Source organism: Gopherus evgoodei, chromosome 12, assembly GCF_007399415.2.
Source record: "Gopherus evgoodei ecotype Sinaloan lineage chromosome 12, rGopEvg1_v1.p, whole genome shotgun sequence".
NCBI lineage: Eukaryota > Metazoa > Chordata > Testudines > Testudinidae > Gopherus > Gopherus evgoodei.
In genome coordinates this window covers 4,279,260-4,419,494 of record NC_044333.1, presented here as the reverse complement: position 1 = coordinate 4,419,494, position 140,235 = coordinate 4,279,260, and the positions used below count along the sequence as shown (strand labels likewise).

Sequence of the window (140,235 nt, the reverse complement as noted above, 5' to 3'; positions counted from 1 at the left end):
AGCTACGTGTGAAGTGCTACAGCCGCAAGCCAGCAAAGCTGAGCTGAGCTCACAGCTGGCCCTGGGGTTGCTGTGGGGGCCCGTGGTGGACGCTGAATCACAGAGCACATCCTAGGGCCGGGAACTGGAATCCACCTTCCCATGATGGGACCCTGGGATCTCACATCTTTGGCACAGACTCCTGGCCAAGCCCAGTTTTTTTCCATTTCTCTCCCTCTCATCCTTTGCCCTATAGGATCCTGCAACCCGGACTCTACTCAGGCTGGCCAGCAAAGACAACCTGATGACCTCACTCATTCTTGGAGCGTGGGGGAGAAGAGGAGCAGAGGTGGCTGCTCAGACCCCAGTGATTCACGGCTCTTTCATGGCAGCCCTGCCTGGAGCCTCTTCCTGCAGCTGGCCATGTCAGGAGAGCCATGCCTGCCTCAGTTTCCCTCCTGCAGTGGCCCCAGCAATAGTTCAACCAGTCTTCCCTGATATAAATATAGGCCTGGTGGGGTTATAAAAGTCCCATGTACATAAACCATAACAAAATTATGATGTGATTGGAATAACAGAGACTTGGTGGGATAACTCACATGACTGGAGCACTGTCATGGATGGATATAAACTGTTCAGGAAGGACAGGCAGGGCAGAAAAGGTGCGGGAGTTGCATTGTGTGTTAGAGAGCAGTATGATTGCTCAGAGCAGAAACTGCAGAAAAACCTGAGAGTCTCTGGATTAAGTTTTGAAGTGTGAGCAACAAGAGTGATGTTGTGGTGGGAGTCTGCTATAGACCACCAGACCAGGGGGGTGGGGTGGACGAGGCTTTCTTCTGGCAACTAACAGAAGTTACAAGATCACAGGCCCTGGTTCTCATGGGAGACTTCAGTCAGCCTGATATCTGCTGGGAGAGCAATACAGCAGTGCACAGACAATCCAGGAAGTTTCTGGAAAGTGTAGGGGACAATTTTCTGGTGCAAGTGCTGGAGGAACCAACTAGGGGCAGAGCTCTTCTTGACCTGCTGCTCACAAACAGGGAAGAATTAGTAGGGGAAGCAAAAGTGGATGGGAACCTGGGAGCAGTGACCATGAGATGGTCGAGTTCAGGATCCTGACACAGGGAAGAAAGAAGAGAGGCAAAATACAGACCCTGGACTTCAGAAAAGGAGACTATGACTCGTTCAGGGAACTGATGGGCAGGATCTCCTGCAAGAATAACATGAGGGGGAAAGGAGTCCAGGAGAGCTGGCTGTATTTTAAAGAATCCTTATTGAGGCTGCAGGAACAAATCATCCTGATGTGTAGGAAGAATAGTAGATATAGCAGGTGACCAGCTTGGCTTAACAGTGAAATCCTTGCTGATCTTAAACACAAAAAAGAAGCTTACAAGAAGTGGAAGATTGGACAAATGACCAGGGAGGAGTATAAATATATTGCTCAGGCTGCAGGAGTGAAATCAGGAAGGCCAAATCACACTTGGAGCTGCAGCTAGCAAGAGATGTTAAGGGTTTCTTCACGTATATTAGCAACAAGAAGGTCAGGGAAAGTGTGGGCCCCTTACTGAATGAGGGAGGCAACCTAGTGACAGAGGTAGAAAAAGCTAATAGACTCAATACTTTTTTTGCCTCTGTCATCACGAACAAGGTCAGCTCCCAGACTGCTGCACTGGGCAGCACAGCATGGGGAGGAGGTAACCAGCCCTCTGTGGAGAAAGAAGTGGTTCAGGACTATTTAGAAAAGTTGGACGAGCACAAGTCCATGGGGCCGGATGCGCTGCAGCTGAGGGTGCTAAAGGAGTTGGCAGATGTGATTGCAGAGCCATTGGCCATTATCTTTGAAAACTCATGGCTATCGGGTGAGGTCCCGGATGACAGGAAAAAGGCTACTGTAGTGCCCATCTTTAAAAAAGGGAAGGAAGAGGATCCGGGGAACTACAGGTCAGTCAGCCTCACCTCAGTCCCTGGAAAAATCATGGAGCAGGTCCTCGAGGAATCAATTCTGAAGCAGTTAGAGGAGAGGAAAGTGATCAGGAACAGTCAGCATGGATTCACCCAGGGCAAGTCATGCCTGACTAACCTAATTGCCTTCTATGAGGAGATAACTGGCTCTGTGGATGAGGGGAAAGCAGTGCACATGTTATTCCTTGACTTTAGCAAAGCTTTAGATACGATCTCCCACAGTATTCTTGCCAGCAAGTTTGGACTGGATGAATAGACTATAAGGTGGATAGAAAGCTGGCTAGATCGTCGGGCTCAACGGATAGCGATCAATGGCTCCATGTCTAGTTGCCAGCCGGTATCAAGCAGAGTGCCTCAAGGGTTGGTCCTGGGGCTGGTTTTGTTCAATATCTTAATTAATGATCTGGAGGATTGAGTGGACTACACCCTCAGCAAGTTTGCAGATGATACTAAACTTGGAGGAGTGGTAGATACGCGGGAGGGTAGGGATTGGATACAGAGGGACCCAGACAAATAAGAGTATTGGGCCAAAAGAAATATGATGAGGTTCAACAAGGACAAGTGCAGAGTCCTGCACTTAGGACAGAAGACTCCCATGCACTGCTGCAGACTAGGGACCGAATGGCTAGACAACAGTTCTGCAGAAAAGGACCGAGGGGTTACAGTGGACGAGAAGCTGGATATGAGTTAACAGTGTGCCCTTGTTGCCAAGAAAGCTAATGGCATTTTGGGCTGTATAAGTAGGAGCATTGCCAGCAGATCGAGGGACGTGATCATTCCCCTCTATTCAGCATTGGTGAGGCCTCATCTGGAGTACTATGTCCTGTTTTGGGCCCCATGCTACAAGAAGGATGTGGAAAAATTTGAGAGAGTCCAGTGGAGGGTAACAAAAATGATTAGGGGGCTGGAGCACATGACTTATGAAGAAAGGCTGAAGGAACTGGGATTGTTTAGTCTGCCAAAGAGAAGAATGAGGGGGGATTTGATAGCTGCTTTCAACTACCTGAAGGGGGGTTCCAAAGAGGATGGATCTAGACTGTTCTCAGTGGTAGCAGATGACAGAACAAGGAGTAATGGTCTCAAGTTGCAGTGGGGGAGGTCTAGGTTGGATATTAGGAAAAACTATTTCACTGGGAGGGTGGTGAAGCACTGGAATGGATTACCTAGGGAGACGGTGGAATCTCCTTCCTTAGAGGTTTTTAAGGTCAGGCTTGACAAAACCCTGGCTGGGATGAGTTAGTTGGGGTTGTTCCTGCTTTGAACATGGGGTGGGACTAGATACCTCCTGAGGTCCCTTCCAATCCTGAGATTCTATGATTCTATGAAAAGGGACAAGTCTCCATGGTCCATCAACAAATCAGCCCCAGTGTCCCCCACCTTCATCCCTCTCTGGCTCTGAGAGCCAGCTGCATGCTCCGTCTGCTGCTCCCAGCCTTCCGCCCTCTCAGCCAGCCTCTCCCCTAGCTCCCCCAGCCCTTTTCAGCCTTCCATCCCCACCATTGGCCTTGGCTCTTGAAAGTGGACAGGCTTGTTCTGCCACTGACTTCAGGCTAATTCCTCCCTCTTTCCAGGGAGGGTCTGCACAGGGCTCTCAGCAGCTGCCTCAGGGACCCTCTCCAGGCTCCCCAGCAGCTGGCACCTGCTCTTTTTCCTGGCTGAGTCTCCCAGGCTGCTCTGACACATCCAGTCTCTCTCCCTCACCAGTCCCTGATCCTTTATAACTCAGAGCACCTGTTCTAGCCCAGGGGCCCAGGCCTTGATTCATTTACTGGGGCCAGCCAGCCTGGGACAGGCTCCATGGACGATCACCAGCAGGAACCCTCATTGACCCTGCCATGGACTGTTACTGATTCCCTTGCCTCTGGGCCCTACTGCAGAGCAGACGGACAGCTGTGCTCTGCACCCACCATAGCCAGTCCACAGAGAGCCCACAGAGCAGAGGTAGCCACTGGAAGGAGGAGCGACCATGCTGTTTAATCCACCTGCCCTCACCCCAACTTTATTGCAGCCCATGCCCTGGACTTGTAAAACTGCCGGCTGTGAGTTAAGAGCACAAGTACCCACCACAGGGCAGGCTCTTAAGAACGGGCACAAACCCTCAATTGGTTGTGAGTTCTAGATGCCTCAGGCACTGTCAGCCTTAACACAGAGTTACAGTCAGTCCCCTGGCGTACTCTGATCTGTCTTGCCACCCAGGTGAGTGTATCTCTGTGATGGAGGGTCTCTTACCAAGAATCACAGCAATATTCAGGTTTCTCCCAGTTCCAAAGGACCGGTCCGTTGTAGCTTTGATCTCATACCAAAGATAACACTTTTGGCCAGTCCTATAATAAATGATATAAAGGTTTATTGAACAGGACAAGGAAATAAGAGTTATTTACAAGGTTAAAGCTGGTAACCTCGAGACACACACGAGTTCCAATCCTACGTTTCAAAAAGTAATAGACGCTTCTATAATAAGGTCTATATGAGCTTTAGGGCTAACCCAGGCTAAGCACTGGGGAGCTCTTGCTTATATCTAGGGCTTTTCGTTTTCAGCTTTTATTTTATTTTAATTTTGACCCAGGAATTTATCCGTGTTTATTACCACTGTAGTAAGATGAGGCCCTGAAACAGAAATTCTTGTATCAAAGGCCCAGTCTGAGGCCTGACCCAAAGTACTTCCAGGCATTGCTAAGCCAAAGCTGGGCTGTGAGCCAGAGGCAGGCCCCACTCATAGACTCATAGACTCAAGGACTGGAAGGGACCTCGAGAGGTCATCGAGTCCAGTCCCCTGCCCTCATGGCAGGACCAAATACTGTCTAGACCATCCCGGATAGACATTTATCTAACCTACTCTTAAATATCTCCAGAGATGGAGATTCCACAACCTCCCTAGGCAATTTATTCCAGTGTTTAACTACCCTGACAGTTAGGAACTTTTTCCTAATGTTCAACCTAAATCTCCCTTGCTACAGTTTAAGCCCATTGCTTCTTGTTCTATCATTGGAGGCTAAGGTGAACAAGTTTTCTCCCTCCTCCTGATGACACCCTTTTAGATACCTGAAAACTGCTATCATGTGCCCTCTCAGTCTTCTCTTTTCCAAACTAAATAAACCCAATTCTTTCAGCCTTCCTTATAGGTCATGTTCTCAAGACCTTTAATCATTCTTGTTGCTCTTCTCTGGACCCTCTCCAATTTCTCCACATCTTTCTTGAAATGCGGTGCCCAGAACTGGACACAATACTCCAGTTGAGGCCTAACCAGCACAGAGTAGAGTGGAAGAATGACTTCTCGTGTCTTGTTTACAACACACCTGTTAATACATCCCAGAATCACGTTTGCTTTTTTTGCAACAGTATCACACTGTTGACTCATATTTAGCTTGTGGTCCACTATGACCCCTAGATCTCTTTCTGCCATACTCCTTCCTAGACAGTCTCCTCCCATTCTGTATGTGTGAAACTGATTGTTCCTTCCTAAGTGGAGCACTTTGCATTTGTCTTTATTGAACTTCATCCGGTTTACCTCAGACCATTTCTCCAATTTGTCCAGATCATTTTGAATTTTGACCCTGTCCTCCAAAGCAGTTGCAATCCCTCCCAGTTTGGTATCGTCTGTAAACTTAATAAGCGTACTTTCTATGCCAACATCTAAGTCGTTGATGAAGATATTGAACAGAGCTGGTCCCAAAACAGACCCCTGCGGAACCCCACTTGTTATACCTTTCCAGCAGGATTGGGAGCCATTAATAACTACTCTCTGAGTATGGTTATCCAGCCAGTTATGCCCCCACCTTATAGTAGCCCCATCTAAATTGTATTTGCCTAGTTTATCGATAAGGATATCATGCGAGACCGTATCAAATGCCTTACTAAAGTCTAGGTATACCACATTCACTGCTTCTCCCTTATCCACAAGACTCGTTATCCTATCAAAGAAAGCTATCAGATTGGTTTGACATGATTTGTTCTTTACAAATCCATGCTGGCTATTCCCTAACACCTTACCACCTTCCAAGTATTTGCAGATGATTTCTTTAATTACTTGCTCCATTATCTTCCCTGGCACAGAAGTTAAACTAACTGGTCTGTAGTTTCCTGGGTTGTTTTTATTTCCCTTTTTATAGATGGGCACTATATTTGCCCTTTTCCAGTCTTCTGGAATCTCTCCCAACTCCCATGACTTTCCAGAGGTAACAGCTAGAGGCTCAGATACCTCCTCTATTAACTCTAGGATGCATTTCGTCAGGCCCTGGTGACTTGCAGGCATCTAACTTTTCTAAGTTATTTTTAACTTGCTCTTTTTTTATTTTATCTTCTAAACCTACCCCCTTCCCATAAGCATTCACTATACTAGACATTCCTTCAGACTTCTCAGTGAAGACCGAAACAAAGAAGTCATTAAGCATCTCTGCCATTTCCAAGTTTCCTGTTACTGTTTCCCCCTCCTCACTGAGCAGTGGGCCTACCCTGTCCTTGGTCTTCCTCTTGCTTCTAATGTATTGATAAAAAGTCTTCTTGCTTCCCTTTATTCCCATAGCTAGTTTGAGCTCATTTTGTGCCTTTGCCTTTCTAATCTTGCCCCTGCATTCCTGTGTTGTTTGCCTGTATTCATCCTTTGTAATCTGACCTAGTTTCCATTTTTTATATGACTCCTTTTTATTTTGTAGGTCATGCAAGATCTCGTGGTTAAGCCAAGGTGGTCTTTTGCCACATTTTCTATCTTTCCTACCAATTGGAATACCTTGCTTTTGGGCCCTTAATAGTGTCCCTTTGAAAAACTGCCAACTCTCCTCATTAGTTTTTCCCCTCAGTCTTGAGTCCCATGGGACCTTACCTATCAGTTCTCTGAGCTTACCAAAATCCACCTTCCTGAAATCCATTGTCTCTATTTTGCTGTACTCCCTTCTACCCTTCCTTAGAATTGCAAACTCTATGATTTCATGATCACTGTCACCCAAGCTTCCTTCTACTTTCAAATTCTCAATGAGTTCCTCCCTGTTTGTTAAAATCAAGTCTAGAACAGCTTCCCCCCCAGTAGCTTTTTCAACCTTCTGAAATAAAAAGTTGTCTGCAATGCAGTCCAGGAACTTATTGGATAGTCTATGCCCCACGGCGTTATTTTCCAAGCATATATCTGGATAGTTGAAGTCCCCCATCACCACCAAATCTTGGGCTTTGGATGTTGTTGAGGAGAAGACAGTTGCTAGAAGCAGGTGCATCCACACGTAAGTGCCACTAAAAGGAACTTGTGCCAAGATGATATCAGAAAACTCCACAGAGATGACAAGGAACAGGCAGGAGCATCTTAAAGACAGGGTCAAAAGGACAGTATGATGGATAGATCTTTGTTTGAAACAACGTGATCAAAGGGGAGAGAGCACCCTAATGAGCCAAGGGGCTGTACGTCAATACCTCAGTAGGGATGAGTAATGTCCTGTAACTGTATAAAAGTAGGCCCCAGAGTGCGCATCTTTGTCTGGCCTAGGGGGCAGTGGAAAGTCCCGTCACTGACTGAGCTGGTCCATTGACAGAGGGCACAAATTCGTACTATGTCCCGTAGAGTCTACGGGAAACTATTACTGTGCTTCATTTGACAATACACCTGGCTCAGGTTCCTTCGTACCTTACTAGAGTCTGTGGTCTTTGGGGGTTCTCTTGGGGTTTGCTGTCAGTGACCTGTGCAGAGCTGGGGCAGCCCACAGAGGGAACACGCACGCAGCCGACTGTTATCATCGAACAAGAGCAGAGCACCACACTGGTAGCTACCGACAACCACCACCACAACAAAAACAAGTGAAAATCAGAGCAAAAAATCTATTAATATTTTTTATGGGTAAATATTGGGGTTTATTTTGGTGGACGGAAAGACAGGAAGAAAAAGTATTCAGTAGATTTAATACTTTGAATTCTGTTCATCAATGTGGTTTGCTGCAGAACTAAAACAGAACTCAGAACACAATGCCGCCACCTCTGAGTTTAAGAAAACAATATCTCTAATCCCTAAATAAAACTTTTCCTCTGAATAAACAGTTTATTGGTGTAGGCTTAGAACTATTAGCCTGTAAATATTTACATTTAATAATTGGGCCACACCAGTTGCAGCACATACACTCTTCATCCTTTTCTCCTGTTTTTTTCCCCCCAACTTTTGAATGCTTCCTTGTGTTCTGCAAAGTATTCTGATACATATTTTAGTTTTCTTCCCATTTTTGTGTGTCAGATCTTTAAACCATTATCTAACAGCTTGAAATGTGTACGTGGTGGGCATGAGATTCACCAGTACTTTCAGATGCGCACGCACTTCAGAGCTTGCCTGTTTGTTTATTGTGTGTATCTTCCAGACTAATACAGAGCCTTACTTCGCCAGGCAGCTTTGCATATACACACAGACTAATATATTATCGTAATACAGATATCTCATGCCATGTATTGTATTTTCCTAATAAAACACATTTTTTATATATTGAATGATACAAAAGTAGGGTGAAAATCAGAAAAAAATTAATAATACTTTTTGTAAAACCCAGTAATTTTTTGGTAAAAAATTGGTTTAAACTGAAAACAAACCTATGCCTAGTAAATCTTGCCCCTCAGAGTCCAAGCAGCATAGAGATCCAGTTTCTTTCGGTGGGGCATTTTTATCCCCTTTCTCCCCCAGGAGGAATCCACTTAAATGACTCATCTTTACCAGAGTGGAGGGGGCGGGAGGACAGGGCATAGCAATCAACAACTTTTGTCCTCTTTATCGTCCCACTGTAGTCTGTTGGGCAGGACGTAACACCCTCTGTTGCAGATCAGCCCTTCACACTAGTTAAGAGCCTTGGCTACATTGGCGCTTTACAGCGCTGCAACTTTCTCGCTCAGGGGTGTGAAAAAAACACCCCCCTGAGCGCTGCAAGATATAGCGCTGCAAAGCGCCAGTGTAAACAGCGCACGGCTCCCAGCGCTGCAAGCTAATCCCCATGGGGAGGTGGAGACTGCACTCCGCAATGGATCAGTGGTGAATCTAACTGGCCACCCGCCCGCTGGTGAAATCTGCTGGTATGAGGCCTCCTCACAGGAGGAAAGTTGCCCACTAAACCACATTTCAGGTACATCCAGGGTATGGCAGGTTAGCTCCTGTTTCTGATGCTGGGAACAAACTCCAGGGAAGCTTGCAGAGAACTCAGGGCAGGGCTAATCTCACTCGTCCCGGGGAGCACTGCCATTGACTGAAGTGGGGCTAGGACCTGGTCTATAGGGAGTGGGGCTAGACATCAAAGCAGTAAAAACCCCAGTTTCCTGAGTGCCTTGCAGCGCCAGCCACTGGGTGAAAGGGCAAGTGGCATCCAAGGGAACCAATGGCAGTTACCTTTCTCAGAGAAGATGCAACATATAAAAGCTGATCTTTGAGCAGAAGGAAGTGGAATGGGAGGGATTGCTGAGTGAGGGCGGCAGGGGGGAGAGGTTGTTAACTGGGGAAACAGCTCTTATTGGCCATCAGCTCAGGGGGAGGGCGGTAAGACGGGAAGGGCTTTTTATGCAAATAATACAGGCTAAACTAATATCATGCAGTCAAGTATCAGAGGGGTAGCTATGTTAGTCTGGATCTGTAAAAGCAACAAAGAGTCCTGTGGCACCTTATTCACCCACAAAAGCTCATGCTCCAATACGTCTGTTAGTCTATAAGGTGCCATAGGACTCTTTGCTGCTTTGAATATCATGTAGATTCAGCTGAGCAGGTTCCAAACAAGCCTCCTCGGCTTCCTGGTGAGAAAAGGGCAGTGAAAGGCCCAAGACTTCCCGGCCTCTCCAGTAACTTCTCCCCAGCTCTGCAGCAGTGGCCAAGAGGCCTCTCTTGGGACGAATCTTCAGCTGACCTCACTTGGGAAAGTCCACAGCCGGCCTCAGCTTGGCAAGAGATTTCCCCTGGTCAGCGTCTCCCCTTTGACATTTCCCCTCCAGTCCTGGGCTGTGGCACAAGGCAACTTTCCATGGGGCAGCACCCACAGCAACAACAGCATGGGGAAAGCTACCCCAAGGGCCAGCAGTTTGGGTGGAGCCCTCCTGTCTGTCTCTGCTGGGCTTTGTCAGTCACAGCTCATCACTGCCACCCACTCAGCTCTCTCCCGGCTCTTGGTTAAGGAGGAAAGGAATGCCATGTCAGTGAGGCTCTGTATTAACTCCTTCAGTGCCTCCCTGCAGCTGCCGCATCAGGAAGGGGAGTGAAATTGCAAATGAAAATGGACGCTCCTGATCTGATCTTGCTTTAAACCAACCTCGTCAAATCCTACCTGCCTGGTGCGTCTTTCCTTGTTCGACAGGTGAGAAATGCATCATTTAGTGCTGCGTTAGCAAAGGACCTGGTTGTACCCAGTGTGACGTTGCACTCCATATGCTTTATGAAAATATGCATATGAGTGTGAATATGATGTAACTGGAATATGCTTTATGCAAAAGGTCTCTTATAAGTTATCGTTATAAAGGTTATAAACTACTGAGTGTGCTCACTCATTTGTTCGCATGTATTATTTCTATGTCTGGAGTTAGAAGAACAACATATAAACTTGTATTACTGATGTAAACATGTTAAGTGGAAGCCATTAAAAGGGTGCTTCAGAATCAATTAACTGTAGATGGCTCTGTTTACTTGTAAACCTTCCTGTGTACTGTGTAGGCCAGCCCAGGAAGAATGGAGGCTGGGGTCTCACAGGACATGTGACCAGGTCACATGATACTGGAATCCATCTTCAATCTGGTACTTTTCCATTTAGAAGGAGGGGTGGGAACCCAGAGACACAAAATATTTCTGCCTTGTGCAGTGATGAGCTCCCCAAATCCTAAGAACTGGTTCCCTACCGGGTCCTCGGTGGCACTTCGGCAGCGGGGGTGTCTCTCTTCACTCGCTCTGGGTTTTTGGCGGCATTTCAGCAGCAGGTTCTTCACCCAGAGCAAGTGAAGACCCCCCCCCCGCCACCAAAGTGCCACCAAAGACCCAGCAGGGAACCACGTGGTGAGTGCAGTACAAGCCCCACATGCCTGTCTCCCCACCACCACCCATCTGACCCTAACCCATGTCCTGCCCCGACTGCCCCCTCAGAACCCGCAACTTTCTCCTTCCTCCCTCCCCCACTGGGGTAGCAGCAGCAGCCTAGGGCTCCACTGCTTCTACCACCCTGGCCCTGTAAATAGCTGCAGGAGCCCTGGGGAAGGGGCGGGGCTCCGGCAGCTATTTAAAGGACCAGGGTGGTAGAAGCAGGGGAGCCCCAGCCCTTTAAATAGCTCCCGGATCCCCAGGCTACTGCTGCTACCCCAGTGGGGGAGCGGGGGTGGAACTTGCAGGTTCTGAGGGGGGCAGAGGACAAAAGCGACTTGCTCAAGATCTCTGCGATAGAGCTGGTAATGAAATGGGACCCAGAGGTGGTCACGCTGCCAATCTCACCTCCCAGCCAGCCAGCTTCCGTGCTGAGGGCTACCAAACTCATCTCACCTAGGACACCGATGGGCAGCCATCACATGGGGGCAATTTTCAGTCATTGCCAGCTTGGACTGGAGTGGTGGAAGGGTCCCTCAGGCCAGCTAGTCTGAGCGCACGGGGAGCTCAGCCCAGAATGGGCACCTGCACCTGAAAACAGCAGCCTCGGACCCGCTGGGTCACACAGCCAAAAAGGACACGCTCCACAGACGGAGACATTCCCAAGCCTGGAGCAGCCAGGGGTTGGTGCAGGGCAGGATTCAGATGCCTGGGCAGAGTGGAAAGCGGGAGACGGGTCTGTGGGCCAGGATGGAGGGGCACTGGCGGAGGTGAAAGTAGGGGGCTGCCCAGCACCTGCCTGAGCATTCCACTTCTGCTCAGTGGACCAAACGCTAAGGACAGCTACACAGTGTACATCCAGGGGGACTCCATTGAATCAAGTCAGGAACATCTCCGTGGTTGCCAGACACGAAATCCCAGCTCAGTTCCATATACGAGGGGCCGGGGGGAAGGGTTCAGGCACTGATACAGCGAAGCACTGAAGTGTGCGCTGCTCCTTATGCAAGGGAGTAGTTCGGCAGCCTGCAATGGGACTGCACCAGCGCTTGCCTGGATTCGGGCTGAGCGTGGCATTTGTGCAGTACTCACACCTCTGACTTACAAAAATGGCTGGGACTCTGGCTGGCAGCCACTCCAACGGGGGCTGAGTGCCCCCAGCCGAAGCCCCTCTGGGAATTTTTCTCCAAGACAACAGTAAATGTATTAGCGCAGAACACTGATTGGGGGAGCGCTGTGCCATAGGTCCCTTCACTGATGGAGGCTGTACGGCCAGCGTGTCAAAGCAGGACCAGGATTCAGCCTCAAATTGTTCTCTGAACTAGTGCCAGCAGCGTGGTCACTAGATCTGCCAGGGGTTGGGGGCAGCAGCACGAGGGGGAAATTAATTGCAAACAGGCCATTAATTGAAGGCATTGGGGATGAGGGAAATGTGTGGGAAGGATGAGGTTTCTGCACATTAGCAGGGAGCTCTGAGAATCCCCTGGCAGAGAGTCAGTGTTAAGCAGGGCGCTCCAGGCTCCAGCCAGTCTACTGCCTTTGCTTCCGGTCACTGTCTTTCACCTAAATAACTAGCAGCAGGCAAACAAAGGGACAGATGGGACGGGGTGGGACTAATACACTCTAGCACTGAGTCAGAATCTTCCTGGTCAGAGACCTCACCGTGCTTGGCAGGCTCAGGATGCACCAAGGCACTGCTCATCACCTCTGCATCAGCAACGGCAGAGGGGAAAATGGGGACTCTCTTCACTTAGGGAGGTGGCAAGGGCCAGGGAGGGATGACAGCCAGCTGCAGCCCCACCCACTGCCTGATTCCTCTGCTGTGAAGGGGTTAATAATATTGACCCTGCTTTGCCACGTGCCTTTAGACCCTCAGATGGGACACGCTGAGGGGTGTTATTACTGCTCTGTAGCAGAGTCTAGGGGGCTGCCTACCAGCACTAGAATGCTGAGCAAGACTAACGCAGCCTCCTACCAAAGGTGCTGAGATCTTTACTGCAGAGCTTTGGTTTCACAGCTGATCTGAAAGCTGCCCCTGCAGAAGAATACTGCTGCCTCGCACCATGCTGGGACACTGCTTCCAGCACCGAGGAAGGAAAATGCTCCCATGTACCACTTTCTGTAGTAGCCAGGAGGCATTGCCGGCACTCATCAGCGAAGAAGCATCGACACTGACAATGACCCAGTGACTGACACCAGTAAGGTACCCATGCTAGACCAGTCAGTCGCAAGGCCCTGCTGACTCACTAGGGGGACGTTGTGGGGTGGGCAGCATGGCGGTCCTGTGGGTTGGCTCCTTTGCCTCAGAGGAGTCCCACAGGGTTGTGGTGGGTGACCATTCTCCATGAGGCCCCTGCCTGTCAGTTTCCCTCAGTGTCGGAGGGGAGTCCAGCTGCTGCGGCACCACCTATGCCCCATGCACACTCAGCAACGAGTCTCCTTCCCACTGCCCTCAGGTGCTGCAGTTTCATGGCTCTCCTGAGGACCAGCAGAGCCAGGGAGCTGCGTGACAGGGCCCTGGCTGCTAGGCAGATGAGGCTCACTGGCATAGGGAGACCCCGAGAGGTGGTTGTGGTGAGGATGTATGGAATAGGTCCCATCCACCTCGTCACTACTCAGGGCTTCACAGGGAGCACGGCAGGCCACTGAATCCATCAGCACCTATGGCCGTCTGACAGCGGCAGTTGTGGCTTTCTAGTGCAGGCCTCACAGCTGTTATCCATACCTTGTCCTCTGCAAGCTGGGTTGGCACCAGGCCTGTCAGCATTCACCCGGCAGTGGCAGCAAGGTGCCCCTGGCTCTGACACTCACTGCCCTCAGCAGCCCAGAACTGGGACATTCGGGGCCTGGTGGAAAGCCTATGGGCTAGATTTAGCCTTTGATGGCAGTTTGTGACTGGCAGGGCTAAGCTGTTTTGAGCTCTCTGCTGGCAGGGGGCTAGGCATGAAAAAGCGACATTAATTAATATAATTGGCCCGGGCAGTCATTTGCCTGGCAGTCTAGACAGCGCCAGGGAGCCAAGGTTTATCGGGGGGAGGGATAGCTCAGTGGTTTGAGCATTGGCCTGCTAAACCCAGGGTTGTGAGTTCAATCCTTGAGGGGGCCACTTAGGGATTTGGGGATTGGTCCTGCTTTGAGCAGGGGGTTGGACTAGATGATCTCTTGAGGTCCCTTCCAACCCTAATAATCTATGATTCTATGATCCCTCGGCTCTACCTTTGACCTGTCCAGTCCTCACCCCAGAAGCTATTTGCAGCTCCATGGGGCAGAAGGCAGGAACCCACCGTTCAAATGTTGAAACAAACAACAGCTGAACCAAGCAGAGCGATTCCCTGAAAAATAAAACACTGGGAATTTCCACCAGATGGAAAGAGACACAAAGTGCAACGGCTTGGCAGAGGCTCCTGCATGTTAAAGAAACCTGGGTGATCACAAAAGGATGCATGTGCAAGGTGGGGGGATGCAGGAGAAAGCCACATCCCTGAAGGGTCTGTGTCACTGTGTTTGAGTTTGAACGGGGGAAAGGCAAACCCCAGTGGAGGTTTCAGAGTTTCCCCAGCACTGAAGGCTTGGCCTTTCATGCACACCTGCTGCATTCCCTGGGCACAGCTCTTTGAAAAGGGGGTTTCTCCCTCTGTCCCAGCAGCTCGTCACCCACTGCAAAGCAGGGGCTGATTTCCCTCTTGGCAAGGCATTCCCAGAGAATTTATGAAACACCTATTGTGATTGATCAAAGCCACATTTGTCAGTGAAATCCCTGCTAGGGAATGGTGCTGGATCAGGCAGCCCAGGAGACTGGATCCTCTCCCTGCAGGTTGCTACAGCATGAGGACTGGCATGCCAGCTTCTGTCACATGGCACTGGAGGGCCTTCATGTGAGAGGGGAGCACATAATGCACTGCAGGATCCCTGTCTGCTAAAACTGATGAGCTGTGGGGAACATGCAGCCATGGTTTCTATTACCCAGGTGTGGCCACTTGGACCTGGATGGAGAACCGACAGGAGACACAAGCCCCGAGCAACCATCATATGGAAACTGGCTTCAGTCACTGTTTTAAACCCAGGCACATTTTCTACGGTTGCCATTTCCACAGCAGTGCCCACCCCTGCCGGGTTTGCTTCACTGCAGCACCCCCCCTTTATGGACCAAGCATCCTCTCCTGCCACCCAAGATTATCACTTTGGCCCAGTTAACAGGAGTTAACGTCGCTCTGTCCTGACTACCACCATGTAAGGCTGTTATCCCAGCTCTATGAGCCAGCTCAGACAGGGACTGGCATTTGTGTTGATCTGTAGGGTGGGGACTGGAAGCCTCTCAAGTCATTTTCACTAATGACCCAAGGCAGAGTGCAAACCCAGGGCTCCAGGGCTCTCACCCACTTAACAGAATGGGGGGACACAAGACCCCAACTCCAATTCCAGCTTGGGTGCCCCACCAGATGTATGAGTCAGAGCTCAACCAGCTGAAGATGGGAAGTTGCCACTGCCTGGGCAGGACATGCAGAGTCTGCAGGTTAAAGATGCCTCCCTTCCCTTTTCTACAGGGGGTGCAACTCATTCGGCAAAAGCCAGCAGAAAGGGCAACTTTTACACTGTGACGTCACCCCTTTCCTGCAGGGTGACGCCAGGGCAACTGGAAGAGAACTGAATGCAAGAGAGCATCAAGCACCAGGATGCATTAGACACGGGGGGAAAGGGGGCAGCAGTGGAATCAGGTGTGCAAATGAGACAGGGAAAATTCCTTCCCATCCTTGCAGCAACAGCCAGATGATAAAGGAGAGTTGGCAGCCAGATGTGCTGGGTCTGAGTTGGTTCTATCAATTCCTTGTGAAGATGGAGTGGGGTGTGGTGTGGTGCATTCTGCTTGCAGGCCAGACAGCCTCCTAGTTACCCTAATTGTGGCTAACAGGAGTGATCAATGGGAGCATCTGAGACCCTGTTCCAGAAAAGAGAGTGAGGGTATGGTAAAACAGATGCTGGATTCAACAGCTCATGAGGATCACAAGGAGTTTGATCCAGCTCCCAATGTGCGCCCTCCTTTGTACTTGCACTGCAAACACATTCCTCCTCCCCTGGCTGCATTCCCTTCAGCCGCGCAGTTCTTTACCCCTGTGCATTGCCAACAGGCTCTGGTCACCAGCCTCGGGGCGCTGGAGATCTTTCATGCACATGTCACAGGAGGGTGCAGCCTGGCTGACCTGCAATGCTAGATTAGATGATGCAACAGAAGAAATTGACTGGGATGGGTCTGGCTTCAGATGTGGGCAGGTATGCACCTGAGGATCTAGTAGCAAGCTCAGCTATCTGCTTTGGCGCAGTAGGGAGTTCGTACCACTGTTCTACAGTGATGAAGTGCAGAAACCCTCCAGGGAGGTCAAACCCTTCCCCAGGGTAAGAGAACTTGTCTATCCACCGCCTTCCCCCATCACTGTGACGTCCCAGAGCCTTCCAGCAACAGCATCGCTCTTGTGATGTGTTCTCTCCCCAGCCAATCCTCGGGGAGATTGGCTGAGCAGTTTTATTCATTCCATGTGCTTTCTGCTAGGTGGAAGGAGAGCACCTCACACCCATCCTGTTTCCTTCCCCACTGGGAACAGAGACCAGTCCCAGAGGCAAAGGAGCACAGCAGCAAGGGATCTGCTGGGAATCACTAAGGCAGAAGTGGAGGTAGTTTCCTGTCTCTCCTCATGGCAGCTCCCCCAGGGGAATGCAGATGGAGCATGGGCCTTCTGGCTCCTGGTCCATCACTCATGTTTGTTGTGGTGGCTTTGATATGGATTTTTGTTTATAGTCGAGGGGAGGCATTTGGGGGTGCCAGTGTGAAGGGGGTTTGTCTCATTGCCTGGGCCTTGCATTTGTTGAAAAGGCTGGTTGGATGCTACCCTCCAATCCTCTGCCTGGGCAACGGCTGAATTTCTAGTTTGGGGGATCCTTCAGCGCAAGCTGTAATTTCTACCTGCCAAGGGTGCTCTCGGCCCCAGAATCACCACTGGCTTGTATAGGAGAGGCAATTACCGAGCCCTGACAGGAGTTCAGACCAATGCTCCTCAGAGGAGGATCCTAAGGCTGGGGGAGGGGTGAGGAAACAGACCGATTGCAGTGCCGCAGCCAGATGTCTGACCGCTCTCCACATCCAATTCTAAAAGATAAGCAACATTCAAGCCCTGGGGCTGCAGCGATCCTACAGGAATCCTTCTGGCCAAAAGGCGTCCCAAGGAAATCAGAACAGCTGCCGATCTCTGCTCCATCACAGCCTCCAAATGTCCTCATGCCAGGTCCTGATGTCCCTCTCAAACTGCTTCCCATTACCCAGGAGCACTGAGCCTACTTCCAACTGCAGAGGCGTGGCAGCAGCAGCCATCTCATACACAGAACCCACAGAAAAACATGAGAACCCCTGGAAGCAATATTGTCAAACGGTCCATGTTCAGATGGTAGCCTAATGGAGCTGTGGCCAAGCAAGTCCCATAGCCAAGGTGAGATAGGCCCCAGCAGCCAAGGTGAGACAGGCCCTAGCAGCCATGCTTTCAATTCCTGTGCAGAGCAATTGAACCGAGGGCCCACTCCGAAGTGCAGAGGTCAGGGTATCGTGTCACTAGCCACAGCTTTGTCCTCTCATTTTATGGACTTAACTCTCATGCCCTTCGCCTGGGCCAACAAGAGTGGGAGGGATTGGCTACTGTGATAAAGAACATCTGTAGCACAGAACAAAGTTCTTGTGGCCCTGGCCAAGAGCCTAGCGTCAATGTCAGCAGCAAACCTGAGCCGGCTGGAAGAAGCTGTTGCTCAGTTCTGAAGCAGAGCAAAGCATTTACCTCTCAGCCTTGAGCCCCTGCTTCCCCCTGGCTTGCCACTAAGAGAAATCTTGGAAATGGAATGAAGAAATCAGGAAAACTGAAGGGCACAAGAGGGGTGATCTACCTTGGTACTCACCACCAGAGCAACTGAGCACCTCCCAACCGTGACCAGTTCATCCTCGCTACGCCCCAGTGAGGCCAGAAGTATTACCCCTCTTTAGCAGGTAGAGGGCTGGGGCATAACATGGATTGTGACTTGCCCAAGGGGATGGAAGAATCAAACTCAAAATGCTAGTCTAGTGCCATATTCACTAATCATCTTTCTGACTCTGCATTACAGATCAGGAAATAGTCTGGGGAATCTTAAAGTCTGCTGAAGTGCTGCAGAGAGAGCGTTCCCGGTCACAATACTGCATCAATACCCGAGATGCAGATCCGTACATCCGCTACTGATGGCTAAGGCTATGATTCCGTCACGGATTCCATGATTTTAAGAGATGTCCATGAGTTTGGGATTCTGCGGGGGGCTCGGAGGGTCACACAGCCTGTTGGTCACTGTTAACGCCTCCGCATCACGCTGCAATACTTCACTGCTAAACTGTTACACCATTGCCACGACCACACCCTAATGTTGTATATTTTTAATGTGACTGTTCTGTGAACTCTGCCTAGTTTTACTGTGACAAAATCAGATCCATGCTGATGGCTGACTAGGGCTCTGCTGCACAGCTGGCCTCTGCTTTAGCCCTCCAAAGCTGGAGTGGAAACCAGGGAGCAGAAGTTGTGCTTCAGCAAAACTTTATTTGTAAATCCTGGGCGGCATCTAACTCCACCCCTGGCAGCCGGCTCCAGAGCAAGGCAGCTTACAAAACAAAGAGCGAAAAGGAGCCCGGGAGGGACCCTACGCCTGGTGTTTAGCTCTATTGACAAACCAGCACAGCCAATCAGCAAGCAGATGGGAGGCAGCCTGTCTCATATCTCCAGTCTGTTCTCTCACCTTTCCCCTACTCATTTCTGCTATTTCACAAGTATTTGCTGACATCCGCCCCAGCTCCTTGTTGGTAGCTCCCGCGCTCCCTTGCCAGAAGGCTGGGGATTGTGGCACCGTAGGAGGAAAAGCATAGGCTGGTGGCCAACTGCCTGAACCTGCAGCCCTGTGGATGCAAGTGGCCCGTTACCAGCTAAATCAGGGCCAAAGGAGAAGCAGGTAGGGTGGCTGGCTTTCAAGTGTAGGGGAGGTGGATCTAGGACACGCAGCATTCCCCATGCTCAATGACCCTTTGGCCTGCCCTGGGCCTGGCCCCCCGCAGGGAGACACTGGGCTTGTCTACATCAGAAAGTTGCAGCGCTGGTGAGGGAGTTACAGCGCTGCAACTTAGGAGGTGTACACATCTGCAGGGCACCACCAGCGCTGCAACTCCTTGTTTGCAGCGCTGGCCGTACTCCCGTTTTGTCTCGGGTGTAGAGGATCCAGCGCTGGTAATCAAGTATAGACACTTACCAGCGCTTTTCTTGACCTCCATGGAATAAGCAGGTATCCCAGCATACCTGAGGAAGCCTCTGGTAATCAAGCTGGTCTCCTTCCCCGGCTTGCTCTCGCGTTCCCCGAACCCCGAGAAAGCAGGTCTCCTTCCCTGCGGTTTGCAGGGTGGTTCGGGGAACGCGAGAGCAAACCGCGGCGAAGCTGGTCTCCTTTCCCGGTTTGCTCTCTCGTTCCCCGAACCCCCGAGCAAGCAGGTCTCCTTCCCTGAGGTTTGCAGGGTGGTTCAGGGAACGCGAGAGCAAACCGCGGCGAAGCTGGTCTCCTTTCCCGGTTTGCTCTCTCGTTCCCCGAACCCCCGAGCAAGCAGGTCTCCTTCCCTGCGGTTTGCAGGGTGGTTCGGGGAATGCGAGAGCAAACCGCAGCGAAGCTGGTCTCCTTTCCCGGTTTGCTCTCGCGTTCCCCGAACAAGCAGGTCTCCTTCCCTGAGGTTTGCTGGGTGGTTCCGGGAACGCGAGAGCAAACCGCGGCGAAGCTGGTCTCCTTTCCCGGTTTGCTCTCTCGTTCCCCGAACCCCCATTGAAGCCGCCCAACAGCGCTGCAGTGTGGCCACATCTAACACCACTTGCAGCGCTGGTTGCTGTAAGTGTGGCCACTCTGCAGCGCTGGCCCTATACAGCTGTACTAATACAGCTGTAACAACCAGCGCTGCAAAATTTTAGATGTAGACATGGCCACTGTTTGGGAGTAAAGACCAGAGATGGTCAGCATTCAAGTCAATTTAAAAACCAGCTTTTTTATTCTTTCTGTGCTGATCCCAATCACAGCACAGAGACAGGGCACCGCTCGTGCAAAAGCTGTTACAAAACAAATCTAGTCCCAGCTCAACCTCTGCCCACGCCCTACCAGAGTCAACATTGTACAAAACTATATTTACAGGGAAAACAGTTAAAAACGAAGAGGGCGGGAATCCAGGCTGGCCCCAGCCTTGCCAATGGGGGTTCAAGGCATGTGCGGCGCTGTCCCCCCTGCAGAGCTTCATGTGCTGGGACTTCCACACTGGCCACGGGGCTCGGGGGACCGCAACCCCTAACACGGGGTGTGTGCGTGGGGGGGGGCAGGGCTATTTCAATTATCCCTGCAGCATCTCAGAGTCACACCCCAGCTGTTACAGCCCACCAAAGGGCTGGGCATCTCCAGACCCCCGTCTGAGCACTCCTGGCCCAGCTGCCATCAGTGGGGAGAGGGCTCTGCCAAGCACGGCCCTGCCCAGCTCACTTCATGAGGCCATTTGGGGTCTAGCCCCAACGGGCCTCAGAAAATGGGTTCAGGCTCCGGTCTTAGACAAAGAGAGAGGTCAGCAAGGCAGGGACAACTGACAGCCATGTGCCTCTGACCCCGGGGATGGAGGGAAGGCCTGGAGAGCTTTCCTGCTCTTCTCGCAAGCAGTTACGATCACTAGAGGGGTTCCCAGGGTGTCCAAGCCTCCAGCAGCACCGTGCCATGCTGGAAAGCCCAGCTGCTGGTACCGAGTTTATGGGAAATGCTCGTGACTTTGGATTCTAAGTTTACAAACCTAGCCCCAGGGGGCAGAGCAAGACGAGCAAACAGAAGTTAAAAGTGGGGGAAAAAAGCACACATTCTCCTTCCAACCCGTCTGGGAGCAGCATCCTTGGCTGTCCCAGGAAGGGCTCTGCTGCTCAGAAGGCGTAGCGCGTGCGGATATCCTCCAGCTTCTTGGACACCTCAGGGGGGGTCCTGTCCAGCTCTTCTGAGACGTTCTTCTGTTTGTTGGGTTCCATGGAGTTGAACTGTTCACAAAGGTCCCCATCAATCACGTTCTAGCAAGAGGACACGGGAACACATTAGAATCTGGGCATCAAACGGGCTCGGCCCCAACGCCACTTAGTTAGAACAGACGAAAGGGACAAAAGGGCAGCACCGTAAATAGCTCTGCCAGGAGTTTCTTAATCCCGCTTTGGAAACAGGACCACGCTCAGTAACCTCATCTGCTGGAGAAGAGCAGCTGGAGTCAAACTAATTAACAACAAGAGCCTCAGCAAACCCAGACCACTTGAGGGAAGGACAAGGCTGATCTTGCTTCAGCCAACAAGTCCTGGCTGGCACGGGGTCCCTAGATGGTGTGTGCTGGAGGGGGCTGAAGGAGAAGATTCTGAGTGAGGGATCGGTGAAGGGGAAAGTCTCCAGTCAGGTTTCAAAGGTCTCTGAGGTCTTGTGACTCAGCCTCAGGGCCATCAATAATAGGTCTGACTCATCTCTGGGCAATTCCTCAGTAGCTGGAACATGTATCTGCTTATATGCCCTCTTAACAGCTCCAGGGACACTACAAGAGCTGCAGCGATAAACATCCTGCAAGCTGTAAAAATGCTTTGTGGAAGTCTTGGGTATGTGGCACAGTAACTGCTCACAGCTAACACGACGGCCAGAACAGCCAGGCAAAGCCATGCAGGCGCCAAAGGGTGGTGGACAAAGCCGGACCGGGGGAGGGTGCAACAGGCAGGCACCTGTGCAGGGTGTAGATCCAACACTCTGCGCCACGGCCTAGTTTTAAAATCTTCCTGATTGTTAATATGAGGCTCTGGGGTGGACAGCAGTGTCACCTAGTGGAGAGAGCACTGGGCTGGCACTCAGGAGACTTGGGTTCTGTTCCCAGCTCCACCACTGGCCTGCTGGGTGACCTTGGGCAAATCACTGCACCACTCTGTGCCTCTGCTTTCCCAGCTGTAATGACATTGATCTCCTCTGCAAAGCGCTTTGAGATCTATGGATGAAAAGCACTAGACAAAAGACAGGTATTACAGGACAGTCCCATTTATCTGAAACTCTGTTAGCCAAACCTCTGCATTACCCAAATCTCTTCTTTGTCCCACAGCATGAGATACATGGCTCATGCTGGAGACTAGGGGTTTGGTTCGGCTAACAGAGCACAGGCTCACGGCCAGAACTACGAGAAGGACAAGAAGGGATGCCCCACTGCTGCTGAATGGCTCCTACGGCCATGCAGGGAGCCCTCTGCAGCTCCTATGTCATGGGAGTGAGAGTGAGTGGGGCCATGACAGCAGGCTCACTGTGCTGCTGCTGGGCTGGGGACACGTGATCCCTGCAGGCACAAGGTGCAGGGAAGGCTGCAGTCCTGGCTGGGGTGGGGTCTCTGCTCTGCCCTGCCGGGACCGCAGCCTCCCCGTCCACACCTTGAGCCTGCAGGGATGGGGTGTCCCCGGCCCTGCGCCAGTGCAGGGAGCCCTCTGCAGCCCCGCAGTCTTGGGAGGGAGTGAATGAGGCAAAGCGAGACCCCAGGACCGGCTACGAGGAGCCCCCAGCCACAAGGGGCCCCACTGGTGAATGCTGCCTGCCTTCTTGATTATCTGAACAACTCTCCATTACTTGAATAAAATCTACATCCCCACACTACTCGTATAACTGGGAGTATTCTGTATTGCACCATTCAGCAGTGGCTCTGCCGACATCAGCTTTGCTCTCGTAGTTTATGCTGTCACAAGCTCCCTGGAGGGAGTTGTGGGCCTGTTATTCCATGACACGCTTGCATGATATATTGGAACAGTTAACGTGTCCGGTGTCAGACCTGCTAACCTTGAATACCGCTGCCCTGGCGGAGCTAGACCCCTGACCTACCTTAACTGGGAAGTAGTAGGAGCGGAAGCTCAAGTGGTCCCGTCCACACAGAGGGGGATGCTCCGACCTCAGATGCATCTCCACGTGCTGGAAGAAGTCATGATCCTGAAGGGACAGAAGTAGTTGAGAGGCAGAACAATTTGCTCCTCTCACCCATGTGAGGCTGGAGTAACATCAGGACATGGCAACACTCCATTAGCAGCCTGTGCCCTGCACAGCGCAGTTAATTCCTGGCCACAAAGGGGCCCCCCACCACTTCCAGGCACTGATTCTTTTTTCCACTGGGACTGGAGGATCCAAAACCGGCCCACCCAGGGCCATGCTACCAGCCTGCCGTGAACACAATGGGCTCCCCAAACTTGCATAAATCCAAACAAGTGGCGGCTGCTCACACGTGTAGGATGGCAGTGTGGCCAAAGCAGTACAGCTCCCAGCATGCACTGCTCCAGCAGCCTGTGCTTGAATCAAGATGCAGCTTCGAGCACTGGCGCCAGCTGCTACAAGCTGCACGTTCCTCTTAACATACAGGGCTTCAGGTTGTCCCAAGCCATATAACTCAGTGGGCCACACTTTAGCCAACCCTTTAACATGTGCACCACTGTTTAAATCCATCCCAGACAGGAATGAATCACAGGTGCTTTGCTAAGGAAGCAGTCACAGGGAAGACCGGTTAGTGGGCTCTGTCTCTTCCCACCCTCCTTCCATATGCCCTGATCTCACCGGCTCCCTTTGGCAGGAGCTTTGTTGCACACTTGACTTTCACATACTGCACACAAGCCAACAGAGAATGCTGACACAGGAGCTGGGCGTGGTTGGGCAGTCACGCCGTGCTTCTGCAGCAGGACGGCTCTTACCTCGTGGGACGTGAAAGGGACCAGGATACCAATGCCCCCTGACAAGGTGGTATACACGAGAGACTCAGACCCTCCTGGAATCAGCGTGGTCTTCTGTAACGACAGCACCGTCTCTCCCACGTGGTAATTCATAATCACCTCAGCCTGCAAACAAGTCCCGGGTCAGTGTTTTCCTCTGGAGATCATCCACAACAGATGTACTCACAAAAGGGGCCAGCAGGTAGCGCCCGGCATGGATACAAATGTGTATCTGCATCTGAGCCATAAAATCTGCAGATTTGCAGGGCTCTACAGCAGGGGCTCGACTGAGACTCCGAGGCGGCACCCCCGCCCCCACTCTGGAGCCCGGTTGGGGAGAGACGTGCTGACAGCTGTGGAGAGCCGTGGCAGACCCTACACCTGCCCTGGGTGGGGGGCCTGAGCAGCCCCTCTCCCAGTGTCCCAGCCCCTCACCCAGGGCAGCTGGAAGGACCCAGGCTCCCCACAGCTGCCAGCACGGCTCTCCCCGACCCAGCTCTGGCTGGGGAGGAGGCAGCTCAGAGCCGCAGCTGGCCACTGGCGGACCCTCCACCTGCCCTGGGCATGGGGCCCGAGCAGCCCCCGGCCCCTGTCCCTACCCCCAGGCCCTCTGCCCAGGGCAGGTGGAGGATCCGCGCCGCAGTTCCGCACAACTGCCTGCCCAGTCTTACCATCAGAGCTCTGTTCAGATCCAGAATTTGTACCCATGTCAACGGTCCACACATATAAGGCGGATACCCGCGGATTTGCACGGCTCTACCAGCAGGAGAGGGGAATGGAACAAGATCTTCCACTGAAGAGCGTGTGGCAAAATCCAGCGCGTTACCCAATGGCTTAGAGCTCCACACACACGGATGTGGCTGATAAGAAGGCAGAGGAGGGAAGGAGAAATGTAACCTGCGGGTCCTTGCTCCACTCCCAGAGAAACTCACTTCTCTGTAGGTGTTCGCCAGCGCGCGCAGAACTGGACAGTGCTTGGCTGTGGCCATTCTCGTTACAGACCCTTACCCGGCAGGATTCATCTCCCCCAAGATGCACTCGCATTCACACTGCACAGCTTCACAGAGGAGCTGATTGCCTCCTCCCCCCACCCCAAGGTTACCTTCTGCGACGCTCCATTGAGAAGCCCTCTGTCCCACAAAGCCTTGTTGCCCGTCGGATCCTCGTCTACCTCATCATTTGTGTTGGGAGGCAGCCTCACCTGTATTGACAAAGCAGGACACAGTCAGTATGCTGGCCTGTTGCCAGCACCGTACCGACAAGAGATGGACACTGCCATCTGCCATGGACACTGGGGCATTTAGTTTGCATTACAGCAAATACCCTGATCTGGTGGGAATGCAACATAGACCCTCGCTGGCATGCGTGTGGGGCACTAGGAACGCTGGACGCTTGAGTGTTTGGGGAAATCCGTAGGCCACTGGAATGACCCATCTCTTGTCATTCACAGCAGTGGGCCTGGCTACACCAGCTGTGGCCCTGTAGCGTGGGCACTTACTACAGCAACAGAAGAGGGTTTTCCATCTGTGCAGCGAATCCACCTCTCCGAGAGGCAGTAGCCAGGGTGACGGATGAATTCTTCCGTTGGCCTGGCGGTGTCGACACTAGGGTTTAGGCTGGCTTTGTTACGTTGCACAGGGCAAGACATTTTTCACAGCCCTGAGTGACATAGTTAAGCCAACTTACTTTCCTAGAGTAGACCAGCCCAGTGTTAACTGGCTGTACAGGAACAAGAAGACAGAAAGGTGACTAGTAATGCAGCTCCTTCGCCAAAGAGGGCATCCCGGGGGTTTATCCTCACCTTAAACTAAATGCATCTCTTAGCACCAGTGTAATTAAAGAATAAATAACAGCATGCACCATTTTATACTGTCAAGTCCAGAAAGTGGCCAGAGTCAGGATATAAAGGAAAGCATGTATGCATCAGTGCAGAGAGCAGGAACACAGGACACAGCACCAACAGCATACGGGGAAATAAAGTAAAACTCACGATAATTAAGTGCTAAGTCACCAGGGCGGAACTTGGCCACATGGCACGGGTCTCTGGTTGCCTTGGAACCGGCATTCACAGAGCGTGTTCATAAAGGCGAAGCTAATTTGTGCCAGACCAGCCTGACGGAAGCTGGGGCATAACGACAGACGAGGACTGGCTTGTGCCTCAGCCAAATGCCAGCTGAGTAACACTAGACATGTCTAGAACTCAGGCTTCGAAACCCCCACCTTGTGTACTTTAGAAACTGGTCGGACTACCATCGGGGGACGCAGTCCATATACCACTGAAATCCAGCCCCCAGTGGAGGACAGAACAGGTCAGGAAACAGCATGGAATTCTGTAACCAACCCAAACTGCACAGGGAACTTCTGGAGGCAGAGCTAACACCAGCGCTGGGATTTGGCCAATACAAAAGATAAATACCCTTGCTCTTGACGAAAGCATCAGAGAATGGGTAGCGGCTACCAAAGGTCAAGAGCACATCTGCCCTGAAAGTTTTTATTGTTAAGTAAGTTCAGTGAACTTTTGAGGATGGCGGTTTCTGATGCCAACGCTTTAACTTGTTTGCTCTGAATAACATGCTGAGAAAGTACAACAGCCAGCTGTCTCACTGACGAATAACTGTTCCACGGGCACTTGTAACAAGCGAACACTAGCGATAGGGCGTTGGCTCTAACATACATTTTCTCATTTCTGTAGACACACGTGGCTGTACCCAGCGAGTACTTGCGGTCTCTGGAGTGTCCTGACGGTCCAGACACATGTACTCACCACACAGATGTTGCCAAACTTGTCTGCTCCGGCCACAGTGTCATAGTCAAGGAGGGTGGCGGTGGTGACCCAGCGGGGGTAGGTGTCATCGGCAAAGATGATCAGCTGGTTCTCATTCCTCTTGTAGCGCACCCAAATGAAGCTCTCCTGGACGTCCGACACGATCACTCTGTGCCCGATGGTTTGGATGCCCGAGATGTAGTTGGCAATGTGCTTTTAGAAAGGGAATTACAACAGTAAGTTGCCCTGATAAAGAACTCAAATGGGCTTACTCAGGAAATCCACCCGACTCAATTAATTTTAATGCCTTGTCTTCCTTGCTCCATCAATTAGTCCCCAATGTTACACCCTGGCTCTGACCCCACAGCTGCAATTCCAACCCACCATGGCTCCAGAACACGGACAGTGGAAGTGGTGTTAGTGCATACCTGAACTACAGTGGCCACTGTGCACAGTTCTTGAGCCCATAAATAATCCTGTCTGGAGCAGTAGTAGTCTGACCGGGCTATGTGTAGGAGCAAAGATCCCAACTCTACATCTACAGATGTGTGGACAATGCCCCCTGACCTCCAGGCCAGGCAATGCCCCTTCACAGCTCCAGTCACGAAGCATCTGGGAAGAAAACTTTGCAAGTTGTGATGGGAGCCAAAACCTAAGCAAAATCTGTCCTCTCCATGTTTCCTTTTTACCCTGTGGGTTTCTTAGGCCAGAGGCTGGCCTAAGACCTGCAGCTTGTAGGGGAAGGAAATGGGAAGAGAAGCAGCCAGCTAAAGCACTAGAAAAAGCGTTTTGTAGTTTCTTTAACTACTTTTGTGCTGCCTAATGTATCAACCACGCAGAACAACTCCCCCCCATCATAAGCCTAGAGCAGTGGTCCCCAACACGGTGCCTGTGGGTGTCATGGCGCCCGCCAGGGCATTTGTGTGCACCTGCCTAATGCCCAGCAAGGGAGAGAAGCCACGGCCCCGTGCCTGCCAGGGACAGAGAACTCCGGGGCTGCAGGCGTTGGTGTTCTCTGTCCCTGGCAGGTGCGGGGCTGCGGCTTTTCTCCGGGGCTGCAAGCTGTGGGTGCCGGTGTTCTCTGTCCCTGGCAGGCGAGGGGCTGCGGCTTCTCCAGGGCTGCAGGCTGCGGGTGCCCATGTTCTCTGTCCCTGGCAGGCGTGGGGCTGCAGCTTCTCCAGGGCTGCAGGCGCCGGTGTTCTCTGTCCCCGGCAGGCGTGGGGCCCGCCTAGTGCCCAGTAAGGGAAAGAAGCCGGGGCCCCATGCCTGCTGGGGACAGAATACTCCGGGGCTGCAGGCGTTCTCTGTCCTTGGCAGGTGCGGGGCTGTGGCTTCTCTCTGGCTTCTGTGGGGCTGCAGATGCTGGTATTCTGTCCCCGGCAAGTGCCAGGCCATGGCTTAAGCCAGAGAGAAACCACTGCCCCATGCCTGCCGGGGACAGAGAACGCCGGGGCTGCAGGCTTCATTCTGTGTTAAAGTAAGAATAATAAATATATTTGGACTAGCAGTTCAATGATGTTTTATTTTTAAAAAATACATAAGATGAAAATTGTTTATTATATTTATTTTGTAAAAATTCCTTAATTTTTCTTACAGGTAGATAAAAAAGAGCAAATTCACATGGTAAGGTGAAAGAGTAACTGCCGAATAATTTAATTAATACCTTTTACATGTAAAATTACCCTTTTTATCTTACGGATTCATATATTATGTAATATTAAATATGATGTTTTTCGTATTATTTAATGTACAAATACAAAATAAGCCTAAAACACTGCTACGAGGGTGGCTCAGAGCCCAGGTCCACTGAGACTTGGGTCCAAGGCCTCTCATTTTGCAGTGTGGATGCAGCTCAAGCCGCAGGCCTGAGCCAGAAGGTCTGCGTAGTGCAGTACACACCCATCAGCATGGCTGAGACACCCAGGTCCAACAATTGTTTTCGTATTATTTAATGTACAAATACAAAATAAGCCAGGTTTACAACACAGTGTGGATACTCAAGTGCAGACTTGGAAACTCCGAGTCCACAAGCCAAGGTCCCACAGACATGGGCTTAGTGTGCAGTGTAGACACAGCCTTTGACTTCTGTCCTGGCACACAGCACCTTCTGTGGCTGTAAATGAGTGAAGCTTTTAACAGTTGCCCACTTTAGCTCTCCAGAGTGTCCAGATCAAATGGCACTCCAGAGCCTCATCGCTCCGCTTGCTGGGCTGTTGGCAGAATCTACTGTCCCCTAGTATAAGAGGGGAAAGTGTCTCCCATACAGTCAAATGGGAAATGCTATCAGATCCTCAACTTGTATTTAGAGGAGATATGACTCACATATGACACAGCAGTACTGGAGGGACTGTGCATTTCATTAGAACAAGTGTGTGAAAAACTCACTGACATTTCTGTCTAGAAGCAAAGCACGGTGGAGTTTTAAGGCATGTTGCACACATGACTGGTGATCAAATGATAGACGTGGCATGGGAGAGAAGCAGTTGCTGCTGTGGTTGATTTTTACTTGGTATTTCCTAGGTTATTCTGCTTTGGGGTGTATGCACAGGGAACCCAGAACTTTGGATGAGGTCCTCCGATGTGGAGTTTATAAAGGACAAACACACACACACACGCTGAATGTACCACACCTAAAACCCTGCTTTGAAAATGTATCCCCAAAGTGTTACTCTTTACTCGTATCCCTCACCCCAAGAAATGGCACCAATCAAGAACCAAAGCCAATACCTTATTCTCACACTTCCGAAGCAGCTTCTTCTTGCCCAGGTCATATACACGTAAGAGTTTTCCAACTCCAATTAAGACTCGGCCTTGGAATGGGGCAATGGCTGCAGGTACCTCCTCCACAGGGGTCTACATAGGGAGGTGAAAGGAATGCACATTAGAAAGTCCAGTGAGACAGACAAAACCTCCTCAAGACAACTGCCTGTACTTGCACCTTTACTGGAAAATACAGCAGAGCTGGAGAATGGACTTTATCCAGTGGTTCTGTCGAAGCTTTAAAGCCTTGATACTGGCAATGGAGTTCTCAATGCCATGGTTAATCAGAGTCCTTGATGTGTCCTGCAGAATTCCTAACTCCCGTGCCACTAGTACACCATATGCTGGAACACCATGTTTTATCAGTGCTTATGCAATCCTGGATAGGATACTCCCAAGCCACTGAATCGGACATAGCACTTAAATGACGGAGTTGAGTGCGGAGATCATTCTACGAGCAATTGAGCAGAATATGCAGGAAGGCAGAAAAGGCACTGTCACCTCAATCTGTGGCTTTACTGTTTCCCCAGTATGAACAAGATTTTACTTTTTGCTAAATCCAGTTCAGATTACAATCAGCAATCCAGTCTCAGGAGTCTTGATCCAATTCAGTGCTTACAATAAGAGTTCTGGATCAGCCAGTGAAGAAGATATTAAATCTGAAAGATGTCAAGATGTCCTTGGCAGCTCTAATGCAGGCAAATTTTCCTAAGGATAATGCCATGTTCTTGTTAATCCAAAAGGACACGTCAGCGATCACAATGGAAAAAATTAATTCCACTAGCATTTTTGGTGCTGACAGTCATTGGCACATTTTTCCAGGTTTGGTCACACCGGCTAACAAAAGCCAGTTCACCCAGCTAGTTCTGTAAGCTACATGGTGGTCATTAAAAGGCATCATAGTGGCCCTCGCCCAGGACAGAACCCTCTTGATGAACTTGGAAATGTGGGAAGAAAGAAGAAAGGCACCACATTCTTCAGCACTTCCTCATTCCCTGCCCATTTCTCAACCATGCTGGGGATGCATGGGGAGGAGAACCGAGGTTTCCCTGAACTTGGCACTGTTCAAACCCTGGAGGTCCATCAAGTGATCTATGCTACTATGAGCAGGTCAAATCACTTATGCATGTAAGCAAAGGAAGGTGCACAGGCCCATACTAGCTAAACCTGGGTATCAGGGAACCTTCATAATCGAGACAAGTGACCTGAGTGCAGGGCAGCTTTGTAAAGAAATAGCCACCATGAAAGCTCCTCAACAGTTGAAATGTTGCCATTTTAAAATGGCAGCATTTCCCCACTCTGACCTCACTAACTGTTCTCAGGAGTGGGAACAGAGTCCTTACCTGTCAGTCCACTGCATGGCAATGCAGACATGGCACTGGCCTGGCCTCAGGAGACCCAGGGTCAATTTCCAGCTCTATCACAGACTTCCCAGGTGACCTTGGGCAAGTGAATTTCTCTGGGTCTCAGATCTCCACCTGTTACTGGGGATAATCCTTCCCTATGGCCTACGGGGGCTGCGAGAATAAACATGCTCATAATTTGTGAGGGGCTGATACTATGGGGCTGGGGCCAAAGAAGCAGCTAGAGAGACAGTAACTCTGAATACAGAATTTTCTTGCCAGTTCCTCCTGGAAAGCAGACAGGCTTCTCCCTACTTCGAAGTTTTCTGAGCAGGAGAAAAATTATGGTTAGCCTACAGTCTCCCCAAATATCTAGTCACTTGGCCAGAGCCCAACTAGTGTCAGTGAGGTGCCCTGGAAAATGAGTAGTGAGATTTGCAGCTACTGCCAGTTGTGCAAAGTTCCTGCATCTGCATTGACTATCACCTGCCTGGCACAGCTCAGGGCTTGCCCATTTACCCATACTGGCAGTAGCCACGAGGGAATGTGGAGCTGGCAGCTGGCATAGTCTATCTGCTATATGCTTTGGGACAAGATTATCTCAAGGGGACTCAAAACTGTAGTTTAGTGTGGTCAGTTTTCCAAACCCATCTGAAGATTGTCTGGGCCTCTCATGCACTCAGTGAGCTCCAATGTGGATTTGCCTGGCTCCCTTCCTCCTCTTTTGGCCTGTACCTCCCCAATGTTAGCACAAGAGAGGTCAGCCCACTCCACGCAGGGCACGCTCACCTTGTGTAGGAACTCCAGCTTCTCGCCATTATTCACCAGCTTGTATGTGTAGATAAACCCACCAGCCACCGACCGGGGATTCAGAATCAGGTCCTTGGCCACTCCCACCAGCACATGCCAGTCATCACTGGCGTTGGCGAATCGGCACACTGCCACACTGGGGAAAACACAGACAGGCACCCAGAGGTTAGTGTGAGCAAAGTATAGAAACCAAAGCCAGAGCTGCCTCGGGCTAGGCGCTGCATGTCACACATGGATGATAAAGCTGGGTTAGAGCTTTGGAAGCCTGACTTCACAGTGCTGATTTCATTCATCTATCCCCTCCACTCAGCTTTCCCCCCTAAAACGCATCCTAAGAAGTCATTTTTAGACAGCAATATGGGTATGGAATAGTCCCTGTGCCCAGGCAGGAAGTGGGAATCTGGGCTGCTGCTTTTTCTTTTGAAAGGGTATCAGGAGTGTGGGGGAGTCAGGGCCGCAGGGCCCTGCACCTCTTACTTCCAGCGATTCACCATGACTTTCAGCCAGCCAGCAAAACAGAAGGCTTATTAGATGACAGGAACACAGTCCCAAGCAGGGCTTGTAGGTACAACCAGAATCTCTCAGCCAGGTCCCTCTGGGGGGCAAGGATCTTAGATCCCAGACTTGGGGATCCCTGCCTCTTCCCAGCCAGCCCAAAACTGAACCCAAAAATACCCCTCCAGCAGGCTCTCTCCCCCTGCCCCTTTGTCCAGTTTCCCAGGCAAAGGTCTTAACTCACCCCACCCACCTTCCTGGCTCAGGTTACAGGCTCAGGTACAGTCCCTCACCCAAAGTCATCCCCTGCTCTCCCATGCCCCACGTAGACAGTTCCAGTAAAACTAAACAACATGACCCGTGTCAGTCGGCTTGACTCATCTTCCTTGCTGCAGTCCCACCTGACTTCTCTCTTATACACAGTACCTGCCCTTTTAAATGCACCCACAACATTGCTTGGCAGTTTAATCTATGCAGAGAGGATGCTAAGGGAGGGAGGGGAACACAAGGACAACTGCTCCTATCATCTGCACCCCATAGGGCCTTTTTAGATACTGTCCTTCAACTGCCTGTTTAAAGATCCAGTGAACATGCTGACATTAAGCGCTAGTGCCTGTGCCCACCCTGCATGACTGGGCTGGGTGAAGGGAAGAGAAGAGCTTCAGCGTGCTGGGAGGTGTCTACTGGGGTTTGGTACCCAGCATCCCAGCAATATGGCCTTTCAACTCAAACGACGGCTGGGCAAAATAAGCAGCAATGTATTAAGCACATGACAGCCAGAGACTGTGTCTGGCACTGCTCCTTACCTGAAGGCAGCTTCGTTCTGCTCTAGTTGGACCAAATCTAAAGTATTGCCCTGGATGGGGTTCATCACTCGGACAACAGAGGCCCACTGGCCATTGCCTGCCTTGGGGGCCCCGAAGATGGACTCGGGAAGGTTCTCATTCAGAAAGGCGGCTGCCATCTCTGCGGCCAGTTCCCTCTCGTCCTCACCTGCAGCCTCCACCATTTCCTGCAGCACACATTACAGTGGGAAGAGAAAGAACTCAGCACAAGAGGGGATTCGTTTCAAGACAGGGTGATACCCAAGCTCCTTGGCATAGTGGTGATTTAGAAGATGAGCTTCAATGTTGAGCGATCCCCAAAGCGAAGTGCTACCAATATGAAAGCCAAGTGAACGTTAAAGCCTCTGTTTTACAAAGCCAGAGAGCCAAGAGCTCAACACCTACAAGGCCACAATGCCACTCGCCTTGCTACAATACAGCCTGTTGCTATGGAGCTCAAAAGTATGGCATCCTTGATTCCCACTGCCCAGGGGACCATTGCTCTGGGGAGACAGCCTCCAAAACACCAGCTGATGCCACAGAGAAATCTTTGAGGAAAACAATCTATTCAACTCCAAGTAACCTCAGCAATAACAACAAATTCTACAGAACATGTGATACAGAAGCAGGATCATTGCTCAGCGAAATGATCTGCAAAGTCTGTCAAGGCACTAGGGTACTGCATGCTGTGAACGGCAGCACTTGGACTGCGATTTATCTGCTGAAATTATGATTATGTGGAAATGCCTCAACTGAACTAGAAAACCAACCACTAATCATTTGGCAATGTGGAGTCTGAGGCTGCTATTAAGAAATCAACTGCAGCAAACGGTAAAGAACAATTTGTCCATATATAGGCTCCTTCAGAGGAGCTCAAGTGGATTTTCAAACATTCAGTGTCAAAGGGTCACCTGCTGAGCATTAAGTATACACCCGTTGTACGCATGGAGACTGAGGAAGAGGTGAAGTGACTAGCCCAAGCCCAAACTGTACATGGAACACAGTGCAGGACTCTGAGCAATCTCTCCTGCCATCCCTACAGGCCTGCACTACATTCCATCCATCCTGCCCTTCGTGCTCACACCCAGCAAAAGAATTCCAGTCCCTGAGGTTAACATAGGTGGGGATACTCAGTGCTCAAGTGAGAGGGCATCCAGAAGGACACGTGCAACTATGAGCTGTCCTGATTACCTCAGCCATTTGCTGCTTCCTCTGGGCCTTCGTGGCCTCGGTGTAAGCATTGTGGTCTGTCTCGATGATGATCAGGTTGCTGCTCTCAGGGTGAATGACGAACCTCCTGGGGGTGTACTGCAGCGGGAAGGCAACCTGGTTGAAGACTGCCCCCAGCTTTTCCAATGCCAAAATCCTACATGGACAGAGAAAGGTCACATGCATTTAGCAACTTCCAACACAAGCCACTCCCCAGAGACAGCAAGGATGGAGCTCAGTCTTCAGCTCTAATCTTATGAATCAATGTACAGGTCAGCAGCTGTTCTCTGAGCAGCCCAGGCCAGACGGGAAAGCGCAAATCGCCCTTTCCCAACCCTCAGAGCAATGTTTTTTTTCTTCAGAGCACAAACCGACAGAGCTCTCAATAGTGCTGTAGCTTTTTGGAGTGGATGCTATATCAGAGCTATGTGAGAGATCAGCAATGGACTGGATAGTAGTTTCCTGGCAGAAGCCAGTATCTGATGCCTCAGAGGAAAGTGAATGCTCCTGCCTCCAAGACACCAGGCCAACTGTGCAGTGTGATCATACTAATACCATGCATTTGGTTTGATGACCCCATTCTGCCAGGCTGGAAAGTGAACTACAGGGAAGGGATGTGACTGGCTCATCAGTGGGTGAACTGAGCACAGAATTCAAGTCTCCTATGACTCCCAAGTCCCTGTTTTATATATGAGACCTTGCTATATCTATTTCAGAGATGACAGAATGAGTGGTGGGTGATCAACAGCCTTTTGCAAATGGTGCGGTTATGCAAAAGAAATCATATTTTATGAGAGGGAAAAAGGTGGACAAAAGGAATAGGGGAATCTTGTGAATACGGCATCTGAATCCAAATGTTTTTTTAGAGGCTACAGCTGGCCCCAAAATTTTCGCCAATGAAAATCAGGTTAGTCACAAGACAAGAAAAAGATCAGTGTCTGAATGACTGGTCTTTCTGCAGCTCGCCTGCTCAAATGCCAGCTCATCTGGAGCCAGAATAACCATGAGTCCCTTCAGAAAGATTCCTTTAAAAAAAAAGCTGAATGCTTTAATATGCCAAAAAGGAAGACAAGAAGAAAGTGCCTGTTTGTAGTTACATAAAGCAGGGCTCCTGAATTTTCACTTATTTTCCTAATTATTCCCCGCACCCTGGGCTGAGATATGAACAGGCAATACAAAAAACACGGTCATTCCTTTGATTTCCAAACCAACAACTCACTCCATTTTCCTACAGAGCACTCTTCTCAGTTCGTGAAGCACCTTCCTTTTCCTGTTATTTTACAGCATATAGCCAAATAGGCCAGCCACAGAATTCCTCATGCAGAGAAAAACTTAATTCCGTCTCTCTCCTGGTAAAAGTCAGAGTCATTTTTAAATCTGTTTGTAGTTGAATTACTTTTCTTTTGCTATAAAATAAATCCAGCTGCACAGCAATTCATGGACCACTAAGGGACCTTTCTGGTGGCATACAGAATGAGGTATTTTGGGAACAAGCAATGGGGGACTGCGGAAAGATATTCCATGAGAAAATGTTTGGCGCTGGCCAGGGCAAACAATGGCTCAGAACAAAATCACAGTGGTCAGCTAGAAGTGGATTTGCATTTTCTAAACAGAGGCCTATAAAATAAAAAAGCCAACCCTGCTTTGCACTATCATTGTGGATCAGTGGTTGTGTTTTCGACCACTTGGTTGGACTTTTTTTTGGGCACATATTAGAAATGTCATCTCCTAGCTAGAAGGGGATTGTATACGATACTCCTATGATGCCTGATCCCAGACCTGAAATACTCCTGTGATGCCTGATCCCAGACCTGAAATACTCCAAATGCTGATACCACCATATATTTACTCGTCTCCAGGGCCCCATTGCTAGGGTAACTAGCTTAGATTCTGTGGGTATTTCTACACAGCAAAAGCTGTGCATGGGCTGGCCTACTGGAGCTAGCTTGAATCCACGTAACAGTAGCAATGAAGACAGCACAGCACGGGCTTCAAAGCAGGTAGTACAAAGCTAGCACAGAGCCTGAGCAGGCATTCAGCTCATGAGTCTGCTCCAAAGCCCATGCTCCGCTCACTGCTATTGCTACCCATGCTAGCTCAGGGAGGCCAGCCCACACATAGCTCTTGCTGGGTAGATCAGCCTTCACGTTTACTAATTCACTGCCTTTTCGTAATGCACAAATGAGCCACACCATGAGCCAAACTCAAACCAAACACTGAACCAAATAAAGCCATCGTACCTAGTGCTCTGAAAGCTGCTAAGCAAACTCTGGCAGCCCTGCTACAAAGGGTAGCATGGCTATTCCACTGAATGGGCAGCTGTCCCCACCAGGCCCTTTTCACAATGTCGCTATCCCAGACTGCAATTTCCAGTGATGAAATCCAAGAGAGCTACTCAATGTGGCCTTCAGTCACTCCTCCTGCAGCTCGGCCAGATGCATTTAAATTCCCTTATTCCCAGTTTATCATCTACTTTCCCACTCAACAACTGTGCATCCTATTTCTCAGTGGTGTTGTAATCTCCCCTCATTTAGAGGCATGAGAATCAGAACCATTGCAAATAGTGCCTCTCAGCTGCAACTTGCTGAAATACAAGCACAGTGCTTGCTGTATGCAAGGGACAAGTTCCTGTAATAAACATTTCCGCTGTGCATTCTTGTGAATGTCCAAATAAACCAATTGCTCAGTCTGTCTGTGTTCCTATTGGTCTAACACAGCTACCAACCTTGAGAACCGTATACAATTCTAAAACCTTGAGGTGACCAAGCTGGACACTAAGAACAAACGTTTTGAAATCTGCACAAGAACTCAGCCCTGCTAGCAAAATATTGCTCTGTAAATAAAACTGATGATTATAATTGTCCCAATATGGTTATCTTCCACCTCACCTTAACATAGTGCCACTTTAAGCATAAAAGGTGCTTTCAGACTTAAGTATTCTTATGTCCTGCCCTGATGAGCTTACAATCTAATCTGAACAGAGAACCAGTAACTGAATATGGTAGGTATGGAGAAAGGAACAGGATTATAGACAATGTTACTTGGTAGCGCTACTTGATTCTTCTAGAACAAAAGGAAGCTGTTATCTCCTTTTTCTATTCCTCCATACTCCTGCCCCCAAAACTTCTTCACTGGGAGTGTGGCTATTAGCTTAAACAAGGTCAGACTGTTACTGAACAAAATACACTTAAACGACCCCCATTTTATTCAATGACCTAAAAACTCAAGGTCAGAAGCATCAATCACCATAAAGAATTTTCCTTTTACAAATTAACTACAAGTTGCATTTTATGAGCCTAGTGCAGGAGTCTGCATCTTGCTATCAGCTGACAGACACTGTTACGATGGATTTTAAAATATAATAATAATATGAATTGGTAAGCTAGTTCCAAAGTTGGAAACTATCCCAGCTATTACAAACAGGAGCAACCCTGCCCCACGGGAACACCTTGGATTATTAATCTTGGTAGGAGAAGAATTAACAACATTTAGACAATTTAAGAAAACAGAACATCTGGAGCAAAACTGGTTTCTAGTCATGGCTTGAAACCCTAAATGGGGCTGCTGTGTATACTGCAGAATGCCTCTTGTAGGCCAACCGGCAGATCCACTGGTAGAAACAGATGAAAAATGACAGGGTGGTGAAATCTTTGAAACAGCTGTGCATCCAACTGGGTTGTGCTCAAAGGTGCCTGACCATCTCCCAGTGGGGGACAAAGTTCAAAGATCTTTTGAGCCCAGTAAGCTGGGATATTTACTGCAAATTTGCCCACACACTATAAATTAGCCTGGTGCCAAACTGCCAGATATTGAATATGAACAAATATGTCTGCAGTGAAAGAGTGGTTTCAGGGAGAGGCAGGTGATGTTTAAAAACTTTCTTTATCCAGGCATCATACCAGGAGACCCCAATAAAATGAAATGTCTCTACAGCCCTCTCCTCCCTCCTGAGAGCTACCAGTGTCCCCTGGTTCAGAAGCATGACAGTTTCATTAACCTTACCTCAATGTGTTTGTGGAGATAGCAACAATGCCCTCTGGACACTGCTCGGAAGCAAAGCCAGATGCAAACTCTAGAGTCTCATAGGACAGGGGGGTTAGATGAAAGCGGGACTGATAAGAATAACTCAGCCATGAGCGACTGGACATGGCCAGCACCTGGAGAGGAAGAGAGACAGTAAATTCACCAATCTGGACTTGAGGGGCAAGTTAACTGCCGGCAGCATTAAACAGCATGCACATTCCAACACATACACTCTTAGTCACTGGAAAATCTAATCAATCACTGTGGGCATAATTTCACTCTGCCCAGAGACTGACTTCAAAACCTCTCCCCCTCTAAGGAGCAACTTCCAAGGGAGCAAACTCATGGTTCAGACGTAACTGATTACAAGAATGGTATCATGGCAACCGGGTCCCAAACTGAGTTTTGGAAAATTCAGTTTTCTCTACAAAAGCCAGTATCAACAGAAATGCTTTCATGGCTTTTCTTTTTAAACGACTTTGTTTTTCAAAGGAAGAAGGTTTCTTTAAACAAACATTCCCTGTCATGCTGCAGCCTGAACATTACAGTATTGTGCTAGTGCATGAAAAGTGACACTGATTAGAAACATAAACGGAGCCAACCGGCATGCAGAAAGCAAATAAATGGCTTCCATTTTACAAATGAGGGGACTGTGTACAGTAAGATGAGACTTACCCAATGTACCACAACCTAGAGCAGAAACCAGACCCCCCTCACCCAGTCCCCTACACTGGCCACCCAGCACTCCTCAACCCATGAGGTGTGATCCAAAAACCGGTGAACCCGGGGTGGCTGCTTTCCCCAGTGCCACAACAGAAGGGCTGCAAATAAGATTTTAAAGGACTGGATCCTCAACTCCAAATCCAGCAAATATTTTGCTTCAGCCAGAGATGACTAGGCAGCTGACTAGCCCCTGGCTAAACACCTCCAGCCCTCTTAACATAGATAGGAGGAGACCATAATCTGCTTTGAGCCAAAGCAAAATAAATGCCACTACACATCAGGCAGCCAGAGACTGCGTGGATGCTCATGCAGAGCTTTCAGCCTTCCTATCCGCTAAGAGACACTGAAAGTGCCTAACAGAATCTGCTTAGAGCTTCTACAAACACAGCAGAGGAGTGGCCTGCAAGTCAGCACAGTCACAGCACAGAGGGCAGTAGATGGAAGAGGAGTCAGACAAGCATTGCAGTGCATCATATCTTAAGAATCAAGGCAAGACTGATGTGAACCAGGGTGGTTACGTCAACAAGCACAAGCTATGTCCCAAGCAACTGCAGAATGAAGCCACCCGGCTCTTCCTCCTTTACAGGAAGCTGGTCCTGTTGTGCAGCAGAGGTTTGTTCTCCACCCTTCCCACCAATGAGGGAAGCTGGCCCACTTGCACAGTGACAAATATTGACACTACACCATGACATCTTGCTTTACTTACCGCCTCTTGGCCTTGCATTCGGACCCTGAAGAGTTTCACGGGGCGTGAGCCAAGGTACCTGGTTCTGGTATCAGAAAGATCTCCAGTGACTGGATCCAGGACAGTTCGCAGCAGCACACCATTCTTTCATTTAGGCAAGAGAGAAAACTCACTTGGCTCATGATCACAGACACAGAATACTGGCTGAGGCAGTTATACTCAATGAGAGAAGATGCAGTTTTTAACTAATTAGTCTTTTTTTCTCTCTTTCTTTTTTAAGAACTGAGGCACAAAGCGACTTTCCCTAAGTCATAGAATCACAGAATATCAGGGTTGGAAGGGACCTCAGGAGGTATCTAGTCCAACCCCCTGCTCAAAGCAGGACAAATCCCCAGATAGTTTTTTTATGCTGGTTCCCTAAGTGGCCCCCTCAAGGACTGAACTCACAACCCTGGGTTTAGCAGGCCAATGCTCAAACCACTGAGCTATCCCTCCCCACAGCTATCCCTCACAAGGGAAGTCTATGGTAGAATTAGTCACTGACCCCAGATTTCAAGTGCAGCGCCTTACAGTTCCTCTCACCCAAACCCTCCCCCCTAAAGATCAAAGAGTTTACAGTCTGGCAACAAATAAGATCCTCAAGAAAAGATCCTGGGCTAGATGATTTGGAAGAGCCCCGTTATTTTTACCCCACGTAGGACTTACCAAAACAAAATTTCTATCACAGGATCACCTAACACTGCTTGTGCAAAAGACTGGACACCGGGGAGATTACTGGAGCAGACCCTGGGGTCACATGCATGCTGCACCCAGGCTCTGCCCTCAAGGGGCTCTCTGCACAGCCTCCCAAAAACAGTTCATGGAGAGAATAGTTTCTTATAATCATCCTCTTTTCAAAAGGGAGCCAAAACACAAACATTCATGATTAGCAACGTCTCAAAGGATTTGCTTTCTTTTCATCAGTGAGGATATTCACCTAAAATCTAACTACATATGGGAACCTGCTTAACAGCTGGAGCAAATGGGGAATTCCAGACAGGCCCATATACAAAGGGGAATTCACTGCATAACTCAGAAGACCACTATATCCTGACAGGGATGTCCACATAGAAAGTCTTACGCTGCTGCAGTGGACAATATAATAAGCATTTAATAAAGTCTTTCAGGTTGAATGTCTCTCCGAAGGGCTTGCAGGAACCAGGCAAGTACGCCTCACCTGTAATCCAATGTTCAAGTACAGGAAGCCAATGGAGCCCCTCTCGCCCAGCTCGTCCTGTTTTTCTGCCCCACCCATCTCCACGATACACAGTGATTCTGGCTGTGCAGGGAGGGCCTGCATACTCAAGGGTTGTAAGCAATCCTGTAAAGAGACAGAAATGGACACTAATATGCAATTACCAAAAGAGATCCAGCTTTCCATCTAGGGAGCCTAAAGGTCACCCTTCAAAGTTTGTAAAGAACAGTGTTCAATTCACATCGGAAACCCTACGAGAATTATTTACGGCTTCCCAGTGCACAAGAGTTTTGGATCCATCTGCCTCACCTCCTGGCTTTCCCCAAATGACGAGCAGCCTGGCACAATGGCTAGTGGTCCTGAACTTAACTGCTGGGCACTCTAGCGAGAAGCTGGTGGCCTAATGTAAGCAGTCAGAAGTGTCAGAAAAAGTTAGCAGCCAGTTCAGGCACAAAACTTTTGGGTCTAATATTTACTAGGGCTGTCAAGCGACTAAAAAAATTTATCACGATTAATAGTGCTGTTAAACAATAATAGAATATCATTTATTTACATATTTTTGGATGTTTTCTACATTTTCAAATATATAGATTTAAATTACCACATAGAATACAAAGTGTACAGTGCTCACTTCATATTTAGTTTTGATTACAAATATTTGCACTGTAAAAAAACAAAAGAACCAGTATTTTTCAATTATCTCATACAGGTACTGTAGTGAAATCTCTGTCATGAAAGTTGAACTTACAAATGTAGAATTATATACAAAAATAACTGCACTCAAAAACAAAACAATATAGAACTTTAGTACCTACAAGTTCACTCATTCCTATTTCCTGTTCAGCCAATCGCTCAGACAAACAAGTTTCTTTACATTTACGGGAGATACTGCTGCCCCCTTCTTGTTTACAGTGTTACCTGAAAGTGACAACAGGCGTTCACATGGCACTGTTGTAGCTTGGTCGCAAGATATTTACATGCCAGATGCACTAAATATTCGTACATCCCTTCATCGGTCAACTACCATTCTAAAGGACATGCTTCCATGCTGATGATGGGTTCTGTTCGACAACGATCCAAAGCAGCGTGGACCAATGCACGTTCATTTTCATCATCTGAGTCAGATGCCACCTGCAGAAGGTTGATTTTTTTTATTTTTTTTTTTGGTGGTGGTGGTTCCCATTCTGTAGTTTCCGCATTAGAGTGTTGCTCTTTTAAGATATCTGAAAGCAAGCTCCACATCTCGTCCCTCTCAGATTTTGGAAGGCACTTCGGATTCTTCAGAGTTGTGTGTTGTAGCTATCATGAGAAATCTCACATTAAGACCTTCTTTGTATTTTGTCAAATCTGCAGTAAAAGTGTTCTTGAAAAGAACATGTGCTGGGCCATCATCTGAGACTTTCATTAAATTAAATATATGGCAGAATGTAGGTAACACAGAGCTGGAGATACACAATTCTCCCCTAAGGAGTTCATTCACAAATTTCATTCATGAGTGATTTTTTTTAACAAGCGTCATCAGCATGGAAGCATGTCCTCTGGAATAATGGTTGAAGCATGAAGGGGCATATGAATGTTTAGCATATATGGCACGTAAATACCTTGCAATGCCTGCTACAAAAGTGCCATGTGAACGCCTGTTCTCATGTTCAGGTGACATTGTAAATAAGAAGGAGGCAGCATTATCTCCTGTAAATGTAAACAAACTTGTTTGTCTTAGTGACTGGCTGAACAAGAAGTAGGACTGAGTGGACTTGTAGGCTCTAAAGTTTTACATTGTTTCGTATTTGAGTGCAGTTATGTAACAAAAAAAATTCTGCATTGGTAAGTTGCACTTTCATGATAAAGAGATCACACTACAGTACTTGCATGAGGTGAACTGAAAAATACTATTTCTTTTGTTTTTCACTTTTACGGTGCAAATAATTGTAATAAAAAATAATATAAAATACACTTTATATTCTGTGTTGTAATTGAAATCAATATATTTGAAAATATAGAAAAACACCCAAAAAACATTTAAACAATTTCAGTTGTTATTCTGTTTAGCAGTGCAATTAAAACGGCAATTAATCGCTATTTATCTTTTTGAGTTAATCTCGGGAGTTAACTGCAATTGACAGCTCTAATATTTACCATGAAGAGGGTGATGCACACCAAGCTTATTTTTTTTATCCATTAAAAAATGCTTTCTTTGCCTCAGGTAAATGGATGAGAAGAAGTTTGCAAGGGGACCATCAGCAACCATGCTTGAGAAACCAAAGTCTGTGCCTACTGGAAACTGAGACAGTTCATGATAGAGGCAAGGTGAAGCCTGCTATGCCTTTAGACCAGTAGTGGTCAACCTGAGCCTGAAAAGGAGCCAGAATTTACCAATGTACACAGCCAAAGAGCCACAGTAATACATCAGCAGCCCCCCATCAGCTCCCCCCCACTCTCAGCACCTCCCCCCCACTGGCAGCCCTGCCAATCAGCGCCTCCCCCCACAACCTCCCAATCAGCTGTTTTGTGGCATGCAGGACACTTGTGGGGTGGGGCATGGTAGGCTCAGAGGGGGTGCGAAGGGGTGGAGTGGGGGAAGGGCCTGTGGCAATGCCAGGGGTTGAGCACTGAGCACCCCCCGGCACATTGGAAAGTTGGCACCTATAGCTCCAGCCCTGGAGTCGGTGCCTATACAAGGAGCTGCATGTTAACTTCTGAGGAGCCGCATGTGGCTCCGGAGCCACAGGTTGGCCACCTCTGCTTTAGACCCTACTGATTGTGGACATCAAGGGGTGGCTGTGATGGGGGAGTCTGCCAAGGGTTCAAAATCCAAGACTGCACTCAGTCCAGATTCATCAGAGGGACAAAACGCACTTAATTTTGCTCATTCCCCACCACTGGCTAAAAATTCTGGTTTGGATTGGACCGGACCATCAAACTCTTCTGGAATTCACACGAAGAGCGTTCACAGGCTGCACTATGTTTAGCTGAAGAAACAGACTTTTATAAGGGTGCAGTAGCAAAGAACGACAAACTTTAATTTTACAGACTTCTATGTCTGCAGCGTGCAGGTGCCGTACCACTGATGGGCAACTTTCCCAAAGAACCCCAAAAGCAGAAGCAAACTCCCCAAACATGCAACCCTGAGCTCCATTCTGTAGCTGCTCTCACTAGATTCAACAGCAGTTCTTTGAGTGGAGTGGCTTGAGAATCAGGCCCAAAGTAAGGAGTCTTCCCTAAAAGCATGCCACAAGTTTTGCCCTCATAGCTAGGGTGGTCAACAGCAGTGCAGCTGAGAGGTGTACTTCCCAGCAAGGGCAAACAGACGTGTTAGCATTCATGTAATAAGGACATGGCAGCACAGGAAGCAAACAAAGCTGGATGTTCTTCTGAAACATCTGCTCTAGGAACTATTTTGGGAAAGGTATCTGGCCTGTGTACTACACAAGGCCAGATTAGATGATCACAATGGTCCTTTCTGGTCTTAAGACTCTATAAAAGCTCTAACGCGAAAGTGTCTGAAGACTTCAGACCAGTTGCAAAGAGCAAAGAGCAAGCATAAAGGAAAAAGCAAAATCTCAGGATGTGCTCACCGAAGGGTCAAGGGAAATAATTCTGACAGTGTTGTCCACCAACCCAACGGCAAGGAAGCGGGAACGCTGCTCCCCAGGAGGAACGTTGGCCAAGCTCATGCACACCACATCGGCTGACATCTCCTTCCTCTCCGTGTATTCATTCAGCTGTCCTGACTGAGAAGAAAGGCACAAAGGGATTATCAACTAGGGGATGGGCAAACTGGGTCAGACACAACTACCCACCTCAACCTTCGACCATTGCTCAAGTCAAGGCTCTGGATTTCAAATTTAGTTAACATAACGTTGGAAGCACCAGAACATACGACAGAACTAAGAGAAAGCACAAATTTCCAGCCTGAGCTCCGGGCTTGGGAAGTTGGGTTGCTCCATCCAAAACAAGCCTTTGAAGATTTGTCAAATTGTATTATCTCATCCAATGACATTCTACGGGCTTTATAGGGCCCTGCCCAGGCCCCAGTCTAAAAGGCCACTTCTCTACTGAATCCTACTCTGAGGACGTCAGAGGTTCCATCCTCAGTGAGGCTGTAACCCAGCTTCTGGTCCCTACGTCAAAGCTCTCTGCAGTTTTAAATCCACGTACTGGGTCCATCTCAAAGTAGACTAATTCTCCTCCAGTCAGTGCTATCACCACTTGTCTCTGGTTCACAGCACACTTTACGATGGTTTTCTTTCCTGGTGTCTTCCATTCATTAACCCTTTTGTCTGCTCGGATGTGCCGGATGCCATCTGGATAAACCTAAAGCAGAAAAATAAAACAGAAATAAAATACAACTTATCCACCCATTATGGGACCCAGATACCTTGTTTTTCTGACACAGGGATTCCAGCGGCTTCTGACAGTGACCAGTACCAGAGACCATTCTAGGTCATTCTTGACCTATTGACTATATAATACGCAGACTTGTACAACAAAACAACCCACAAGGTGGAGCCTCCTCTCCAGTGGGCTCATGGCAGGGATCCTCTGAAAACCTCTGCGGGCACAGGACTGGGAGCCTGTCACTCCTGAGTTTTAACCAGCTCAGGAGGAAGTGGGGACAACAGATTCCAGTAGGTCCAACCTTACTGGCGAGCAAGGAGAGAAGCCTGGATAACAGGGTCATGTTCCCAGAAGCCCTCACTGGCCAAGCTTGTGGAACTTCTGGCAGAGCCTTTTCAGCATGGACCTCAGGAGCAGCGAAGAAGCCATGGCCCTGCACCAAGTAGAGAATGGCAGATACAGGTGGACAGGATGTCTGAGAGTAACCTTACCTGTACCAAAGCATCATCCCCCAGCAAGGAACAGGACAAAGTGGGGGTGGTACCCAGAAATCCAGAGTCAGTCACTTCCTCTACAGTCTCTCCGATAGACAGCACCAGCGTGGCATTTACGAAGGACACGATAATATAGGCATCAAATTCATCTGGTCAGGAAGACAGAGAGGGAAAAGGGCTGCTGATTAGATACAAGGTCTCTAAAAAAAAGTGAGGAGACTGTCAAATAACTAACAGTTATTCCTCAAAAATATTCCAACAGTAGTTCCTTCATCCACTGGCAGCAGTGGGCAGAAGTTCCTTTTAGGAAACACCACAGAAGAGAATTAGCCAGCACTGTACCTCAGACCCTCTAAGGTTCAAGATCTAGCCAATGATTCAGGTGACGGCTCAGAACACAAAGTCAACTTGTGATATGCTGGATTCTAGAAGACAGGACCAACTACAGCTGCCCTTTAACTGAGAAGAAGAGAGGCAGAAATTTTCAAGTCTACGCTCGCTCCACTCAACTCAGGAAATTTAAGGGCCCAATGCAACTCCCATTGAACTCACTGGAAAGACTCGGCTTCAGTGGCCCCATCCTAGAGACCTTTACGCACCCAAGCAATTCTGTTGACTTCACTAGGATGAATAAGGGCTTCTAATGGACTTGGGTGGATGGAGTTATTTAGTATTAATGCAAACGGACACAATGTCAGAAGAGTATTGTCTTGGAGGCCCTATCCCTAGCTCCAGCCTTGTCCAGGAGTTGCTAGACAACCTTACATTTATGTAGCCATCTTTATGAGCTCAATGGGTGAATGAGTGGTGGCTGTCAGGGGCTCTTGATAAACACCTGCCTCTACTCTCACTAGAACATGATAGGAATGTTGCATTTAGCCTTCACTGCCAGCCTTTCCCACTGGGTGTAGTTGCAGGCACAGTGCTTTGGAGGCAGGGGAGCTACACCATTCCCAGCCTCTGCTAGTAGGACTCAGAAGAAAAAGCATGGGAGTGCAGGCAGGAGGTTTGGATGGGGAGAAGAGAAAGCTCCATCTGCTCCAGTCCCAGCCTCTCCCAGCACTTATCATGGTAGGAAACTAACAGGAAGTTTTTAAACAAATGTATTAAAAAAAAACAGAAAATCTTCCTAAAATGAAATACAGCCGGATACATATAAAACTCATCAATCCCACCGGGGAAATGGAGCCAGGAGCTTTGATGTAGAAACCAGACTGTCCCAGATAAACAACTCAACTTCTCTGGAGTGCTGACACTGCTGGCAGTAAGTGCCATTTCTTACATATGAAGAATCTGTTCTGCTCAGCACACTGCGAAGTGTTTACAGACCTATTTATCACAGCATGACACAAGAACACTTCGAGGGCCAAGAGAGTTTTCTCTCTGTCCTGATCTTTATCCATTGATCAGTATTTCCCATGATTAGCATGTGAACGGGAGATGGATAAGTAGCAGATCAATTCTTAAACATGCAATAAAATACAGGACACTCTGCCATTCTTAGATTTAATTCAAGATGCCAGCAAATGCTAGGCAGAGGCTTCCAGGGGCCAGTCCTGAACATGCTGTCAATCTACAGCTAGGCCACATGTTATTTTTGAAAGTCCAACTGGGTTAGCTGAAATGGTTCAGCAAGTGGTCACTCTTCTCCTCCATCTGTTCGGACAGAAAGGTGTTGCCAAGCCTGTTGTATTGTACTTGGGAGAGAAAAGTCTCTTACATACAGTTTAAAATATGCACATTTTACTGACTAATACCCAGCACAGAGACCACGGTTTTGTGATCAGCATACTGAATATCTTAACAGAACAAAAGCCATCCCATCTTGGGATGCAAGATAAGCAACATCAATTACTAGTCTATGAGGTGACTACGGCTCTGATCCTGCAATGTGACTCATGGAGGTGGACCCCTGCAGAGCTCCACTGCCTTCAGGGAGATTCCGTGTGTGTAAGTCCCCACTGGGATAGATCATATTGCAGGGTCAGACCCTGAGGATGGAATTCTTTGACAGTGAATAGCAATTAAAAGATTAAAATCCTGTTCAGGTATGCAATGGTCTAGTAATAGCACTGTTACTGTGTTTGTCTTGTGAGCTTTAAAAGTAGATGTTACTGGTTTTACAGAACCCTCGTTAGTATACACTGGTTATTTTCCACTAGAGTGGACACCGTCACCTGAAAGCCTTATTCATTCTCAATCACTGGAAACCTAGACCAACTTCCTTCAAAGGAAGTTCCAGCAGCCAGCCAAAATTCAGACTGCTGAATAGTTACTGATCTATACAAACACTTTTAAAGGATAAATTGAAACGTGCATTTGCAAGAGCAAATTTTGAAAATCCCTGTCACTTTTTTAGCCATCTCCCAGCAGCTGTGTGATTAGGAGAAAGAAAGAAAGAACTCTGCTCCCATTTGAAAGCAACAGCTGAAAGGGAGTCCCGTTCAAAATCAAATTCCTGTTTGATCATTATTACTTAATTACAGATTTTTCTGGGTACTGACTTACTCTATAATTTGATGAAGTAACTAGAATCTAACATTATACTGGAGTGTTCAATGAATTCATGTTCTATTACAGCCAAAATGTTTTTGCCTAAACTTTTGTATGGCTGTTTATTCTCCCTCCATTGGAAACTTTGAAATAAAGGGCATGATTTAGCAGCATGAAATAAATGAATAAAATGCATTCATCAGGATTCCAGCTGACACAATTTTGCTTTAGAATGTACAGTAGTTAAATGGAACTAGGTGTCTGAGGCACACTGAAAAATACAGCATTAGAACAGAGGGCTGGTTTTTTCCCCGTAAGAAAAATATCTATTTAACATAGAAAATGTCAGAAAATCCTACTGTCTGGAGTTTTAACTGGAGATGTATTATTCTGCATGCAAACATAAAATGCCAGAGATGCTTTCTGCTGCTATAATTATGTCAGTTACCTCCTTTCAACAAAGAGGACTAGTAAACAAGAGAAAAATATTTTGATATTTCAGAAGAGTCACAGCTGGATTCCATCTCCAGTTTCCACACAGCATATTTTCCATAGCTTCATGAATCTGTTGTGACGACTTATAAAAAATGGCAGACTTTAGGCACAGTACTTTATACTACGATCTTATATGTTATTAATAAAACATTCTATTTGAGTTTGTCTATTAAAATTCCTTCTTACAAAACCCATCTGTGCCTTTAATCTAACCTCTATACACTGCCACAAAGCTCGGTTTCCGCTGTATAAATGCTAGAACGAAGTGGGAGGATCAGTGAGCATGTGAAGGGATGAGCACAACACAGCACAGCGTATGCCGACTTTTAGGAGGTGCAGATGGAACAGTAATGAAAAGGAAGCCCCGGAGAACATGCTATTTCATGGAAACTCTGGGATCAAGTCCCAAGATACCACATTTCCCTGGGAAGCCCCACTCACAGGTTAGAGCTCAGGGGTATTTCTGTGGTAGGAACTAAAGGCTACCTTGTTCTCTGAATCCCTGGAGCTTCATATTGATTAAGTTAAAAAGGAGTGTCCAGTTTGCCTCAGGTCTATCTCGCCATTCAAATACATAGATACACTCCCTTATTTACATGGCAACTCCTGTGTCAAAGCTGTCTCTAAAAATACGCACTCAACGTGCTCATCTTTCACTGGCCTCCTCTTGGGGCTTTGCATGGTCAGCCTGGAGGCATATCCAAGGGGAAAGCCCATCTACTGCAATGATAGGAATGCTTAGCTAGCAATATCCTGGTTTAGATTTAGTGAAAGCTGACAAAGGATTTTAGAGTTACAGTCACTATTGTTCCCAAAGGATCATGGGAGGGGACGGGGATTCAAAGAGCTGCTTTCTGATCCCCAGCCATACAATGAAGGTTTGGGGCAGACAATACAAATATAAAAATTTCCAACTGCACAAATACTTCTGGAATTCATTTACTGTGAAACTCAGCATAAAAGTAGCCTCAAGACTGCATTTCTCTCTGGGTAACCTGCGAGACAGCACAGTAGCCCCTAGCAGTAGGTACACACCTGTGGTGATCAGCACCTCCACCACCAGCCACCTGTGGAAGAGAAAAAGAGGCTTGGTATTGGTAGTGTGTATCACCACGTACCAGCCAGGGTTAGTATTTGCCTTGAAGGCTGCAAACCAGTATGTGCTTGCAGAAACCTCCCAGCATGTGCATGTTGTGGCAGAGAGATTCAATTTGGTACCTGGTCAGAGCCAGATAACAGGCATTACAGACAAACTGAAAGCCCTCAGACAGCGACACTTCTGTACAGTTTCAAGAGAAGATGCACATTTTAAAGGGTGCTGCGTTCTCTTTGGTTAAACCCAATAAAACTAGCTGAAAAGACAAATTGCTACAATTTGGGGATCAGTTTTATAGACTGTTGAACGAACAATTGTGCTCAAATGTGGCTGCCCTCATTTTTAAAAGAGAAATGTTGCTCATGGAGCCCACAGAGTCCAGCCTTGTTTGCACTGATCAAGAGGAATGATTGTAAGCTGGGACCTGCAGTATCTCTGGGCTACAGTTCTGGAGTAAGAGAGGGTGGTGGTATTCTAGTCCATGGTATGTAAACGTAGCCATGACCCACAGTCTCCTGACAAGTAGCTAATATGATCCTCTGGATGCCCCAGCCATGGAAGACGCACTAAAGAGGAGTCAATGTGCTAGGATGAGGCTACAGATATCCATTACTCTGTGGAGTGTTTGTGCACTCTAGAGACGCCTCATTTGCTAGAGCATCCAGTAGCCAGGGTTTGTGGTAGCCAAACTGGAATCTTTCTTGGCTTCCAATTTCTGAGGATGAGCAAGACCGGTATCAACAGCACTCTGGAGACCTGAAATGCTCTGTCCTTGATCCTATTATTACTGGGGAGCTTGCAGGCATTTCCTGCTTAGTTCTTTTCATGTTGCTCAACTTAAGCTGTACTCCAAAGTCGGGGAAATAAACTGGAACCAATTCCAACAGGAAGTGAATTCCATAGCAAGGGCTGAAGATCCTAAAGAACGCTGAGCCCAATGCAAGAGACATGCCACTCACTAAGGCTGCTTACATGAGAGGCTGTGTCACAGCAGCAGTGAAGCCTCCATTCCAGCATGCTGGCTCTGCTAGGCACTGCAACACAGAACTCATGTAAGCAGCGCTAATGAAATCCTCTACAAATAACCTAGAAGGGAGTCTGTCAGCACTTGCAATAGCTTCACTTCAGGTCTTCAAGGGAGTAGTGCTAGCAACCTAGGTATTTCTGGAGAGCTCTAATCTCACCCCAAAGAGGGGGTTGTATTCCTCTGTTTTAATAAAATGAGTCCATTGTTTCAGCTGAATGAAAAACTATGCTTTGTGCTGCTGTTTTTATATAGCCCTCCCTTGGCACTGGTCACCCTGCACACACTGTTGGGTATCTGGCTGGGAAATGCTGCCTGCCCCAGAGCATTATCCACCTTTTGCAGATTAGCGGGTGCAGAAGTATTACAAATCAAAGCCTTAGGCAGATGTATTCTTATCTGCCTTTTTCTGGATATGCCTCCTACTGGCCTACAGAGACAAACCTACTGCAGTTACCACTGAGTGTGTGTAAAACACAACTGTGCACCACACCCCCCTCTCCACCATGAGGCAGGTGTGCTGCCATTGATGCTAATTAAAGACAGAATCCCTGGAACTCAGATTGGCCTCATTTGCACCTGGCACTGAGTCCAGCTCCTTCCTACTGGGAATGTATACCAGAAGCAGCACGCGGGAGATGATACTGCCTACCACACATATTGGATGCTTCCTTTCCAATGAAATGGGAAGAGTAACAATTCTGGGGAAGCCAAAGGTGGTTTCTAGACACGGAGCATGTCTGGGTCTTTGCACACACCTTGCACTGTGCAGACAGGGCAGCTGGATCAGAACAGCTAGCTGTCATGGAGAGCACACTGCAGCATTACTTATCACCCTTTCCGTGCCCTTAGACAATACAGATTGTTTTAGTCTGTGCTTGAGGGAAGGATGATGTACCTTCAATGTGTCTCCTCACAGTCCAAACAGCATTGGGGTTACCAGGCAGCTCTGAGACGGCCATTTCAGACACCTAATAGGAAACAAGAGCAGGATTCCTTTGAAAACAGGTTCACATTAACAGATGTTTACCCCAGTCAAACTCTGAAGCATTACAGTGACTAGTGGTTAATAGTTTGCACAGCTACACAGGGCAGCTGGGGCAGTTCTGAGTTCCCAGTCTCACTCCCTGGACTAGAAGTGTTGTTGAGGCAAAGTATTCAGCACACCAGAAACAGACAGAAAAGTGTCTCATTCGGTGATACCTCAGGCTGAGCAGCTTTGTCCATCCATCCTCAGCAAAAAGGACAGTGGTTGTGACCTGGGTTCCACCAGGTGGGGAGTTAGGGATCAGAGATGGACCCAGAGAATCTCTGGGGAAGAATATCAATTCCATACATTGTTTGCATGCTAGGGTAGCCGTGTTGGTCCCAAGATACGGGAGACACAAGGTGGGTGAGGTAATTGGACCAACTTCTGTTGGTGAGAGAGACTTTCAAGCTACACAGAGCTCTTCAACTTGAGAAGGTGCTCAGAGTGCCACAGTTACATACAACGTGGGAGTTAACCCATGTTGCGCCTTACAACATTCTGTAACCCACTAACTCTCCTTTGTCCTATGACTGCAGAGATGTTAATTGCCTACTTGATTTTAAATAGTTGCCTGCAAAAACCATTAACCCTTTATGCTTAAGGGTTCGTCCCACTTTGTATATAGCTGTGACACTCTGAGCACCTCTCTCAGTCCTAAAGAACTCTGCAAAGCTCAAAAGCTTCTCTCTCTCACCAGCAGAAGCTGGTCCCCCACCAAGCTTGTCTCTCTCAATTCTATTTCTTCACATGCCTAAAATGATCACAGTCAGGGACTACAGGTTTGTCAATGGAAAACCTATGGTTATCACTCCTATACACTCCAGCACCATAACCCTTATGACTGGACAACAGGGACTGATTGTATAGTCTGAAGAAGAAATTACATTTACATAGGGATTTTGGCAGAGAAGGGCAAAAGAACAAAACCCTTCAAGAGTTGCACCAAGGACAGATTGTTTAATTACAGCACCACTGTGAGCATCCTGCCATAAGTTCAAGAAGGGCAACCCCACATTCCTGTTGTGGATTTCTGAAGCTCCCTCTGGGGCTCTTACCTCAAGTCCGTGCCTTAGGACCCTCAGAGATGACCGAGGCCCCCGTCCACAGGCCACATATAACTGCGGTGTGTCTTCATTGGCCAGATCCGCTATCTGCACAGAGGAACAGTGGGTCACACAACATGCACAAGGAGACGAAGTAAAACCCCCAAACGTTTGCCCTATAATCTGCTTTCTGAACAAAGTCTCAGCAGTTTAATGTAACTGACGCTGCCACCGAACATCCCGTCTTCTGCATCAGAGAACCACAAAATTTAGGAAAAGTCTGCTGCAGAATACACAAGGCCTTGTCTAACAGTCATGCTAGAGGGCGAGCGCTGGGCTGGTGCATTGCACCCCACTTCCAAACACCAGGTATTTATGTACTGCTGATGAATGGTAATAACCCTTTCAACAAACATCCGTATCCTGAGGTTTAGCTTTACACCTTGTCATTCTTTTCCCAGGGTTCATGATTCAGTGAACCCACCTTTCTGTCAGTGCTTGCAGTACTGTCACACTGCGGCAAAACCAAGGCAAATAACCAGAGCAAGACTGAAATGAGATCATTACCTGTGCTTTTCTTTCTCCATTTTAAACGGATTCCCTGAAAAGAGTTTTCATTTCCATAAGGCACCTCAAAGACCAATTGACTTAGCAGCACAATGGATGATACACTGATCTGCTTCTGTGGTTACACAACAGTAACGGCCCTGCATCTCCAGAGGGCAGGCTGGGGGGAAAGGGGGAGGACCATGTGTTCACAGATGACGACATACCTGACAAAACAAGATAGGAGACAGACTGTCCAGCTCATCCACCAACACCAGGTTCTTGAGTGGTCGTGGCTGGAAAAAGAAAGTGTCTCCTTCCTCCAGGGGCATGGCAGAGGAGAACTCCGGCTCCTCATCGTCATCTCCCAGATGGGCTATCTGGTACAGGTAACTTCAGATACAAAGCAAGAAAAACAGCATAGTCAGAGCAAACAGCTACAGTTCAGCCACGCATTCAATGTGGGTGAAGGGTGAATAAGAACTAGTACTGTTTCCACAGAACACTTGGCTATTTCAACTCTCACCCGAAGGGATTGTTTTCTTGGGGAGAGGAAGGAGGGGCAAAGAGTTACGGGCTATTTTCAAAGCTCTTGCCCAGTTCTGACTTCCTTCTTTATCATTGCTTTTGGCAGAAGACTCTGGACAGCTCAGTGCTCACCCCACTCCTGGCTCCTAGATTTTCCTGTCTCATGGCAGGAAGAGCTAAACAACGAAATCTTTGAAGACCAAGACCGCTGGCTAACAGCCTCCGAGTCTGCATGTTTTCGGGAGGAACACGTGCTATTTTTTAGGTGTTCAAAAATCACCTGCTACCCTGTCTTATAAGCTAGAATATTAAAATACGTGAGTTTTACACACATACAAGCAAAATTGATCCATAAAGAAAGACTGAATTGTTTCTTGTGTTCTTTTTGTTCTGTTCATCAGAACTAATGGCCAGACTTTTGTTAGTTGGCTAGAGCTCCACCTGCGGGTTGGCTCTACAGGAGCTGACCATAAACTTGCAAGACGTGTTTGGAAACTCAGGTACTAACTGCATGCACGCAAACACCAAATTTGCATATACAACTCTGGTAACTGTGTGCAAACACACAGTATTTTGTGTGTGTAACTTAGGATCACTTGTAAAACTCTGGACCAAGAGAGGTTACAGCAAACAAAATTTTGAAACAAAACCTTTAATTGGCCACACAGAGAAACAAAACCTAAATACTCAAGATGTCAGAGAACATGCCCCTACATGTTATAACATCTGTAAAGGCTGATCAGATCATGAAACAAAATTGCTTGACAGCACTTCTACTACGCAAGAATAACTAGTGTAGTTATTGAAAAAGAAAATCATCCAGTCATGGTAAAATATAGCATTTGCTTCTGAGAGTGGGCCACAAAGATACTAGAGACTATTTCCAATTTCACATGGTTTGGTCCTTTGATAGGCGTACACGGGTCTAACAAACAGGCTTGCTGGGTGCCTGGTTTTGGGTGGAAAGCCCGGATGAAAAGGGACCCTGGCGGCTCCGGTAAGCACCACTGACCGGGCCATTAAAAGTCCGGTTGGTGGCACTGGCAGGCTCCAACCTGGATCAGTGCGGCTGCCAGAAGTGGTGACTCATCCCTCTGGCTCTGAGTCAGAGGGACGGCCAGGGGGCTCTGCGTGCTGGCCCTGCCCTGAGTGCTGGTTCTGCAGCTCCCACTGGATGGGAACCAAGGTCAACGGGAGCTGCAAGGGCAGTGCGTGCACTGCGCAAGCCGCCTGGCCTCCCTTATGCCTAGGAGCTGAGGGAGATGTTGCTGCTTCCAGGGGGCCCCCCAGGGTAAGCACCGCCTGGAGCCCATTGCCCGCACCCCCTCCTGCATCCCAGCCCCCTGCCCCACCCCAGATCCTGCACCCCAACCCTCCGCCCCCTCCTGCACCAAAACTCCCTCCCGGAGCCCACACGCCACACCCCTCTGAACCCCAACTCCCTGCCCCAGCCCAGAGCCTCCTCCCACACCCGTAACCCATCATTACTAGCCCCACCTTGGAACCCACACCCCCAGCCCAGAGCCCACACTCCCTCCCACACCTGAACCCCCTGCCTCAGCCTGGAGCCCCCTCCCACATGCTGAACCCCTTGGCTCCACCCCCTCTGCTCAGAGCCCCCTCCTATATTCCAAACCCCTCATCCACGGGCCCACCTGAGACCACACCACAACCCTCTGCCCCAGCCCAGTGAAAATGAGCGAGTGAGTAAGGGTAGGGGAGAGTGAGTGACAGAGGGAAGGGGGATGGAGTGAGCAGGGACTGGGCCTTGGAGAAGGAGTGGGAAAAGGGTGTTCAGTTTTGTGCGCTTAGAAAGTTGACAAACCTAAACACAGATGAAAGAGAGTTAAGGTAAAAATTCATGACCATGAGCAATAACAAAAATAGTTAATTGATGGACATGTGTCTGATGGGAGAATCCATTAGCAGCAAAAGCTAAACTGATCAAACACCTGCTCAAACAAGCTTCCAATTACCTTCACTGTCTGCTCAGGCATCTGATCTTGGCAATGCATGTGGAACAGCTTCTCATTTCCTACGCACCAACATCCATCCTTCAAAACCCCCCTCTTGGTCCAGGAACCCACGGTGCTGAGAGCTCTACGGACAGTCCCTGCTTGTGATCTCTTGGTGCCAACTGCCTGAGGGTATACAGGGGATGCATAGGGGGTACAGGACCCCCCTCCACCCCCGTGGTCTGGTATGTGCAAATTAATTCACCAAAGGGTGGCATGTATGGTGTCTACCAAAAGCCAATCACTCAGTAGTCATCATCATCATCACTGTGAAATGCCTGCACTCTCTCTGTCTGGCGCTGTGTATTGTATGCCTCGCAATGTAAATCTATTTGCGTACTGAGCCTCCAGGCTAATCAAGATTGCAAAATCTTGAGAGGAAAATCTGCAGGAAAACAAGAACAGTGTGTGTATGGGGGAAGGGGGGGGGAGGGTGGTCTCTCCTGTCTGTGAGTGAAGGTAATGGATTTTAGGGGTCTAACTGGGGGTACTAAGCTATACCTTGGATCCTTCACCAAGGGGACAAGCTGCCAACGGGCATGTCTTATGAATGGAGGATCATAGCCAACCAGGGCAGTGAAGTGCTCTGACAAAGACATGGGGTGAGCTAAACTTTATTACACAGGAAAGTACCTTATTAACTAACTCTTGGTTCCAGAATGCACGCTGATTTTATTTGATGTGTAACCAATTGTTTCCAATACTTCTACCCCCTTAACCTCTGTTCTTTCTTAAATAAATGTATCCTTCTTTTCGCTATAACAAAATCTAAGTGCTGTGAATTAAGCAGAGCAGTCTAAAGTGAAGTTGGGGTATACTGTTCCTTTGGGAATAGTGGATTTGGTAACTGCATGAGTGTCCAGTGGCTGGATACTCTAGGGAGAAGCACAGAGGGCTCAGGGGTTGGAGTTTGCCTATTGCTAATCTGCCGAGAGACAGTGGAGTCTGTGTAGGCTGAGAGGAGAGTGATTATGTTGCCTGTGGAAGGTGGAGTGAGGGAGCTGACCCCTGGCAGGCACAGACAAGGCTCCCTGGTGCTAAAGGCAGGTGGTAGAGAGAGGCCTCACAATCCTGGGTATCCCGGGCTAGCACCACACTGCCCCAAATATCTGACAATCTAAGAGCACTTCCACAAAGTCTATCAATACTGAGGATACATGAATGGGCTTAACAACTGTGGTCAATGCACTTGGACAAGTTAGACCATTAACTCGTTAAGGCACAGCCCATCTTTTTACACAGTCTACCAATGGCCACAGCAATCTGTCATGCTAATGAGAGTAACTAAAATTCAGCAGGGCACATGAAGGAAATGAAATGATTTACTCACTGGTTTCCAAACTCAGATGCCACAAAGAGGAACCCTGTTTTCAGCACACACATGGCAGCAGCCCCAGGAACAGTATCAAAATACTTCAGACGGATCTCCGTCACCTGAAAGCACCGGAGAGGAAGGAGTAATGGTGAGTGAGCCAGCTCAGTTCAGACTCTCAGGAAATAGGCTTTGTCTGCTCACACACAAGAGCGTAGCCCACTTTCCCATTCAGAGATACAGGAAACTCATGCATTTGGGATCGTAGTTTATTACAAGACTGCCCTGGAGTTACCTTCAGAGGAAGGAAATGAGCAGAGACTAAGCATAGCCAAGAGCGCTCCCTTATCGATAGTTTGGGGCAGCTGCCTTCACTCCCCAAGTTCAGACTGGATGGCATTCTGAGTGTAAACGCAACCCAGGCTTTCTGCTTTACTCTTGAGACTATTCTGCATGAGAATCGGAGTTCAAGGCTTACAAGAGAGACCTGAAAATGCTCAGCAGTCCTACCGAGAGAGAGACAACCCCCACCTGGCATCCACATCATTCACTCAGAGGACTGGGGAGCGGTCTCTTAGAATGGCCACTTACAGTTTGGACAGACCTGAAGTTGCCATGATAGTTCCTATGAAAGGTCTGAGGCCAGTCTTGAACTGCTGAACCAACACAGTCTTCTATCATGACACTTTCTGGGAAGGGTTTGTCATGTTAAAGGCAATGGGGGTTAGTGGCATTTCAGATGGTTTTTTCCCAGAGACCACAAATGGGATCTCTGCAGCACAGATCTCCAGGGGAGCAGTGACTGGCAGCACAAAGCAATTCCCATTTTTTCCCTATTAGTTTCAGAAGGAGAGTGTGTTATCCCAGCTGAAAAAGCTGTGTGACATGGGATGGCCAAACTCTGCCCAACTGGTTGCACCTAGTTTGCATAAAACTGAACAGATTGCAGGCACCCACATATTCAATCCACAGGTGCAGCCAAGCATGGCAGCTCAGATCAAGAAGGATCACTGCACTCTGGAATCTGTTGTCCTAGGGAACTGTGGCGTAGAATCTCCTAGACCACATTTTGGAATAGGAAATTTGGAGCAGGGACCACAGGTAACATTTTTAAAAATGCCCATGTGACCTAGCAACCTAAGTCTTGCCACCTCCTGTCTGTGTGCTGTGCAAGTGGTGACTAGCAAGTTATGGCAGCTGTCATCTAATAGGGTAGATGCAGAGTCATTCATCTCTATATACAGCTAGAGACTAACTTAAAAATCATTTGAATGAGGAGAAAGAATGCTTTAAACTAGGTATCATCACAGTGGGAAAATGCAGCATGATGGGAAAGCTTCTCAAGGACATATTTCAAGAAGTAAAAGTAGCTTCCCCCTCAAGCTACCTACCATATCTTCATCAGTCTCTAGGGTGATTTTGAAGATATCTCCCTGCTCCGTCTGGGCCAGAAAGAAGAACATGGATTTGGTCTTGTGTGTAGCAGAGCAGACAAAAATCATACCCCTCTCTGGGTCATCCAAGTCATTCTGTCACAGGGAAGATAAATCAGAGGTTTATAAATGTTGGAGGTGGAAAGCTCACCTTTCAGCAAAGCCACTCCCCTGAAATGCAGGATACCCTCCCCTGGGTCAATGGTCCTAGCAAAAGGGAAAGCTTGAGGGACTACAGCATGTGGAAAGGGTTTTGTGCACAGCATACCCCTTCCCAATGTTCTCCTGACTCATCCGTAATGCTCTCAGGAAAGCTGATTCTTCCTGACAGATGTTTCTTAGAAGAGCTAAAACTGTGAGGTATTCTCCCTCCTACCCCTTTTTTCCCCCAGATGGACAATCTCACACATTGCAAAACCAATTGTGGTACACAAGGGTCACTAGCCATATAAAACTGACCTGTGGCATCTGCTCTGTGTCTGGCTTTGGTTGTATTTGCCCAGTGCTACCCAGTGTCAGCTAGCTACAGCCTACTTTGTTTAAAACAGTGGTTCAAACTTTTGTCCTGGTGACCCCTTTCACACAGCAAGCCTCTGAGTACAACCCCCCCACCAATAAATTAAAAATATTTTTGAATATATTTAACACCATTATAAATGATGGAGGCAAAGTGGGCTTTGGGGCGGAGGCTGACAGTTTGCGACCCCTCAGGTAATAACCTTGTGACCCCCTGAGGGGTCCCAACCCCCAGTTTGAGAACCCTTGGTTTAAAACAAACAAAAGGAAGTATTTCTTCATACAACGCACTGTTAAACTGTGGATTTTGTGGCCAGGGATACAGTGAAGGCCAAAAGAATAACTGGGTTCAAAAAAAGAATAAGTCCATGGAGGATAGGTCCACCAATGGCTATTAGCTGAGGTGATGAGGGATGGAACCCCATTTTCTGGGTGTCCCAAAACCTCCAACTGCTAGAATCTGGGACTGGATAACAAGGGACGGATCACTTTATAATTGCCCTGTTCTGTTCACTCCCTCTGAAGCACCTGGCACTGGCCACTGTCAGAAGACAGGATACTGGGCTAGATGGACCATTGGTCTGACCCAGTATGGCTGGTTTTATGCACTCTTCTAAAAGGAAGCAGCATGAGGTGGAACAGAGCAGCTGTGGAATTCATCTTCATGTACTAGGGTGAATATTTCCAACCATGCCATATAAATCATGGTTCATACTACGAGTGCTGTCATCTGAGAGCCTGGTAAGAGAGAAAGGACTATCTCAAGGGTAAACCTCAGAGACAAGATGAACTCAACCAATCACATCAGATTACAGGAAAACTCCAACACCTTCCCTTACAGATGACATGACTGGCTGGTAAGGCAGGCTTTCCCTCCACACTCTAAATTGTGGCAGCCCGACAGCCTTTCAATCACTATGCACCACCTTCCTCAAAAGCCTCCCTGCAAATAAGCTGATATTAAGTGTCCATGTGGAACGTTTAAAGAAAAGGCCTCTAAAGCAGGGCATAAGAGATGAAATTCTCACCCTTCTCCTGGGAATGGGACATCTGATATCAGGCTGGTCACCAAAGTTTTTGTAGGTGATATAGTTTTCAGAACAGATCAGCACCCCGCTGGGACCATCGGAGCCACCAGGAACTAAGGGATGAGATGGAAACTTCATTAAGAGAAGAGAAAAAGTCCTCTTGCTCAAAAGAAATCTGGATAATCTTCATTCCGTATTATCAGATGTAGCTAAATCTGCTTCGGTTTATGGTGGAGAAGACATGGGGTTGCAAGCATAGGCTTCTGTATCTGCATAAGGCAGAGTTTGGGATGGAGAATGAAACTTTGGGGGTCATCAACAACTGCTTAATATTTCATTTTGACACTTCTCATCCAGTCCCATATATGAACCCAAATCTTTGAGATGCTCAGGCACCATACTGGTAACGTGCCAGTCACCCCACGTATCTGACATGCATTTATCTGCTATTGCAAGTCACAAGAAGCAGGTTCCCACATGATCTCCCAGTATTTTCCTCTCAAAAACTTAAATTACCAGCAATGAAAACCACAAACTGAGTGTTCAGAGCCCCTGGAGCCCACTAGCCTACAGTATCTGCCGGGCACGTACAAGATACAGTGAACTGCAGAGTAGCCCAGTCAGCATCAAGCTTTCGGGACACCCTTTGGGTACCTGTACTATAAATCATGCTCTTCAAATGAATCTGGATACTAAAACTCCAAACTAACTTGTGCAATGAGTCGAGCAGGCCAAAGTCCCACCCCCAAAATAAAGCTTAAGGTTAGCCCATAACTCCTCTTGAAATCAAGTTGTGATCACATGGAGCTACAACTCCGTTTGTATTTCCATTTGTTTTACTTTGTCAGCTGGCAAACTCATTCTCCAGGTTGTTTTTTTTAAACCACAACCTCTTCCAATGGAAGCCTTCAAACACTTCCATCTCAGCCCAATCAGAGTGAAATGCTATCTCCATGATACATCTCAGAGAAGAGACATGAAAAACTCATCACTTCAGGCTGCAAGAAAATCAAACTCTCCAAAATTCTATGTATCACATGAGAATTTTTAGTTTTCACCTGCCTTCCAGGCCCAACTAAGAGCAGGAAAGCAGGTCAGGTTATGACATCCCCCGCCCCCCTCAATGATTCTCTTTCAAATGTGCAATATGTTCCCCCTTTGCCTTTTTACTGGGAGAATGGGAAGTGACTTGGCAATGGGGAGGGCAGTACCTGTTATAAGGAAGTTGCCATGCTCCTCCAAAGGTTCGCTGTATTTCCTAACTACGTGGTTCAAACCCAGGTCTAACTCATAAAATGTCAGGGTCTGTTGGGTGTTAGCTGCTGCTTCTCCCGTTGGATCGTTGTCAGCTTCCTGGAAAAACAGTACACAAATATTTTGTCTACAGTAACATTATCTGTACATTTAAAGGAAAAGAAATCTCATGAAGTCTCTGAAATGGTGTTATACTCATTAACAACCACAACAGCAATTCAGAGACAACACAAGACTTGATCTTGAAAAGTGTTCAGCACTCACCCCTGCCATTGAAATCAATGGAAGGTGCAGCACCTCAAAGGATCAAGACCACAGGCAGCAAATGGAAAGTAACTAGGTAGAATTATTGTCAGAGGCAGACACACAGGCAGCGCTGGTTAGTTGCAACACGTAACTGTAAAATATTGGATGGGTATAGACCAGCTGCCTTTGCAGCTAGATATGCTGAGTAACACCTTACATTGATTTTCAATGTTCCCCTAGCTGCCAGCTATGGTATCACCAGCCCCATGGTGGGATGGAAGAGATTCTAGAACACATTTTAAACCACAGGCAATTTTATTTTGCATAAAATCATTCATGCACATTCTCTCCCAAAATTCACCACCATTATTAATTTCCTGAACACCAGAAATATGCTCAGTGCTGTAACAACTTACAGAGAGATGACTCCCAATTCAATGAGTTTACAGACAATGTCTCTGTACCTGGGGCGGTAATTCTGGTGGATCACTAACTGAAAGCTTGACAGGGGAAGTGTATTTGGAGGAGGAATGAAGAGGATGGGGGTACTGCTGCAGCAGAGGGAGGCAGTTCTAAACATGAACAGCAGCATTGGAATGAAGTGCAAAGGCCAGAGTAAGACAAATATACAGAAAGAGCACTGAGCAGGAAGGGCTGTAGTTCACAGTTTAGTAACAGAAGGACCAAGAAATTAAGAGGATTTCAGCTAAGATTGGAAATGAGATTGACAGTCAACGAGCAGAAACCCAGGGAGGTTGTCCCAGATAGCTAGCGTGGGAGAGAAGGCTTTGCATAAGTTGACATGCTAGGTGAAGGGACAGAGAGGAAGGAGACAGAGCTAGCTGAGCAAAGGGAGTAGTGTAAGAGACAAGAACCTCATCCCTGGTTACCTCATAGTCCATTTCCAGACAAGCAAACATTGGGTTTTCAAACCCCACATCTACTCCCACCACATGGTAGACCAAGGTGTTGGCCTTGTGGGCTTCCAGTGGGGAAGAAATGGTGAGTCGGGCAGCTGCATCTCTGTTCAGGATGTATACCAGCTTCTGTTTCTCAATGGCACCTGCAGGGAACAACAGTGCATAAAATACCTAGATTGGGGATGCAAAGCTGAAGACAACTGCCCCAGAACCAGCCTTTGCACAAAAACTGCCAACTGACAGCCTTGCAGGAAAACAGAAACGTAACATCTTGTCCCATAATTTCTCCATCACTCTTAAGTTTATGTCAACATCCTAACTTCAGTATTTAAAATCTTTAAAAATGAATCAGTGACTCAGGCACAGGTTAACCTTGCAGATCTTTTTAAGCTCCACTCACGCAAGCCACAACTCAAGGTATATTCAGTTCGCAGGCATAAAATCTGCAGCAGCATCTGCCGGAGGAGCACAACTCCTTGGCAAAACATGCAGCCACAGTAGCTAACAGATAAGGAAAGAGTAGCAGCTATGCAACAAAAGGGAAACAGTCCCATGGAAACCCTCTAAAATTGCACTGTAATTGAGGTATGTTTCTTTGCTGATACACAGCGCACACAGTCATTTACTGAGCAAGTCCTGCTCTCAGCTGTCATCCTGAATAACAGATGAATTGCACAGTGCTACCTTCAGGTTAAAAGGACACAAGCAGCTTCCGTCCAAGCCAGTCATGCCATTATTTTCACTATAATAGAGTTGTTTAATTGCCTGGGTAATGGAATAATCTAAGAGTTTATACCTCTAGGGCCTGATCAGAAATGCAGAGTTGTCTTCATAGTCAATCTCAGAGAAGAGACATGAATTCATATCATCATTTCAGGCAGAGCACGCTGGCTGCCCCATGACTGGGCTGTCTGCATCCCAACGTCCCTTTTTCCAATCATCCTCCTCAAATGGGTTCTTTGCTTACCACTACCTGAGCAGGTTTCTTTCCAACACTGTTTTGCCATAATTTTTGGTACTCATTTGTGCAATCATGATAGTAGGTAGGAACAATTCCAAACACCTGGATGTTTCATTCCAAAGGCTGGAATTTAATGAAATGCCTGCATGAAAAGCACTTGAGACTACAGCTGAGAAGTAGGCTGCCAAAACTGTCAACCTTGAAGTAAGGAAAAGGCAAAGCAACAATTCCAAGGAGAATCAGTTTCCCCCACTCACTTCTTTAAATGCTACAACTAAGGAGACAGTACAGATCCCCACTGACTTACTGATCATGACAGCACGGCCCTTTGGGTCCACAGCCAAGAACTGGCCAGGAACGATTCTGCGACAGCCACTCTTGCCAAAGGTTTCCTGGTGAATCTTCTCAAACATGTTCTTGGAAGGCTGGTACTCCAGGATAACAATGCGACCCGAATCACTACCCACCACGATATAGTCTTTAGTTCCACCTGTCAGTCTGAAGGCCATGAGGGAGCGAATGACTCCAAACACTTCCACTGTCAGCAAGGTGTGTACTTTCCCCGTGTTTGGATCAGGGCGGAGCAACTCCAGAATCTTCCCCCGGGAAACAACAATTTCCTGTTGTTTGGTTCCTAAGAAGCCAAAGCCATGAGAAACTTATCACCAACTATAAGTCAGGAGATGTAAAAACCAGGAAATTCAAAGTGCCTTCAAACAATAATCACCAAAGCAAGTCTCACAACCTCCAGGGTATTCAAGTATCCAGTTTACAGATCAGAAAACTGAGGCACAGAGAAGTTAAATGATTTAACTAAGGCTCCACAAACTCAGTGAGAAAACCAGGATCTGAACTTATAAGTTCCTGGATCCAAGTTCTTTCTCAAGACCAGATCTTTCCCTCAAATTGAAGCCTCTTAGTCAACCCAGGTAGAAGCACTAATGGGAGCCAAACCTCGATGAAAAACAACTGCTGTAGCTAAATAGCTTATAACTGAAAAGATCTTGCTTTGCTTCAGCCTGAAAGTCTCCTAGTCAGGAAAGCAGAGATTACCTGAGAAATTGCCATGGATAGCATAGCTGATGCCAGTGGCTCGCTGCAACGTTAAATTGTAAAGGAACATGGTGGCGACAGATCCACTTCACTCATGCGTCTCAATAAGTTATTAAGTCAGCTGTGAACAAAACAGCAAGAAAAATTAAGATTATGCCTTATGCAAAACAGGATCTACATTTAAAACGTACACTGTGTCAGCCCAAAGGAACAGCATTAACAACCTGTGTTTCTGTGCCCCAGACACAATTTTGAAAGTGCATGTATCATCTTATTCCAACTGGTCAGCATTCAAGAACCTTACAAACACTGATTAATCAGGGCTCCCCCCAGCCTTCTCTGTACTCATGAGATTATCCCTATTTTAACAATAGGAAAACTTGCTCAAAACCACAGACTTCAAGTCAGAGCCAAAATTAGAATTTAGGTGTTTCAGGTTCTACATTCCATGGCTCAGTCCACTAGATCAAGTCAGTTATTCACTGAAATCCCTATCTTCCTACTCTAGTTATATAGGGGTTTCATTTTAAAAGACATTTAGTTCCTTTTTAAAGAAAGATAGGTCAGCTTTTTTTCTTTTTCTTTTGGTCCTTTAGGCTGACTCTGACATTTCCATCCATGTCACACTCATTTAGAAGGAATGAAGGATAAACTTGGTAATTTGGTGTAGAAAATATTAGCCTACAGTGATTGTTTAATGCAATTTAAAATCTAAGTTTAGAGCAGACTCGGGGCTGCATAAAAACTGACATACTAGCTTTGTTTGGTTCTACAGGCACCTGACTTGAGTGACAAGCACAAATTGCACAGGCCCTTGGCTACGCTCTTGCAAGAAGGACAAGCTGTCAAAACTGACTTCAGTCCTTGTTCCCTGTGTATATTTACTCCATTTCTGCTTCTGGGGATTTAATGATGCCACCTCATCAGCAGCAATCCAAGCATTTTACAGAGGAAGCAGGTATTGTTCCCATGTTACACATGGAGAAACTAAGGCATGGAGAGGTGAAGTGACTTGTCCAAGATCACCTCTACAAGTGGCAGAGATAGGGAAAGAACCCAGGTCTCCTGACTTTCAGTTCAGTGCTCCATTCTCTAGGTCCCTGGGTTTATAGGTAATGGACGAGAATATTGCAGCTTTTGTTTGGAAGCGCTGACAGAAAGGAAAGACTAAATTCGGGCTTCATTTAAAACAAATTAAAAATAGGTTAGGTTTAATGTTAGGCTCATCAACCTCAATGGCATCATTTTAAATGGAACACTGGTTACAGATCACAGCCATCAGTGGCCAGCTGGCAATACAACACAAACTGCTAGCACAGACGAGCAAAAATGCTGTTTTCATCAGTGGAGTTCCCCCTTTGCTTGAAACTGGGGTAAGCTGTACCAGTGAAAATTGCGGCTCTGAGCAGTTTACCTTGTCTGCCCTGCACAGTAGAAACTCAGCCTGAAATTCTTATTTCTACAGGTAGATAAGGGAAAGGGGGGCAGCAGCTTCCATCTAAATTAAAGGGACAACATAAAGATTGTGGATGGCTCTGTGGATATGAGGAAAGTGGTGGATGTGATATGTCTTGACTTGAGCAAAGCTTTTGATATGGTCTGCCTCTGGAGATATTTAAGAGTAGGTTAGATAAATGTATATTAGGGATGGTCTAGACAGTATTTGGTCCTGCCATGAGGGCAGGGAACTGGACTCGATGACCTCTTGAGGTCCCTTCCAGTCCTAGAGTCTATGAGCATTCTCGCCAGCAAGTTAAAGTATGGATTGGCTGAATGGACTATTAGGTGAATAGAAAACTGGCTAGATTGTCAGGCAGTGATCAACGGCTTGATGTCTAGCTGGCAGCCGGTATCAAGCAGAGTGCCCCAGGGGTCGGTCCTGGGGCTGGTTTTGTTCAACATCTTTATCAATGATCTGGATGGGATTAATTGCACCCTCAGCAAGTTCGCAGACAACACTAAACTGGAGGGGAGAAGTATATGTGCTGGAGGGTAGGAATAGGCTCCAGCGCGACCTAGACAAATTGGAAGACTGGCCCAAAAGAAATCTGATGAGATTCAACAAGGACAAGTGCAGAGTCCTGCACTTAGGAAGGAAGACTAGAGTGACTGCTGGGTTACCTAGGGAGGTGGTGGAATGTCCTTCCTTAGACGTTTTTACGGCCCAGCTTCACAAAGCCTTGGCTGGGATGATTTAGTTGGTGTTGGTTCTACTTTGAGCAGGGGGTGGGACTAGATGACCTCCTGAGATCTCTTCCAACCCTGATATTCTATGATTACACTCTTGTCTAGAAGTCCGTAACCTATGATGGTTGCAAACAGCACCTAAGACATTACAACTGAAAACAGCACTTTCTGTGCGGTCAGTTCCACTTCCCCACGGGAGATCAAGACTCCACTGTGTGTGGGTCTTTCACACAGCAACAGAGGAAAGAAAAACGTTTAGAACAAAAAATAGTTCCCAGCGATTAATAAAACCACAAAACACAGCAGTGACTCAGCACCTGGAGCTGTTCTTAAAAGCAGACTCGATTTTCAAGCGAGCAGTGCTCCTTTAGTAAAGCCCTGGAGGAACGAGGAACAAGGGCATCCTCCCACGGAAATATCTGTCTTCGGGCACCTTCACGGAGTCACCCTGTTTAGGGAGGCCTGGCTTCCCCCGGGGAACACAAAAACCAGGCACGGTTGGTCACCTCTTCACTGTGAGGCAGCACCCACGGGAACAGCACGAGGCAACCACGTGCAATCAAAGCACCCAAAGGCCATGCACGTAGGAAAGGAAGGGGAAGGCTCCCCGCTGTCCCACCCCAGCCCCGTCTGCACCTTCTTCCCATCGGCGTCTCGCTTCCCTTCTCCACCAGTGTTCAATGCTCGGCGCCCCCCGCCCCCTCCCTGTGCGGCTCCCGCCGGTACCGTCTACACTCACCTGCACGGCCCCCCTCTCCTGGGCGCTCCCCACCCCCGCCCGGAGCGAGCGGGGCCGCAGCCCCAGGCGGTTCCTGTGCGCGCCCGATACCCCGCCCCACAGTCACAGCGCGGCGCGCTCCCCTACCCGGCGCTACGGCGCAGGCGGCGGCGGCTCTCACCGCGCGGGATGGCGACGGATTCGCTTGCTCCCCCTAGGCCGCCAGCCTGCCAACCCGCTCCGCCATCGACCCAGCGCGCGCCCTGCCGTGCCCCGCCCCCAGGGCCTTCCGGCGGGCCCGGCGCGCGCGACGCGAGGCTGACCGCGCAACGCCTGAACGAACCCAACACAAGGACGAAGCAACTCCCGCCGGGCTCCTATCCCGCCGCCTTCGGCCCCCCGGAGACCTTCACTCCGCGTCGCCAACCCAAACCGAGAGGCCTCGCGAGCATCTGCCACTCAGGCACCTATTTGGACAGCCCGCGCCGCCTGCGCCTCGGCGGCTCTTCCGGAAGTGACGGTGTCTCCCGGAACCAAAGATGGCGGCGCCTGGCTCAGGCCTGAGGCTGCCAGCGGGGGAAGGAGGCGGCAGCGCCGCTGCCTCGTCACTGTCGATGGAGCGGATCCGCTCGCTCACCGACCTGCCAGAGCTGGAGGCCGCCTACAGCCGCCTGTGCGGGGAGGAGGTGGGGCAGCTCCGCCCAGCGGCGGGCCCTGGCTCTGCCCCGCCCCCCCGTCCTGGGACGGGAGAGAAGGACCCGATCTGATTCCTTTGCGGGAGAACCGCGAGGTGTCCTGGCTGCCTCGCACTCACTGACCTCTTCTTACTGCGCTTTGAGATCTGTTGAGACTCACTGCGCAGGAGCCAGCCATTATTTCCTGCTAAAGCGCTGCAGGGAATCACCTGCATCTCGTTTGGAGGGAAAACATCAATATTCCTGGCTTATCAGAGTGCGGGGGGGAGGTGACTTTCCAAAATTAACATATAGCCGTTTCTATTTAGGTTGTTTTAGTGCAGCTCTTCTCCTGTTATTCAAGTACTCCCACTCCCTCTGCCCCCCAATGTGGTGTTGATGCAGCCTCTGACCAGAAAGACTGGATGTCTCTTTGCCAGAACTTCATTAGATGGCGAGGAAAGATTGCTACAGAACAATGTTAAATGCTCCTTTGACCACCTGTTACAGCCCTGACAGGCTGATTCTTTTGCCTCCGCAGCAACCCCATCTTCTAAGCCTGGGAGCACATTGCTAAACTCTTTATTCACTCATGTAGGCAGCTTGGTCACCTGTACCTTGGGCAGAGGTGATCTTTTTTTAAAAGTTGTGTGATAGAGACCTCTCTGCCTGCCCCAGAACTGGCCTTTGAAAAGAGACGGGGGTGTAAATGTAATCAGATTAGGATGGATTGCTGGGCTTTTGAAGGATTGCACTGTGAGTTGAACTCTCAGAAACTTTAGTGCTTTGCTTGGCTCATGCTCCTGGTCTGAGAGTTTGGTTCTTAGCTAGTGGTGTTGATGATCGGTCTGAAAGGGGCATGAAGTGACACGGGGCTGCTTTCTTTTTCAGAAAGGGGTGGAGGAAGAGCTGGAGGCACTCCTGGAACAACAGAGTACCATAGAGAGCAAAATGGTCACCCTTCATCGCCTGGGGTTAGTAGTTCACCAGTTTAATCCTTGAGTGAAGCTAGTACCATGTGATCTGATGCTTTGGTTAAAAAAGAACAAGTAAGCAAGCAAGCTGTAGTTTCTACTGGATATCAAATTCTTCCTTACACTGTTCAGCAGCTGCTTTGTTCTACCACAGATGAAGCTGCATGTCAGTGTGAGGAAGCAATTTCTGTCTGTAAAGCACTTTGAAATGAAAGGTACTTGAAAAAGAATTATACAGCATTAGTTTGGGATGAGGAAAAATAGTGGTACTCCCTTGTGATGTGACCATAAAATGAGCTGTCATTTACAGTAGATTGTGAAGTTCTTCATAATTGTCCCACTCATGCGTTGATCAGTAGTGAAATGGTAAACAAAGATTACATTCACATTGTTAACAGTAGGCTTAAGCATTAACAACCAATTTAACTGAATGGAAATAGCATGCCTCTTCAGCTCTGTTGTTTCAGGCTGTCTGTAGACATGGGCAGACTTCACTGCACCTCTAGTTCATTTTGTAAGTTATTTTTATGACCATAAGAGCTAGATTCTCAATTATATTTAATAAAAGCTTGGATTCTGGAATAGAAGATAGCAGTTGCACAAAACACAAGGCTGACACATCAGTCCGACTCCATGCATGCTTTTACTGCAAGGGAGACAGCCACTGGTCAGGCCTGAATGTGCTGCTGTCTTCTACATCTCACTCTTGGATTTGGCTTCTTATCTCAGTGAAAGCACGCAGCAGTTCATGAGGGGTGAGACCCCGTGGTGCTGGAAGATGCAAGTGTCTGTGTGGGGAAATACACTGCAGAATGTAGTGCTACTTCATATCTGCATTTCATATGTATGACCAATGTTCTCTGCATCTGTTTCCAGTCCTAACCTGCAGTTGATTGAGGGGGACGCCAGACAGTTATCTGGGATGATCACCTTCACTTGTAACCTGGCTGAGAACGTCAGCAGTAAAGTTCGGCAGCTTGATCTTGCCAAGGTAACGAGACAATGTGGAAGCTCTGTGCTGAGCTCTCTTTCTGCTGTGTGTGGGTGAGCAGATGAGCAAGTACTGCATTTAACAGACAGCAGAGCATGAGCTCTTCACTTGCATGTGGGAAGAGAGGAGCTGAAGCTGAGCCCTGATTTGTTCTGGCTTTGTGCTGCATCTAGCATTGCAGGGTCCTGGTACCTCCTTTGGGCTCCTAGGCAGTACCAATGTACAAGTAATATAATAGGAAAACCCGTTTATCCGAGCTGGTCAGATATCATTCCTCCCTTCCTTACTCCTGGTGTAATAGGTTGAGACAATGGAGGTAGACCTGGACCTCGGAGGAGTATTCTGGAGCTGCCATCTTCTTTGTACAGAGGTAGATTTAAAGATTGCATGCTGATGCCTGTAATCTGTGCAGACCAGCCTCTTGGCTAAAGGTGTACGAGCTATAATCTGCTCTGTTCTATGCAAATTAGGAGTGGCTTTTGAGTACAATCCAGATTTTGGGTGGACAGACTTGGGGCCCTTCTTCCTTTAAGGTCATCCATCACAACTCTCCAAGCAGCTCAAGCTTCTCATCCAGCTAGATGCTGACCTTATAGCGAAGTAGCCCCTGCATCTCTGGCAGCCATTTCTCTTTCCCCTCCTGCTGTACTCTCTCCTCTCTCTAGTTCTGTTTCTCTAGCCGAGCCACGGAAGGGGAGTCTTACCTGCCGTTTGTCTTGCAGAACCGCCTCTATCAGGCCATCCAGAGAGCTGATGACATCTTGGACCTGAAGTTCTGCATGGATGGGGTTCAAACAGCATTGAGAAATGAAGATTATGAACAAGCCGCTGCTCATATCCACCGCTACTTGTCTCTGGACAAATCAGTCATTGAGCTGAGCCGGCAGGGCCAGGAAGGTAGGTGCTGTCCGGGTGTAGCTGTTTAGTTAAATAATACTGAGCACTCTTGCCTTTTGAGGCTCTTACTTTGTCCAGCGCTAAAGAAGCTGAAGCCAACTGGTGTGTTAACAAAGAGTGTGACTATGGAATTAGTTGGCAGCTCCTGCAGGTAGCTGTTTACATGGAAATGTCTGAATATTTCTGAGATCTAGTTAGGGTAAAATATTACCGGGGGGAAAGCTGACATGCTGAGGCAGCTAGTTGCTGAAAAGGCCACTGAAGTCAGACAAGATGATCGTAATGGCCCCTTCTGGCCCTAAATCTATGCAAACTGCCATACATGTAGAGTTACTGACTTGGGGCTTGAAGAGCTTGGCAGCCACTTACTAGCCAGCGGGCTGAATGCATTAATCAGTGGTGCATGATAGAAAAGATGGGAGGAAGGGTGCTCATCAGGGAGGGCCCAGTGCAGCATCATGGTGTTCTGCCCAGAGGGCTGCTGGAATACCTGTTAGGAGCTTGTCCCTGAATTCTGCTCTATAGTTTAATTTCTTATATTAAACCACTGGCTTGTAGGTGTCTGACCAAGTTGAATTGTGTGTGGTGACCTGGCTAGGCTATGCTAAGCTAACTGTGAGGCGAGGCAGATGCAAACCAAGACAGAAGGGAGCATTTAAAATTTTTAGAACTTAATAAAGGAAAACCCCCAAAATTGTCCCAGGAGGATAAATAACATTACCAAGTACTTACTTCATATAGTAATAACTTACAGGTTACCAGCATGTTAACCTTTGCGAGCTTGTACATGCTACTCTTCCTTACTCTGCAGTTCATATCAAATGCATTGTTATGAACAAGAACAAAAGAATCACTCAACAATAGACTGTCTCTCTTCAGAAAGAATCAGCTTTTTTTCTCCTTGGCTGTAAGTTCAGTTCCATTCTTGCTGTCCTGTTCTTGGCTTCTCTTTGACTTTTAGTGCTCCGTAGAGTCAATGTTCTTGAGGGTTGTACCTCTTTCCACTAAGTTTATGCACAAATTGAGTTCCTTTACCTTGTCCATTAGGCGCCTTTGAACTGTATCCTTCAACAGATGTTCAAACAGTCCCTCTCTCTGTTCATGTACTTTAGGTCCCTTGTGGGTGGGCTTCTCACTTACTGTTTTCAGGATCTGTTTTCATCTAATACAGCTTTTTGATCAATTATCTTGTCTCAGAACCCACTCAGTGTCAACCCAGGTTTGATTTACCATGAAGGCAATGTCGCCTTCTCAACTGGTTTCCTACCAGACATGGAATTTGTGCTGCAGCTGAATTTCAGCATGGACAGCCACAAAGCGTGATGCACCTTGTTGAGGACTGCAAAATGTGGCTTGGCGTGACCGGACTACATACACCTAATACATTTGATCCGTTCCCTTTTTCACCAATTATATTTCCTTTCAGGTTTTTCCCAAATCTGGTTTTCTTCCTGCTTCTTCTGATCCTGAAACCTTTCCTATTTCTCTTTCTTTTCCCTTCTCATTTCCCAGTCCCCTGTTTTTATTCTCCTGTTCCTTTCTTTTGCCTCCTCACCTCCTACCCCAGCACTGGTTCATCTGCTTGCTCAGCATCTAGCTTCTTCTCCTTCCCTCCTCCTCTAACAGCTTTTTCCAACTGCTCCTGTTGGGCAGATTCCAAGCCCCTCCCCGGCTCAAGCTGCCCTCTCATTGGCTGTCTCTCTCCAGGACAGCATTCTGCGCTGTTGCACCACAGATGCAGCAGGTGGTAGTGCCAGGCTCAGGGTGACTACACATGCCCTCTGGCTTCTGGAAAGGGAGGGGAGGGCTCTTTCTCCTCTCTCTGCCCTATATTATTCAGACTTTCCTATGTGCTGCTTTTGAAGACGGCCATGTCTCTTCTGCTCCCCTATCTTGCATTTCTGGGGTCCTTGTGAATAGCTCCAGTATCTGACTGGGCTGCAGCTCAGAGTTTTTCCCCAAACAGCAGCAGAATAAGACTGTTTCTTTTCAGTTTCCTGGCTGCCCACAAGGTGCTGAATAGCAGCAGCAAAATCTAGCAGAGTCTTGCCAGTCTCCTGCTGCTGCTAGTTGGGGACGCTCTGAGCTGTAGAGATGCTGCAGCTGTCTGTCTGCAGTCTCAAGCAGCATTTGGCAATGAAAGCTTTCCAGGTGTGCAGCTGATGATCAGAATGGCTTGTAAATCCTCTTGACTCCTTTTGTTTTTTAAATGGATGTTTAAATTGTGCAGCAGTTGGATGTGTTAGTGCCCCATCCAGTCTCACCGAGAGAAAGTTCTTACTGGCTAGGGAGTGAATTTGTAAAGCCCTTTCTGTACAGCATCCTGCCAGAGCTCTGATTAGCAGACACCATTCCATTTCTCTGTAATTAGCTGGTCCTAACTCCCTCCACCGTCCTCTGCTCCCGTCTGCTATGCCTGGGCATTGGTGGGTTGGGAGGCATGCATTCTGCCCTCTCGCTAAACATGTGGGGTGCTCATTGAGGAGGGGGGAGGGTGACTTCCTAAACAACCAGGATAAACGTGGCCAGCAATGGACCGTGTAGAGGCTGTTCCAGTTAATAGCACCTCTGCTGACCCAGGATTAGGCATGTCATGGTATTTCATTGGGATATCAGTGGAGCATCTGATTGGCCATGCACGGTGGATACGGGGTTGTGGGCCAATAGCAGAGAGAGGGAGGGATTAAGATGTTCATCAGAGTTGCTAATGTGTTTTAATCCTAATTAGGTTTTCTCTCCAGGTTTTAGGGCATAGGGATTTGATAATCTCAGTGTGAGGCCCCAGAGCTGGAAGAGTCTGTCTATACACATACCCTTCCCACCCTGCTTTTTACCTCTAGGTTAAAGGTCTTGGGTGGTTTGGGGGAAGAAATGAATATGAGCCAGGGACCTGTCTCCTTCCAGGCTTTGATGGCTCCTGACTGTCAGCTTGGAGCTGTAGCTACATGGGCATGGTGCCAGGAGAGGAAGTGTCCTGAACCTGGTACTAATGCAGTGCTGTGCCCTCTAAACAGGCAGCATAATTGATGCCAACCTGAAGCTCCTGCAGGAGGCAGAGCAGCGCCTGAAGATCATAGTGACTGAGAAATTTGATGTGGCTACGAAGCAGGGAGACCTGCCTCAGGTGGAACGTTTCTTCAAGATCTTCCCCCTGTTGGGCTTACACGAGGAGGGGCTGAGCAAGTTCTCAGAGTATCTCTGCAAACAGGTAATGGGCGCTGCAAGACCCGCTGTGGCCCCTGGGCTGGCCAGAGCACCTCAGAGTAGAGTAAAACCGGGTCTCTGCCAATATGTGTATTGAGAAATGAGATCTTGGCTCCTGTGCATCTAATAATGCTTGAATCTCTGAGACAAGATTGGGCCTAGTCAGCACTTTCCTTACTCTTTGTACTACCAGGTAGGGCTTCTGGGTGACAAGTCACAGATCCCAGGCCCTCATTCTGTGGCTTTTCTTTCCCCCTCCTTATCTCACTTAGAGACAGCATCGTGCTGCTTGCGCTCAGCCTATGGCATTGGGGGTATTTGCTAGGCTGCCTGTAGCTGAGTTTTCTAAAGGTGAGAAGCTAGGATTTGTCTGCTGTTTTAACAGTGGTTCCTGTTTGTGTAGCACAGCTGAATACACCTGTTTCTGCAAGAGATGTAGACTGCCTTACCCCTGGAGTCCCCTCTGCCATCTGACCCAAAGCATTGACACCTGCTCTGTAAGGTCCATGTGTCTTGTCCTGCTGGTGGCAGGGAAGGTGGAACAGCAGCAGATGTGGGTAGAGGGAAGGGCTGCATGGGGCAGGAAGGCAAAAGTCTCCCTGGTGGGAGGGCTCTGCCAGAACCATCTTGACCCACTCCTTCCCCTGGAGTTTAGGTCGCTAACAAAGCCAAGGAGAACCTGTTACTGGTGATGGAGACAGACATGAGTGACCGGAGGGCTGCAGTCATCTTTGCAGATACACTGACACTCCTCTTTGAAGGTAATTCCTCCCTACGCTGTTTGTCGGCTGGAAATCTTCCCCAATGGAAGGTGCCCAGACAATGTCAGAGCTCTCAGTTTTGGCTGCAGGAGGGCGGAACAGTGCCATTTTCCTCTTGGTGGTGCTGGACTAGAGTGCAAGGGTTGGCAGCCCGGTTCCCAGCTAGGTTGGAGTGCCGTCTGTTTCTGGCCAGCAGGGGGCATTGGGTCTGGAGCTTGCTCTTTGTTCAGTTTTGACTGGCAGGAGAGGGACTTGCAAAGGACCAGCTGGCTTCCTCCCCGCACGCCCGGCTCCTCCTGGAATTTATCCTTCGCAGCCTCTCCCAGCCTAAGGGACTGAACCAGAGCCGGACTGGAAGAGTTGTAGATCTCGGCCTTAAATAGTGGATGTGAAGGGGCGTGGTGAACAGGGCGTGGAAGCTGCCCTTTTCTCTTCCTGCTGCCCCAAACAAATTGATCAATCGCTGAAGAGTTTTCCAGATGCACAGCTCCCCCGCCTCACCTGACCAGATGAACAAATCCCTGCCCGTAAGATCAAAGAGCTGCTGGCCCTCCCCGGGCTGATCTCGTGGGTTGGGCTAAGGCAGCTCTTGCCTTGAGAGTGGAGGGCAAGGCAGTGCTATGTGTGCTGTGGGCATACCATTGAGGAGAGGAATAGTGCTCTGCTGTCATCCCACACTGTGCTACTGCCAAGCCACTCTCCTGTGTTTGCATTCTTTGCTGCTGCTGACAGCCCAGAGTGCATCTTCTAGGCTTGCCTGGCAGTGGTGTGAGATGCAGGAGAACACAGGGCTGGCTGTCAGAGTGTCTATCTGGGGAAGAGGAGCAGAGTTTGCCTTGAGATGAGTTTCCCAGAGCTCGAGCTGTTCTCTTGGAGCATTACAGGTGTGTAGGGGATTGGACTCGGTCTTTGGCATTCAGGATCTGCTTTGGTGCTGGCTGTGGGAAGGATTTTCTTCTCCAGTTGGCTTAGCTGGTGATTAGGGAGCTGGAGGCTTCTGTGCAAAGCTTTATACCTGGCGAGTGCGCTTGGTGGCCCACCTGCATCCAATGCTGGCTGCATTGGCTGGCAGCAAGCGCGACATGCCCTGCTGCTGGGGCTGGAGGAGGCAGCTGGCAGTGCATTGAGGCTGGCAGCATGGACGAGGGGCTGGCCTGTCAGTCTCTGGGGAGAGGGGTGGCTTGCCTCCCGTGAAGCGCTGCCTGTGACTGGCTGCACGGTATCCGCTGCAGCGCCCAGACGCATGTGCTGCAGTGGCTCGGTGAGAGCTAGCGCAAGTAGAAATAGCACTGTAGCCTGGACAGCGGCAGCATGGCTGAGCCATGCCAGGTACGTACCCATTGGCTTTTGTATCCTCTGCTGCTGCTGCCCAGCTGTGACAGTGCTGTTTATACTCCTACTGGCTCTCACTGAGCTGCTGTCCTGTGTATATCTGAGCAGGGGAATCGCATTCCAGCTCATTGGGCAGACCGAGATTGCAAAGGGAGAGAAGGTGGAGGATATAACATTGGAGAGGGAGAAGGGCACCCCAGGATGTAGGGGTGGGTGATGTGAGGATCCCACCAGCCTGGATTCTGAGCTGCACTTGGGGAGGTGCTGTGTGCCCCTTCCTGTGCCCTAGATCAGGATGCCACAGCCCAGGTCTTAGTCAGGATTGGGCAATTGCCCTGCCTGGGGCTTCCTACCACCATTAAAGCCACGAAAAATCACCACCGCTGTCTTCTGGCAGGAATTGCTCGCATCGTGGAGACCCACCAGCCCATAGTGGAGACCTACTATGGGCCAGGGAAGCTGTACACCCTGATCAAGCACTTGCAGGTGGAGTGCGACCGGCAGGTGGAGAAGGTGGTGGACACGTTCATCAAGCAGAGGGACTATCACAGGCAGGTGAGTGATGTGCAGTGCAGACTGACTGGGCTGCGGCCAAGAGCTAGCTCTGAGCCTCATCCCTAGTGATCCTCTAGCATCCCACAATCCTTTGCAAACGGAGCGTGCTCCATGGGCCTCGTCGCTGGGCTCTGCATGGCCATGCGGGAAGCCTGGGCTTGGTATCTCACTTTCCAGGCCAGCAAGTTTAAGGCAGCACGCTCAGCCTTGTCAACCCTCCAGAATTGAGTCTCCCAGAACTGGCATCAATCTCCCAGGGACTACTGAAAGCAATCCAGGAGATTTCAATGGGATATTTTAAGAACATGACATTATGTCATGTTGGGTAAAAAAAAAAAAAATCTCCCGGAAGAGCTTCAGTCAGAGTTGGCAACCCCACTTGTGAGTGGATGGAAGGGACCTGGCTTTACTCCATCACTGCCCTGATGGCTGACAGGATGTCAGGAAGTGGGCATCCACTCTTTGCCCTGAAGGACAGCGGTCATGGGACATGAGTGACGGAAGTGAAGATGATCCTTTGGGGTTTGACTGGGTAAACAGGAGAAATCCGGTGGGGCATTCTGAGCTAGGCTCTGTCACTGAGTCTTTCAGTGATCCTCCTGCCAGCTGCAACACTGCTGGTAGCTGTCTCATAGGCACACACCTTTAGAGGCCATCTGCCCTCGCTCTGCCTCGCGTAAGTCCTCACTGAGCCCCATAGTGAGTTCAGTTGCTGGGGAACAGGGCATGGGTGGGTTGGTTTTTCCCTGGGACCTCCCTGTGCCAGCTGCTCCTCAGCAGAATAGGTCCTGTAGGGGAACCTGGCGATAGCGGGCGGAGATGGTGATGGCTCTCCTTTTCTTACAATTGCAGTTCCAGCACGTTCAAAACAGCATAGTGAGAAGTTCAGCTACAGAAAAGATTGAACCAAGGTACAGAAAATAAAACACTCACTGCTCTCTTCCTCCACATTGTTCATCTGGCATTAATGCTGCTTCGCAGGTAGCTAGCGCGTTCCATCGTTCAAATGCTTGACAACCACCAAAGCATAAAATCCCCTTTGGTGTGTGTCCTTGTTGCCCTTTTAGGGTCCATGCTGCTTTGTTCTGCTTGTTCATTACCTGAAGTATCAGACCTTGACTTCCCTGAAGGGATAGGACAGCACAGGAGGCTGATGCCCGATCTGCAGGTCTCCGGCCCTCACAGCTAGGGTTCGTGAGCTGCCATGGGGTACTGCGACTTCCCACACAGCAACTCCATGGCAGAGCTGGAAGCAGAACTCTGGGCTCTGGAGATTCTGTTGCATCAGTTTCTCTCTAATGAACTGAAATACTTGTTTCCCCTGCTCATTATGGTCTGAAATGTGTCAGTTTCCCCAGATTAAAGCCATTGGAAGTGTACCCAGATACCACGCTAGTGCATGCCCTGTAAATACAGCTGAGTACTTCCCATGCAGTCAGATGTCACTTAGAGCACACACCAAGCTCTGCCATCTCTGAACAACACAGCTGCCTTGGTGTGTTTCTATAACTTAATTTCTTGATGAGGCTAGTTTGTTGGCCTGATGCTCAGCTCCCAACCTGGAGGAGCAGCTGTTTGTCCAGTCCCTCCCCTTGGGTGGCCCTCAGGCGTTTAGGTTCCCACTAGCAGAGTTCTCAGGAGCATTGGAAAACACAAGCCTTCCCACCATGTCAAGGTGCAGTCCCTGGGGAAGGCTAGAAATGCATGTAAAAAAAATACAAACATTTTTGTTTTTCAAACAATTTCTTTTTGTGATTGTATATTACACTCGCAGTGTGTAACCTTCTTTGGCAAGTCGCTGTGGAACTCATTGCCAGGGGATATTGAAGGCCAAAACTATAACTGGGTTCAGAAAAGAATTAGACAAGCTCATCATTAGTATGAGGTCCAGCAATGGCTAGTAGCCAAGATGGTCTGGGACACAACCCCATGCTCTGGGTGTCCCTAAATCTCTGACTGCCAGATGCTGGGACTGGACAACAAAAGATGGATCACTTGATAATTGCCATATTCTGCCCATTCCCTTTGAAGCATCTGGCATTGGCCAGTGTCAGAAAACAGGATGCTGGGCTAGATGGACCACTGGTCTGATCTAGCATGGCCATAATGTTCTTATTTTCTCTGGGCTTTAGCTTTCCCATCTGTAAAATGGGATGATAATATTTCCTGCCCATCAGGTTGGTGGTGAGGCTTTGTGTAAGGCACTGTCTACATTTGCGGTGGTGTATAGAGAACATACACTGCATCTCCCTCCAGCATGGGTGAAAATAGCAGTGCAGATAGTGAGGCACGGCTTAGGTGAGTGAAGACATGCCAGACCCTTAGGGCACATACCCTAGACGGCTCTCCAAATGCCCAAGCAGTGCCTCCCATGGCTCCCCTGCTATTCTTAGCAGCGTAGTGTCCCTGCTGCAATGAAAGGCTATGTCCGGGGGGCAGCAGGGAAAGACTGCGGCAGCTCCCCATGCCAGAGCCTTTCACTGCCATGTGTAGCACACACCAGCATGGATGCAGCCTGCTTTTCACTGCGGCATGTAGCTCCACATACCCTACGTGCTGCTGCCAGCGTAGACAGGGCTTAAGTAATGTTTGCACAGTGATTTTGGATTAGTGATGAAAGGCTCGAGGAGTGTCAGTTTCCTTTTAAATGACACAAGAAGGTACCTTTTCTTTGCACACTCAATGTGCTGCTCTTTGCATGCAGGTACCATTGTGTGTTTCCTCACCTGCTGAATCCAGACAAACCCCTTGTTATTTGCAGGTGCAGACTAGCTCTTGTAAAGAGTTTGTAAGGAATGTTTGTGTACCAGAGCATACATAGAGGGAGCAGTGCCCAGGAGATGAATGCTCATGAGCCAAAGCGCTGTGAGGTGGCCCTCTGCAGGAGGCTCAGAACAGCCTGTCCTTCCCTTTACTTTCAAATGCATCGCTGAGCTCAGGCCTGCTGAGACTTGCTTCTGGCCACTTTATTGTGGCTAGTAAAACACAGGACCTGCCAGACTGGAGCGGGCCAGGAGTCCAGCCAGCCCAGAGTGCCACTGGAGAGTGGCCCGCACCAGATATTTCAGAGAAAAGTGCAAGACACTTACAGTGGACAGTTCCCAAAGAACATGCCCAAGAGGAAGTTTCCCCTGTCCCCAAGCAGTTAGAGACTTCTTGTGTCCTGAAGCAAAAGGGATTATGATCGGTATTAAATTCAGGGTCACAAGACAGTCACTGTGCCAAACCGTTTTCAGTGTAAAATAACCACCCTAACGTATAATGCGCAAAAGGAGCAAAGGATGGATTTATCGCCTGAGCTCAGCGATGCATTTGGAAGTAGAGGGAATGACGGGCTGTTCTGAGCCTCCTGCAGAGGGCCATCTTGCAGCGCTTTGGCTCTCCCGGCTCCCTCGGAATGAGCATTCGTGCTTCTATAGCATGTGCTGCCTTTGGTTCAGGAAAACCAGTGCCCGCCCTTTCGTGGGCTTGCTCCATTGTTTCTCACTGTGCCCTTTGCAGGGAGCTTGACCCCATTTTAACTGAGGTCACCTTGATGAATGCCCGCAGTGAGCTGTACCTCCGATTTATCAAGAGACGGATCGTCTCGGACTTTGAGGTGGGAGACTCCATGGCCTCGGAGGAGGTAAAGCAAGGTAATCCCTCGAATGCCTGTGCTTCTCTGGCTCCGTCCTTACAGCTCCTCTGTGGCACTGCTGTGAAGCAGCTCATTGAAGGTAGCTCCTGGGATGGCACTCTGGAGGGCTGGACTGTGGCGGCATGGGGACCTGCAATTTCACGATAGCGTTTCATGCATTCAACCTCCTGCACAGTCTGACCCCTCAGTAGCACGTCTCTTGGAGTGTGTCCTCCTCCTTCACTGTTGGGAGACCTGAAGAGTGGTGGGCACAGGAAACCTGGCCTCCTCTTCTGCTAGCTGGTTGGGAGTCTAGCTTTTACCTTCTGCTATCTGGTCTCCTTTCCCACAGCTAGCGGGGTTGCATGTCGGACTTAACAAATGCTAAGGGTGGACTCTCTCCCCCGCGCACCCAAAGCAGGCGGACGGTGCCATTGTTGAATTTAGAGGTGATATCACATTGTGGTGTTGCCCTGGACCTCCTTTGGTGGGGCGTGTCTTCCATATCTCTCCCTCACTGGCAGGTGTCTGGCATGCTTTGCATGTGCTACCTTAGTTCTCTAAAACCGGGTTTCTAAATACTTTTGTAGCATGGATGGCAGCTGAAAGAGGGGAGAGCGTCTCCTGGACGCCACCGCTTTCTTTCATGGCTGCATGGGCCAGCTTCCACTCGCATGTCTGTCTGTTGTGTAATAGCTGGAAATGGAGGTGACCCAGCAGCACGTGACCCACTCGCTCGCCGCAAACCCCAGTTTGGGAGCCGTGGTACTAGAGCAAACAGCCCCCTTTTCAGTGTAGAATCCTTAAGGTAAAGAAATCACTCTCTGAGCAGAGTGAACTTTGATCCACGTGGGCTGGAGAGCCGGGGAAGGGAGCAGTAGCGTGGGAAGAGGTGAGGAATTTAAATGAAGGGCTTGTCTGGTGTCTTAAGGTCATGGCTAGCTTTGACTTCCGCTCCTATCTCACTGGGAGCTTAGTGTCACTGCTGGAGTCCTGAGGATCCTGTAATTTTCACCTTGCGCTTTCGAGGACCCCCAGCCATAGCTGTCATCTTCCCAGCTGTGGTGGGGGTGGGCCTCCCTTTGGAGCTCATCTCTCCCTCAGGAAGAGCAGCTGACGGATGAGTTCCATGTTTGTCCTTTGCCCAGTAACTAAATATGCTGCTTCTGCAGCTGGCCCAGCTTCTTTCAGCTCAGGCAGCGTGGCTGCAGCTGGCCTGCCAGGGGGCCTTGCCGGGTGCTGGTCCAGGACACATTCAGAATCAGCTTGGCAGTGCTGTTGGCTGCTCTTGGCTGCACAGTTCAGACACACGCTTCGTTCAGGGCAGCAGGTTTGAACAACATATGCCTGTCGGGTGCCATTCAGGCAGATAGCTGCTGCCCCTCGAAGGAGCTGAGGTGGCTATGGGGAGGTGCTTTCGGATGCTCAGTCACTGCTGCTGATTCTGGCTTGCACTCTGTAGCGCATCAGAAGTCTTTGGACAAGCTCCTCAACAACTGCCTGTTGAGTCGCACCATGCAGGAGCTGATTGGCTGTTACATCACCATGGAGGAGTACTTCATGCGGGAGACTGTCAACAAGGTAAGGCCTGCGGTACTGGGTCTGGGGTAGCCTGGGGTGGGGACCGGGCCTTGGAATCCACTGGGGATTAAGGAGGTGGAAGCCTGTGGTTCATGCTGCTCCACGGTCCTGCTGTGTGAACATACGCAGGGAGCTCCCTGCCCCGTGTTGTGTATGGGGATTCCATTCGTTCCCCTGGCCTCTTTAACTGAACAACCTCTGGGGCGGTCAGGAGCGATGTACAGAATTAATTGAAACACTCCTTTCGGCGCTTCCCAGCCCAATGTCCCCCATGCTGATATGTAGTAAGGGCGAGCTGTCTAGCTGAGGCTTGCAGCCGGACACCCCACGCAGATGGGCTGGTCAGACTCGGTAGGCTTCGCAGAGTTGCACCTGGCCACAGCCTCCGAAGGAAAACCCAACATGCTGCTGGAGATGCTGTGTGGGTAGCCTTTCCTTGGAGGAAAGGGTGGCTTAAGGCATTGCTGGGCTGATGGGGTGTAGAAGCATGGTCCTGACTGGGCTGTTAATCCCCTGGCACCTCTTGCTAGAGTAGGAGTGTTAACCTTGTTGTCCTGGCCAAGTGCTGACTTGGGGATGACTCAACTGACCTGCAGTGTCAGCCACGCTCAGATCCTTAGCTTCCTGTCCTAAATGCTTGCTGCGCGCTGTTGAACAGCTCCAGGTAGCACGGGGGTGGATGTATTTCAGGAGTGGATGAAGTGACTCCTGTGTGCAGAGCTTGTGACATGCTGAATCCTTGTGCTGAAAGTCATTCTAGCAGCGTACGGCGCTGCTCCTCAGGCTGCCTTCCCATGCTCCACCATGGAGCGTGCCGTGCCAAAGGACCCTTAGCCAGGAATGGACTTTACGATGCTTGCTAACGTGACATAACAATGAGTTTCAGGTACCCCAAGCTCCTTTCATGCCCCGTGCAGTGCAAGAGACTCTTCTGTCACCTGGTGACGAGCATGTATCTGATACCCTGCCCTCTGGAGGGGGATGATGTAAGCAGGTTGGGTTGGATCCCTATGAGACAGATCATGTGTTAATAGATAGACCCCCAGCCTGGCTCTGAGTTTTATCAGCAGCGTATTGTGTTGCTGTGTGGATGATGGACGTCAGGGCCCAAGGTCCCTGGCTGGGTGTGCTGTGGGGAGGCAGTGTGCTGCCTGGGAAGTGGAGCTCTCTGAGCACATGGGGTGGGATGGAAGAAGGGGCATCCTGGTGATCTTCCTTGTGCCACCATTGAATATTGAGAACTACCAAATGGGGCTGCACCTGCAGATGCTCAGTGCTGCTTAGGCTTGGAGATGTGCTGCTAGAGTGGGGCTGGAAGGGCTAGGAAGGTGGGTGGGCAGCCTGCAGGAAGGGGAGCTGTGCTTGGGGCTGAATGTTTGTTTGAGCTGTGCAGCCAAAGGTGAACCTGAGCTGCTCAGTGAGCCTATCTCAGTCACTTCCGGACCTGCGGGGCCCTTACCCGCTGCACTCCCTGCTGGGAGTTTTCCTTCCCTTCAGGCCGTTGCTATGGACATGTGTGAGAAGGGTCAGCTGACCTCCAGCATGGTGGATGACGTCTTCTACATAGTGAAGAAGTGCATCGGGCGCGCCCTGTCCAGCTCCAGCATAGATTGTCTCTGTGCCATGATCAATCACTCCACCACCGAGCTGGAGTCCGACTTCAGGTAACGGGGCAGGCTGCCTGCAGGTGTCCCTGGGGCTGAGTGCTGTCTCTGAGTCCCCCAAAGGGCACATGGAAGGATGCAGGGGGGATGAGAGAAAATATACTCTATGTATCAGAAATCACCATAACTGATTTCCCCCTTATTCGGATCTGGTTTTGTTGCATACTTAACAAACGCAGCGTTTGTAATAGGATGGTGTTTCCTGCATGTAGAGCCTCTGGGTTCCCATGCTTTTGACCTCAAGCATCTCTCTTCTCTGGGATATGCCATGTGAAAACAGGCCCCTTGGCTCTGGCCAGGGCCTGGTGGCCTTGGTGGGGCGAATGGGTGCAAGAGCCTCAAGACCAAAAGTCATCCAGAGGGCTGAGAGGAAATCCATGTAGCACTTACACATGTTTACCTGTATGACTGCACAGACTGTGCTGGGCCACTTGCAGGCATTCACCTGAGCTCCATGTGGCAGGTGAGGTTCCCTGGGGCCACTTTAATGCAGTGACTTGAGTGGCTGGCTGATGCTTTTGAACAAGGGTCATGTGGGTACAGAAATCAACCTGTGCCTGTTTTGCATCCCAAGATGGCAGTAGCCAGAGCAAATACAGAAGTGACTGATCTCAGCAAGCTACTGCAACCAGCCCATTTGAGTGAGAGCTTGGAAAGGAGGATCCCTGGATGCTGGGCAGTGGACTTTGTGAGGAGCAGAGCGATTTGGCAGGGTTCTGTTTGCCATGCCTAGATCCCGGCTCCTGACTTCAGCAGAAGGGAACTGTTGACCAATATTTGCTAGGCTAATTATTATATATCTGTGTCTATCACTTTATTCACACCAGGTAGGGTAACAAGCATTAGGCACGCAGTATCAATATAATGTTATAGATCTTTTTCTTGTGGTTACATGGCCTGACTTTGTCTGTGTTCTGTAATCCTGTTCCCTTCTGCTATGTGTCCCATAATGCTTTTGCAAAGCTGAAGTCCACTTTGGCTTTAGAAAGTTGTCAAAGGCAAAATATATGAATGTTCTGCCCAGTACAAGCTAGGGAGGTACCTTCTTAGACCAGTACCTGGAATGCTGGTATCCAGAACAAAGCTAAGGAAGGAACAGACCTAGAAGTGAAGAAACTGGGATGAACTGGTGGGCTGGATTTTAGTGACATATAAAGAGTTTTGTAACTTGTAAAATCATCCTAGAAATACTCCTAGCTGAACTGTGCAACTTTGGAAGGAAGCCTTCTGGGTAAGGTGAATTCAGCAATGCTGCTCGAGTCAGCTTCCCAGAAATTGGTAGCGTATTGAACCACTTTTCCGGTACTAAAGTATTTTTGCCTTCTAGCAGTTAACCTGTCCTGATACTGGTCTGTTGAGTGCATTGTATAGCAAAGCAAAGTGTGGCCAGGGAGCAGACTGTACCATCTCCCAGCAGAACTGGGCCATGTTAATTCTCATATGTTGTTCCCAGGGTGAGTCGTGGCCAGAGGGCTGGGCTTGTGCAACTGCGCCTGGCCTGATGCTTCTCTGGCCTCCTGCTTGGCTTGCTCTGCTTAGTACTGAGGCACAGTGTGCTCTGTCCATCTCCAGGGAGGTTCTGTGCACCAAGCTGAAGCTTGGCTTCCCGGCCACCACATTCCAAGACATCCAGAGGGGGGTGACCAGTGCGGTGAACATCATGCACAGCAGCCTGCAGCAGGGCAAGTTTGACACCAAAGGCATCGAAAGCACCGATGAGGCCAAGCAGTCCTTTCTGGTGGGTTTCGTGCAGGTTTGGATGGAGGGAAGGGCAGGCGGTGAGGACAGAGGGCCTGAAGAATTTGAGGCAAGGGAGATGCTTGAATATCTAGCATCCCAGAAATGGGGAAAGTGTCTCCTGGGCTTGAGTGATATGACCATGGCCCGAGAGCCAGGATGGGGGCAGGATGACCTCTGACTCCTGGCAGAAGGTTGATGCTGCATCTCCCAAACCATTCCTCCCTGGATTCTTAGCCAGGCAAGATCTTCCAGTCATCTCACAAGCTGTCTGTTCCCCTTGGAAAGTGAGTCTGCTCTGCGTTGAAATTAGCATTGATGCCCCACAGGGAGGCATTGGGAGGGTGCCACTTCCCCCCAGGGGGGAACTCTTGCACAGAAGGATTGCATGGGATGAATGAGCTCTGCTGATATGACGAAGGGGTTTTCATCACAGGCGGCCACTGTGCTTGGAGTGTGAGAGCCACTCTATTGTCTTCTCTTCACGTTGTGCTACAGCTGGCCATGTTTCAGGGGTCAGAGCCTGGAAGTCAGATTTACAGAGCAAGAAATGTGAGCCCTCCTCTGTCGCCTTTGTGGCTCTCTGCCACGTCCCTCCCTCTGGAGGAGTGCTGGATAGATCTGAGGACACCCATGCACCCACCCATGCATGCCCTACACATGCATATGGGAAACTGCACTGTTTGGTTCCCTGATCCAGCACTGAAAGGCTTTCCCACTGATGAGACATCCTTGATGCCAAGCAGACCTCAAGTGAAGTCCCTTGACTGGCAGCAGTGGTGATGGCTGGCACGGACCTGTCTGCCCTGTCTGCCCACCGCAGCACTGTGAATGCATAGCAATGAGGAGGCTATGCAGGTGGTTCATTGTGCTTGGAGGAGAGAAATCAAAGGCGTGAGTGAAGGCAGGGTGCAGGGCCAATCGCTTTATTTCATAACACTCTTGGTGACAGGGCTCTGGATTTCCTGAAGCAAAGTACTTAAAAAGTCAGCGCTCCTGCCGGAGTCCCTCATTCACCTGTCAGCCCAGCTTGTTTTCCTGTCTCCAGCAAATCTCAGCATCGCACTGACATTTACTTCAAGAGGTGAAGAGCAAAATGTCACCACTGCTGATGTGTTAATGAGGATTGTCACTGGGCAGGCGAATTTCTGCGCTCTCCTGCCTGCCCATCAATGACTTGCTTTTCAGCACCGTTTTCCTGGACTTTCACTTGTGTGTAAGCAGCTGGCTCTGGGCGTTCCCAACCCAGAGTGTTCTCTGGGATGCTGCCGCAAAAGCGGTGCAAAACACAAGGGTGGGACTTCCTGCAGGAATGAGGCAGAGAACTGTCACTCAAACACTTATATATAAAACAGTAGCGGAGGGCGGGTAGATCGCACATCACTGGAAACGTATCATGTCTTCTACACTTACCTATTTGCAGTTGACTTACTGTGCAGTTCCATTATGCTCCTTCCTCTTTGTTCCAGGTCACCTTGAACAATGTGGAGGTCTGCAGCGAAAACATCATGACCTTGAAGAAGACTTTGGAGGTAATGTCTGGCATCTTTATTGGCTTCCTGTAACCAGCCTTACAATCCACTCCCGTCCAGCTGGGTACACATTAGGGAATGAACGCTCCTAGCCTCCTGTGCTCTTGGCCTTACTCGACTTTCAGGGATCTTACTTAACCTCGGGTGACCTGTCCTGCTAGTTCAAATAGATTGGTAGAAAAAACTGGGCTGGATGGGACCATTATCAGTTACCTGAGTCAATCCACCTACCTCCTGGCAGAATAGATGTAATTATCCCTAACGAATTTCCAAATTTTCTGTGAGGCTGAAGCCTTCATTGTTTACAGGGATGGCGATTCGTTTCCTGTTTTCGTTTTATATCTAAATCTTCCTGTTGTGGGGCCATTACTACATGTTTGATCTGTGTCTAATGAGAATATGCTCATTCGCGTACAGCTTTTATGTCTGAATCTCTTCTTTCCATTCTGGTTTTAGCCTTTCTTTATCACTCTCATTTTCCAAGGCCCAGGTCTACACCACAGACCTAGCTGTGTCGCTCAGGGATGTGAAAACGCCACACTTCTGAATGACATCATTATATCACTCTAACCTCTTGTGTAGACTGTGCTGTGTCTGAGAGCTTCTCCCATTGCCATAGCTTCCATCTCTCGGGGCAATGGCTTAACTACACCAGAGGGTCTCAACCTTCATTGCACCGCGACCCCCTTCTCACAACAAAAATTACTACACAACCCCAGGAGAGGGGGCCAAAGCCAGAGCCCGCTCAAGCCTCACTACCCTGGGCAGGGGGGCCAAAGCCTGAGCCCCACCACCCCAGCAGGGGAGAGGGGGCAAAGCTGAAGCTCAACGGTTTCAGCCCCAGGCAGGGGGCCTGTAACCTGAGACGACGATGCCCAGGGCTCGGGCTTTGGTCCCAGGCAGTGGGGCTCGGACTTTGGCTTCAGCACTGGGCCCCAGCAAGTCTAAGCCAGCCCTGGCAACCCCATTAAAATGCGGTCACAACCTACTTTTGGGGTCCCAGCCCACAGTTTGAGAAGCCCTGAACTACACGGATGGGAGACGCTTCCCTTGTCTTCTGCTGTAGCTCTGTCCATGTAGACAAGCCCCAAATCTCCAGTACCATTTCTGCTGATCACCTTTGAACTCTGTTCAGTTTACTTTGTTATTTATCTCCAAACTCACTTTGTCCTGACTACCTATATGTGGTAGCCCAGTGGACTAACCAGAAGAAAATACCGACCATACACACACGGACTCTTGAAAAAATAAAAAACCACCAGCCATGAGAACCTGATTTTTTTTAAAGGGGATTTAGCTCAGCTGCTAAATTAATACCTAGTGTCAAAACAGAGTGACTGCTGTCCAAAGCATGTAGAAGATCTAGCCAATGCCTTGCAGAGCTTATAGTCTAAATTGATGTGATCCAAGCAGCTGAGGCCAGAAGGACTGTGGATGGGACCATGGGAAGGGGGACAAGTTACGTAAAACTTGTGGTTGGTTAGAGTTGAGCATGTATCTTAATGGTTCTTAAATTAGCAGGGGTTTATTTTCAGTAGGTGTTAACACTAATCTGTGTTTTTATTATTGGGGTGTGGTGGGGGGGTTGCATTTGGGGAGGGAAGTAGTGGAAAAAGGCAGCGATTGAAGGCGTAGAGTGGGGAAGTAGAAGCTTGGGGTGTGGACAGGGGAAGAAGGTGGTCGAAGAACCTGATTTGCAGACACAATTGAATAACTGGATTTGCCAGTGCAAACAAAGCACATGCAGACTTGTGCCTGCCCAAATCTAGAGGCTGGTGCTGCAGATTGGGTGCTGAGACTCTGCCAGCTGGGGAAGATAGAAATTCTCTATCTGTTACGCTGTTTGGGGCAGGGACTGTCTTTGTTACATTTGTACAGCTCCTAGCACAGTGAGGTGCTGCTCCATGATGGGTTCCAGGGTGCAACTGCAAAATAAATATCTATTAGTGCTGGTAGTATTGGGCTGTTGATGTTCATCCCAGTAAAAGAGACTTTCATGCTGGGACTTGTCCTTTTCCGAAAACACAGCTGAAATCTCTCCTCTGGCCAGGCCAAGGGGTCACTCATCAGTGTTCGGTTAGACCTTGTGAAAACGCTAAAAACCCTCCACTCCTTGTTTCTCCATCTGTAACATGGAGATAATTTCCCTAGGTCTTGGATTAGATGCTCTTACGCCTTGTGACACATGAGGCAACCAGGTGGGTCCATCTCAGTCTGTCTGGTGCCACGTTTCCTGCTCCATTGTGGTCTGTTTCCACGACAGCAGCATCTTTCTTAATGGTTTTCTTGTGACATCTGTTGTCCTCCTCTTTCCCATTTTCCACCAAGTCCAGTCACAGGCTTGTCTGGAAGTATGGCTTTTGACACTCATGCAACATGTCCAATCCCCTTCAACCTCTTCCCTTGAATCACTCAGTGCCTCTCTGGCCTGTTGGCTGGTCCTTTGTCATACAGCCGCATTAGTTACGTTATCCTACCAGTGGGCACCAAGAGTTCTCCGCAAGCATGGGGGGGCGGGAGGGTTGTGAGGGTGAGGAGGATTTCTTTGTATGACCGTAGCAGGGTCCCGTTGTGCTGTGTAAAAGCTGATCCCTGCCCCAAAGAGCTGACAATCTGCTATGCCAGTGCAGAGTGCTCCAAGTGTCCCATAGCACTTACAGTCTGCGTATGGGTGTGTCTTTCCCACAGAGCGACTGCGCCAAGCTGCTCAGCCAAGGCTTTGGGGGTGAACAAGCTGAAGCCAAGATCGACAGCTGCCTCGCTGACATGGCTGCCGTGTCGAACAAGTTCAGAGATCTGCTGCAGGTGAGCTGCTTGCCATGCGTGTGGTGCGCTCTGGCTGACGCAGCCACTCGGCTGGCTCTGAAACGCACCCACAAATGGGAGATTATCAGCCCAGGGCCTGTGCTAGCCCTGGCTCTGAGTCCAGCCCAGAATGGTGTAAGATGGTGTGGAGGGGGAGTAAGCATTGATCGTATGCTGAGTAACAGTGATGCTCCTGGCTGGGGAGGAATAGGCACTAAAGGTGAGCTGCAGAGCAGAAGGAATGTGGTTCCCCTTGCTGCTTTGTGCTGAGTGAAGCTGGTCTCGCCAGGTAAAGGTGCAGTATTTTAAAATTGGACCCACGAGTTCTCAGATCGTCCCTTCTCCCTCTTTGGGGGGAACCTTGGCAAGACATTCGGCAGGGCTGTCTAAGGATGGCATTTGAGGAGCTCTTGCCATCCCACAGATGTAATCCAAGAACCAGCATCTCTCTTCCCCTACTGAAATACCAGCTTCCCCTTCTCTCAGTGGGTAGCTGCTGCTAAGGCTGCAATCTCATGTCCTCCAGCGAGTTTGCCAACGAGAGGAAGAGGAAGGCTTAATGTTTGGTGTGTGGAAGCCAAGCGGCAGAGAACTTGGTTTGAGCAAACCCTGAGGCCATCTTTCGCCTTGTGAGAGGAGCGGGGAGAGCAAAAACATTTTCTCTTGCTTTGCCGGGCACCGTCCCCGGCTCGCAGGCTGGCTCCAAGGCGCATGGCTAATGCTGAAACCACGCAGGAAAGTTGTCAACCCAGTCTTGTTAAAGCTGGATGGGAAGCGATTGAGCTCCCATGCTGCCTCAGTCTCAGATATCCCCTTTCAGTGGAAAAGGGCAGCTGCCAGCAGCAGGCTCCAAGTTGCCAGTTGTAATTAAAAACTTCCACCAACTGCCTGGGGAGAAGCTTCTGGCAGAGTGACCCCTGGTGTCCCCTGAGCCAGGCAGGGAGCCCCTTCATGAGCGCTGTAGCCTTGCAGCTACCTAGGACTTGCCTAGGCCACTAAGAGCCACCACTCACAAGCTGCTGCGTGTGCGACGTGGAACTCCTGCAACCTGGGAAAGCAGAGCCACTGCGACGACAGCTAGCTCTGCTCAGAGCTTTTCCTGGGGGGCGGGGTTTGGAATCCGGCCATGGCTGCCTCCTTGCCCTGTCTGGCCCTGAGCAAGCAGAAGGCCGTGTCAGTCAGTGGCCTTCCCCCTCTCACCTTGGGGCTAGAGCCTCACCTGGCTCCTGAGCATGGCGCTTGGCATCCAGACTCCTGGGTTCCATTCCCATCTTGACTTGCTGCCTGATCCTGCGCAAGTCTCTCTCCAGGCTTCACTCCCCTGGCTCACAGGGCAGACTCCAGGGAGGGTGAGAAGGGCAGGCGCATGTTTGTTGGAATCAAGGCGTGCTCAGTCATTGGCTGGGTCCTCTTCCTCTCCTCTCCTTCCCAGGAAGGACTCAGTGAACTGAACAGCACAGCTGTCAAACCACAGGTGAAACCCTGGATCAACCTCTTCCTTTCGGTCTCCCATAATATCGAGGAGGTAAGCCTCACCTTCTCTGCTCCCCAAGCATCCAGCTCCATAGGGCTCTGCACTTGTAAGGGCGGGGAGGGGTCAGAGGGACAGGCCTGGCTCACTTCCCAAAGATCTTCTTCCCTGCTGTTACCTCAGCATGGCCAGGCAATGAACTCCTTGGCTGTCCAAGGACCACTCATGGGACTGAAACCTAGAATATGGGACCCCAGGAAAACGTGGTGAGGGGTGCAGAATGTTCCACTGTCAGGGACCTTTCCTGTCCCAGTGTCACAACTCAATACTTCTCATGCTGGTGACGCACAGTTCTGAAAAGCATCATAGTAGCTGGTTTGTGTGGGACGGGTATATTTTGGCAAGAAGGAATATCTGCTCCCCACCCTGGAACGTCCCTTAGGATGCACTGCACTGGTGCCTGAGGGGCTGACTTTGTGAGTTGTTGCTTTAAGTAGCCGTACTGGATTAGACCATTGGTCCAGGTAGTCCTGCATCCTTGCCTTATATCTGATACTTCAGAGCAAGACAGAAATGCCCTGCTGGTAACACACCTGGTCAAGCTGTGCATTGGAGTACATGCAGATAATGGCATAGAGAATACACTTATAAAGTTTGTGGACAATACCAAGCTGGGAGGGGTTGCAAATGCTTTGGAGAATAGGATTAAAATTCAAGATCAGATGGAGAAATTATCTGAATTAAATAGGATGAAATTCAATAAGGACAAATGCAAAGTCCTCCACTTAGGAAGGAACAATCAGTTGCACACGTACAGAATGGGCAATGACTGCCTAGGAAGGAGTACCGCAGAAAGGGATCTGGGGGTCATAGTGGATCACAAGCTAAATATGAATCAACAGTGTGAAACTGTTGCAAAAAAAGTGAACATCCTTCTGGGATGTATTAGCAGGAGTGTTGTAAACAAGACACAAGAAGTAATTCTTCTGCTCTGCTCCACGCTGATTAGGCCTCAGCTGGAGTATTGTGTCCAGTCCTGGGCACCACGTGTCTGGAAAGATGTGGACAAATTAGAGAGAATCCAGAGAAGAACAACAAAAATCATTAAAGGTCTAGAAAACATGACCTGTGAGGAAAGATTGAAAGAATTGGATTTGTTTAGTTTGGAGAAGAAAACTGTTATGTCCCCTCTTCTCAGTCTTCTCAAGTACACAAAAGGTTGTTACAAGGAGGAGGGAGAAGAATTGTTCTCTTTAACCTCTGAGGACAGGACAAGGAGGTTTAGGTTGGACATTAGGAAAAACTTCCTAACTGTCAGGGTAGTTAAGCGCTGGGATAAATTGTCTAGGGAGGTTGTGGAATCTCCATCATTGGAAGTTTTTATGAGCGGGTTAGACAAACACCTGTCGGATGGTTTAGATAATAGTCCTGCTGTGATGCAGGGGCTGGGCTAGAGACCTCTTGAGGTGCCTTCCAGTCCTACAATTCTGTGATTCTATGCGGAGGGAGGGGAGAATCTTTTCTAAGTCCCAGGCAGTCTGTTTTCCCCCCTGAAGCACGGCCTTTGAGCATCATGTTAGTAGGTACACGATCTACCTAGCCATCTGAAAGTGCTGGGCCCAGGTCAGGCATGCCCTTGTCCTTTCTCCTGGCCTCTCCTACGTGGGGACACAGATGAGCACAAAAAGACTCCTCCTTTAGTCCATATAACTTGGGCATCCTGGGGTCTGCTAAATCTACAGGCCAGATAAAGCTAAGCAGAGAAACTGTGGCGGACTTGATGCAGTGCAGCAGGGATGTAAGACCCACTAGCACTGCTATAGCTCCAGCAGGTTCTCCCAGTCTGGTCTGAGAGCAGCTCTTCACAAGCCAGGGGTGTTGGGGATAAGTAATTAGCTCTGCGTTCTGCTCCAATGCTAGGAAGAGTTCAATGATTATGAAGCCAATGACCCCTGGGTCCAGCAGTTCATCATCAACCTGGAACAGCAAATGGCAGAGTTCAAGGTGAGTTTTCCTGAGCACCAATAACCTAACTGAGGCTTCGGGTCAGTCATGCACAGTGGCATTGCCTGACTCAGACACCCTGCTCTGGCAAGTGATGGACACAGTCCTCCCCTCATTGCGCCTGCTGTTTAAAACAACCCAAAGTAGCCCCCTTCGCTTTGATTCTCCAGTGCTGAGCCCTCCCGGAGAGGTCAGGGATACTCACATCTGCGCATGTTCCCAAGTCCCGGTGCCCCAGGCCTGACCGCTGAGCTGTTGTGGTTTGCTTTGGCTCCGCTCTTTAAGCATGGCCATTAGCACCGTGCCTGCGGCTGTTCTCACTGACTCCAGGCCTTTCGCTGGCGCTGGTTTCTGTTGACTCCTGCCCAGTGGCTGCAGGACAGTGACATGGTTTTCTCTCCCCAGGCTGGGCTCTCACCTGTGATCTACGACAGCCTCAGCAGCCTGACCACTAGTCTCATTGCCATTGAGCTAGAGAAGGTGGTTCTCAAATCCACCTTCAGCAGGGTAAGCAGACAGCTGTGTCCTTGCGCAGCAGCCGCCGGACTCACGGCAGGCCCGGGAGAGTCCTGCCTTCGCCCCCTCCTGCCCTAAGAGGGGTGGGGAGGCTGGGGTAGAACGCACCGTACAGACGTTCCCCTGCCGGCAGTGCCACTGAGCTTCCTGCTGGGCTGTTGTCGAGGCTCCTGCTACCTTGCAGTTCCAGCCTTCGAAGCTAAAGCTTCAGTTTCCCTCCCCACTCAGTGAGCCCGTGCATGTGACTAGACTTAGCCAGCTCAAAAGAGCCCCGATTGGAGCGAACGGTCAGAGGAAGCTTTGGCAGTGGGGCTAGGAGACCTTGCCGCGAAAGAGGCGTTGGCCCCTAAAGTGTCCGGCTATAAGCCACTGCCTACTTTCCAGCCCCAGAGCACCAAGTTCCATGGAATTCTTCCCTCTCCTCACCCGTCATGACCATCTGTAAGATCCAAAGCCATGTGCCCATGGAAGAGTAACCTGGTTTGCTTGGTGCTTCCAGCTTGGCGGCCTGCAGTTCGATAAGGAGCTGAGATCACTGATAGCCTATCTCACCACCGTGACCACCTGGACCATCCGGGACAAGTTTGCTCGTCTTTCCCAGATGGCGACCATCCTCAATCTGGAACGGGTGAGCTCTCCTCTGACTCTCCGTGCTGGGGGTGGTGGAATGAGCAGCAGCAGCTTTTTCCCGAGCCAGCCTCCACAGAGGTCTCCTAGGCTCAGCCTGGTTTGCAGCTGCAGCCCCCGCCCTCCCATGCCTGCTGTTCCTGCAGCACTTGCTGCTGGGGCGGGAGGGGTAGTTGCAGGAACGTGAAGCTTCTGCCCACCCATCACGCCCATCCCATGCTCTGGAGCGTCTGATCTTCCATGGAGCTGGAGCTGGGGAGGAGAATGGCATATTCATGTGTTGTCATTTCCCATTTTCTTTCTTTCTCCAGGTGACAGAGATCCTGGATTATTGGGGCCCCAACTCAGGCCCCCTGACCTGGCGCCTCACCCCAGCAGAGGTCCGTCAGGTGCTGGCCCTCCGCATCGACTTCCGCAGCGAGGACATTAAGAGGCTGCGCCTGTAGCTGTCACGCTATCTGCAGCGCCTGGACGTCCTCGGATGCGCTTCATAGTGTGAACATAGCAACCCCTGGGGCCCGTCCTCATGCTCCCAGCACTCGCTGCAGCAGGACTGTGACAAGCCCAGGGGCGACTGGCTGGCTCTGTCAGCCACCAGCCCTGTGATGATTCCAGTGCCTCACACCCGGCTTTCTTGGCATGGGAGAAGGCCCGGTGCAGCTCACTGCCCTTCAGGGAGCAGAGATACAGCGGCCATGCAGTCGCTCATGTTTTCGAGCAGTGGCATTCCAGCAGGGTTCCTCACTGAGGTGCCCTCCCCATGACACTAACAGTAAAGGCTCAGGCTGTTGTGACAGAGGGTTAGAGCTTGCTCATGCCTTCCTCTCTCATGACCGGTTCTGTGGAGTTGTGGCTGTAGTCCCAGGTGCTGCCTCAAGCCCCAGTGACCTTGTGCCGCCCTCCACAAACCATGGTTGCCCAGGCCCAGCAGAGTGTAATCCTGCCGTTCTTCCCCCGGCTGTGGTGACGGTTCACAGGTCAGCTGCTGGCGTCCCAAGGGCAGGCCTTGTTCAGGAGGAGGAGCTGTCTCCTGGGCTAGTTCTTCAGGCTGGGGCCTTAGTGGAGAGTGTCTGAAATTCACATGGAGGCTGCTGATGGTCAAGTCCCTTCTAGAATCAGGGCTCTGGCTCCTCTTGTACCTGTTTACACTGTGCAGCGAGGCAGTGAATAAAGATGGAGGAGTGGGGAGTAACGTTCCTCGGTGACGTGTGTTACGGGGTGAGCGAGCGCATGGCCAATGGGAGCTAAGGCCAGAACCTCCTGCAGGCTCCTGCCCTACCTGCAGTGGGGTGTTCGCTTGTCTTGTCCATCTGCCTGGGGCCCTGAGGGCACATAGTTGGCACTGGGCTAGTCTCTGATGCTGAACTTGCTCTGCTTAGTCCAGGACTGTGCTAGTGCCATCTCCCTACCATGCAGCTGTGCTGCGTGATGCTCTCAGCCCTGCTGGTGCCGACTAGCTCTGCCTCTCTGCAAAGCCTTCGGCTCCAGCTGGGTGGGCTGAGCTGCCTCAAGGCCAGGGCTCTGCTGGGAACACACAGCCTGCTGGGAGGGAAGAGAGACAGCACGCTACAGGGGGATCCTTTCATGTACAGGAACAGTGGACCCCCACGGAGGAAAAACTCAGCTCTTGGTGGTCAGAGAAAGAGCAGGAGCAATGACTCACCACAAAACTCAGATTTCTGTAGTGTTCAGGGACTTGGCTGCTGCTGGAAGCCAGGCCTGCCCACCCTCCCAGGCAGCACTGCCAGTGAGTGAGAGTTGCTGGCAGGTCGCAAAGGATCCCCACACACACGGAATCAGTATGATTTGGGCTGCCCCGGGGAATGTTTAGCTAGAATGTGCAGGCTGGGCTTGGCTCCTGCGCGCTCCCCTACATGGCGATGAACACGTGTCTCAAAGCATGCGGGACTATTCACTGTCTTGCTGTACCGGGCGTCAGTCAGTCAGCAGGCTTTGTGCTCTGATCCTACTGACAATAGGAAAAGCGGCTCCACTATCCTGTCCTCAGGAGACGGCTCAGTGCAGGAGATACTTGCAAATCAAGCATTAGTCACCATTCCCATGGACCCAGTTACTGATGCCATCTGCAGAAAGACCATATAAAAATACAGGTACAGGACCTGAGCAACGGCAGTGGCCATCTCTGTTCTTTAGAGGCTTGAAAGGATTAGTTTATCAGCAGACGTTGAAACACTGATTTCATTGTACATACAAATAGATGAAAAACAATTTCAGTCAATGACTGAAATATACAGATAGGCCACGGGCCAGATCCAGCCCACCAGCTGTTTGAATCTGGCCCTCGAGCTCGCACTCGGGGCAGGGTCTGGGACTTGCCCTGTTCTGGCACTCCAGCCAGGGAGCAGGGTCAGGGGCTGCTCCACGCAGCTCCCAGAAGCAGCAGCATAGCCCCTCTCCAGCTCCTATGCATAGGGGCAGCCAGGGGGTTCTGCTCTACACACTGCCCCCACCTCAAGTGGGAACCACAGCCAATGGGAGCTGCAGGGGTGGTGCCTGCAGATGGAGCAGTGTGTAGAGTTGCCTGGCCATGCCTTCATGTAGGAGCTAGAGAGGGACATGCCGCTGCTTCAGGTACGTGGTGCCTGGAGCCTGCACCCCAAGCCCCAGTCCTGATCCCCCTCCCACCTTCCAAACCCCTTTTTCCCAGTCTGGAGCACCCTCTTGCACCCCAAACCTCTCATCCCCCCATGCCCCAAACCCCTGAGCCCCAGCCCTGATCCCCCTCCAAACCCCTTGGTCCTAGCCCAGAGCACCTTCCTGCACCCCAAACCCCTCAGCCCCCCCCAGAGCACACACTCCCAGCTGGAGCCTGCACCCCAACCCCCTGCCCCAGCTCTGATCCCCCTCCTGACCTCTGAACCCCTTGGTCCCAGCTGAGAGCACCCTCCTACACCCTGAACTCATTTCTGGCCCCACCCCAGATCCTGCACCCCCAACCAGAGCCCTCATCCCCTCCCACACCACAGCCCCAATTTTGTGAGCATTCATGGCCTGCCATACAATTTCTATTCCCAGATGTGGCCCTCGGGCCGAAAAGTTTGCCCACCCCTGAGAAAGGCAAAGTAAAAGGAACTGCTGCTTGAAGCCTTGGAGGTGTGATGTCAGGTTACTTGCAAAGTTTGACGTGATGGTCACAATTTGTGTTTTAACCGTTACAGCTTTAGCTTTCGGCCTCAGTGTCTGTCATTAAGTAACTAGGCTGGCCCCTCCAGAATTTCCCACACTTACGAACGTTTTAATTGATGAATAGAAAAAATGCTTAAAAATAGATGTTGATATCAGTCGAAATTATAAAATATTACAAATTCTGCCAAGCCTTTTTATCCAGCCTGTGGGTGGGACTGCTCCAAAGCATCGCGCTGCTGTCAAACAGCGAGGGGCCTGCCGGTGAACCTGGCCTGGTTCTGTCATAGGCACTAGCCCAGGCTGCTGTGGGGCCGAGGGCTTCCCAGCTACATCAGCCCAATGGCAGAGGCCCGTACTCTACAGCGATGATCATGCAATCTGTGCAGCTGCTGCTGTTGAAGCCAGAAGTCACTCGGAATTGAAACCAAACCAGGACGGATTCACCCACCACTCCTGTGAGTGGAAAATCCTAGGGCAGGTTTTTCACGCCCCGGTGGGAGGTTGACTGCTCTCTGAACATTCACTGGCAGTGCACAAAGACCAGGGCCCCGTTGGTCTTCACGTGACCGGTTGTGCCCTCTCACTCCGTGTCACCTCTTGCTTTAGGGTCGCTCCCCACTAGCTGCAGAGAGAAGCCAGCTGTGTCAACTTCAACGGTGTGGATGCTGAAATTCCCCAGGCCCTACAATGAAAGGTTACGTTAGTAAAGCAACAGCGGGGGCCTTGCTGTTAGGTGGTAATAGCTGTGGGTGTAGCATGGGGATTATTTGCTTAGTTCTAACCCCCTCCCACTGCCTGGCCAACATGCCACGAGACACAGGCTGCTGTAGTCTGCACCCCTCTCACAGTGCCTGGGACACGCAAGGCCCTGCAGAGCCATCCGCTACCCTGATCACCCCTGAGATGGGTGGCAGCGAATGGGCATGGCTCACCTCTGTGTTTGCTAGAATTTGCTGTATAAAGTCTTTCTGGCTGGGCTCCTTGGTTAAGATGTAGAGGAACCCGCCACCTCCAGCTCCTGCCAAGCTCTGCCCATAGACATACGGCTGGAGAGCATCCATCATGAGTCTGACAGCCAGAGGCTCACAACCTGGGGCCATGCACTTCTTCTGGTGCCAGTAGTGGGTCAGGCACTCGCCAAGGAGGGGCAGGTTACCTAGAGCAGACAACGAGAATGTCAAGAATTGGTCTGTGCCCAGGAGAGCTGCAGCTGTTCCCTAAGGGTTCCCCAGCCCTGGTCTCAGGGGACGTGGGCAGGGTCTGCCCTGCCAGTGCTATCAGAACTAAATGATACGCTTGGCCAGCCTGACACCGCAGCATTTCACCTGCCTGGTGGTGAACGCCATGGCCTCCCTTGCTAGCCAAGTCTGCATATCTGTAACACTCCCCTGGGGAAAGAGGGGTGGATTCTGGCTCTTTCCATGTTCTTAGCACAGATGTGGTCAGAAAAGGGACACTGCAAAGACGGTGCAGCTCCCTCTTTCTCTGACATGCCCCTTGGCTCAGGCTGCAGTGAGACGAGGCAGCTTCTGAGCTGCAGAATCTCCAGCTACTTAGAGGAGGCAGAACTCAGCAGCTTTTTCATCAGCACCAGCTGCGATGAAGATTCTGCAGCAGTCAAGGGACTGGCGCTTGGTGGCTATTCATGGATTAAGGGCAGAAGGGGCCATTCGATCAGACCAGAAGCTCATCAAGGAAATACTGCATCAAGCCTGGATCTCAAGCTTGTTTTATAGAAAGGCATCCAGCCTCGATGTAAAGAGCCCAGAGCTACAGTCACTCGCCCCCAATCCCGCTGGTTCCTACCGATCCATGTGCTGCTCCTGAGCTCTGGGGGGGTTACACAAGCTCCTGCCTCTGACTCCCCAGTAACAAGCCGCCAGCGGGTCTGCTGTTTTTTCAAATGTTTCAACCCAGCTGCAGTTGCACTCCAGCAAGAGCAGGGCTCACCTTTGGGCGGCCTGGGTGGGGGCGCTGGCCTGTACAGTCCTCTGCATGGAGGGGGGGGAAACCAGACTGGGAAAGCAATTTGCTCTGCTGATGAGGTGTTAGGGCTGCATCGACACGCACCGGCTGGAAACGACTGACCAAAACCGTAGTTTAACCAGGCCGTAAGCACAGTGCCCCAGCAGGAGCAGCCCTGTGCACCTTTGAGGTTCTGGGGCTCCCTGTGAAGGCATGGCCCCGTGGCACCCTGATCACATCCTAGCCAGCACCGCAGCTCCCAGCCCACCTTGACAGAGCTGCTGTTTGGCTTCCTAAGCACAAGTGGGACCTGCGCTAAAGGCATTGGAGCAGGGCTGCCTTGGCAGGAGGCATCCATGGAATTGGCATGAAATGGAGCAGATGGCAGCTGCCTTCCTCTTCAGTGTCCCAGCGGGCAGTGCAGGCTGCAAGTCCCAGCAGGCTGCAAGTCCCGGCGGGCAGTGCAGGCCAGCCACCGTGCTTAGGCTGGAGCTGGGCTCCCAGAGGCCTGCACCTTGCTCAGGTGCTAGGCCTGGGCCAGCCAAGGGATCTCTACAGCCCAGGAGCTGCGGTGCCTTTCCTGTCTGCTTGCCCCAGTAGCATGTGAGCCCTTAGCCACAGTGCCCCTACCCCGGCAGAGGGGCCATGCGCTCAGGGCAGGTTCCAGAAAGCCCCCCTGGGCCCCGGAGATGAGCATGCAGCTGCTTTACCTTGCCGAAAGGCCCGGGCGCACTGCTCCGCGTTGCTCACCAGGGCGTCGGCGTTCTGCACAATCACTGGCAGCCTGGCATACCAGTTCCTGAGCACGTCCTGCAAGGGGAGGCCAGCCATGAACTGCATCACCTTCACCTGCCTTCCCAGCCCGAGGGGCCCTGCCCTGCTACTGGACCCCCACCCCCAGCACTCGGGGATGCACCAGGAAAACAGGAGTGAGCCTGTTTCCCATCTGTTCAGTGCAGCTCCCAGCACCTTTGCTGGTCCAGGGATCTTGGGGGGGAGGGGAGGAGTTGTGCGATGGCCGGGGCGGCTCCTCCAAGCTGGCAGAAACGAGCTGGGACTTAACCCCTGAAGCTGGGCTACTGGCCCTGGATCCAGCTGTGACCCATCCCCAGCACCTGAACCAGCTCGGCCCTGAAAAGGGGCAGCAGCACATGGAACCGAAGGGAAATGGGCAGAGGTGGCTCTGCAGGGCCCCTGGCTCAGACGTTCTCTGGGGACCCAGGCAGGCCTGAGGGGGCAGCGAGCCTCACCCCTTGCTGTGGCAGGCAAGGCAAGGCTCCTCTGCGAGCTTTAATACCCCTTCCTTCCCCCCAGCGCAGGCAGGGGCTCGGGTTAAGGCCCATCTCCACTCCGCTGCATGGACTCCCGCTGCCTCAGAGCCCCCCTGCCGTGCCTCAAGTGGGGGAGGCAGGGCCCCTGCCAGGTGACCCCGAACTCTCGCTGCCAGCAGCTACGTTCCAGGCACGGAACCAATCGTCGGGCAGGGCTCTGCCCGCTAGAGGTGGGAGCTGCTGTCTGACAGCCCTGCGCTCTGCTCCTGCTGTTGGACACCTGGCTGTCCTGCAGGCTGGCCCAGATTCTGCTGTTCCCCTGCCTAAGGCTCCCCTGCTGCTGGAGCTGCCCCCGCTAGCAGAGAGTAGGGGCAGGGGGCTCCAGGCCCCATGGGGAGCCCAATTGCTGAGCAGGATCCTGAGGGGTTGTGTGAGAATGATTTGCAGCCTGGCCTCTATCCAGAGCAGTTTAGGGAAACCCCCCATTTGCGGGCGCTGTGAGCTGCTCTCCAGAGCATGGGAAGGCGGCGCCCAGGTTGTTTCTATGAATTACAAATAAAGAAAATCCTAGTGTGACTAAGTATCCCTGCTCAGCCCTGGGCACTGTCCCCGGGCACTGTCCCCTTGCACTGGGTATGTCTGACCAGCCACCTTCCCATGTGAGCCGTGGACTGAGCACTGGACAGCTGCTCCTGGGAGCCAGCCATCACTTTCACTGCAGCGGGGACAGAGCCAAGGGAGGGACACAGCCAGTTCCTTGCAATGAGCCACAGCTGTGCAGGATGGGGCCGTCTGGCTGCCTGTGCCCATGCAGCACCTAGCGCAGCAGGGGCTGGGTCCATGGCTGGGCACCTGGGTCCTAGACTAATGTCCTAATAAAGCTGGGGCCAACAAACTAAGCAGGGGGCTGGGAGCAGGGTTCTAGGCTTGGCTCAGCTGCATCGGACAGGGGCAGGTCATTTCCCAGCTCTGGCCCTCAGCTGTGGACCAGGGAGAGGAGTGACCCTGCCCTGTAGAGCACTGGGAGAGTTAGAGCGAGGGAAGGCTGAACTGCTGTTGGAAGAGGCTGCTATATCTGCCCACGCCTGCTGGGGCCTTGCTGGGGGCTGGGTGGGGAATGCCCCCCGAGGCATGGAGGGGCACATGCTTTACCTGGAGCAAGTTGCGGGCCAGCCGAGTCTTCCCTGTGTAAATCAGGAGCAGGTGCTGGTTCAGGGTCTGGGGAAAGCCTTCCGGCACGGGGATCTGCTCCACCTCTACCTTCAGGGGCAGCAGGGCCTTTGACCTCCCGATCTTGATGCCTGGCACAAGCCCGCCAACCTGGTCCTGCCATCCCCCTCCTGCCAGCAACAGGGCCCGTTACACAGCAGCAGGCCGCAAGGACACTAATGGTTTCAGGCCCAGCCCTGCAGCCGAGGGGAATTTTGCGCCATTGTGCACGCACAGAATTAATACTCCCCACAGACTTTCTTTCCTCCGCAGAGTAATTGATTCTGACGGGAAGGTGAAGGGAAGCTGCAATTACACCTTCAGCCGCCCAGGGGCTGATGTGGCACCCGAAGAAAGGGCAGCAGGCTCATGGGTTGGAGCAGCCAGCCATGGAGGGGGAGGGGGCAGAGGCTGCCTTCTTCACAGTGCCCTGCCCGCATGGCCAGGTGAGGAGACGTAGGCTATGGGGGACTGGAGAGAGCGGGGCACATGGGGCTGCTGGCTGGGGGAGTCACACAAGTTCAGAAGGGCTAGTGAGGGGGACAGACTGAGGCAGCGGCAAGGAGCTAGTGGGGTGGCAGGATTGAGCCAGGGGCTGAATGGGAGGTGGTGCAGGGCCACATGGGGATGGGGAGTAGTGTGGGGTGCAGGGACACATGGGGTCTGGGGCAGCTATGCCTGGCTGGGTGAGGGTGCAGGGCCACATGGGGATGGGGGGGAGTTGGGAGTGCAGGGGCCACATGGGGGACGTGTAGCTATGCCTGGCTGAATGGGGGTGCAGGGACACTTGGGGACAGGGGCAGATGTACCTGACTGAATGGGAGAGGCTACAGGTCGGCCAGGGTCTGCATGAGGGAGGCTCCCCAACTCCCCGCACAAATCTATTCCATACTTCTCCCACCCACACCCAGCAACCCTCTAGGTTCACTCCCAGGCTCCTCTCTCCCTCAGCTCCTCTGCTACCCGACTCCCACAAGCCCTTGCACTGCTTTTGAACAGAGCAGTAAATACGTTTCCGTACTGCAGTTTAAATGAATTATTACTCAAAGTTCTGAATTAAGCCAAGTGAGGAATCTATTTGTCAAAAAACATTTCCTGAATCTTTTTGTTGTCTGGATTGTTACCCACAGACCTGCTGACAACTATTTTGAAATAAATTGAAACTGGCGTGATTATATTGTGTTATTTTGACATTTTCAGAATTTTAAAATCTTGGGTGCAGAATTTTGAATGTGCAGGTGCAGAAGTCACCCAGGAGTTGGACAGGCAGGATATTGGGGAAGGCCCTGGCAGTGTGCTGCTGAGGGGCCGGCTGGAGGGAAGAGGGAGGCGGGCTGCTTGGTTGGGGACCGGGAACTGATCAAACAGCCCCTGTGGAGGCTAGCAGGGGGACAGGCAGCGTGCACCACGAGGGATAATGCTGCCTGTTGCTGAGATAGCCTGAACCAGCAGGGCAGAATAAGGGGCCGAAGCAGCCGGGGCCATGGGGCAGGCTGGCCTGTGGGGCAGTTCAAACCTCCAGCTGTGTGGCGAGGCCGGGTCCGCGGGCGGGGCAGCGAGAATGGCAGAGAGGCAGTGTGTCTGACGGGCCAGGGCTGTGCAGCGCAGAGGCAGCCTGGGATGGCGTACCCCAGCTGCCACAGGCTCATGCCACCCTTGCCCCACACATCCTGGTCAGGGGGTCCATTCAGGCAGCCGGGCCAGACCATGGCAGACCCCCCCCCCCCCCCAAAAAAAAAAACACACCGGTCTCTGTGCCGTTACCTGTGGTGAGCACCTGCTCCAGATGCAGCACGGCGTGGATAAGGGACTCTGCGTTGGCAGATTTCCCGGCCGCCCGGTACAGTGCCGCCATCACTGCCCCAGCCAGGATGCTGCTGGTGCCTGGAGGAGCCAAAGACGGGGCAGGGAGGTGAGGCAGAGGGTGCATGGGGACCACTTCTGAGCCATGGCCCATGAAACGACCCTGCGCCCCGCAGGGCAGGGCAGGGCAGGGCAGGGCAGGGCCATGGGGGCCGTAGCTAGGTTACGTCCCCACCTCCCAGAGCAGCTGCAGAGATGCAAGAGGACGTAAGCAGCTCTCTGTGCTGGGTGGCCCCTGTAATCCCCATGCTCTGCATTGCCAGGCTGGAGGGAACTGGCCTGCAGAGCACAGCAAGGAAGCCACAGAAAGAAGCTTGGATCCCTCCCCAGCGGCCGAGCCCATGGCCCCTCCCTCAAGGCGTCCAGCATGCTGTGCCCAAGCAGGAGGCCCGGAGCCAGAGAGCGAGTTTCTCCTGAGTGCCCGAGGGCACGGCCGGGGAGTGCATCCCCACAGGCCCGGTTGGGGGAGCCCCAGCCCCAGCCATGCTGCTGTTCAACATCCCTCACTCTGTTAGGAGTGACCAGCCAGGCCCAAGAACGTGACCAGGGCAGGCCTGGCTGCGAATGTCTTTCCTGTAGCCTCCTACGGGAACTGAAGCCAAGCCCCAGAGCTCTCCTGGGCTAGGGTTACCTACGCTCGCTGCCCAGACTGTGCCCTGTGCAAATGGGAGCCACGAACATACCCAGGCCGGATCCATGGGGCAGGCTGGACCAGCTGTGCACTTCAAATCCTCCACCAAAGCACTCCAGCAGCTGGGCCTGCAAGGGCTTCTGGGAAGCGAGGGTGACAATCTGGGTGCAGATGAAAGCCGCTTTCAGCAAGGCCCCTGGAAAGGAGAGGGGAACCCCTGAAAGGCAGGTCAGCATGGCCATGCCCTGGCCACCAAGCCCCTGCTGGGTTAACCCCTACACTGCCAGCAGACTAACATGGTGCCCAGCCAGGTCACGGCTGCTGGGTCAGCCATTAGCACAAGCTCCTGACAGGCGGGTGCTCATAGAGACCCCACCCAGGCCAGCCAGGGCATGGGCAGAGCTGCAGCCCCAGCTCGGAGGCCTGCTCTCCCCATGGCACGGATCAGCAGGTCCTGGAGGAGGGGGAGGGGGGGACTTGCTGAGCCGATGGTCCCCCCGGGGCTGGCTCATTTTGGTGGGGCTGCTGGCACGGGAAAGGTGCCAACAGCCTCACTGTCCGGAACAAGCAGCAACAGGATGAGCATCTCCATCCCCAGTGGCGCCTGGGCTGTCTGTGCTACGCAGGTCTCCAGCCTGGGCCTCTCTTATCCACCCGGCCTCTGTTATCACCTCCCCACCCCTGACGGGCAGGGCAGGGCTATCACACCATTGCACAGAGGGGGAGTTGAGGCACAGACAGGCTAGGGGACTTGCCCCTGGCCCCACAGGAAGTCTGTAGCAGAATAGGGACTAAACCCAGCCCCTGACCAGCACCAAACTCACTGGGCCATCCTTGGCCACCCGCCCTGGCAGTGGGTTTTGTGCTGCAGGCTGCTGTCTGCTAGGGATGAGCCCCCCCAACTCCTCTACTGGCCACAGTACGGCCAGCCGCAGGGGAGGGTTCAGTGGCGAAGCTCGGGGAATGGTTCCCCAGACAGCGATCTGGCCCATTCCTGATCCCCCGGGACATCCTGCTTCTTGCGTTTAACTCTGCACAATTTCACCCCCCGCCCAGCCCACAGAACCCCTCTGGCACCAGGTGGATGTCATTCCTGCCAGCCTGACCGGGAACGGACCCCGCTTCTGAGACCTGCAGTGGATGCAGGCATGCAAGCCAGCTGGGGGGATGGCCCGTCTTGGTGCTAGGGGGGTGCAGCACAGGTCACTACTTGGCGCCCCCCAGGGGCCAATATGAGAATAACCCTGGAGAATTCACAAGCACCAGTGACCCACTCTCTGCCACCCATGGGGCACTGCAAGTGACCCCCAGCCCCTTTCCTGGGCTGCGGAGCAGCTGGTGAGCAGCGGGGTGGGTCTTACCTGGTGCGTGAGGCTGGCAGTAATCTTGCAGGTCCTCCAGGTCCTGGCACACCAGCTCCAGCACCACCTCGCCCTCCAGAGCGCCGCTAGCACTGACCAGCCGGAGCTCCGGCTCAGCGATGCGCCGGGCCCGGGCCCCGATTGGTCTGCGCCCATCCACCAGGATGGCAATGTCCACCACGGCGCCCCCGTGCTCGTACGTGATTGGAGGAGTGTCACTCCAGCCACCTGCAAGGCACAGAGGGGTGCGCACTCAACGGACCCTCATGCAGGACGGCCACCCACAGACCAGCCCTCATCTCCTGTCCTCTCCAGGCAGTGCTATAACACCCCCCCTTAGATTCCTTCTCCCTACCCGCCTTCCCCATGCTGTCCGCCATGCAGGGCATGACCTCCAGAGCCCAATAAGCCAGGCCATATCTCCCCGTCCAAGTCCCTCTTAAAGGCAGCATCCACAAGCCACCCTCCTGTGAGACACCTTAAACAGATGAGCATGAACCCAGGAAACCTCCTGCCCCAAGCCCTCTCCGGAGAGGGCCGGCCTGGTCCGTGTGTAGCCTGGAAACACTGAGCTTGGCACGGGCGTTCAACCGTATTTCTGTGGCAGCTGCTGCTTGCTGGGGCGGTGCATTGCTGGAGCTCAGCTGTCGGGGAATGGTGGTCGGCGAGCCATGTGCCTGTTTACAACCAGTGCTGTCCACCAGCTGTGCGCTGCTCCCTTCGCACCAGGGCTCCCTGCAGCCCCGGCCCTGCCCTGGTGGCCAGGCCAGAAGAGAAAGCCCTTGAACTGGGGCCTATGGAAGCTGCTCCCACCCCGAGGTGCTCACCAGAGACGTCTATCCGGGCAGGGCACTCCACCAGCACCCAGTGACCGACAGGAGGGGGCTCCTCCGGCCCGACGCTGATGAACCGGCATGCCGACATCACAGCCTGGCGGATCAGGATCTGCTCGGCCCCCTCGTAGTGCCGGGCGGCCCTCACCAGCAGCGCCGGCCTGAAACGGCAGGGGGAGATACGCACCACTCACCAGCTGGCAGAGAGCACCATTGGAGCGTCTTCCTCCAGGCATGCCAGCGGCACGGCCACAGTTAGCGGCTCTGACAACACTGAGCAGAAACACGCTCGACTGGCTACAGGACGGCAGTGGTGCCCATGTCGGCCTTTGGCACAGGTTGTCATGGTTACTGACCACCTAGTGCGTGGCTGGGTCCTTAGTCGATCTGCCAGCCACAGTCCAGGGCTGCAGAGATAGAGATGCCCAGGAACATCAGTCAGCCCAGCACAAAGCCCCCTGCAGAGACACAGGGCTGATGCCCAGCAGTGTCCTTAGCATCAGCTGGAGAGTTTATGGATTTCCAGCAGGACCTGGGACTAGGGTGACCAGATGTCCCAATTTTATAGGGACAGTCCTGATTTTTGGGTCTCTCTCTTACATAGGCTCCTACTACCTCCCACCCCGTTCCGATTTTTCACATTTGCTGTCTGGTCACCCTACCTGGGACCCAAGCTGCTGGTGAGGAGGGGCAATCAGTCCCCTACCTAGAGCAGGGGGATCAGGCCAGTCTGTCAGTGAATGGCTGACAGCCCTGAGACCTCACAGCAAACCCCGCTGCCTGCTGCAGAAAGGCCATGAGACAGGGCTGGAAATGCGGCAAAATGGTGGTGACATCCCTGCAGACCCGGTGGGGAACCCTGGTCCATTCAGGGGGGAGAGCCCAGCGTCACAGCCCCCAACACAACATCTCTGCCACTCCCGCTGGCTCCCGGGCAGCAAGGGCCCAGCAGCCCAGTCTGTTCAGCCATACCTGCCCAGCCATTTCCTCCTCTCTTTGGCGAGCGCCTTCACTCCCTCAGCGATGTTGCCTCTCTCCAGCTGCTGGAAGGCTGGGGCCCACTCCCGGTTGGCGGCTGGCCCACTCCGTAAGCCCCCGTCCCCTTTGGCCATGCAGCCCAGCACGTCGGCGATGCAGGCGAGAGCCCGGGCTGCCACCCCAGGGTCAGCAGTAACAGATGCCACTGTGAAGCAAAAGGAAGCCATCAGAGCGGAAGTCAGTCACGGCCCAGCAAGCTGGAGCCTTAGAGAGCCGCTGTCCATGGCAGGATTTCTTGCCTCCTCATCTAGCATGAAAGTTACCGTCTTCTTCTGCCCCCCAAGCCCCTCCAGCCACTAATCTACAGTTGTCCTGAACCAGAGCACACCCCCCTGTCCCTGAGTGGAATGAGTTTGCTGGGTCTCAGCCCAGTGCCCACGTCCCATGACCCACCATCATCAACTCCCTTATTGACTATCCTGGGTGGATCCAAGGGCTGAATGAGGCAAGGAGTGAACTCCCTCCCTTGTGCTAACCGGGGGTGGGGCACTGAGCTGGGGCAGCCCACAGAAGCTGGCACTGCCAATGCCGGTGCAGTGCCTGTTCTGGAGATAAATAAAAGCAGCAAAGAGTCCTGTGGCACTTTATAGACTGACAGACGTTTTGGAGCATGAGCTTTCATGGGTGAATACCCACTTCGTCGGGTGCATGTAGTGGAAATTACTACATGGATTCTGGACATAGAGGCGCTCAAGCCGGCACCTTTCTGCAGCACATCTACAATGGACCTATGCTCTGGTAGCCCACCTCGCCAGGGCAAGCCCATTTCCACTTCCCAAAGCCCGCAGGGCCTGGCAATTCCAGGAGCAGAAGAGTTATTTGGCGCTACTTATTTGCATGCTGTTACCCAGCATGCTCTGCCCGCTCATAGCCACAGGCCAGGCTAGCTGGAAACCCACTGTCTGCCACAACGGAAAGTGCGCTCAGGCTTTGGCTTCCACACGGCTTCGCTAGCGAGAACGGGAGGAAACTCTGCCCTCCAGCAGACTCCGTAAGCCACGTGCCTGAGGGATGTTCAAAGTGGCCACATTCCTCTCCAGAGGTGAGTGCATGGCAGGGGAGGGGGAAGGGACTGTGGTGCCGTCTGTTCAGCTGTCTGGGACCCGGCGTTACACAGGGGATGGAGAACACCCTGTAGCCAACTGCAAAGACAGCAGGAGAGACTCAGAGACGCACAGTGTGATCCGCAAAGATGGAATCCGGCAGGCCTCTGGGCTGACATCCCAGTGACTAGTCCCCTGGCCGCTGTAAGGGCTGCACAGCTGGCTTAGCAAGGGAGAGTGACCGGCTGTGTTCAAGGGTCCCCACCAATGCCCAAATCCACCAGCGCTCGTGGGCCTGCACAGGGGCTAAATCACCGTAGGGCTGGAGTCTGCTTCCTGACGGCCCAGAGCAGCACGTGTGGCTGACACGAAGGTCACATGCAGCCACAGGCAGCCGCCCGCCCAGCTCTCACCCTGGTCCAGAGTGCTCAGCATGGCCTCCTGGTAGCCCTCGTTGACAGCCGTGCGGATCAGTGGCAGGAGGCTGCAGTCCCTGTGTTCCAGCAGCACCCCGCGTAGCTTGCCCTGTGCCTGGCGGAAGAAGAGCGCCCGGCGGGACGCCAGCTCCACCTCCTGGTCTAGGCACATCAGCAGCTGCTCCCAGGACATGCGCCACGAGGCTCGCCACTGCCCCAGCCCCTCGCCCTCCTGGGAGCCCAGGAACCGCAGCACGTCCTGGACCCCCAGGGGCTCGGCAGCGTGCAGAACAGGGAAGAGGCGGGCGTTCAGCAGGCAGCGGCTCCTCCGCGGGACCTCGGAGCCCCAGAGATCCCCCTCCCTGCCGGAGTGAGAAGCAGCCTCAGAGAGCGGGCACCACGCTGCCATGTGCAACGGGGGCCGGAGGCCTAGGCAGTGGGCATCTGCCCCTCTAGCCTCCCTACCTACAAAAAGAGCCTCAGTTCTGCCCCAGGGAAAGCAGATCCTGAGAGGCCTGCACCTCCCGAAGGCACAGGGAGAGGGAATCATGGAGCTGAAGCTCCTGTTAGCTCTCTGCTGCCTCCTCACCAGCTGGACAGCGCCGTGCCCAGGATGACTGGCCGCAAGTTTTGGAGGATAGCTGCTGCCCTGCCCTGCCCCCATTCTGCACTGCTGGGATAGAGCCTCCTCCATGCAGACTGAAAGCAGGAGTCAGTCACTATAGCCTCTTCCTCTGCCAGCTGGAGGGAGATGCTCCAAGGCAGGGGTCGGCAACCTTTCAGAAGTGCTGTGCCGAGTCTTCATTTATTCATTCTAATTTAACGTTTCACATGCCAGTAATACATTTTAATGTTTTTGGTCTCTTTCTATAAGTCTATAATATATAACTAAGCTATTGTTGTATGTAAAGTAAATAAGATTTTTAAAATGTTTAAGAAGCTTCATTTAAAATTAAAATAAAATGCAGAGCCCCCCCCAGATCTGTGGCCAGGACCCGGGCAGCGTGAGTGCCACTGAAAAATCAGCTCGCGTGCTGCCTTCGGCACGTGTGCCATAGGTTGCCTACCCCTGCTCTAAGGAGACCAGCTGTGACGGGCTCACAGCTCCTGCCCTGCCAGCCTCTCCCAGCAGGAGGCGCTGTAGATACACATGCTAGTTACATGGAGAAGCTTCCCAGCTATCTCGTCCCAGCCTCTTGCAGGACAGGTTGCTTTAGGGTGCTGGCTTCATGTAGTCTCACTCTATCCCACTGGGGACCCAGGGGTTGGCACAGCGCTCTGGAGGCCAGTGCATCAGGTAGCTCCTCTCCGCCCCTTTCCATTTCCAGGCAGCATTACAGAGCGAGTTTCCCAGGTCCCAGCCGAGCAGAGTCCAGGGTGCGATGCAGAGGAGGAAAGCAGTTGCTCTCGGATCACTCTGTACCCTATCCAGGACCCTTCTCTGCCCAGCCTGTTTGGTACGTACCGTATCCCCGTCCTGTGGAAGAACTCAGCCCAGGGCACATTCAGGTAGGTGCCGGCCTCCCCGGCAGGGCTCTGTGAGGGAGGAGAGAGGAGCCAGTGAGCAGTGGGATTAGAAGGGGACAGGGCTCGCACCATCGCTGTGGGTTAATCTCTGCCCTCTCCTGGCGGCAGGCCCTATGTTAACCCCACACTGGCTCTCAGGGAGGCAGGGCAGCATCCCTTGCCTTCGCTCCTCCCCCAGAGCACTCAGTCCCCACAGGTGGCCCCCTGTGCCCCATTTCCTTGGCAGATGGTCCTCTCTGCACCTCATAGGGGAATGTTCCTCCCCCACAGGCACCCCCAGCAGGGCCCCCACTCCAGTGGGTAGCCAGGGCCCCGAACCGGGGGAAACACTGATGGTGGTCAGCCTGTAGGTGTGACTGTTCACTGAGGTCACATGACCCTCAGAGCTCCTGGACAGCCCCCCGTCCGGTCTCAGACAGCACCTGCCAGTCGTCGTGGCGCCCGGTCACGGTGAACACCTGGCGCAGCACGTCCCGCAGCCGGATGGCGTGCCCCTGAAGGACCACGTCACGCAGCCGGCAGCGCTGCAGGGCAGGCGAGGAGGAGACGTCCAGCCCCGTGAGGAGGCACCCAGAGCCTATCTGCAAGGGTCCCTGGGAGGGCGACAAAATGGGCTGCTCCAGAAACGTGGGGCGGTGCCGGAGATCCCCACCCCCATCAGAGCTCTGGGAAGCCCCTCCCTCTAATCTAGTCACAACCAGCCCATCATGGTGGTCTCCAGGCGCCCTCCTGCACTGGGGACTCCCAGAGGGAGCTGAAGGCTCAGAAAGACTTTCAATTCCACCCCATACAGCCATACTTTGAATACTGGCAAGGCCGGGGGTGGGGGGAAGGGACAGAGATGGTCACTGGTAAAATCTAGCAATGGGGGATATTGTAGGAGTCCTGCATTCATGCCCTGGGGTCCCTGGCCACAAGGTCACAAATAAGGAGAGGAGCAGGGGCTGAAGCGGGGTAGGTGTGAAGAGACTGGGGGAAGAGACACAGGATCTACATTGGCCTGAACATGCAGAGGGAGGGGACCCCAGCAGCCAGGCCCCAGGCTGGGTTAGAGCGAGAGCCCAAAGCCATAGGGTGATCCAGCCCCGTGCCTGGGAAGCGCATGACCCCCAGGGACCCAGCCGAGTGAGCAGGCCAGGGAAGGGAGCTGTACCTGCAGGTGGCAATGCTGGAGAACGCTTCCGGACTCCACCCGCACGGCTCCTTCCAGCAGGCTGTTGGTGACGGAGCAGCCGTCCTCCAGGAGCTGGGGCTGCTGCGGGAGCAGAAGGAACCAGCGCTCAGAAGTGGGGGAGAGGGGCCCGGCGGGGCAGAGGGAGCTGGGGAGAAGTACTAAGCACTTGCTGAAGGTCCCGCACGGAGGTGGCACTGATGGAGGGTTAGGGGAGCACCAGAGGCTCCAAGCAGATGCAGCCCTGTGCCAAACAGCTGACAGCAGCCAACACAGACACAAGGGGGGAAGGGGAAATTGAGGCCCAGCAAAGGGCAATGACTTGCCCAAGGTTACCCAGCAGGTCCAAGACCAGGCTGGGAACACAGCCCAAGTCTCCCAACCCGCAGGACAGTATCCTACCCAGCAAGCTACACTGCCTCTCCCACAGGGATGGGGTAGTAGTGTAGACGGTGCTGGCGCCTTTCCTGCTATGCTGTCTCAGAGCAGGGCTAGGTGATGAGGCCCAGATGCCACTGGTGCCCCAGGGCAGTGGGGGCAGAAAGGAGATGCCAGGGGGAGGGGCAAGTGGGGGACTTGGAAGGGAGGTACCTACATCTATGTGGGAATGTGCCACTTTGCGGAAGGAGAGGGCGTTGACGGAGCTGGTGCGAAGCGTCAGGTTGTGGATGTGGTCGCTAGCGGCCATAGTCATGTAGTCATAGCAACCGTCAGGTATACACACTGCCGGGAAATGGGAGAGAGGCAACACCATTAATGCACTGCCAGATCTCGGGGGTCTGGGAGGGGGGGCCTGGCAGGCACCAGGGGCCCATCAGGGTGGGGAGGGGAGGGGTAGGAGCACTCTGATCTGGGCAACACCCAGCAGGGTGGGTGCTGGACTGAACCCAGGCCAGAGCACAAGGGGGGCCTTGCCCAGTGGGAGACCGAAGGGATCGGCCCTGGCACCTGGGTGTGACTGGCGGCTGAAGCCCACCAACGAGATCCCGAGGAGCAAACTTGGCCTCACATGCAAGAGGTGAGGGAGGAGGTCGGGGGAGATGCGGAGCACAGAGTCCAAACACCTCCGCGCGGCAGGGACGTGCGCAGCCCCTTGCGCCCCCAGCCCCGCTGGGGTCCTTGGAAGCCCCCCAGTGGGTTAGATGACGAGGCTCTGAAGTTATACAAGCCAAGCAGCCAGTTCTTGCTTACCCTCCCGAGGCTCCTTTAATGACCCCCTATCACCATGCTAGGGCATTGACCCTGAACTGACGGAAACGTGCCAACAATCCTCAATATACTAACGAAGCACCCCTTGACAGCCCGCGTCTCCCCAGCAACCGAAGAGTATTTTGGACCAGTCATGTCCTGTTTCTAACGAGCACAGTTGCAAGCTCCACTGTGGTGGCTTCACACACCGACCAGGACTAAACCTGCCTGGCTTCTGAGTTGTAACAGTCCTTGGAGGAATGGCGGGGAAGGAAACAGGCCCCCCGGTGTCTTCAGAGACTATCCCAAATTCCTTTGCAAGATACCAGCCAAGGAACATCTGCTGGGATACTGGGTGGCTACCAAGGCCCCAGACAGCTCTAGCTGGGGAGGACAGGGGTATGGGGGGCTGGGGCAGCGCTCAGAGGCGGTCACACTCACCCATGCTAAGAGGGATGGCATGGAGGGCCTTCCACAGCACGGAGCGGGCGCTCCTCAGGGCCGCCACCTCCTTGGTATGGCCGCTGCCCACCTCCCGGGTCCTGCCGGTCACAAAGTCCTCCTCAGTCACCCCATCGGCCATGCAGAGCACGATATCGAAGAACAGGGACAGCTGGGGGGAGGCAGAGAATGGAAAACGCTCAGTCTGTGCCCTCCAGCCCTGACCTACAGGCTGGAGACTGACTGCAGCGTGTCTACACTGGGTGGGCCTCACACTGGATACAGGATGACAGCACTGTGGAGGGAGGGTGCCAGGGAAGGGCAGGGCTCCTGGGGTTGGGGATTCCAAGGGAAGACAAAAGAAAAGGGGTGACAGATCCTGAGTCTGTGCCAATGAGCAGGGTTTGGGACGGCGCAGCACCTGGCCCTTGGAATGGCAAGAGAAACTGGCACTGGCTGGTTCGGGAGCTGTGTGACTGGAGCAAGATGGCTGTCACAGACCGCAGGCATCTCTCTGCCCTGCCCCTCCCTGGGCAAAGGGCGAGTGGGATAACTTCCGTCCTCAGCCCCAGGCATAGCAGGATGGAGGGCAGGGGTAGGGCCTGTCCCACTTTCCCCAGGACAGTCCCAGGCCAGCCCTGTGGGGAAAAGGTGGCAGGGGGAGCTCGCGCTAATGTGTGGGGTCTGGAGCACAGGACGGGGGTTTCCCTGGAGCTCCGGGGTCCAGTGATCAAACAGGCCTCAGAGCTCTGTGTTGCCTCCGCAGCACTCCTAGAGACCCGGCTCCCTGCACGGCAGACAAGAGTTAAGAGCCCTGTCCGGGGGACACCCTGCTGCTCAGCTGGGGCGTGGGGTGCAGAGAAGTTTCCACCACAGGGAGTTGGGGGGGTCCGATCAGCCATGATGCTGCACATGCACAGAGTGCCCCCTGCTGGTCACCCAACGCCAGCGTGGGCTGATTTAACCCTTGGTTCCAGGGCCTCCCACTGCCCCTGTGCCAGCAGACCCATCTGCTGGGGGGAGGGGGAAAGGAAGGCCTGAATGCCCTGGCACTGCTTTAGACAGCGATGGAGAGGCGAGGGTAACTAGCACCAGATGACACAATGAGGGGATCCCTTCAGCACCGCTGCTGGCGAACGGCTGAGAGCATCACCTGGATGGACTGGGCCCCCGAATCCAGGCCCAGATAGGTGCAGGCATCCAGAGGAGGGATGACGTGTGTGGACAGGAGCTGCTCTGCGGTTTCCGAGGAGAAGAAGACGACCCCGCACACCTGAAACCACAGAGCTGGCTGGGTGGGGTGTCACTGCAATTCACACCTGGGGGGCCAACTGGGGCCATGCAGAGGATCCCTGCTGCTCACCGCTGCCTCTAGTGGGCAGACTCTCACCTGCATGCTGGTGTGTGATTATGTCACCCCCTAGAGTTACCGATACTAACCCTTTCTGCCAGCAGTGGCTGGTGGCCAGAGTAACTCTCCTGTGGACCAAGGGCTATTAGATTTTGTGGGGCCCCTGTACACAAGTCTTTTTCCTGGGAGGGAGTTTGGTGCAGGAGGGGGCTCCAGGCTGGGGCAGGGGATTTTGGTGCAGGAGGGGGTGCATGGTCTGGGAGGGAGCTTGGGTGCAGGAGGGAGCTCCAGGCTGGTGCAGAGTGTTGGGGTATAGGAGAGTGTGAGTGGTCTGGGAGGGAGTTTGGATGCAGGATGGGGCATGGGGTGCAGGCTCTGGCTGGGAGGCACTTACCACAGGCGGCTCCCGGCCGGCAGCACAGCACGGCTCAGGCAGGCTGCCTCCTTGCCCTGGCCCCACGCCACTCCCGGAAGCGGCTGGTGGCTGGCACGTCTCTGCGCGCCCTTGCAGGGAGGGGGACAGTGTGTCTCTGTGGGCTGCCCACTCCCGCAAGCGCCACCCCTGGTTCCCAGACAATGGGAGCTGCAGGGACGGTGCTGGGAGTGGGGGCAGTGCATGGAGCCGCTTCCCCTCCACCCCTGCCAGTGGCCACAGAGATGTGTCAGCAGCCAGCTGCTTCTGGGAGTGGTGTGGGGCCAGGGCAGGCAGCCTGCACACCCCGGAGATCGCTGCCTGTGATTTAATTTTGTGGGGTGCCCCCTTGAGCTGGGGCCTTGGGCTGCTGCCCCTAAAGTCCCTGCCTTAATCTGGCCCTGCTTGTGGCAACTCCCCTTTGGCTCATAGGCCAGTTTTGAAGAACAAGCCTGTGGTGCCTTCAGCTTGGGAGGAGGCTGTGAGGTAGATCCTGCCCCAGGCCAGGAGCACAGTCGCTCCCCTGTTTGGGCTGCAGACTGTCTCTAAAAGGGCTGGTGCTTTGTCTCCCTGCGGTAGTGTGACCAGATATCCTGATTTTATAGGGACAGTCCCGATATTCGGGGCTTTGTCTTATATAAGCGCCTATTACCCCCACCCCCTCCTGATTTTTCACTCTTGCTCTCTAGTCACCCTCCCCTGAGGTGGCATGGCTCGGTCAGGTCAGAGAGCAGGCACTCCATGGTACCCTAGCCTGTAACATCTGGTTCTCTCTCCTGTCCCCCCAGCAGGAGCAGGATTAGCAGGGTTCGCCCAGGGACAGCTCTGCATTTCCTCTGGGCAGGACCGAAGCAGACTCCAGGGAAGGTCAGAGCTGGATCTGACCCCTGTGGCTAAGGCCCAGGTCTGCGAGGCAGGGCCAGATTCACAGCTGGTCTGACCCTAACAAAGCCAGCAGGGCAGTGCTGAACCCAACCGCTTCCCCAATACACCCAGCGGCAGAGCTCCCCAGCCGTTCCTCCAGCTCCAGCTGGGCCGTTACTTCTCGACAGGCCTGAGTGCCAGCTCTCGGGGGGCAAGCCACTGCCCCTCTCTGCAGCAGTGTCCCCCGCTCGGCATCTCTCTCCACACGAGCTCGTGACACATGCATGTGTCAGCATGGTAACCTCTCCTGTCCACCCCAGGAGGCTGGCGCCATTCCAGTGCAGTGCAAGGAGGGGAGGGACTCATCCAAGGGCATTCAGCAAGTCAGTGGCAGAGGCTAGAGTAGAACCCAGGAGTCCTGGCTCAGAGCCTCCTCCTCTGACTGGCCTTCGTACTCAGTGTCCCAACACATTAGTAAACAGGAACTGCCCCCGATGCCCTATTGCAGGCCATTCCCACTAGCTCTACATCGCGTCAGAGCCCCGGTTTTACCTGCCCGCTATAGCAGCTACCCTAACTGGGAGGACGGTCAGGCCTAGTGGATAGAGCACCAGATTGGAAGGACCTGGGTTCTAGTTGGGTGGGAAGGGATCGTCTCGCGCTGTGTGTTTGGACGAGGACCTGATCTTGGTTGAAGTCTCTAGAGATGATTGCAATCATTACCCCTAGCAGCATCTATGGCAGCCAGGATCTGCCTATGCTCGTTAATCCAGAGACTTCCTGCTTCATGCAGCACCTCCCACCCCAGCTACATGCCTTCACCTGGCTGAGTTACACAGCCCTTCCTCCCAGTCTGCTGCCCTGGCGCGAGATCCTCATTAACCAACGAGCGGACGTACCAGCGGCACTTTCCCATCCGGCCCAGCACACTCCTGGATCCGGGACACTGGACCTTGGTAGATGATGTCACGCACGAATCCCTGCAAGAGGAACGGCACCCGTTAACTCCGGGCAGCAGCTCCCAGGTGTCTTGTGCAATTCAGCAAAGCAGCTAGGGAAAGGCCAGGGCTGGTTAATGGATCCTGCCACCTTGGGGGTCACCAGTCTAGAGACTTGGCCATCTGCCTCCCAGCCTCTCCCGATACTAGGAGCAGCCCGAGCTCCAGGGCAGGGTACCGTGTGCCAGAGATGGGCCTCACACACAGCAGGGCTGTTAAGGGGATGGGCAGGCCTAGCATGCCAGTCCCCAAAGCATCCCGTGGGCAGGACCCAGCTGCCTCAGTTCCCTGTGGGGTAGCTGGTTCACTTACAGCCCTGTGTCCTTCCCTTCCTGGAGTGCTGCTGCCATCCTGCATCCTAGTAACACATCACACATGCCAGCTTGGGGATCAGGTGCCCCGCTGGACGTGGTGCTGAGGCATCAAAGTGGAGCCCTGGCTGGCCCTGCCTCTCCCCACAGCACCCATGTGCCTGGGAGCCCATTCGCTTTACCCCCGCTCTGTGCCCATGAGTGCTGCTCCCCAGCACCTCTCTCAGAGCTCCAGGACTCCTGCTCAAACCTCACAGTAGATCCCATGTGCAGGAGCCAGGGGGTCTAAGGAGTCGGCAATGGAGAATGGAGCCTTCCTCACTGGCTCAGTGTCACTCCCCTCCAGCAAGGCCCTCCCAGGCTTCGAGGCACGTCCTGAACTCACTGCTGAGCGCGGCCAAGAGGCCTGCGCCCGAGTGCGATGCTGGGCCAGGCGCCCTCGTGGAGCCGCAGAGAAGCCCCTTCGGGAGGCTGTTCCCCAAGCCTGCATGGGAAGCCGTGGTGGAGTTGGCAGAGCCGGAGTGGGCCAGGCAGTGGCTGGCTCAGCTCACAGGCCACTAGCGAGCAGCAGGCTGCAGGGCAGAGTCAGGGACCAAGCCATGGGCTCACCAGGGCCTGCACCTCTCCCGGCTGCCTTCGGGCCCCAGTCAGAAAGGCTCAGGGTACCCACATTAGTGATAACCCCATGGGAAAGCCCTGGGGCAGGCCAGCCCCCCTCCTGCCTCAGACCCTGAGTGTGGACTCCGTGGCCCAGAGGGGTGATGCTGGAGGACAGCCCCCAGGGGAAAGGCCCGGGGCCCGGAGGGGGGTGCCAGAGGACAGCCCTCAGGGGAAAGCCCGGGGCCCGGAGGTGGGTGTGTGCCGGGGGACAGCCCTCAGGGGAAAGGCCTGGGGCCCAGAGGGAGGTGCCGGGGGACAGCCCTCAGGGGAAAGGCCCGGGGCGGGTGTGTGTGCTGGGGGACAGCCCCCAGGGGAAAGGCCCGGGGCCCGGAGGGGGGGTGCCAGAGGACAGCCCTCAGGGGAAAGGCCTGGGGCCCAGAGGGGGGTGCCGGGGGACAGCCCTCAGGGGAAAGGCCTGGGGCCCGGAGGGGGGTGCCAGAGGACAGCCCTCAGGGGAAAGGCCTGGGGCCCAGAGGGAGGTGCCGGGGGACAGCCCTCAGGGGAAAGGCCCGGGGCGGGTGTGTGTGCTGGGGGACAGCCCCCAGGGGAAAGGCCCGGGGCCCAGAGGGGGGGTGCCAGAGGACAGCCCTCAGGGGAAAGGCCTGGGGCCCAGAGGGGGGTGCCGGGGGACAGCCCTCAGGGGAAAGGCCTGGGGCCCAGAGGGGGGTGCCGGGGGACAGCCCTCAGGGGAAAGGCCTGGGGCCCAGAGGGGGGTGCCGGGGGACAGCCCTCAGGGGAAAGCCCGGGGCCCGGAGGGGGGTGTGTGCCGGGGGACAGCCCTCAGGGGAAAGGCCTGGGGCCCAGAGGGAGGTGCCGGGGGACAGCCCTCAGGGGAAAGGCCTGGGGCCCAGAGGGGGGTGCCGGGGGACAGCCCTCAGGGGAAAGGCCCAGGGCCTGGAGTGTGGGGTGCCAGGAGACAGCCCTCAGGGGAAAGCCCGGGGCCCGGAGAGGGGTGTGTGCCGGGGGACAGCCCTCAGGGGAAAGGCCTGGGGCCCAGAGGGAGGTGCCGGGGGACAGCCCTCAGGGGAAAGGCCTGGGGCCCAGAGGGAGGTGCCGGGGGACAGCCCTCAGGGGAAAGGCCCGGGGCCTGGAGTGTGAGGTGCCGGGAGACAGCCCTCAGGGGAAAGGCCCAGGGCCCGGAGGGGGGTGTGTGCCAGGGGACAGCCCTCAGGGGAAAGGCCCGGGGGTGTGTGCCGGAGGACAGCCCCCGGGGGAAACACCCGAAGCCCAGCGGGGGGGTGCCAGAGGACAGCCCCCGGGGGAAAGGCCCGGGCCTGGCAGGGGGATGCCAGAGGACAGCCCCCGGGGGAAAGGCCCAGGGCCCAGCAGTGGGGTGCTGGAGGACAGCCCCCGGGGGAAAGGCCCAGGGCCCGGCGGGGGGATGCCGGAGGACAGCCCCCAGGGAAAAGGCCCAGGGCCCGGCGGGGGGATGCCGGAGGACAGCCCCCAGGGGAAACACCTGAAGCCCAGCGGGGGGGTGCCAGAGGACAGCCCCCAGGGGAAAGGCCCGGGGCCTGGCAGGCAGATGCCAGAGGACAGCCCCCAGGGGAAAGGCCCAGGGCTCGGCAGGGGGGTACCAGAGGACAGCCCCCGGGGAAAAGGCATTAGACACAGGGCCCTGACAGCACCACAGTGCTGAGCCAGGGAGTCAGCGGGCCATGGAGACTGGGGCTTCTCGAGGGGCCCTCCTGCAGCTCAGTGGGCACTGCCCCATCTGTGCCACTCCTCGGTGGTGGCTCCAACAGGCCACGTGCTCTCTGACAGCCTAGTCTCCCAAAGGGAAAGGCAGATCACAGCTCCCTCCCCACTGCTTGTGGCCTGGGAATGGGGAGGCTGGCCCTCTGTCCTGGGCCCCTTGACCCGGACACTCCTGGCGCTGTGCGGGAGGAATCACAGAGCAAGAGATCTCCATGTGAACATTGACAAACAGAACTTGGCAAGTTCACTGCCCCGGGCTCAGCACCCCTTTAAGAGAGGTGAACGGGAGCTCAGCCAGCGCATTGTCTGGGGCTCGGCGCCCCTTTAAGGGAGGTGAATTGGAGCTTGGCCAGCGCGTTGTCTGGGGCTCAGTGCCCCTGTAAGAGAGGTGAACGCGAGCTTGGCCAGTGCATTGTCTGGGGCTCAGCGCCCCTATAAGAGAAGTGAACGCGAGTTCAGCCAGCACATTGTCTGGGGCTCAGCGCCCCTTTAAGTGTTGGGCTCAGGGTACCTGCTGGTTAGTGAGGTAGATGCCGTGGTTTCTGGCATACGAGACGCTCCCCGGCACGGAGATCACTTTGGCACCTTGGAACCCTTCCCAGCAGATCTCTGAGAAAGAGGAGCAGACACCAGTGCACACCTTGCCCGGACACCTCCCACCCACCGCGGGGCTGGCAGGGTGGGCGAGGCTGGACTGGGGGCTTATCGCTAAGGGACGGGTACTGAAGCAAGGCTTCCATGTTAGCTAGATGGTTTGAGCACCGTTTGTTTAGCTGTGGGCGAGATGGATGCCCCACAACGCATGTGTCCCACTGCACCCCAGGCATGTGCAGCTGGGCCACCAAGCACCCAGCTCAGAAACGCCCACCCCTGCCCTGGGCTTCCTGGCCAACCCTGAGCACTTCTAGCTCCCTCGGCTTGCATGGGCATCTGGGCGCTGAGCAGCGGCCAGCTTGAGTCTGAGCAGTTTGCAGACAGGCTTGCTGGATGAGAAGGGGATGCAAGACAAGCCCAGTTTGGGGGTGCACTGGGAATGCAGACCACACTGAGCTGAGAGCCCCAGTCTGGGCACATGAGAGCTACCACCCTGCAGGCCTGGCCTGGCCCAGGGGGCAGAGTCACGTGCCCTTCCCCATATGGGGGATCCCCTTTGCTAACACCAAGACCCCGCCCCAGGCTGCTGCAGCGATGGATGCGGGACTCCAGTTCCTGCCCCAAAGACACTTTGCCAGCAGGGGGGAGGTGACTGCAGCCCAGACCCCACAACCCAGGCTGCAGGGGCACTTGTTTCACCCTTCCCAGTGCCAGCTGCCCACCAAGAGCCCCTGCTGTGGGTCAGTGGGTGGGAAACACCAGAGTCAGGCCTGCCGGGACAAAGGCAGGGGGAGGACTGGAGCACTGGGCCTCAGCAGGAGCAGGAGCAGGTGCAGGGCGGCCGTCACAACTCTGCTTTGCCTGCGGTGGTCCATCGCATCAGGCTGCTCTAACACACCCACAAAGTGCTCAGCGCTCACCTGGGGACCGCCTGGGAGACAGGCTGACCCTCTGTGGTATGCAGACATGGGCCATCACTCCGGCCAGTCCCCAGGCCGACAGTACCTGTCCCTGGAAGGCGGAGAGCCTGGGCTGTGGGGATCAGAGCACTGGGTCCTACCTCTCGCACACCCAGGGGCTGAGCGGCACCAAGGCATGCCCAGAGCTCATAGGAACAAGGGCTTCAAGCTGCCTCCTGCCCTTAGCCGCAGGCCCGCTGGGCACCATTTGCTGCACCCATCAGATGCAGACTCCCAAGGGTTCTGCCCTGTGCTCCATGGGGCAGGCCAGAGAGGCCAAGACAGCCATCGGCCAAACCTCTTCTCTCAGTGGCTACTGCCACCCTATGCAAGCCCTCTGGGGACTGCTGAGGCCAGGGTCCCTGTGGGGTGCCAGAGGCAGGATTTACCCCACCTTGGCGCCCCACGGAGCCCTCCCTTGCACCCTGCCCAGGCTGCGTTTGGCTATTGGGCTGATCTCCTCAGCTGTGCCCCGCTCTGATTTGGATCCCCTCCCCGGCATAGGGCAAGCACGTACCTGCTGCCAAGGGAATGGTGAGGAGCATGTCGGTGCTGCAGACCCACACTCCCGGCGGGGAGCCCCTGCACAGCTACAGAGGGACATACAAGAGGAGGTGAGGACATCCACTGGGATCCGAGCCTGGGCTGCACAGCACCAGGAAATCAGCACAGGGCCCAGAGTACATGCCCTCCCGACCCCAGAACGCCGCAGGGCCGGGCAGAAGGGAATTGGGCAGCTATTTACTGTCTGATCTTCCTAACCTCACCAGCAGGGGGTGCCCACCCTTTTCCCAGCTGGATCTCATCATTGCCCCAGGGCAAGGAGCCCAGGGGTCCCTCTCTAGGAGACCCCAGGCCCCAATGTGCTGTGTGACCAGGCCATGGGGATGGGGATGGGGATGGAGAGAAAGCAGTGCATGCTGGGACCAGGATGAGATTGTATGGGCTGAATGGGGCCCAGTCTTGCTCTCCTAAAGGAACCCAGCCAGCGCTTCCTCTCGCCCCCGCCTGGCACTGACCTGGTGCGTCATGGTCCCCAGCAGGCTGTCCAGGTTGCAGGTCAGCGCTTCGGCCGGGGCATCGGGGTCCTCCACAGGGAGGCAGGTGAAGGCCCGGCTGCAGTCATCGAAGGGGAAGTCGCGGCCCTGATGGGAGAAAGAGCTGGAGCACTGGTCAGTGGGAGACAGGGCAGAAAGGCTCCATCCTGCGAGAGGCCTTGTGTAGAAGAGACTTGGCCCCAAGCCCCGCTCTCATCCAGGAGCCGTGGCCTCTGGGCCTTTTGGCTCTCACTCCCAGCAATGTCACCCCGCATCAGATGCCCCCTGGGTGCTTTGCCTGGATCCCCACAAGCAGGTGCGCCCCTTCCTGGGCTGAGTGCCGGGGCAGGGGCTGGTTGGACAGGCATGGGCAGCTGCGTCTGCAGCCAGGCTGTGGATAGGACAGTCCAGGGCTGGGGATCAGGGGCAGCACTGAAATATGTGGTGGCTTTGAGAGGTGCCATGTAAAGGACAGCGGACACCAGCCCTAGGAGGGGATTATCGCCTTGCTGCACTGAGAGGGCAGGGGAGACCCAGGGTGAAATGTGTGGGAGTGGAATAAAGCTGGGGCACTCGCAACTTAGAGGGATGTCATCCAGCAGCCAGTGGGTCCATGTGGATTGTGTGACCCGTCCGCCCAGGGTCCCACAGCTCCATCCACATCCCGTGGAAGGCAGAGGATGGCAGCACGGGGACCTCAGCCGCTGCCACAGGAAAGCAGAGCCGTGGTACCGATTGGGTACCCGTTCTCTCACTGCAGTGAGATCAAGGGAGGAGCTCCCCATATAGATTCACAGATTGCAAGGCCAGCAGGGACCATTGTGATCAGCTAGTCTGACCTCCTGTTAGCACAGGCCAGAGACCTGCCCCACGATAATCCCTAATCTGACCTCCTGTTAGCACAGGCCAGAGACCTGCCCCATGATAATCCCTAGAGCAGAGCTTGAGCTAAAACTGGACGGTGACAGAGAATCCACCACGCCCCTTGGTAAATTGCTATAACGGATAATTACCATCACTGTCAAAAATACACATCTTAGTCCCAGCCTGAACTTGTCGAGCTTCAAATTCCAGCCCTTGGATCATGTCAGACCTTTCCCTGCTAGACTGAAGACCCAGTATTAAATCTTTGTTCCCCATGCAAGTACTTACAGACTGTGATCAAGTCACCCCTGAACCTTCTCTTTGTTAAACTGAACAGACTGAGCTGCTGGGCTCTGGCACTATATGGAAGATTTTCGAGCTCTTTAGACATTCTTGTGGCTCTTCTCTGACCCCTCTCCATCTGATCACCATCCTTCTTGAACTGCAGACACCAGAACTGGACACAGGATCCCAGCCCCGGTCACACCAGTGCCGAATACAGAGGTAAACGAACCTCTCTACTCCTGCTCAAGATTCCCGTTTATGCATCCCAGCATCGCATTAGCCCTTTTGGCCACAGTGTAGCACTGGGAGCTCGTGTTCAGCTGATTATGCACCAGGAGGCTTTGATTATATCAGTGGGGGGGTGCAGCCGTCTGGTCCCAGCGTCTTTGGGGTTTACACCCCCTCATAGACCTCCCTCAGATTAACGTTACCTGCAGTGGCCCGTGCACATGCAGTGGCATTTAGCAATGGTTTGCACGGCCCCTGGTACCAACGTGCTCCGAGGTTCAGGGGGCAGAGCCGGGGTGTCACTCCCCTCAGTGCCAGGCGGGCTGGGTTTGCTGCCAAAGAGGCTGATGGTGGGAGGTAATGTGACATGCGCCCTGGAAGTAGGAGCTTTGGATGAGGGAGGTGGCAGCTGGATGGCACAGCCCAACGTCCCACTCCCCCAGGTGGGGAATCGCCACCGGCAGCCAGGCTGGAGTTGATGATGCCCCCAGGCTGCAACCCCAGGAGGAGGGGCAGGGTGAACAATGCCCACTACTGCAGAGCAGGCCTGTTCGCAGCCCCACTGGGCTCTCACCATGTGCAGGATAAGGATCCGGGCCTCGCGCAGGACATCAGCGGTGACCACCTGGAGGAGCACAGAGGGAACCTATTAGCCGAGCTGGGGAACCAGCCCAGTTCTGACCAGCGTCCCCTTCTCCAGCAAACGCTATAACCCAGAACAGACTGTGCCAGCTTTATAGGGCCACAGACCTGGGGACTCCCTACCAGCCAGGCCTCAGTGTCTCCTGCCATCACCATCTGGGCACCTGGCTGCAGGCCCTTCCCCAAAGCAGCTACATGCTGCAGGCTGGCCCCTGCTCCCCAGATATGGCCCCCAAGAGTGGGCACGCAGGGGGCTGGGGCCATTTGGCCCACCTGGGTAGCTATACGCGCTAGTGAAGGGTATTATAGCTCTGCTTTGCTACAGCACCCTGCACCTGGGGGTCCCCATAGGCGCTGGGAGGTGCTGAGGCACCACGCCTATGGTGTGGCCAGCCTGTGCTGAATCAGGCATGGGGGAGGGGATGACTGGGGGTTCCCGGCTCCGTGGGCTGGGGGCAAGTGGGCTGGAAGGGAGGCACCTCCAGGGCGGGCAATGCCAGCACAGCCTTGCACAGGGAGACGAGGGCACTGGAGCCGCCCAGCCAGCTCATCTGGGTGCACACCCAGCAGCTACTCAGTACAGGTGCCACCTGGACGCAGCCCAGAGCCCGTCGTGCCACATCACTCACCGTGCAGCCTACCCTGGCGCTCAGGTGCTCGGCTGCCACCAGCAGGGCGTTGAGAGTGGCACCACCGCTGCCCACGCATGCTGCGGGGTCCTCAACAGTCAGCAGGAGGGGGTGTGGGCCCAGTGCACCCCGCCGCCACCGGATCTCCAGCTCTAGCAAACGAGAGCAGGGGCATTTGGTGGCGCTGAGTGACCGGGGGGGAGCAGGGATGTGCTGAGTGACCAGGCCTGGGGACGGGGGGCTCTGCAGGACCACAGCTCCCTCTCTGTGGGTCAGACCGTGGCAGATCCCTGCTGTCTGTTGGTGGTGGGGGATCTCTTGCCATACAGGCTCATCCTTGCCCCCTACAGCCCTGGGCCACAGTGTGTGGAAGGTGAAGCAGGGCCCTCCCGAGACAAACAGCCCCTCTCTGAGTGGGGGGGTTGCTCCCTGTGCTGCAGGACTACAGGGCACCTAGGAACCGTGTCTCCCTTTGCCTGTCACCCAGCCATAGTGGGGCCTGGACTCCTCCAGGGCCCAGACAGCCGGGGATCCAAACCGAGGGCAGACTGGGACCAGGCCCCCAGTCCAGGCAGCTCTCAGGGCTACTCAGTCCAGCCTAGGTCCCACCCATTGCAGCCAGGTCTCCCACGCAGGGCCAGGCAAAGCCACCCCCTCCTCCACCCCGCAGGCTGAGCCCCCAGGCACGGAGAATGTGACATCTGAGCAGCACATGGGCCCGCTGACCTGCAGCCTTCTCCTGTGCTGATAACAGAGCCACAGTCCCCTACCTCACCCTGTGGCCACAGCACACACTGCCACCTCTTGTCCTGAGTCCATCGCCAGGGATGCCAGCTCCTTGGGATGGCTCTGCCCCTCCAAGCCCTGCCCTAGTGCATGGGAACAGGGGTTAAAGCAGCGGTGCAGCCCGAGCATTTGGTTAGGTGCCAATGACACGCCACCTCAGCACGGATAGAGCAGTGTGTCTCTGAGAGTGCCCTAGGCTCTAGCACGGCTGCACTGGCATCGCTGAGTGAGCAGGGCTCCCAGGGTTGGAACAGCAGCGGGGATTCCCCTGGCAGAGCTGCACGCAGGGATACTGGGAGTAGAACAGCATGGGGGGCAGGGCTGCAGGTCAGGAATTCAGTGCATCAGGGCTGTGAGGGGGGCGGTCCTGGGGCTGGGATAGCAGGGGATTGCAGGTCAGATGGAGAGACACTAACACACCCATGGCAGGTGGGAGCCCAGGGCTGGGATACATGTGGCTGCAGGTGGGGATTGAGGGGCACCAACAGAGCTGCATGTGGGATTGGCAGGAGTCTGCAGATTGGGATCAATGAGCTGTGGGAGGAGGAAGCTTGCAGAGAATGGGCCCAGGCTACAGGTAGCGTTGGCCAGCGCGCGAAGCCAAAGTCCATCCCCAGATTGGCATAAAGTTCTGAGGGCTGGGAACCGCCCCTAGCCGGGCTGCGTCCATGTCAGCACCAGGCCCCTGGTACGCGAGCTGCGCCACTTGCCTTTCTGGAAGGCACACACACTGTCCTTGTGTTGGCAGGTGAGCACGATGACGGTCCACTCCACCCCTCCTGGCGCCATCCAGGTGCCCTGCCGCCCGCAGCTGGCTCTGCACAAGGGATGCAAAGGCTGCAGCATTTCCTCATCACCAACCCACCCCGCGCAAGGCACCGGCACCCCCAGGATGGGGCTCTTGTGTAACAGGCTCAGGGCCTGGCTGTGATCGGGGACCCCACTGTGCTGTGTGGCTGGTGATGGAGGGCTGCGTGACGCTGGTGAGTTGCAGCCACACAGGGCTAGGTTTGGTTCCCAACAGCCATTAGCCAGATAAACCTTATCTGAGGAGGAGACGCAGCAGCCTTGACACAACAGGGCTGCACAGCGGAGGCTGTTCTATACACAGAAACGGCGCCCCTAGCTGGACACTTTGTGACTGGCTCCGCTGGGGGCTCAGGAGGGTTGCGATCTGAGCAGAAACTGGGGCAGGAGCTTTAATAAATATGCTAGTCGATGAAATAGGCGGGGGGATGGCACAGCTCAGGTGACAGGAACCCAGTCTTTCACGTCTGGGCGCTGTTCAAAGCCAGGTCAGGAGAGACTCAAAGCTGTTCCCATCGGATGGAGTTTTGTGAAATAAATTGGCCCTGTAGATAAGTGTCTCCAGCCCAGTTCTCATCCACCAGCTCCTCTCTGAACGGACGCAGTGGCCTGAAGAATGGGTGCTCTTATCTAGGCTGCAAAAGTGACCCATCGTTGGCGGTGGATACAGCTGAACCGGTGCGGGACACAGCTTAGCTGCAAGCACAGCCAAAGCCACAGGGTAAAACCTGTTCTGAGGTTGCAAATGTGAGCCCAGCCTCCCCTCCTGCCCACAAACAGAGTGGTCTGACTCGACTCAGCAAGCACACAGGACCCAGGTCCTAGAACCTTCTAAGGAGGAGGATCAGAGCCCGAGTTCTGCTGAGACTGGAGTCCAAGCCTTTTCATGCTGCCGTGTGGATGCAGCTCACGCTGCAGACCCAAGTCAGGTCTGTGTAGCACTGTATGGACACGTTAGCATGGCTGGGAGGCTTGGGTCCAGCAACTGTAAACCCAGGTTTACAATGCAGTGTGGACGCTCAAGTGCAGGGTTGGCAACACCAAGTCCACAAGCCTGGATCCCACAGACCTGGGTTTACAATGCAGTATAGACGCACCCTGAGGATCTCTTTGGGGCAGGCAGGAAAACTCAACCACTGATTGGAGAACAGGAGCAAACTGCAGGCGGGAGGGGAAAACTGCAGATTCCAAGCTGTAATTATTTTAGCTCTATTTGCTTGTAAATTCTAGAAATTTGCTGTACATTTGGGAAGGAGACGTCGTGTTCTTCATACAGAACAAGCCCGGCTTTAAGTGCTAACCTTAACTTGCTCTCTAATGTGCCTCCTTCCACTGGGGACAAGAGAAAGCTTCCAGGGAGCACTCAATGGCACCTAACGGCAGGAAGCAGAAACACTGCAGTCTGGTCTCACTGCAGCTCCCACCTGCTTGATGAGCTCTGCTTTGGGCCCTGAGCAGTCACATGCGAAGACCTGCTTGTCCGCTCACACAAGCGGACTATGCCAGAAGAGTTAAAACTGTGCAATCCCTAGTGTGGATGCAGTTAGACCCATATGTGTGCGTACGGCAGCAGAGCTATTCCCATTTGGGAAGGGGAATGAGATGTGCTGGTGTAAGGCACCTTTGTGCTATTGTAACAGCATCCACACTTGGGCCAGTGACGGTATAAGCACGGCGGTTAAAAAAACCTGGAATGTTTATAAGAATCTGTGTGCAAATCAGGTGTAATGGGGTGTACTGGCCCTTTAAGGCGAGAGGGAGAAATCTGAAAGGCCACGCTACCCTGTTCCAGGGTTTTAGGAACAGACAAGTTTCCAGGGAGTGGCAGAGGCAGGTGCTGGGAGAAAGGAAGTGATCCCTGGGAAATGCCAGGCTACCTGGAATCAGGGGTCTTGGAGTGGAGGGTGGGGCAGGGCTCCCCTCCGCCTCAGCCAATCAAGATGAAACTGGGGAAAGAGGTCAGGCTGTAAGCTCCCCCTTCCCTTGCAATGGGGAAGATGTTAGCAGGGGAAAGTCTGCTGACCTCTCCAACCCAGGGGAAAGGCCCGAGGCGTGACCTGGCCTCCATGTCAGGGATGAAGGCTGTGCCCCGGCAGAGATGCTTGAGAGGAAAAGACTTCTGTCAGGAAGAGGTTTTGGTCTGTTTGAGTTTGAAAGACTTTGTTGCCACCAAGCCCATGGAGTGACCAGCCTGTGCTGAATCAGGCATGGGGGAGGGGGTGACTGGGGGTTCCCAGCTCCGTGGGCTGGGGGCAAGGAGGCTGGAGGGGAGGCACCTCCAGGGCGGTCAATGCCAGCACAGCCTGCTGAGGGCAACTTAATGGGGCCAGCTGGGAGGAGCTGCCTTAAAGGGCTGCAGCCTGCTCCACTGGGTATCACCCAAACCACTGGCACTGAAAATGTTGCAAGTGGCTTTTTTCCGCTCTTGATCTTGTCTGTCTAGACTGTGAGCTCTTCGGGGCACACCCTGCTTCTTGGTGTTTGTATCGCACCTAGCACAGTGGGCCCTGATGACTGCAGCCTCACAACAGGGGGACGAGCTTTTGCCCAGCTAGGTGCCACAATGGCAGCTTGCCAGGAAGCCCACTGATAAAGCAGACTGCCCCAGCTCTCGTCAAGAATATGGATCACACTTGGGATGAGATGGGACGCTGCCTGTTGGGATGTGCAGGCTCCAGCTGCTTGGTTCCAGGTTGGGACGGGTAGTCTCCATGGGCCAGCTACGAGGTGTAGAATTGCATGCTGGGATATTTAGTCCCCAGTGGCTGGCTGCTTGGCACAAAACGTAGCATGGGTATGTGTGCTTATGTGACCCCGAACTCCACTTTGCTATTGAAGAGAAGGGCAACCACAAGCTACAGCACAGAATTCCATCCAGCCCACAGCCTGCATTTCCACTATCCCCGTGTTATGGGCTGTTGAGACCCTAAGATGCTGCAGTGAAACTAGGAAATCTGTCCATCTGCCTGGCCTGCAAATGCCATCTCAAGGCAGGGCAGATAATCTCTTATCCTTGCAGCTTCCAGGAAAAACCCTCTTTCCTACAGAGCCCCTATGAATGCCAGACACCAATCGAAAGCTCTAATTGCTACTGGTCAAAGGGGGTTTGCTCTTTCCTGGTGACCAACGCCACACCTATCCTGTGGCTTACTCGCCAGGAACGGGCTCTGCAATGTACATGAGCACATATTCCCTTGGTCAAAGCACAGATGGCAGAAAGCGGTGGAGGAGTTTTTGGCCAATTCTTTTTGGGGGAACCAGATGGCATCTGACTCTCTTGCAATAACCTAGGGCAGGTCTACACTTAAAAAGCTGCAGCGGTGCAGATGCACTGTGGCACTTAGTGAAGATGCTACCTATGTTGAGGGGAGAGCATCTCCCATGGGCAAAGGTGCTCCACCTCCCCGAGAGGCAGCAGCTGTGGCGACAGGAGAAGCAGTCCCATCGACGGAGCACTGTCTACACTGGCAGTTAGGTCGGTAGAACTGCGTCACTCCGCGATGTGGATTTTTTCATACCATTGAGCAATGTAGTTAGACCAGTGTAAGTTTGTAGTGTAGACCTGGCCTGAGCTACAGACACCTAGCTACTTACTTACAGAGTCCCATCTGCCACACAATCTAGGTGCCAGAGACCAGTGACAGCGTGATCATACCTCTTAAATTAGAGCTGTGGAGGCGAATGGCACAACAAAGACATTAGCCACTAAAATGCAGACATAGGACTTGCTTACGGTGCTGGTGTAGCTCTGAGGATTTGAGTCAGACGAGGTAGGTGAGGTAATATCTTTTTTTGGATCAACTTCTGTAGGTGGAAGGAAGAAGCTTTTGAGATACACTGATCTGAAGAAGCTCCGTGTAGCTTGAAAACGTATACCTTCCACCAACAGAAGTTGGTTCAATAAAGACAAAAGGCTTATACTATGCGACTGGCATCTAATTTGCAGATTATGCCCCATCATGCAACAGTAGTACAGTAGAACCTCAGAATTATGAGCTGATGGCTCAACCACACCAGAACCAGAAGTATGCAATCAGGGCAGCAGAGACAAAAACGAAAAGGCAAAAGTAGTACTGTACTGTGTTAAATGTAAACTACTAAAGAAATAAAGGGAAAGTTTAAAAAGATTTGACAAAGAAAGGAAACTGTTCTGTGCCTGTTGCATTTAAAATTAAGATTGTTAAAAGCAGCATTTTTCTTCTGCATAGTAAAGTTTCAAAGTTGTATTCAGTCGACGTTCAGCTGCAAACTTCTGAAAGAACAACCATAATGTTTTGTTACGAACATTTCAGAGTTCCGAACAGCCTCCATTCCAGGGGTGTTCATACCTCTGAGGGCAGGTTCTTAGCTAGTAAATATTTAGCAAAGACAGATCACGATATGAAACAGATCAGGAACTTTCAATTGGTGTTTGGCATTCACAAAGCATACTGAGGATCTGTTGGCTCTGCTCCGTTGTCCAGGTGTATGTTCAAAAGGATTTCTCTCCAAAGCCAAGAAGTTTCTTGGAAAACCCAGGTGGTTTGCAGAATTCAGAAGGCTCAGAATCAAATTTAATCTTATACTATCTTGGAAATGCTTGTACTTGCACATTGTGTCTGTAATGTATTGTGCAAGCAACACGATTTAATTTGTTTCTACACAGACTCATAGACTTTATAGCCAGAAGGGGCCATCATGATCATCTAGCCTGACCTCCTGCACATTGCAGGCCACAGAGCCTCATCCACCACTCCTGTAATAGAACTCTGGCTGAGTTATTGATTATCCTCAAATCTGATTTAAAGACTTCAAGTTACAGAGAATCCACCATTTACTCTCGTTCAAACCAGCAAGTGACCCGTGACCCACTCTGCAGAGTAAGGTGAAAAACCCCAGGGTCTCTGCCAATCTGACCTGGGGAATAATTTCTTCTCACCCCAAATATGGTGATCAGTTGGAGCCTGAGTATGTGGGCAAGACCCTCCAGCCGGACAGCTGGGAAGAATTCTCTGTAGCAACTCAGAGCCCTTCCCATCTAGTGCCCCATCTCCAGCCCTTGGAGATATTTGCTACTAACAGTCACAGATGGGCCACATACCACTGTAAGCAACCTCATCGTACCATCCCCGTCAGAAACAAGCTTATCTCCAGAAGAGGGTAGACACATCAAATGGAGCCTGTCCTAAGAAACCACCAGGCTTTATTGTTTCTCCACTTTCTAGACACACAAAACTCTCAGCCCTCCTGTGAAAAAATCTAGGTCATCTAGCCCAATGGGAAATGTCTTGTTCTAAGAAGTATTCTAATCAGAAATACCACTAGAGGCACTCCAGACACTATCGTGCACATATCAGTACATTGCAATAGTCACTGCCAACTTCCCTGACTCAAAGCAAAGAACTATGGGGCTAAAAGAAGGAAGAAAGCCATTGAATTATAAGGGGATAAAGTCCAGAATATTTCACCTGCCCCAGAAAAGTAATCCAAGGTCCAACTGGTGCTATATAAATAAGATAAAGGTTGTTAGCACCTTGGATGCTGGCCCAATGCTCAAAAGCACTGGATCTCACAGAGCAATGCACAAAATGCATGCAAGTGCACCACCAATCAAGCGTAAGTGCTTCCCCTTCCTCCACTGTACCTCTAGATCAGTGGTCCCCAACCTTTTCCGTGGGGTGGGCGCTGGATGACTAGCTGCTGAGGACCGTGGCTGCCGGACAAGCAGACACCGAAATGCAGCCGTGAAGGAGCGTCGTCAAGAGGCATCGCCACCGAAATACACTTCTTGACATTGCCACTTCTCAGCGGCATTTTGGCAGCTGCTTCTCTGGCGGCCAGTAGGTGGGCGCCATGGCGCCCGCGGGCACCATCTTGGGGACCCCTGCTCTAGATGGTTTTGGCCAGCACGTGGCATTGCAATACCTCGCAAATCAACAACCTATGAAGAAACATGCCTGGGAGAAATCCAGCGCACAGTGGCTGGCAGATCAACGGTGAAAGCAGCACATTTCAGACCACCCGAGAAACTCAACACAACTTCTGTAATCAGCTGAGCAACTCATGCTCAGGTGTCTGTCCCTTATTCGCTCTACTGGAGGGACAGCTTCCTCCCACTCATGGTAGATGAGCAAGACACAAGGCAGCCAGAAGACTCATTCTGCAGCCACCTCCTCAAGCAGACATGATGGAAGCTGCTTCCTCTAGAGCAAAGGTCCCCAAACTATTGGGGTGTGGAGGAATGTTCAGGGGGGCACAGTGGGCTCGGGCCAGCTCCTACAGGGGGCAAGGAGGGCGCGCCACCCAGCCCCACCCCTAGGCACAGCTCCTGGCTCCATGCCTAGCCTCGGCGTGGCTCTGCACCCAGGGCCTAACTGTGGCTCCGCCCTCATCCCCACCCTCGGCCCCTGCTCCCTGCCCCAGAGCCATCCCCTGCTGCGGCCCAGGCCTTGGCCTCCATACCCCTGTCCATGTCCTGCTCCCAGCCCCGGATCTGGGGGAGGGAGGAGACATGGACAGGGATAAGTGGGGGTGCGACCCTCAAAAGTTGGGGGCCACTGTCCTACTCCATCGTCTCTGGTCTTGGGCTGCCCCTGCTGTCAGAAGTTGTTTTTTTCACAGCCACGCCCCCGGTAAATGTGAATATTCTCCGTTTCCATAGCGCCTCCCACCGGGTCTCAACGTGCTCAGCCCCATTTGACAGACCGAGAAATGGAGAGAGGGGGCGTGACCAACCCAAGGACACACAGAGAAGGAGCATCAGAGCTGAGAGCAGAACCGTGGACTCCTTAATGCTCCTCTCTGCCCACTAGACCCTTCTCCCACCCAGCTACAAGCACCTGCTTCAAACCCTGCCTCTCTCCTGCAGGCACCTACTATTATTTCATTCCTCTCCTGGCTCCACCTCCTGTCATGTCCCCTGGCTGACAAGTGACCTGTCTTGTGAGACGCTGACGTGAATGAGATGTTCCAAAATTGTAACCAATTGGAGAAGTGTATCACTAATGGTCCCTCAACATGAGGCAGTTGCCATCCCCCATAAACACAGAGGGTGAACTCACGGGCCCTCGAAATCAATGGAAAGGTTCCCATTGACTAAGTGTACAGAGGGGTATAAACAACATCCAGCCCTGAACAGCTGGGGAGAGGGAGGAGCCAGCTTGTGATTCCATATGTGTCCTCCCTTGCCCAGAAGCTGGTGAGAGAACAAAGGCCAAGTTCACATTCCCACCAGTGACTCTATCCTCGGATCTACCAGGAGTCCACAAGCACATCAGCAAACCCAGGGATAATGCAGAATCATTTGATCCTGTGGACTTTCAATAGCCTTCAACAGTGCACCAGGAGGAGGGCTTCTGTTCAACGGTACAAACCCTGCGCTGCATTTCAGAATGGATTTGAAGAAGAACAGACATAGAAAGATTGTGCTGAAAATAGCTTGCAGGGGACAGCAGGGCTGGTAGACCCTAGAGACCCACCCATCGCTGCTGCAAATTCCTCTGCAGGGCACAGGGCTTCAGAGAAGGCTTGGTTTTGCTGTAATTTAAGGGAAAATGCTTGGAAATGCTCCTCAAATAGGGTTTTCATTATTAATAAATGGGATTGAACGTATCACAGAATAAGCCCTGAGAATCTAGGGACCGAATGGCTAGGCAGAAGTTCTGCAGAAAAGGACCTAGGGGTTACAGTGGACAAGAAGCTGGATATAAGTCAGCAGTGTGCCCTTGTTGCCAAGAAGGCTAACGGCATTTTGGGCTGTATAAGTAGGGGCATTGCCAGCAGATCGAGGGATGTGATCATTCCCCTCTTTTTGACATTGGTGAGGCCTCATCTGGAGTACTCTGTCCAGTTTTGGGCCCCACACAAGAAGGAAGTGGAAAAATTGGAAAGAGTCCAGTGGAAGGCAACAAAAATGATCAGGGGGCTGGAGCACATGATTTATGAGGAGAGGCTGAGGGAACTGGGAGTGTTTAGTCTGCAGAAGAGAAGAATGAGGGGGGATTTGATAGCTGCATTCAACTACCTGCAAGGGGGTTCCAAAGAGGATGGATCTAGGCTGTTCTCAGTGGTAGCAGATGACAGAACAAGGAGTAATGGTCTCAAGTTGCCGTGGTGGAGATCTAGGTTGGATATTAGGAAACACTATTTCACTAGAAGGGTGGTGAAGCACTGGAATGGGTTACCTAGGGAGGTGGTGGAATTTCCTTCCTTAGAGGTTTTCAAGGTCAGGCTTGGCAAAGCCCTGGCTGGGATGATTTAGTTGGGGTTGGTCCTGCTTTGAGCAGGAGGTTGGACTAGATGAGTTCCTGAGGTCCCTTCCAACCCTGATATTCTATGATCAGGGGGAGAAACTCACTCAATACAAGACACTCTTGCTGCAAAGAGTGTCCAGAATGTAACTAAACAACCTATGATGAATGTCCCATAGGTTCCTGCTCCCAGGAAATGGAAGGGAGGGTGTGTTTGTGCATATCCAACGTAAGGAGTGCAGAGAATGCTGCCTCTACATCTCTATGCACATGCGAAAGGAACATCTGTCATATGTCAGCATATATGTACACAGGAGCGGCACCCACAGGCCTGCATGTGTGTAGGGAGCAAGAGCAGCAGCAGCTTCCCTCCCACATACACACAACAGCAGCATAGGGCTGTGTGTGAGGAACACCTGCTCTACACCTGCGTGCATGGGATGTCAGCTGCCTTTCAGCTCGAGGGTGCCACCTTTCCGTGGGCATCTGCCTGCTCGTGGGGATCAGACGCCCGGTCTGGTTGCTTTAAAGCTAGTCCTTCTGAGCCAGCTTCGCCAGTCCCCTCTGGCTCCTTTAAAGGAGCCGAGAGCAGGCGTGAGAGCCCGCTGGGGAGTTCCCAGCAGGTGCAGGGCTGTCCCAGCTGTCCCTAGGCAGTACCCCGCCCCGGGCATAGGGGTGCGGCCGAGCTGTTCTCACCCCCCCAGCTGCCACCCTGGGCGAGCTGTCCCAGCCCTGGGGCAGTTCTACCCCCAGCAAACGCCACGTCGGTTCCTGCTTAGCTCGGCTCCAGCGCGGGGCGCGATGAGGGCCCGGAGAGGCGCCGATCCCAAGCTCGGGGGCCAGCGGGGCCCGAGCAGGAAGCCGGCCCTGCCCCAGCACTGAGGCCCCGAAGGGAACATTGCTCCTTCTCCCATGCCCCGAGCCCGGCGGGGGAAGGGAGCAGCCTGCGCCCGGGGGTTGCACCAGCGCGCCCGGCGTGGCCTGCCCCGAGCCCCACGCTGCAGGCTGGGCTGGGCTGGGCTTACCTGCTGCCGCGGGACGGTGCTTCCCAGAGCTGCCCCTTTAACGCAGCCCCTTCCCCGCCAGCCGCGCCTCCTTGGTGCATGCTGGGAGTTGTAGTTCGTTATCCCGGCCGGGTCTAAAGGAGACTCATCGGCTAATTGCTTCCGCCCTGGGTTCCAGAGCTGGCACGCGCCATGCAGGGCTAAACTACACTTCCTAGGGTGCATTGCGCCCCAACCCGCAGGCCCGTTTCACGTTCTGGAATACAAGCTGCCAGGAACACTATCCCTGATGATGCCACAGCACAACTGGCTGCTGAGCTCTGTGCCTTTATACTTACACACCACTATTTCAAATTTGATGACAATATATATCTCCAGATCAGTGGCACTGCTATGGGCACCCGCATGGCCCCACAATATGCCAATATCTTCATGGCCGACCTGGAACAACGCTTCCTCAGCTCTCGTCTACTCACACCCTTCTCTATCTACGCTACATTGATGACATCTTCATCATCTGGACCATGGGAAGGAGACTCTGGAAAAATTCCACCATGATTTCAACAGCTTCCACCCCACCATCAACCTCAGCCAGGACCAATCTACACGGGAGGTCCACTTTCTTGACACCACAGTGCAAATAGTGATGGCACATTAACACCACCCTATATCGAAAACCCACCGGACCGCTATGCCTACCTTCATGCCTCCAGCTTCCATCCCTGGCACATCACATGATCCATTGTCTACAGCCAAGCACTGAGGTACAACCGCATCTGCTCTGACCCTCAGACAGAGGACCAACACCTACAAATCTCCACCAAGCATTCTCAAACTACAATACCCGCACGAGGAAATAAGGGAAACGATCAACAGAGCCAGACGGTACCCAGAAGCCTCCTACTGCAAGACAAACCCAAGAGAGAAACCAACAGGACTCCACTGGCCATCATATACAGCCTCCAGCTAAAACCCCTCCAACGCATCATCAAGGATCTACAACCCATCCTGGACAATGATCCCACACTTTCACAGGCCTTGGGTGGCAGGCCAATCCTTGCCCACAGACAACCTGCCAACCTGAAACATATTCTCACCAGTGACTGCACACCACACCATAATAACTCTAGCTCAGGAACCAATCCATGCAACAAACCTCGATGCCAACTCTGCCCACATATCTACACCAGCGACACCATCACAGGATCAGCCACACCATCACTGGTTCATTCACCTGCACATCCACCAATGTAATATACGCCATCATATGCCAGCAATGCCCCTCTGCTATGTACATCGGCCAAACTGGACAGTCTCTACGGAAAAGGATAAATGGACACAAATCAGATATTAGGAATGGGCAATATACAAAAACCTGTAGGAGGCACTTCAACCTCCCTGGCCACACTATAGCAGACCTTAAGGTGGCCATCCTGCAGCAAAAAAAACTTCAAGACCAGACTTCAAAGAGAAACTGCTGAGCTTCAGTTCATCTGCAAATTTGACACCATCAGCTCAGGATTGAACAAAGACTGTGAATGGCTTGCCAATTACAGAACCAGTTTCTCCTCTCTTGGTTTTCACACCTCAACTGCTAGAACAGGGCCTCATCCTCCCTGATTGAACTGACCTCGTATCTCTAGCTTGCTTGCTAGCACACATATATATACCTGCCCCTGGATATTTCCATTACATGCATCTGAGGAAGTGGGTATTCACCCACGAAAGCTCATGCTCCAAAACGTCTGTTAATCTATAAGGTGCCACAGGATTCTTTGCTGCTTTTACAGATCCAGACTAACACGGCTACCCTCTGATACATAGCGCAGAGAAAATCTTGCTCACTAAAGTTCTGGGTCAGTCAGTGTGCCACGTTCATGCTGGCTCTAGCTCTCGTGACCTGGTCCTGCTGGGGGCCTGTACACCCAGTGAAGTGTGAGGATTGTTCACCTAAAATAAGACTCAAGAAGGAGGAACCATCAGAGCCATCCGGTTGGCAGCAGCAAGCTTTGCAGGGCCAAGAGGATGCAGCCTGGGGTATCCACCATAAATCTTCATAGACATGTTTTCAAATCAGAGAGGGAGAAAGAAACCATCTCAAAAAGGGTGCCTTGGTGCAGAGAAGAGAATCACCTGCCTCTTTATCCGAACGTCTTATTGTCCTGATTAAGAAAATTAATCCCTGATTATTAGTTGAGCCCCATGGAGCGAGGGGCAGTACCTGTGTACAGTCACAGAGCATCTCTGCCTCAAAGATGTTAATTCTAATTAGAGAAAGGGTGGAGGGGAAATGACTTCTCTAAGGTCACACAGCAGGGAACAGAACCCAAGTGTCCTGCTTCCTTGCTACTAGACTGTGCTGCCTCTCAACTCTAATTACAATGCAATTAAAATGCAGTGTCCCTTTCAAAGTAATTGGTAGGGTTAAGCAATTAAACGCATCCCCCAGGCTCACAGATACAAGAGTTGTATAATGCTAAAATAAGCAGGGGATTCCTAAACTCCAGTTTCCAATGAAGTACTTCTAGTGATTCACTGGATGACTTTGGGGAAGTCCTCTAGCCTCTTTGGTTCCCATCTTAAAGGAAGAGAATAATACCTACCTCATGGGGTGTTTGGGAGAATGAATGTTTGCAAGTTAGATCTGAGGCCCTTAGTTAAAGATGCTATGGAATATCTGCAATTGTTTTTAACATGAGAAAAAATCAGAATACCCAGAAGTGGGTTTATTGTATGATATTTTGAATTCCAAGAAGTTAAGCAAGTTCAGAGAAGTGGGATAATGGGTTTATGAGCTGAACTGTGTATTTAAGGAAACTCTAAGGCTCAAAGCAGTTTAACTTTCAAATGAGCAGTTAATTTAAAGCAAGAAGAGAGAGTATGGCAGAACAGACAAACACATGGGCCTGGATCTGCAAAGGGACTTAGTGTTGCCATGAACGTCATTGTAGTGCCTAATGAATCACAGGAACAACACTAACAAGGAATCTGGTGGCACCTTAAAGACTAACAGATTTATTTGGGCACAAGCTTCCATGGGTAAAAAACCCACTTCTTCAGATGCATGAAGTGAAAGTAACAGCTGCAGGCATTATATAATGACACGTGAAGAGAAGGGAAGTTACCTCACAAGTGGAGAACCAATGTTGACAGGGCCAATTGGATCAGGGTGGATCTGGTCCACTCCTAATAGTAGATGAGGAGGTGTCAATTCCAGGAGAGGCAAAGCTGCTTCTGTAATGAGCCAGCCACTCCCAGTCCTGATTCGAGCCCCAATTAATGGTGTTAAATTTGCAAATTAATTTTAGTTCTGCTGTTTCTCTTTGAAGTCTGTTTCTGAAGTTTATTTGTTCAAGTATAGCTACTTTTAAATCTATACAATGTCCAGGGAGATTAAAGTGTTCACCTACTGGCTTTTGTATGTTACCATTCCTGATGTTCTTTTACATAGGAACTGTCCGTTTTGGCCAGTGTACATGGCAGAGGGGCATTGCTGTCACATGATGGCATATATCACATTAGTAGACGTGCAGGTGAATGAGCCCTTGATGATGTGGTTGGGTCCTCTGATGGTGTCGCTAGAGTAGATATGGGGACACCATCAGAGGACCCAACCACATCATCAAGGGCTCATTCACCTGCACGTCTACTAATGTGATATATGCCATCATGTGTCAGCAATGCCCTCTGCCACATACATTGGCCAAACCAGACAGTCCCTGTGTAAAAGAATAAATGGACAGAAATTGGACATCAGGAATGGTAACATACAAAAGCCAGTCGATAAACACTTCAATCTCCTTGGACATTCTATAACAGATTTAAAAGTAGCTATACTTGAATAAAAAAAACAGTATCCTGTCTTCCCACAGTGGCCACTGCCAGGTGCCCCAAAGGGAATGAACAGAACACACAATCATCAAGTGATCCTTTCCCTGTCACTCATTCCCAGCTTCTGGCAAACAGATGCTAGGGACACCACTCCTGCCTGTCCTGGCTAAGAGCCATTGACGGACCCATTTTCCAGGAACTTAACTAGTTCCTTTTTTACTCCTGTTACAGTCTTGCTTGCCCTTCACAACACCCCTGATTTCCTCTTCCCCTGACAACCCTGCAGGAGCCTTTCCCCATTTCTGATCACAGCCGCAGTAGCTGCGGCTTTTAATCTAGGCGGGCGCGCTGCATGCTGGGAACGGTAGTTTCCCCTGGCCTGGCCCTTCCCGAGGAAGAAAGCCTCAGGAGGGCCAGGTGACTACAAGTCCCACCAGCCCCGCCAGGAGCCGCGGCTCTGCGCGCAGTGCACATGGGAGCTGTAGTTTCCTTCCCCCCGCAGCGCTGCGGTCTGCTGGGGGCTGTTGGCCGCGCGTGGACTACAACTTCCAGCGTCGCGTGGGACCGCCCCCTTCCCCTGAAATCTCTGCCAGCGGCGCGGGGGTGTCTCCGCGAGCTGAAGTGGGGCTGCCGCGGGTGGGCGGGTAGAAGGGCAGTAGCCGC

General features: G+C 52.0%; 3 protein-coding genes and 2 non-coding genes across 17 annotated transcripts; 1 reads left to right on the top strand and 4 right to left on the bottom strand.

Moving 5' to 3' along the window:
- Positions 1–19,989: 19,989 nt before the first annotated feature.
- SF3B3 (splicing factor 3b subunit 3) lies at positions 19,990–67,598 on the bottom strand. Of its 4 annotated transcripts, none has more exons than XM_030581809.1 (26): positions 67,487–67,598; positions 64,435–64,555; positions 63,689–64,015; positions 62,391–62,563; positions 61,212–61,353; positions 60,001–60,113; positions 58,415–58,552; positions 57,042–57,145; positions 53,396–53,561; positions 52,635–52,730; positions 51,448–51,520; positions 45,439–45,590; positions 44,768–44,923; positions 44,185–44,340; positions 40,592–40,735; positions 39,397–39,519; positions 37,947–38,101; positions 33,927–34,101; positions 32,718–32,923; positions 31,396–31,552; positions 29,231–29,356; positions 26,504–26,716; positions 24,842–24,940; positions 23,722–23,865; positions 22,868–22,972; positions 19,990–21,054 (listed from the first exon to the last, which is right to left on the bottom strand). In XM_030581809.1, the coding sequence occupies exons 2-26, from the start codon at positions 64,502–64,504 to the stop codon at positions 20,914–20,916; spliced, it is 3,654 nt and encodes a 1,217-aa protein (XP_030437669.1). In that variant the 5' UTR covers positions 64,505–64,555; positions 67,487–67,598; the 3' UTR covers positions 19,990–20,913. The 4 variants fall into 4 exon arrangements, with proteins under 4 accessions (XP_030437669.1, XP_030437670.1, XP_030437671.1 ...); XM_030581810.1 differs by having other exon boundaries at positions 67,521–67,598; XM_030581811.1 differs by lacking the exon at positions 67,487–67,598 and adding an exon at positions 67,361–67,433.
- On the bottom strand, positions 60,925–61,001 carry LOC115660687. Its single transcript, XR_004002894.1, has one exon. It is a non-coding gene; the product is annotated as a small nucleolar RNA SNORD111 (small nucleolar RNA).
- Positions 63,222–63,301, bottom strand: LOC115660688. Its single transcript, XR_004002895.1, has one exon. It is a non-coding gene; the product is annotated as a small nucleolar RNA SNORD111 (small nucleolar RNA).
- A 246-nt stretch (positions 67,599–67,844) lies between the features above and the next one.
- On the top strand, positions 67,845–95,468 carry COG4 (component of oligomeric golgi complex 4). 3 transcript variants are annotated; one of them, XM_030581806.1, is made up of 20 exons: positions 67,845–68,025; positions 68,905–68,987; positions 69,864–69,978; positions 70,280–70,348; positions 70,701–70,875; positions 73,890–74,083; positions 74,735–74,840; positions 76,570–76,727; positions 77,580–77,638; positions 80,229–80,362; positions 81,806–81,924; positions 83,422–83,588; positions 85,161–85,326; positions 86,795–86,857; positions 89,546–89,662; positions 91,095–91,187; positions 93,054–93,137; positions 93,543–93,644; positions 94,153–94,281; positions 94,592–95,468. In XM_030581806.1, the coding sequence occupies exons 1-20, from the start codon at positions 67,879–67,881 to the stop codon at positions 94,724–94,726; spliced, it is 2,415 nt and encodes an 804-aa protein (XP_030437666.1). In that variant the 5' UTR covers positions 67,845–67,878; the 3' UTR covers positions 94,727–95,468. The 3 variants fall into 3 exon arrangements, with proteins under 3 accessions (XP_030437666.1, XP_030437667.1, XP_030437668.1); XM_030581808.1 differs by lacking the exon at positions 67,845–68,025 and adding an exon at positions 68,106–68,303; XM_030581807.1 differs by lacking the exon at positions 70,280–70,348 and having other exon boundaries at positions 67,846–68,025.
- A 2,047-nt stretch (positions 95,469–97,515) lies between these two features.
- Positions 97,516–135,866, bottom strand: FCSK (fucose kinase). Of its 8 annotated transcripts, XM_030581540.1 has the most exons (24): positions 135,763–135,866; positions 126,413–126,519; positions 124,917–125,068; positions 124,220–124,270; positions 122,251–122,376; positions 121,749–121,821; positions 120,190–120,287; positions 116,911–116,991; positions 114,538–114,657; positions 113,385–113,556; positions 112,351–112,478; positions 111,738–111,839; positions 111,007–111,177; positions 110,523–110,593; positions 109,055–109,419; positions 107,533–107,743; positions 106,555–106,721; positions 105,728–105,955; positions 104,419–104,562; positions 103,637–103,756; positions 101,816–102,003; positions 100,103–100,202; positions 98,360–98,583; positions 97,516–98,109 (listed from the first exon to the last, which is right to left on the bottom strand). In XM_030581540.1, exons 1-24 carry the CDS (start codon positions 135,840–135,842, stop codon positions 98,008–98,010), a joined length of 3,381 nt encoding a protein of 1,126 aa, XP_030437400.1. In that variant the 5' UTR covers positions 135,843–135,866; the 3' UTR covers positions 97,516–98,007. The 8 variants fall into 8 exon arrangements, with proteins under 8 accessions (XP_030437400.1, XP_030437402.1, XP_030437403.1 ...); XM_030581542.1 differs by lacking the exon at positions 111,007–111,177; XM_030581543.1 differs by lacking the exons at positions 124,917–125,068; positions 126,413–126,519 and having other exon boundaries at positions 122,251–122,392; positions 135,763–135,857.
- Positions 135,867–140,235: the final 4,369 nt, after the last annotated feature.

What these genes read in the sequence shown, in the direction of transcription:
- SF3B3 (XM_030581809.1), bottom strand. Translation starts at nt 64,504, where the DNA reads ATGTTCCTTTACAATTTAACGTTGCAGCGAGCCACTGGCATCAGCTAT. An exon ending in TTATTTCCCTTGACCCTTCG is followed by an intron (nt 40,736 to 44,184) that starts GTGAGCACATCC and finishes GTCTCTTTACAG; the next exon opens with GATTGCTTACAACCCTTGAG. An exon ending in CAGAACGAAGCTGCCTTCAG is followed by an intron (nt 31,553 to 32,717) that starts GTAAGGAGCAGT and finishes TGTTTTCCCCAG; the next exon opens with TGTGGCAGTGTGCCGATTCG.
- FCSK (XM_030581540.1), bottom strand. Translation starts at nt 135,842, where the DNA reads ATGCACCAAGGAGGCGCGGCTGGCGGGGAAGGGGCTGCGTTAAAGGGG. An exon ending in CGGATGGGAAAGTGCCGCTG is followed by an intron (nt 114,658 to 116,910) that starts GTACGTCCGCTC and finishes CTGTGGTTTCAG; the next exon opens with GTGTGCGGGGTCGTCTTCTT. An exon ending in AGGAGGAAATGGCTGGGCAG is followed by an intron (nt 106,722 to 107,532) that starts GTATGGCTGAAC and finishes CTGCCGTTTCAG; the next exon opens with GCCGGCGCTGCTGGTGAGGG.
- COG4 (XM_030581806.1), top strand. Translation starts at nt 67,879, where the DNA reads ATGGCGGCGCCTGGCTCAGGCCTGAGGCTGCCAGCGGGGGAAGGAGGC. An exon ending in GCCATCTTCTTTGTACAGAG is followed by an intron (nt 70,349 to 70,700) that starts GTAGATTTAAAG and finishes TTTGTCTTGCAG; the next exon opens with AACCGCCTCTATCAGGCCAT. An exon ending in ACAGAAAAGATTGAACCAAG is followed by an intron (nt 77,639 to 80,228) that starts GTACAGAAAATA and finishes TGCCCTTTGCAG; the next exon opens with GGAGCTTGACCCCATTTTAA.